The following is a 141,769-nucleotide window of genomic DNA, read 5'->3' as shown; positions in this document are numbered from 1 at the left end:
AAATTGGCTTCTGGGCCAGACAGTCATGCCTTCCAGATGGAAAATCCAGTTGCACTCACCAGCAGATAGCCCCACACATTTGACTCCCACCTCAGCCTTGTCCAAAGCATGCTCTGGCATGCAGTTTGGTTGGTTTTTTTTTTTTTTTTTTACAGCCTAATAGAGGCTGATGGTCACTGCTGTCCCTGGTTAGGCAGCATCGCTTTCCATCACCTGTACTAGTTCAGCTGTCAGCCCTGCCTCACTGTCCTGTTGTTTTTCCTAGAAGCCTATCTGACAGCTGTAGCAGCTTTATAACTGCCAGATTCGGGATTTGTTTCCCTGGGAAAGTCTCTTCAGGTTGCCTTTTCCAAGGGTGACTCTCTGCTATGCTCGCTCAACCTGTTTAACGCTACCCCAAATCAAAAATAATTTTAAGAAAGCAAACACCACGCTTCTTTTCACTCATGCAAAGATTGGGATGGCGCAAGATCCTCTCATCTCCTGCCAAGGGCAGAATCAAAGATACATTCAACCTTGGTTTAGGTTACAGCCAGGGCCTGGCCGGTGGCACATTATGCATGGGACACTAACATTGCTCATGAGTGTTAAAATGCTGCCATTGACAGCGACAAGCCTGAGCTGTCACTTGCTTTGTTGGGGGCTAGCGAGGCAAGGTGGCAACTGCCTGGAAGCAGCCCCCAAATGTGGCTGGGAGCAGGTCTCTGAACTGCCCTGTTCCATGTGTCCAATTTGGGGACCCGGCAGGAACAGCAGCCCCGGTTGAGATGCACGAACTATGTCTCGCAGGCAAGCACAATGCCTGGGGCTGGCCACTTGCTTCTATTCATCCACAGGGAAACAGCATTGGAAGATGCCCATCATCTGCACCAGGGACAGGGGTAAGCCTGCATCAAGGGTAGCCTCAGATAGAGGGTCTGTGGCTTCCTCGCAGTCCCTGTGATTTTTCTTTTGTCCTTTTAGCCTTTCTCTCACAAGTCACACGTAGTTCTGGGGCTGTATGACCTGATGGATAAACCAACAACTTGGTCCTTTTCCCACCTCTGCCACTTTTCTCCTTGGCGACCTTGGGCATGGCCTTTCATCACCATCCTTTTTGTCTTCATCCCTTTTCCTTCTCAGTGAAATGATGCTACTCTGTAAGTTGCTTTAAGATAAACTGTTGACCACAGTTATCCTTTGAAGAAGAGAGATTAATAAACTGCCAGCCACAAAGTGCTTCAAGCTGGAGTTATGAAATCCTTACCTTGCAAGTCCTGAATCTCATGTTGCCCATGAACGCATACATCCTCCTCCTGGTCTGGAAAGACTCCTGTCACCAGGGCATCATTTAAAAGCCGGCTCATGTTCATCTCACACCTCCCAGAGACACATGCCATGTATCATCCCTGCAAAGGCAATGAGCAGTGCTGAGGGAGACCCGAGAAGCCCTTTGGGGCAGCACTGAATGAGCCTCCCTCACTCTTAACTCTGTCTGATACTAACAGAAGAACAAGCATCCCATTACAACCCCTCTGTGTCCTTCCCGAGTTTCTCCATGTTTTCAGTGTCTTTACCTGCCTAGCAACATTTATGGGACTGAAATGAGCTTTTTTTGGGAAAGGTTAAGAACAAGCTGCCTTGGGGCCATCGTCTGTGGACGGCCAGAGCTTGCAAGGAAGGTCAGAAGATTGTTAGTCATGCTATAGATGGGTGAGATCATTCCTGAAATGCTTAATGAGAAGCTTACCTAAAAGCCAGTGCTGCAGCTAAGAGCATTTGAGTAGACTTGACCCTGATGGGCCTTGCAATGAGCACTGCATTACACAAGAACAGGGCCACAGTGGCTGGTCTGGACGGAGAGGCTCAGCCAGGCATGTTTCTTGTGTGGGAGAGCCGAGGTGTTGAGCAACACACAGCAGAGACAGGCACATCTGCTGCCAGGTCTCCACTACATAGCCTAGCACTACCCACACATCTCCCGAGTCTCCATTTCCCAGTACCTCTCGTAGGGACACACATTTAGCAAAGAAGCATAAACCACCATCAAATCTGAGTGGCTGCACTTTACAGCCACTTCAGCTCAGGCCCAAACAATTGCACAGAGTCCACAGTAGTGAAGACCAGGCCCATACATTATTTTAAAGGAGTGGTTTGGTTTGGTTTCACACCCCTGCCCACGTCTCTGAAATTGCCCTCTGTTTGTTTGGGATATTTGCAGGCATGCAACGTTTTCCCGGATGACTTTGTGAGGGTCGTTGCCATCCTAACAGGCTCTGCCTTTGACTACTGTGCTGCTGTGGCCAAGTCTTTGGACTCCTCTGTGGAGTAAATCAAATGATGTGTGCAAAAGCAGATGTGAAAAAAACAACATATGCAGAAGGACTGACATGTTAAACTATGAGCAATAACTGCAGGTGCACAAGAGAGCTCCAGGGTTGATGCTTATTGCTCCACTGGATAAAAAAAAAGTCTCAGGGACCAGGAAGCTACACAGCAGGATCCAAGTCAAACTCATGCAATTCTCCTTTCTCCCTAGAAACTGGCCTTTTGGAAAGTGGGGTAACAGCAGCACAGTGAACCCAAAACTTCTCCCAAAGAGTCTCAGGTTGTAAACAGCCCCCCCCAGCCCCTGTACCTGTCTGATGCTCCCCTCGCACAAGATCGGGAGGCCCAGCAGCAGGGACTAGTGAGAACTGGCTTCTGAAAAGATGGAAAACAAGTTTCCTGCAGGAAAAGAAAAATCAGGCTTCTTTCACTTTGAAGGCTTGTTTGTTTGGCACCTTTGGAAAAAGGAAAGAAAACAGCGATATTTTTTTATAAAAAAAAAGCCCAAATGCAGAAAGAAATAATGAGAAATTAAATAAGACAGTCGCATCTTTTGACAAAAAATGTTGGCCGGCCACACTGCTATGTCTAAGTCGGACGCAGCTCAGCATCGCTCAGCAGCAGCGAGGGTCCTCACAGACCATTGCTGGCAACAGCCACTGAAAAATCCTGCCCTAGCTTGGAGCTCACACCCCCCTGCTATTTGTATTAATTGCCTGCAGTTTGTACAAATGGTATGATCTCGGCAGCATCCATATTTATCTACCTGTTAATGCTGTGCTGTCACCTGCTGCACACCAGGGTCACTGGGTCTCTCTTCTTCTCTGCCTCCATTAAGACAGGGCCAGGTTTGCAGCAGCAGCAGCCTGATACCTTTTTCCACTCCCGCCCTACCATGCCAAGAAGCATCCACTGTGGATCAAAGCCTCCTTCCCCCAGGGAATTTCTTTCATAAATACCTTCATATGATTGATTTCTTGGGGCTGCCCTTCCAAAGAGCCTCAGAAAGGTTCTTGCAGGGAGCTGTTTTCAGAAGAGCGGACGGTAAGCAGTTAAATATTGTTCCTGGTAAAAAGCTAGGGCTGTGCTAACAGCAAAACAGCCCAACAAGCTGCCTCATGCTCCCAGCCTCACTGGGACAAAACCATGAAGAGTGATCCAAAGAAGTAGTCTTCAATACTCCCTTTTAGCCCTAAACCAGCTAACCTCCATAGTTAAAGTATATGAGATCCTACAATAAACTGAAGGGACGGATACCTTTCTTGGCATAGCTTTGTCTGAATTCACATCACAACAGTGATAAAATTACGTTATCTTCAGTTAACTTTGCACATATCTATCAAATGTCCCATAGTCAAAACAGGTTGTCTCATGAAATACGTTATCAGCTGCAAGTGTCAAAGCAACTTTTCTTCCTCCTTGCTTAGACAAAACACGTTCTTGCCCCAGCAAATTAACACATTGTGGGGTTTCTTACACAATTACAGAGACCCAGGAGCTTCGGTGCCAAACCTGTGCAGCCCTGTATTCATCATCAAAGCATCTAGTGCTCTGAAACTGAAAACCCACCCAAACACTTCCCTTAACTTGCTTTCAACGAAGCGACTAAATGAAAATCCTTATGTGGACCCAGCAACCTGAAATAGTGTCCTCAAGGTTTGAGCCCACACCTCAAGGTCTGTCACTTAAACCCACAGCCATGTAGACAAAACCCACGCTTCTGTGCTTGCTTTCCTCCTCTTCCTTGTGTAAATGATGTGACCCAAGAGCAGACGGTGTCGGGTCGACAGTGTCCCGCTGCCTCTCGCCCACCCAGCCGCTCTCTCACGCACAAACACCCTCATCAGCAGGACAGGGGAGAAAAATGGGAGGAAGCAGCTCATGGGTAGAGACAAGGACGGGAGATCCCGCACCGGTCACTGTCACAGGAAAAATAGACTCCACTCAGGGAAAATTAATTGAACTCATTGCCAATTACAATAGATTTGGACAGTGAGAAACAAAGGCAAAATTAAAACCCTTTCCCAAGTGCACACCAGTGTGTACCTGCCCCACCATGGCATCTCCACAGGCGGCACCCCCCCCCCAGTGCTCACAGGGCTCTTCCTCACTTTTTTCCCCTCATTCCTCTCCTTTTTCCAGCATTTTTCCCCTTTCTTACCTCCATTTCCCCCAAGGCGTCACACCAGCAGGGCTGCTGCCCGGGGGCAGCTCCCACCTCTCCTCACAGACCCCTCAGCCCCACTGCCTTCCCCGGGCAGAGGGACCTGCCCAACCTCAGCGGTCTGAAGACCTGGGATAACGCGGTGCCCACGCTCGAGGAGGAGCCCCCATTTCCTCACAGGGACTACCCATGGGCTGCAGCGCTTTGCCTCTGGCCAAAGCCACCATCTCCGAGGGTCTCACGACCCCGTACGCACATGCGCCCGCATGCTCGGTGCACTGCTCTCCCCACCCCGACCCAAGTTTCCAGAGATGACAGTGATTAAGTTGTAAATGCTGTGCTTTCTTTCCCCTTACCTCCATATGTTTTCACTTCAGCCAAACAACAGAAATATTTCCTGGCAGCTGTCTTCAATTGAGGGCAGGGAGGGAGGTAAGCTGGTGGAGAGGAGAGACCCACAGAAGGGACACACTCTTTGAGCCTTTTTGGAAGGGAAAAAACAAAGGGGGAGGAAAGGTGTCATTGCTCAGGTTTTCATTCATTTCAGGACAGCCGTGACAAAGGTAGGCAGTGAGTGCCCACCCCGTTACCTCAAATCTTGCTGGCAAAGCCTGTAGATCCAGCGTGCCCTGCACATGGCTGCTCCTGCTCCGAGCTGCAGCCTACTGCACCGAGGAGGGTGCCCATGGCTGGGGTAAAAGGAGCTTCATAAAAGGTGGAGCGACTTTGCAGCAACCTGTCTAGAATAGCAACCCACCAACAAATTCCCCCAAGATGCCCAATTGCAAGAAATGGAAGCGCGGGGCATGGGAAGAGACCAAAACCCAGACCTTCAGCCCACCCAAGTCCATGGCTGTAGCCATGGCAGTTTCATGCAGAAGCATTTCAGTTATCCCTTGCATTTTGCAAGCCAGTCTCCTCCTGTTCCCCTGTCTTTTATAGCCCCTTGCATCAAAGGCTGTTAAAGCCAGGGCAGCACGACAAGGACGGCTAGGCACCAGCTCTCCACTCTTCCATCCCATGCGGCAATTTGGTGACAGCAAACAAAGGTGGTGGGCAGCTGGCTTGGTATGAAAGAAAGAAGCCAGTCTTTGCCCAAGGCACAGCCAAGCTGGGTGAAAATTGCCTTCACCACCAATGGCCAAAAGGGCACGATGGTAAAGATGGTTTGCTGTCTTGGGAGCAAGGCTGCACTTTCACACAACCCTTTCCAAGCCCTGGAAACCTGAAATGTCCCCTGAAATGCCTTCTCCCGACCGACAGTCCCCTGCATTAGGTCTGGAGAGCCCATGGCATTGCTGGCAGCAAGGGATGGGAGGTGATGCTGTCTTGGCTTTATTCACGCTTTCTTGCAACAAGCTTGCATCTCTCCCAGGGATCTCTATTCACTTCTGGATTCCGAGAAAAAGGTCCTTATCTTTGCTTGTGTGTTTCCTTGCCTGAAATCAAACAAGGAGAATCCCTCCCAGAATTAGCACAGCAGATACCAGCGCAGAAGCCAAACCAGGAACAGTAACAATAGCAAACACTGCGCTGGCCTCGGCACAACGCTCCTGCCTGGGAAAGCACAGAGGCACCACGTCCCTCCCCACCGCTGTGCACTCACGTGCAAGCTGCAGAGCCAGGGATTAACCTCCCCAGCCAAAACCGGGAGCAGGAGACAGGGGTCACAGGCTGAAAATCAGAGCTGGAAAAATCAGACACCACAGCAAGGTGGAAATCAGGATCCAAACCTGCTGCGTACTGGGGAGTGCTTAGAGCTGGGTCCAGAAACCAAGCCCTGGACAAAAACTCAACAGCTCCTATTTGCTGGCAAGGACTCATGCCATCACATTCCTGGGCAGAGCTGGCCTGCACCATGTGAACACTGTAAGACGGTGTGGTGAAACATCACCTGTAAGCGGCTCTTGCTCTTACAAGCTAATTTCACCTCACCCCCGTTCTCCGCATGCACACACAGAGCTTATTTTCCTCTTTCCATCTGCAGGACATGAGGTTTTCTCTTCAGTATTATAACCCTTCTAGCAGATCCACTTGTACTTTTTTTCATATCCTTGCTGGAACACATTAAAAAAAAAAAAACCTGACACAAAGCTGTTTTCCATGGCATATCCTCCAGGCTGGCCTGCTCCTTTCCACACTCCCAGCCTTTCTCCCAAACCCACCTTGTACCAAAAACTAATGTTTATTTACACTTGAAACACACTCCTGCTGTGTTCCAGCCCCTATGTTGAAGTACAACAGCATTATGAAAAGTGCCTACCATTTCCAGAGGGAAAGCCCAGTAATTAATAGTCATATTGATAGTCATCAGAGCCCCAGCTAATCATTCTGCGCGCATTACCTTTGCACAGAAGCCAGCAAAGTAATAAAATTGCCAGGGCCAGTGTGAACTGCTGTGTTGCCCAAAACGTAATCACCTGCTGCTACGGTATTTCCATAAAACTCCATCCCCTCTCCTCCCAGGCCACTCCACTCCCACATTTATTTTGCTGCACCATGGCCTTGAAGGGCAAATGTCCTCACCCAGGTTTTGTCATGTCCTAGAAACATCAGAATATGTCAACTGGGCACCTGCTTTTATTCTTCACCTCAGTAGCCTGCAGAAAACCCCAAAAATGTTAAAACAAGCATCACAGTTAAAAACCAGGCAGATATAGCCACGTTCAGTGCTCAGAGCCCTGCCTTGCATGGGAATATCCAGAAAATCCTAATTTTACAGTATCATCTTTACCTTTCAGGTTACTCTAGGTCCCCAGTCCCATGATGGGAGAAGCTGAGCCCCACCTGTTGAAGCAAGCACTCCTCCTTAGCTCTTACAACCCCACACAATCAGGAAGGTCACTCTTCCTGCCATGCTTCCAGGTGGTCCCAATTAATCCCATGGAGTTTGAGCACAGCACGTAACCAGGAGCTCACCCATGCAGTCAGCAACTGGGAGCCCCAGACACACTGTATTTATCTGTAAATCAAAGTGAAGCTAAGCAGCTCCCCAGTCCTGACAGCATTGGTGTCTCCCAGAACATATTACAAATTATTTTTATGACATGCTATGTGTCTTTCCACGTTGGACAGCATGTTTACTCAAGAGTTTCTTCCAAAAAAAAATGCCAGGGCTGTCCATTGGGACCAGAATAAATTCAAGAGGATGTGTTGTCCTGTTTTATTTTTTATCCATCAATGGCCATTGTGCTGCTTAAAGAACTCAGAAGAGTTTTGTTAGTGGAAAGCTTTTCAATGCTTTGATTTCTAATTTTTTTTTTTTCCGCCTCTTCTTTCTCTGCAATACGCCACTTGCAATTCCCCATCTTTTTTTTCTTTTTTTTTTCCTGGATGGCTACATTAAAACTTCTGTTTAAAGGCTTCTGGCCAAATTTTGCCCTCAGATATGCGCATTCAACTGCCGGTGAAATGAGTGGCTTGTTTGCATGCAAGTTGGAGGAAGGAATTTGGCTTCATCGGCAGCATTTTCTGAGTGGCCACAGGGTGCATGCACACCAATTGTTTGGACCCGTGCTTCAGGCATCATGGCCCAGGGGCAGCCGAATTCCCAGACCCCCACAAGTAACATACCAAAAATCTTCACGCTGGTGAGCTGCGCAGGAAGCATACCTCAGCTCTCGGCACTGGACGGGGGTCTAACATGCCTGTGTGGCATGCCAGCACGGGAGCCGGGTGCTGGCTTTGCTCTCCAGGACCTCACCACATTTTTGGCCACAACCCTGCTCAGCTGCAGGCAGGGTCAGCATAGAGGAAAGTTGATGTTACACATTAAAAAAAAAAAAGTGTATTATCCACACATTGAGGATCTCAGTGGACTGCTGAGTGATTCAGCTCTTGTAGGACCCCGCTTGCTCTCCACTGTAGAGGTAGATGGGTGTCTCCAGACGCTCCAGGAGTTATGTCACCAAAACATCACATCCTATCTGCCACCCCACACAAAGGCAGAGTGTTCCCTGCCAGCAGATACGGCTGAAACTCAGTTGTGGGTTTAACACCTATGGGACATCCAGAAGTACGTTTTGGACAGGCTGGATCCTCCCTAGCACTGGCAGGGAAATCAGCTGCTTCTTGGTGGAGGGACGCTTGCTTTCATCCTTCCTGGTATCTGGAGACATACAGCTACTCTTCCATCATCTGCTCCTGTTCAGGCTGGTACCTCCAACATGTGGTGACAGAACAGAGGAGCCTCACGGGTGGCTCCTCCAGCTCCTCTGACCCTGGCAGGAAGGACAGCAGGTCACAGAAGGGCTCTTTTCAGGACTGTAGCAGACTCTGCTAACAACTCAACCGACACTGTGCCCACAAGTCAGACAAGACCAAGCTCAGACCTTTCCCACAGACATATGTGCATCTAAATGTATGCGTGTGCACACATTTATTTAAATACATACAGGCAAATGTGAAATTAACACCCCTCAGCCCTTCTTGATTCCGCTAAAAAGGAATTATGATGGATGCTAGCCTTGTGTTTCAGGATCCTGGTGAGTCCAAGCTGTCTTAGAAGAAAACCTGCTTTTTGGAAAGTCTGGCTCCTTTCCTCTGCCCGTGTGCGTGCGTGCAGTGGTCTCTGCGGACGAATCTGCCACTATGGGGAAATTAGGACAGAGGAAGCAACGCTGTGCGCGGCTGGTCCCCACGTTATTTCAGTTAGTGGCAGGGCGGTAACAAATTCCAAGACGGGTGGAGGGTGGAAGAATGAACCAGCCCAACATTAATCTCTTTTGTTCATTCAGCTAATAGCATAATCTCCAAATGTCCACAGACTGTTCTTCAAAAAAGAGGATAAAGAACAAACGATGTAACATGCCCACCACATTTCCAGCCCGAAGGCCTTTCTGGTATTTGTCTCTATCTCTGTTCCAGTCTTAACAACCCCTCCTCCATGCTGAGACACATAGGGAGAAAACAGCATCCCTGACCCAGGACCCAGCCAACATCCTTTTCAAACCTGATTATTCCCTCTCTTGGGTTTTGAGAGCCAACCTAAACACACACCAAACCAGCTGTTCGTAGAAATCTCCCAGGTTAGCTGTTGAACTGAAGACAAATAAGGCATTTCCAGTCTACAGAAGTTACCTTTTTGTCAACAGGATTGCTTAACAGCTCCGGACCAGCACCTTTTTCCAGAAATACGCAATTGTCTCCTGACAGTTAAAGGCTGCAAAAGCTTTCAGTCATTCAGTTGACTTTCTTGGCGCTTACCCTGCAGTTCATGTTCTGCAACAGTCCCACTGACATCTGTGAAGCTGATCATTGAACAAACACCCCTTGCCATCAACAAGAGCATCAGGAGGTGACTTTGCAGGCACACACGTGACTTACAGACCTATTGGCATGGTGCAAGAGTTTCAGACCTTCTGCCCAGACAGTGCCTGTAAGTGATGGACTTCCAACAGTTGTTCTTCAATTTTTGACCTGGAAATATTTCTAACCTTCAAAAGTCTCTGTACCTCAGTAAATGTGAGGGTTTTCTTGGACTGAACCTGTTCTCTGGCATCCAAGTAGTCCCAGTGAACCAAAAAAAACCCAATAAACTGCTCGACTAAAAGAACAAAAATAATTGTCCCCAAAGGAAGAACCTCTCCAGTGTCTTGGCTACACAACACAATGATAAAAGTGAGTAAAACTGGTCTCAGTCTCTGTTGACTCCAGAGACCTGGATGGATTTTGTTGCCATCACTTTGAACTGAAGGACACAAAAGACCTCATTTATTCTTCCTTCTTCATTCCCTGTCATAAAAGCCAGGAAATGCGGTAATATGGCATTTCCAGTGCCATTTCATTCACTTCGTGCCTGAATTATTTTTATTTCCCAAGGCAAATGCAGAAGTCCGAGACAAGTGTCTGTCCTTAATTCCAAATTTCCTGCCATTGACCAATTTAAACCATAGATCTAATGTTGTTAGGACAATATTTTCTTCTATATGTGTCCTACCACTGATGTTAACCACTTACTGTTTATTTCCTACGGCAGCTGGAGACATGGAAACACGTACTGAAAGGGCTGAGTCACCTCCCCGTTGTCTAATGTTAGCCTCGCAGGCTGGACATGGCTCGGTAAGGACATTCTTGCCTCCAGAACCAGAAGCCCCCCGTCAGGGCGGAGCACAGACCTTCAAAGAGGAGAAACAAGTAGCAAAGAGGATCACAGCCAAATCGGGGAAGGCCAAACAGTGAGTGGGAACGGACGGTCAGACCTTAATCCCACTAAATGGAAAGCAGATAGCCCTGAAGGGAGGGGAACTCCTGCTACTCTGTCTCATCAGCTGAACAGCCAGGATTTCAGCTCTTTGTGGACAACCAGAGCTGGCAAGGATGGGGGAGAGCCGCTGCCTTTATCTCCTCCCCAGTTTACACCACCAGCTGGAGGCGAGCCCCCAGCAGCAGCCCTGGCACCAGCCTGGGGACCCCCCAGGGACTCAGCTTGAGTTAATAACATCCATCTTCCCTGGGAGCCAGGGATTTGTTGTGCAAACGCTGCCAGAAGGGCCTAACTTTGGCTCCTCTTCCCAAACATTTGTGGAAAGGCTGCAAAGCATCTGCTGGGACCCCAAGCTGAAGGGAAACCAAAGGCAAGCAGGGAGAGATGCCCCATCAGGGCTACGGTTCCTGCCAGAGATGTGCTGCAGCATCAGACCCTGGGTCTCCAGGGCAGGGATGGGTGGAGGGTCCTCCCCTTCCTTCCCTCCTCCTTTCCAAAATCTTCCTTCAGGAAAAAAAAAAAGGGAAAGGCTACATCTAAGTGGCCTATAGGCACCAGGGGTGAGAACTCAAGGGTGCCTTGCTGCCCACTCCACCTTTGCACCTCTCCATTGGTAAGGAAGGTGCCTTTTGGGAGATAAGCAGGGGTGCAAGGAAAAAAAGAAGAAATAATAATTACCGTCTTATTTTTTTAGGGAAATAAAAGAAAACAAAGATGGGGGATATGAGACTGCCAGCAGGAAACTAGGTCTTAGCAAAGCGAGGTGTAATGAACAGAAAACACCAGTCCATAGGGCGCTCTGCAGGGGACAGTCACAACCGTAATGGAGCCATCAGAAAAATATTGTTTTCCTTGCAGTAACACCTCAAGCCCAATTTACTACAAAGAGGAGAGAGCCGTAAAAGAGTGGGAAGTCTCTTCATCCACTGCTGCTTCCCAGGGACTGCATGAGGCCAGTTCAATTTGCACCTTTTATCACCCCTGCCTGCGTTTCACTTGTTTGCAGGAACCCTCTCCCCAAGGCAATAAAACCAAAATTGCTGCAGAAAGCGGGCCGTGGAAACGGCTCGCCTGGAATTTGAAGGGGCTTTGCTGGGGTGAGAGCTGCCAAAAGACACTGTTGGAGCCCTTTTCCCCAGGCACCCAGCAGCCCCTGATCCCATCAGCTCCCTTCACACAGCACGGGGTGCCCATTCCCTGGCTGAGCCCAACAACAGGGGAAGCCTTCCCAGCTCTGCTCAGTTTTTTAGCTTGCAAGCTTTCCCCCAGCTTGGCTGCTTGCTCTTGTCATGGAAATACAGGCTGACCCTCCAAATTACATCCTGGTTTAGGGAGCAGCTGCTAACTGAGAGCAGCAAGCCCCTCTCTAAATTTTTGTCAATCATTTTTCTCCTCCATTTCTGGGAAGTGAGGGTCCACATGGCTCCCTGCCTCTCTCCTGCTGCAGTGGATGAGAATTGCCTTGAGGAGCACAAAAACAAAAGGAGAGGCTGCAGGCACCGGCCAGGACACACAGCACCTGCATGGAAAGGCAGCAATAGGGGAAATAAAGATTTTTCCCAGGGGGGTGGATCAGGGAGGATGTTTAGGTACTTAACTGTGTTCAGATCCAAGGGCAGCCAGGATCCTTGCTACCGCTGCCCCCCAGTTTGCTCCAACCTGCCAAGGGCAGCTTTGCCCATCATCTGCATGGCTCTGTATAGGCAAAAAATTGGAAATACAGGCAGTCCTGCTTTTGTGGGCTGATAATTGCTGTGAGCTGATAAACTGCAGCTCTTCGGGCTGCTGTGACCTGCCGAGCACCCCCTCCTTAACTCCTCTCCCACTCAGCTTTGCTTTCAGGAGAAATTAGGCTGAGTTTCAAGCAAACCTGGGCTGAGCTTCAAGTGAGCCTGAGCCAACTCCTAATTTATGCCGTCAGCATATTGTTTGGGGTCAAAACCATAAGACACATGGAGGCTTCACCTGAGTTTTGCTCCAACCTGAGACATCCTGGCTGCGTCTCACTGCTGGCAGTCGCCTGGATCACGGCGCAGGGCAGGACTCAGCTGGGAGCAAAAGGAGGCAGGTCTCAGAGGGCCGGGCTGGAGCAAAGGGTTAATGCACAGGGTCCCAAGTCCAGCCCAGTCAGTTATTTCAGGGTCGTGCTCCTGAGTGACAAATTCTCAAAAAAAACCCAAATCTCACTGCAGCGGAAGATGCTGTTACTCTTAATGAGGCAGAGCTGCATCTTAGCAAGTCACCCTTTTCCTGCAAGGGGGCTGTGCAGGAGGTGACATGGGCAATAGGTTTCTGGAAGCTGCCAGAGGCAGCACAGCTGGACATCACCCCCAGTTAGCAGGGTGCAGGGCCAGGGCATGAAGGGTAGGGCTCAACTAGGAAAATGCTTTTTCATTTAAGGACACCCCAGAGAATAATCATATTTTATGGATGCTGGGGTACAGAGGGTGTCACCATACATGTCTGTCACTCTGCAGGCATAAGACACTGATGATATTTAGCTTTGCCCCTTCTCCCAGCCCCTTTTGAAACATCTCACCTCTCCCTGGCTCACTTTTTCCAGGGATGGAGAGAGGAGACTTGTGCTGGGCACGAAGGCAGAAAAGCCACTGACCCATTTCCATAGCAAGGCGGGCATCACAGGCCAGGGGGGCACATCCAGAGCCCCCCTGCTCCCCGCACGCTGACTGAGGTTACTCGCACCACATCACCGCTGCCAGAAAGGCAGCTCACAACACAGGAAAAGATCTCTCACCTCATAACAGACCTGCCAGCAAACTGAAGAGCAGGAAGGCAGACTTTCTCCTCTATTCCAGTATTATAAAATTTACAGAGAAAGGTTTTGGCAGGTTAGGGCTTTGTCTGCACTGCAAAACCAAAAAAAAAAAAAAAAACAGCTTGAATTAGCAAGGGGAGTGGTAAATCAAACCAACAGTGGGGCACTGAGATGGGAAATCCCCCCCGTTCCCATGAGTTTTAGCAGCAGCGCGGGTGAAAATGTTGGCCAAGCTTTGCCAAGAGCATCTACCCCATGCAAAAATTCCCATATACACGTAGCACATAGGTGTATGTCTATAGGACATACAAAGTACATACAAGACGCCTCTTCACAGCACCAACACAAGGGGCAAACCATGGTCTGCAGTGGCAAGCGGAGGGTCTGTATCTCCTTCAGTGGCAAACGCTGGCCTCAAAGTGGCCACTACAATGAGGGCATGGAGGCCGTCATCTCAGTGGAGGAGGACAGAGGAGCACAGTTCTCTATGAATTTTGCTCTCCTCTGAGAAAGTTTAGTCTTGCTGGGAGGCTGCATTTATATTGTGGCTGAAGGAATTGCTCCAAACTGGAGACCAGTAAGTTAAACAATCTCCCCAGCTTGTCTTTGTGCTGCAAACATGTTCCACAGCACTTCAATAGTTTGGGCAACGGTGGGGCTGTGGGTCATGTATTATTTCTGGCCATCTGGAACAAGCATTAACCACAAATAAGCAAATTTGCCTGTTCTTTGCTGCAAAGAAAGAACAGCCTTGCCAGAGCGATGCTCATTTCCACTGATGACAGATGTTTCGGGCATGCTTGGGTACCGACTGCTGCATGTAAACCAGAAGCTTCCCTCTTCCATCCTGAGGAGCCGCCAAGTTTCATGGCTGAGATTCTGGAAAACTAGAAAGAGGAGGAAAAAGAAAAAAAAAAAAAAAATCAACCTTTGAAGTTGACTCAAGTTTACTTTTTCCCCTGGGTTTTTGACCCGGTGTCCCTGTGGTGCGAAGCTTACCCAGTGGCTCTCTGCTCCTCCTTGCCCTGCCAATTTTTGCAACCCTGGGCAGCTTGCAGGCGAAGCAGAGCGAGCTGCCCAGGACAGCCGCGTGGTTGAGGACGGATGGGCACGTAGAGGCAGGGCCCCGTGGACCATCTGAACTGGTGCCTGGAAAAAAATCCCCAAACCTGGGGATTGCAAACTTCCTAAAGCACCAGCCCCACGCTCTCCACATCGATACACACACTTTCTCCCCCTCCCTCTCATACACATATGCACGCAGGCGGCTGCTCTCTTACTTTCAACCTCCCACACAAGCCAGAGGGACAAAATGAAATCAATAAATAACTGCTGTTAGCTCCTGCATTTTCAAAGTAGCACACGGGGATTTGAGTACATGTAACTTCCATTAACCTCATTTAGAGTCAAAAACGTAACACCCCGGCCACCGCTCTGTAAACGCCAAGACTTTGCTGCAAGCCACTAGTGCTGGCAAACCCTCGCTGTTTCTTTGCCCAGACCAAGGCTGGGGTTTGGGGGGCGGATTTTGGTATTTTGTTTGGTTTTGGTTTGGTTTCTTTAAAGAGGAGTGGCTGCCAGCCTGAAGTTCTCGTTTCCCCCTCTTATTGTTTTCAATTGCTGGCATTATTCAGGGGGGATCTGCGATCCAGGACCATCGCATCCCCATATGTCAGGACTTCAGCAGCAGGCTGCCGAAGCGTGCTGCGCTTCACTGCTCACCTATGTGCACTTGGAAGAGGTGCCCAAGCAGTCCCATTTCTTGCAGAAATTGCCCTGAAAACACACGTGCCAGGAGCTCCTGGCTCAAAGCAGGAGAGGTTTTAGTCTCGGCTTTCTTTCCAGGTTTGTACATATGTTTATTGCAAGATGGGGGCAAAAACCAGCAAGAAAATAAAACCAACAGGGGGTTGAGGCCACCCCACTTGTGCTCAGGAGCCTCTAGGACACTGCATCACCAGTGCTGCTCTCCCACCAGCCAGGAGCAGGTACACGTACAGGCACGTAAGCCTCACAGCACAGCTTTTGGGGAGCGCATCCCTTCTATCATTCCACAAATCCAGAGGATTTCCATGAAGAGCTGTCACACCGCAGAGCGCTGACAGCAAGTGCTGCCACCCAGAGCAGGAGAGCAGGGAGCTGTATCCCACGCAGCTTTGGCAATCAAGATAACACCGCTGCATCCCAGCATTACTGCAGCCTGAGAGCAAATATTTCTTATTTTTGTATTTTCCCACCCCTGATGGGTAACAGATGCAATCAGCAAGAGAAAGCAATTGCAGTCTTCCTTGCCTTTGCTCCAAGTTGCACCAAGCAGCTCTCCAAACTGCAGCGCAATAGCGTGTTGCTGTACGTTTACACTCTGATCAGCCTGGACCTTTGATTGTGTATTTTTAGAGAAGCTTTAGGAGACAGGGCAATTATCTTCCTTTTTAGGAAATCCTTTTCAAGAATACTAATTTCTCATCAGGGCTGGGCACAAAAGAAAGCATCCTTCCACAGGAAAGGGCCTTCAAAATAGCCTTCAAAACGTTTGGCAACAAGTTTGGGAGGCAGGTGAATTGTTGAAGCATTTTTCCTTTGTATTCGTTTTCTCTTTTTATCTACTGGAAAGAGTACAAAAAATAAAAGATGGATTATTTTTTTAAGTGACAAAACATAAAACCAAACATTTCTGTAAGAAAAATGGAAAAGAAACACGTACATTTAAATTTCATGTAACTGAAAACCCCACTTCAGATAAAGACACTTCCATAAGTGTTCGCTTCCTATGGAAAAAAAAAATCCATTTGCAACACTTTCGTCAAAATGTTTTTAAACAAGTGCCTTTTGTTTAAAGAAATTCAGCTGCATCTCGAGCAGTTTAGCACATGTAAAGAAAGCGTGTGTGCTGCTGGCAGAGACATTTCTCCATCAGAACATTTGCAAGGCTTTCTTATTAAAAAGAGCAGCTATGGGCTCTTTTCCTCTCCCTCAGCATCTCACCAGTGTGGATGATAAATCCATGAGCTCAGTCAGTGGAAAAAACATCATTATGTTATACGTTAGCTAAAAACAAATTATGCAAAGACTAGTAAAATAGTAGTAGTAATGAATGCTCAATGAACGATGTCTTCGGCTACATTTAAGTAAAGCTTTCAGGTCACGCCTGGAGACGAGCAAACAAACCCCAAAAAGCTGTATTTGTACACATGGATGCATTTCCATACACCTGGTCATAAAGAACAAGTCCATCTACGCAGAACAGAGCCACTGGCACGGGAAGATACATGCCGTCGTACACAGCTGCGGAGCAGTGGAGTTTATGAAACCCCATTTACTACGTCCTCAGACATCTGGCTTGGACTCTCCGGTATCGGATACGAGCTGTGCTCACACACAGCCTTCCCTCAAGCAGAACATGAGAAGATCTCTTTTTTTTAAAAAAAAAAAAACCCAACTTTTTGCAAGGGCACCTATTTTTCCAAACCCTAAGAAAATTTCAAACCCCTGGGTTTGATAGCACTGCTATCATATCCCACGTCATTTCTGTACAAAGCTGGCCAAACCCATCAGCAGACACAACTGTGCGTAAATACCGAGTGTCTGCTCAATTAGGTACCTACACCCGGGCACGGAGTGGTATAAATGACAGTAGAAAACGCTACCTGCAGTGCAGGAGCGCAGGTGAGGGCTGCCTAGAGGCACACATGTCCCCACACACCTCTCTCGCCGTCAGCCTTCCCCTCGCATAGCATGGGATTTGCCACCCTAAAAATAGGCAGCCGGCCGACAGCTGATCCCCACACAAAAGACCCTCGTATCCCAGGAATTCCACATGGCCGACAGACAGGGGAGCAGTCCTGCTTTGTGCTCCCAGCCCCGAATACCACCGGCCGTCCCTCTGTCCGTCCCTAGCCGCCGCAGCCTGCAGCATCCTCGCAGCTGAGCTCGCTGCAAGCCCCAGCAGCCCCACGCACACCCCCGCAGATGCCTCTCCCCGCACCCTGCCACGCGGAAAGCCGGCACAGATTTACACTGGCATATACGAACCTGGACTTTTCTTATTCTTGCAGGCTGGGCTGATTTTCCATCGTGCAGATTTTGTGATGGGAAAATGATTTCCACCCATTTTCCTTCCTCAGCCTAAATCTGTTCTTTTCACCCTATTTTCGCCAAGTCCTTGTAGTCTTTACGGTGGTGCTTTACAGCATCCACGCAAGCTACTCGGGGCAGGACACACACATCACGGGAGACGAAACTTGCCACCCCCAGCAGAAGTTATGGAACAAACCCAGACTCTGAAAGGCAGAAAGCTGCCTGAAAGGCATCAAAGTGCTGCCACAGGCAACGCTATGAAAATTACGGTGGTTTTGAAAATAGCCAGCAAGCTTGGAGAGGACTTACTGCCTACTGATGCAGCACCCTCGGTATTTTAAGAAACAGTACCACGGGTGCTGCTATGGCAAAACAACAATGTTGCATCAACCCATCACAACTACACACCATTGTTAGCCCGGTGGTTTTGTTCCCACCCTGAGAGGTGTTGGGAAATGGGGTAGAAACGTAGCATGTCGGTACAACAGCACTTCACAGGGGAGCGCAGCCCAGCCGGAGGAGGAGACTGGGCAGAAAAAGCCCAGGCAAAGCTGGAGGCTGCCCAGCATGGCCGGCAGACAGGACAAGCCAGCTCCCCCCCCCACCCCCGTAGAGCCCAGGCACCCTGGAGCAGCAGCTGGGGCCAGATGAGCCCAGACCTGGGGCAGAACATGGCAGGTGTCACCGTAAATTACTGGGAACAGAGCTGGAACAAGCCAGGCACCTTTTTAGGATGGTGACAGCCTCGCATAGGAGAAGTCTGGGCAGTCAAGGCAGGAGCCAGCGGCTCCAGGCTCTGGCTAGGAGGTTAGCTGGGGGGTTAGTCCATCCAAGTGCCACCTGCTATGGCCAATCAGCACCACCGAGCAAGCCCACTGCAGATGGGCAGAGGACTATAACAGGCTGATAAATACCTTATCTTCTCATTACGTTATCCATACGCGCTTAAATCCCGGAGCAGATTTCACTGGCTCGGCTCAGCTGCATTTCCCCGCTCGCGCCTGCCGGGCTGGGCAGCAGGAAGGCGCGAGCGCTGCTCCGACAGCAAATCCCTTTGTTGTCTATTTATACCCTGTCCTCTGGAAGCAGCTCACTAGCGGCTGTCACTTGGCATCTTATCTCTACTTGCTTTGCAAACTGTCTCCTGGCAGCCCCCCTGCACCCCTGCCACTACTTGGGAGGCTGCTCCCTTCCCACTCACCTTTTTTTTTAAAAAAAAAAATCATCATAAGACACCTGATTGCACTGTTTGGTTAAAAGGCAGGGTTTCACACTTCTTATCAAAGGCATGAGGATTTGCAGCTGATCCCAGGCTCCAAACCATTACCTTCATTTTGTTCCTGGCACGCAGAAGTTGATGCCTCCTGCTGCACAAGTGGGTACGTAAGGCAGGGCACTGAATAAGATGCATCGCAATGAACTGTAACAGTCCCTGCTTGTATAGCCTTAGACCTCAAAGCCCTTTAAAAGAATTTCCATGTCATTATCCTCATTTTACAAAAGGGAAAACAGAGGCAGAGAAGAATTAAATGACTGCACATGTAGACCCAAAAGCCATGATCCCAAAGCCTTTGAGCTTGCAAGACATCAAGAGGACAGCAGTGACTGACCCATGGGTGCAGGTAGCACCTACGTTCCTTCATGTCCCTCTCAGTCAGTGTTTGAGGCTTATTCCGTTCAAATCCTGCAGGGACTTCCAAAAAACAAACCAAGTTCACCAACCACAAGACCAGTATTTGGATCAGTCCAGAGAAAACTTCCCATTAAACCATCTCCTCATGAGGCCTTCTCCCCACCACAGATGTAGGGCAGAGAGAATGGAAGAACTTTTCTCCCCCTGGGTCTTTCCAAAAGCCACCATAGGTAGCACCGCAAGCCCTCCTTGCTCTGGTGCAAACCCAGATCTCTAGTGCAAAAGCAAATCTAAGGAGCTCTTGACCCTCCACCTGAGCACATGTCCAAGGGCAGGGGGGGCTCAAGGCTACACCCCACCTCCTGGACCACCTCTGGGGTGTGACAAAAGCCATAAACCATGGCCAGAAAGGGTGGTCTAGTAGCTGCGAGAGGATACAGGTCCCTGAGCAGTGTCTGGTGGAACCATCTCCCCACTCAGGAGGCCCACGGTAGTACAGGAGCCCAGCCCCACGCGGGGACATGTCCCAGGGAAGGACCATGGTGCACCCAGCAGGGATGCTCTGCGCACCCTCCTGGGAACCAACCCTCTGTTAATCACCATTTTTCCCCACTCTGAGCGGGGACGGGGTGGCAGACAGACACCCAGGCAGCAGGACTGACAGACAGGGTTTATTTATGAGCAGTGCATGTCTCTGCAGCCCAGGGAGCCTCCAGCTGTCTCTGGAGCCATCACAAAGCCATCAGGCCAGAAAGTGTCAGCTGGGGCTGAGGGAGCCCTCCCTCCCTGGGTCCTGTTGCACAGTCAACTGGTGGGAACAGAGGAGGAAGAGGAGGGCAGCCATGGGAAACAACAGGCCTGTTGGCACCTGTTGTCACAGAAAATCAAAAAGCAAACCAGCCAAAGCAGGGAGCAGGCAGGAGCAAAGCAAAGGTGGGCTCTGCAGCCCAGGTGAAGGGAAGGCAATGGGGTGCCAGAGATGCACAACCCCACCACAGTGGCAGGGATGGGCACAGGAAGAAGGGCCACCTTGCAGGATGTTTGGGGGAGCAAGAACCTGTAGACATGATAGCATTCAGCAAAGGAGAGTCCCACAAATGCTTTTTGTAGGCCTTGTCCCAGCAGTGGCTTGCAGGGACCAGCCTTTTTGCAGAAAGGCCACTTCTGTGTCCAGAGGCAGACTGCAATTTTTGGGGAAGGGGGCGATGTGCCTGGAGGATACACAGGACAAATGAGCTTGAAATCAGGCCATAGAGGCTCCAAGATGGGCAAGCCTCACCTCTGCAGTGGCCTGGGAAGACCAGTGCTGTTATAAACCATCTCAGACCACCCTCCACCCTGAAACACAGCTGAGTTGTTGGCCATGTGCAAGAGCTCCTTATTTAGCCAAGGCCACATCCATCCCAGGGACAAGCAAATTCTTCCTGCCAGGAGGAGACCGGTGACAGCAAACTCCAGCCACTATGACCAATTTCCAAAGCATTTTCCATTTCCTTTCCTGAAATCCCTTTGCCTTGTCCTGGAAGGCTCTGGGGCAGCCTTCAGAGGCTTTCTGTGTGCCTGGGGGCTGGATGGGGTGTTCACTTGACTACTTCAAATTAATTCAAAGGACTGGTGAAGCTTTGAGTGCCACGTTGTTTCCTAAAACATTGCTCCTCTGGCCCAGAAGTGCTCATGGGAATGAAGGAAGCAAGCATTGCCTTCTGCTTGCAGCAAACAGATTGCTTGGCAGCACCAAGAGCTGAAAGAAATCACTGTAAAACACAATCCTTGTGCTATTTATGTTATTCTCTTCTTAACATTTTTGCTGGAATTTGGGGGAAGTTGGTTTGTGCAGAAGCTTTACGTTTCAGGTCTTCTCACAAGCCCAATTTGCCCCAAATCCTGGGTTTGCTGAGCTCTCCAAAGGAGGATGCCCCATAAACTGGGCTCCCTCTCCCACCTCTGGGCTAGTTTTTGGGCAAAGGAAAGCACCACCCTCCTAGCAGACCTGGGTTCTGACAGCTGTCCTGCCAACATGCTTTTTCGCAGCTAGGAGAGAAACTATAAATCTTCTCCTCCCTTAACAGCCTCATGACAGCTTGGTAAGATCATCAGCGCATTCGGCCCTCTACTCCTACCTATACATTTATGAAAGTGCTTATGTGCCTTGGGGGCCCATAAGGAGCTCTCAGGCAGCGCTTTCCATTGCCCAAAAGATTGCTGCCCTGTAAAGTTTCCAAATATTTTATGCGCACAAAAATACAGAAGCAAAATTGTCTCATAAGAAGGTTCAGCTCAGGCAGAAAGCGCTCCAGGCTGTAAAAAACAATAACCACAAGCTTTAGTGATGTCTCCTGTGAGACGGGGAAGCCTTGAAAGGCCATGTGACACCCCCAGGAGCATCGCTGGGGACAGGCTTGCCGTCAGCCCATGGACCCACTGTCACCACGGCAGCTCCCCAAGCACCCTCTCCCTTTCACCCAGCCGGGTCTTCTGTCCCCATTATTCCTCCTGCATCCCGGCTGCCGGTCCTCAGAAACAGCCTGGAAACGCAGTCCCAGCTCTGAAAAGCTGCTGCCATCTCCTGGAAAGAGGCTCCTTCCCTGGAGAGTGGGGAGAGCATGCAGAAGCCGCCGGGACATGTGCCAGAGGGGACCTGCGGCCACCAGCACCTGCTGCTCTGGGGACAGCCTAATCTTCCCCCATGATGTCATACCCATCACCCTGATGGCCGAGGGTGATGTCAGAAAACAGGCTTTCGCTGCAGAGAGCAGGTGGGGTCCATGGGGACAAGGTCTGGGGCCACCCTTGATTTCAGCACAGGCTTCCCATGGGCAGGAGCACGCTCCTTCCCCACACCTTTTAACCAGCACAGGCAACACTTGGGCACCAGGACTGATGTCTCCCCCTCTTGATTGCAAAACCAGAGCCTTCTCTGGAAGGAAACTGTGCAGGATGGCTCTCCCACACCAGGCACCAGGACCCCATCACCATCAGGAGGCTGGCGGGGGGGAAGAAATCATTGCAACCCCCCCAGCTCTCCTTTCATCTACAGCTACCACACAGCTGCCCAAAATACAACCTGCCACTGCCGTAGGTCCACACAGAGATAGCTTTCAGTCCCAGGAGCCCCTCTCTGGCACCAATACGCATTTCCATAAACACATCTGTCAAACAGGCTTGGGGTGGATTTCTCCCCCCCCCCCCCCCCCCCAAAAAAAAGTCTTAACCATCTCTCCCTGATGCTGCAAGACTGAGGGTTTCAAATTGCCTTCCCCGAACAGCGGCGCCCGCCGAGGCACAGCTGATGGCCCCGCAGCAGGCTGCACTCTGCCCGGGAGCTGGCCCATGTGAACGTCACTGCAGTATTTATATCCCTTTATTACGCCTTAAACCTTTGGGGAGAAACAGGTGCAGAGTTGTCTGCAAAACAGTGGCCAGCAACATCCTCCCCGAGCCTTGAGCTGTTATATACACCAGCATGGACATACACATGAAGTAGGACAGAGATGGACCTTTTAAATCCCCACTGAGTGCCGAAGTCGTGGATAACGTCAGTCCTGGAGAAGGACGCACACCAATGCACAGTGAAGATCTGATGGGTAGAGAATCACAGAATCACTGTTTTGGGTTGGAAGGGACCTTTAGAGCTCACCCAGCCCAACCCCTGCAGCGAGCAGGGACAGCTTTAACCAGACCAGGGTGCTCAGAGCCCCGTCCAACCTGGCCTTGAACATTTCTATGGATGGGGCCTCCACTGCCTCTCTGGGCAACCTGTGCCAGTGCTTCAATTAAGCACTGAGATTAATTAAGCATGAGATTAAACCCTCACAGGCAATCCCTCTGATAAAGGCACCCCACTTCAGCCCGTGCAGCTGTTCAGAGGGGGCACAGGTGGGTAGGGACACCCCCACACACCCCAGGGAGCCCTTTCTGGCTACTTCAGCAAATAAATCACCACTGCCCTTCATCTGCCACCCCAGGAGTGCAGCCTTAGCAGGAGCTGCTCTCCCAAAGGTGCCTGGAGGAGGATGCGCAGCTATGGGGCCGCAGAAAGGCCATTTGTGGTGTACGTTGGGTTTGGACTGTGCTTCTTACCTTGTTTCTCAGCTTGCATTCACAGGGGGGATTTGCCAGGGTCCTCCACAGCAAGGTGGGCATGTCTCCTTCAGAGAAAAGCAGCTCTTCTGGACGCTGACCAGACTCTGCCCACTTGAGATCCTCTGAAAACTCCCCATCTTCTTCCTTAGGAGCAGGTTGGTTGGCACCTTTCTTTGGGGGATCCCCAAAGAAATGCCCTTTTACAACCTGGAGCGGAGCCACAGTAACCTCCAGCAAACTGGAAGAGAAGCATGGCCTGGGCTGGGTGGTTTATTGCCCTCACCCCAGGCAGGGTGTCACCATCTAACCAGAGATGAACCTGACGAGACCTTCCCAAGGCAAAATTAAGGGACAGCAGGAAGACACCAATAGCTTTATAGCCTCAAGTGAGCTGGAACAAGAGTGAAGTGTCCTCACCGAGCAGGTCAGAGGTGCCGCTACTCGGACTGTGTTTGGGGACACCTCCCAGCCCTGCCCAGCCACATAACACACCTGGGAGAGCACCAGGTGATGGCTTCAGGTTCACAGCTGGCTGGCCACCCTTCACTTTTCCTTAAAACAGGTGGAGGGTGATATTTGGATTAGCAATTACTACCCCAGTGCCTTGAGCCCACCTGGGGCAGCAGCAAGCTGAGCAGCAGATTTCAGTCAAAGCTCACAGATGCAGCTTCCCTTAGGACACGGCTGGTTTTCATGGGAAGGAGACAGGAAGCCTTGGGTTAATTGATCCAGTATTAACACTTCATTGCTAGAAATCAAAGCTGAGTTTAGCTTTGAAACCCATCTTTTATGCATAGAAGCATTACCCAGTGTTGCACCATACTGTATTACCCCAGACCAGGATAAAGCCAGGTGCCGCTGTGACAACTGCTATTCAGCCTTTACTGGAAATGAACCCTTTTCCTTCCCTTTCTTCCCGAGCAGGGGAGGAGCAGAGGCGATCAGTGTCAGTGTCCCCTGCAGCCAAGCACCTCATAAATCTCCCCTTTGGAAAGGCAGGGCAGCCCCGCTCCGCTCCTGGGGAAGAAAGCAGGTATTGTTCGGCCTCAGGCTCAGGTACACCACAGGGAGCATCTGTGCCAAAATCCAAACGCATGTGCTGCGGGACGGGCTGCTGCGACAGCCGGGACAGCCCAGGCTGATAAAAGACCGCAGGTTTCCTCCCCGCCAGGCTCCAGAGAATAGCGCTTCCGATTTTTACATCGCTTTGAAGAATAACGATGCACTATATAACATATCAAATAGAAATGCTGAGATGGGGTTCACCTCCACCGCTCCTCCTGCGCATGTGCCAGAGGTGCGTATTGCTGGGAAAAGCTGGGGGTTTCTGTTTCCCCCAGTACCATCCCCAGCGGGACAGAGCAAAGCTTTCATAGCCCGCTTACCAGCATCCTTCTCCTTGACTTCAAGACAAGGGTCTGGGCGCCCTTCCCCACCAACAGCCCAGGTTTGCAGATCTATATAACATCTGGCTCACCAAGGGGAGACCCCTGTCCTCCGTGTCACTGCCATGGGGAAAACGCTTCCTCTCCCTCCACACGCCTCCCCCAGGGAACCAAAGGTCGGGGAGCCGGAGGGAAATTTATGGGCTTCCCCTCCTAAAAGACTTCTCCAGATGGGTCTCCAACACTGGATTTTTTTTCCAGGTGAAGGGAAGGAGAGGAGATGGGTAAGGGCAAGACTGCAGGTCACATTTTTCTGCTCACAGCAAATGTATCGGGCACAGAGGCTGGCCAGGCTGCTGCTCCCGCTCAAGCTGCAACAGCGTCAGAAGATGTCGGGCTCAACAGGGCGGGGGGGGCACAAAGCCAGCTCAAGCTCCAAGTTCCTGGCTCCTACCAGAACAACAGCAAAAATCCCCACCACAGCAGCCAGCAGCTAGAGTCGCCCCCTGGAAAAGCTCCTTGTGCAAAACAGTGATATTCTGGTGATTTGATGCAATAGCCCGCATTGGGAATAAGCAGCGTTTTAAGGGGAGGAGGCATAGCAGGTACTGCGCAACATGCTGCCACCCCATCTTGGCCAGACCCCCAAGCGCTAACCTCACTAAACCCCCGTTCCTCTTTGGGCAGCAGGGCCAGGGGGTGACATTATTTCAGTGCCCCCTGCTTTTCATACCAGTCACCTGCGGGCAGCCAGCACAGCAGGACCGCAGGCATCACCCAGCCCCCCCGGATCGCCTGTCAGGAAGAGGAAATGCCACACATTTTCCGGCTGCTTGTACCTGCGCCAAGTCTAAATGCCACCCCTAAAAATACCAGCGGGAAGGAGAGGCATGCCACCGGCTGCTCACCCCCCAGCCAGGCCACCACGGCCACCCGGTTATTTTTTGGATGAGGCAGCAACTTGAAGCAGCTGAGCGAGACCCAGCCTGGGCTTTTGCACCTCCCCACGCAGGTCAGAGGGTGACAGCCCGGTGTCACCCACCGCAAGGCAGCAGCAGGGCCACGATAACACGCTCAAACCGGCTGCGGGCAGGGGTCGACGTCCCAGGAGCTGCTCACAGCATCCACGGGACACCCAGGGGCTTGGACCAGTGCTCCTAATGAAATTAAGCTCCTGCAATTGCTTCTGTCTGATCAGTGGCCAGCCCCACATTGCTGTAGCCCAAGCAGCTTTGATCCCTCTGGCAAATGACCCCAGGCACCTCGCTGGCTCCCCCGAAAGCCGCAGCCTCCGCTCCCCAACAGAGAGAGGGGGCAGCGGCATCTCCCATGGGAGCACGGCTCCCACGCAGAGCAAAGCTGCCTGTGGCCCCGTGCCACTTTGCATCAACATCCAGCCACGAAAAGCATCCCTCGGCCCCGGACAAGCGCACCCAGCAAACCATGGGGCCTCAGGCACAGCCTGCCTGGAGCAGCTCATTTTTTTTTAATTGAACGGTGCTTTATTTCAAGGTCTGACTTATTCTGGATAGATCAGGATGAAACCATCTAACCACTGAAAATTGCCTTCAAGTTTCCAGCCCCTAACAAGCAGGAGGGGGTGGCTGGGACAGTTCAGGGAGGCATTAGACACCCCAATGCCCCACAGCCCTGGGGGGCACATGGGAGGGTGGAGCTGGGTGTCAACTCCCCGCAGCCCCAGCCATTCTTCTGGGGGATTTGCACCTCCCAAAAACTGGCACGGTCCAAAGGCTATCGCATTGCTGGCGCCAGGCAGGGAGAGCTCAGCAACGTCTCTCACCTCCCATCCAAAACGCTGCCTTGCAGCTGGCGGTACCCATGCAATCCTCCCTGACATCACTCTGAAACTGGGGAGAGTTTTGCTCTCTGCTGTTAAAGAGCTGCTGCCTCCCAGCCCAGCCCCGCATGCGTGTCAGGGCACGCTGCTTCAACAGCACCCACACGCAGCGCGATGGGAAAAGCACCCTGGGAGTCCTTCTGAGAAATGCAGCAGCTTCAGCTCTGCAGCCCCTTTGAAGGCATCAGTCTGCAAATCCCATCCCTGCCTGCACCCAAGATATAGAATAGGAACAACTTTCCTGCCAAATTTATATAGAGAATTTGCTTAAATGTCAGGCTGGCTAAGCAGGACTCCACGGTGCTCATTTAGAGCGAAATAATGTGCTTTTTTCTGTGCAATGCACTCCGATCGCCTCTTTGATGCCACCCCAAACCCTGCTTGGAGATCTGGACCAAGCAGACCTACCTGATGCCTGTGAGCATCCCAGGACAAAAGGCTTCTGTGAGGATGAGGCGAGTGTCCAGGGTGGGAGTGCGGAGGCCACCAGTGGCACATGTGCAGCTGCCCCAGATCCAAAGGGATGCACCGGCATGGCAGGGAAAATTGATGATGATGAAGGAAGTCCATCAGGCTGCATGCTGGCCCCCGCAGATTGATGGCCTCCGCAACGAGCCGCGCATAATGGCCAAGTTCAGGCTGCAGCGGCCGGGAGCTGAAAGGCAACAGCCATAAATAAGCTGAGGAAAAGAGGGAAGACAGAAGGCTGGCAGGGGTAAATAAATACTCACGCTGCAGTGGGGCTGGGGGGAGGCAAGGGGAGAGGGGATGCAGCCCACGTTGGGATGGAGACGCCACCACAGAGGTGGCTGCTTTGGGGTGAGAGCTCCCGGTTCAATAACACCAAGCGAGCTGTTTTCCCCACCCAAACCATCTCCCCACCCAAAACCACAGCCAGCTGCTAAAGGGGCCACATCACACATCCTTCCCCAAAATACAACAGCGGGACAAGAGTAACCAAAGGGGCTTGCTACAAGGGATTTTAGGGTTGTGATCCTACTGTTGCCAAACCTTTAGCTCAGTCTGACACTCCCCCCAAGACCTTTACATCTCAGCAGGTTTCTCCATGACTGACCTGGCCAGCTGGGCTTCCCTCATCACCTTCCTCAACCAAAAGTACCAACCTCGGGCTTTTTCCCCTTTCAGTTGTTGCTCACCAATGAATAGGGGAGACAGGGGGAGCAGAGGGCACGGAGCTGGAAGTTTCCCTCATTGTCCCCCATCTGCTTCACTGGGGCCGGTTACTCTTCTCTGACTTAAATAAGCCCTTTGCATTTTGTCGTGGTCTCTTCTCTCTTTTTCTCGCCTCCGCCGTTTTGTCACGAAAAACCTTGCCCAAAGAGCCGCTGTGATTTACTGCGGCGTTAACAAATGTCAGAGCTTGGGAGCCTTGTAGGAACCGCTCGCTGGCAGCCTGCCTGGACAAACACACTAAAAGTCAACCCTGGCGTGGATACTTGAGGAATTAGTGTCCATACAAAGATGCATTAAATACAGGGAGAAAGACGGGGGATTTTTTACAACGGAGGCTTGAAAGCTTCCTCGGGGCTGTTTAACATATGGTGCTTCTCCTCTGCACCTGCCCCACAGCCCCTCACAAGAGCAGCTCCCAGATTCCTGTCCTTGTCACCAGACCCAAATGCCACTCGAGTTATAGTTCCCGATGGGCACTGCCTGTCTGGCAGGTACTGAGCCTACCTGCAAGGTGGGGTTTGGTACATGTGTGTTTTAACAGTTATTTTTTCCCCCAACCCTAACCATGATGGGTTTTGCTGGTGGTGGGCACATCGCAAGAGCAACCCCTGCTCAGCCAGGCAGGGTTACCCACTGGCTACCAAAAATATATTTTTAAATGCAATAAGTACTGGGGGGGAATCCATAAATCCAACTTTTTTGCTCATGAAATCCTTACCTCCAGCTCAGCCATGGGGGAACACAGACTCAGGGTACCCAGGCAGGGAGAACCATCGGGAAACCAGAGACACATTGGCCAATATAATGATTTTTTTAAAAAAAAACCTCTCAGCATTTCCTCGGTGGCTGCCAGCAGCTCCCCAGCCTTGCCTGCGTTGGCCAGACCATCGCTGCAGGCAGGCCGCGCCAGCTGTGCATCCCACACAGCCCCACTGCTCTGCTATTGTCGTTTGCCCAGATCCCAAGCGCTGCATTAGGGAGGAACATTTTGCGTGCGCGTTGTGTGTGTTTTAAAGGTTAATTCCTCCTCCAGCACCTTCTGCTCAACAGATTTGTCCAGCATCGTCCACACCATAGAAAACAGCCCCGTGCCAGGAGAGGCACGCTCAGCCTTGCAAAGCACAGCCAGGCGATGTTCCTTGGCTGATGCCAAATTTCCAAAAAACCAAAAACAGAATATAGAAAAATATCATGTCCTAAAATAAAAAAAAAATGAAATAAATACCCCCTGGGGCTCTTGATAGAACAAAATATTTTTCCCAGGCAAATCCATTCCCATATATGCACTGCCTGGCTCTGAGGAGGGGTGGATGGAGAAGGCTCTGGAAAGGCGGTTACATGAACCGATGCACTGTAAATCTCCTGCATTAAGTGGGATATCATAACCCACAGTAATTTAGCAACTTAAGGATCATCATGTCAACCCAGCTGACATGATGTTACCTTAGTTTACCTTTACGTCCTGCCTCCGAAGCGCAGCTCCTCACCCATCAGGCAAGACCCATGGGAGCACACTGGGAACGGAGGGATAAGCTGCTGGAAACCTCTCCTGGGTATTTATGCAGATGGAAAGAAACAAAAGGAAACCTGGAGGTCACTGGCCAAGCAGCACCTTGGCAATACTACTTCTCAGGGGAACACCTAGGGTCCCCAGCCACTCTCCAGGAGAGCTTTCCCATCTCCACTGACTGTGGTGGAAGCACAGGAGATGCGGTTGGAGATGGGCCGCCCAGCTCTTTGCCCCGCAGAAGGCTCCCCAGGGACCTCCGTGCATTTCGGGCTGCAAACTGCCACAGCCAAACACACACCCTACACATGTTCCTCTGGGTGCACGGGGCAGGCAGGCGCTTTGCCAAGCAGAGAGGAGGGACTCAAACCAGGGTTGGGGAGTGTCCTGGTTTCAGCTGGGATAGAGTTAATTTTCTTCCTAGTAGCAGGCACAGTGCTGTGTTTTGGATTTAGTAAGAGAAGAATGTTGATAACACGCTGATGGTTTAGTTGTTGCTAAGTGCTGCTTATGCCAGTCAAGGACTTTTTCAGCTTCCCATGCTCTGCCAGGGGCACAAGAAACTGGGAGGGGGCACAGCCAGAATAGTTGATCCAAACTGACCAAAGGGCTATTCCATACCACATGACATCATGCTCAGTATATAATCTGGGGGGGGGGGGGGGGAGTGGGGGTGGCCAAGGAGCAGCAATCGCTGCTCGGGAACTGTCTGGGTATCAGTCGGCAGGTGGTGAGCAATTGCATTGTGCATCACTTGCTTCATATATCATTATTATTATTATTATACTGTTACTATTAGCATTACTATTTTACTATATTTCAATTATTAAACTGTTCTTATCTCAACCCAGGAGTGTTTCTCACTCTTACTCCTCCAATTCTCTCCCCCATCCCATCGGGGTAGGGGGAGTGAGCGAGCGGCTGTGTGGTGCTTAGTTGCTGGCTGGGGCTAAACCACGACAGGGAGGGAATGGAAAAAAGAGCAATTCCCCACACACACACAGAGCACATCCTCACTGAGCAGGGCCAGCAGAGGCAAAACCACCCTGCTTCAAACCTGGACCTCACATCCTCACCCCAGAGGTTTGCCCGCACAGCCGCAGGCAGGAGCGGGAAGAGGAAGATCCAGCCAGAGGGTCCCACCTACCCACTCCCCTACACCACTGGCTCCACATCAGGCACAGCTCACCATTCCCAAAAATACATTTGCTGGATGAAACCTTCTCCTCACCTGCCCCATGATGGCTTTTCCCCACCCAACCTCTTCCTACCAAAAAGCTGCTTCTCCATCAGGTGGCTGCCAAGGACCCAGTAAGGGGCTTTAATCTCCAAAACAGGTGGGACAGAAGAGGCAGAAGGACCTTGTGGAACAGCCCTTCGACATGGCAGCTGACCCACCTCCACGGAGCAGGAGTGAGGGACTGCTCAGCTCTCTCCCCAAACTCACACCCTTCCTTACCAAGCTGGAGGCTCGACACAGGGAGGTGCAACTAATAACTGATCCAAGGGTCCTGTCCCCGCTGGGGCTTGTCCTCAGGGGCTCACAGTGCTGCCTGCCCCTGCGCTGTGCATACCCATTGCATTGTATGTCACCGTGCCCTGGTTAATCCTGCACCCAGCCCCGCCGGACAGTTAAATCCAGCGCAGGATTAGCACATACAGCTTTTCTTTGCCCGTCCCTAAAGCGTAGACCAAAACTCATCCTCGCACGGCAGAGCGCTCGCTGGCAGGCTGAGCCTGTTGCCGGAACCGTAGGGCAGGGACTCAGGGCAAAAAGCCCCGTCAGGCAAATAAAGCTCAGCTCAGGTACAAGCCGAGTCCAAAAGCACAGGGAAAGCGGCTGCTCCGGCCGCCCTTCCTGCCGCAGGAAGCCCCGGCACCGCTGCGGGGCCGCTGGCTCTTCCCTCGGCTGCCACCAACTCAGCGGATCCAAAACCCGGTCCCAGCCAGGTCCAGCACATCCCAGCATCACCAAAGCTGCCTCTCCGCCCAGCCTGGGCTGCAGCACCTCCGACAAAGACCAGCCTGTTCCTCGCCTTTCCACCGGTGCTGCATATATCACCGGGCTCCCCTCTCAGCTTTTCCATAGGAGATGGCCCCGGGATGAATGGGTCCCTGTTTCGCCCTTGTTGTGGGACGAGCGGGAGGGTTTCAGCCTCCGCGACACTTCGTAACTCGGGATTTTATTAGTCCCCGGCCACTCCAATTCCGAGAAGCTCTAAAAAGAGACTTTGATTTCCAAGGTCTGTTTTTTCTTTGGGAATTAAAATGCTTTTCATCGTCACAAACGGCACAGCAGAGTTACAGAGAAAGGGTGGGGAGGGAAATTAAAGTAATTGGGGGGAATTACTGGAATGCGCAGGGCCTCTCCAAGCGCATCCTCCCCGCAGGAAAGGAGCTTCCATCCCATTTCAGCCGACCAGGAAAAGTCTCCGGCTGGCTGATAGACATTTCTCAGCCTTTTGGGGACACGGCGAAGCCCCTCTGCATGAACCTGAGGTGGAGGTGCTGTGGGGAGCCCTTGCCAGAGGTTTGGTGCAGCCTGCCGTGGGCTGCTCACCAAAACCCAGCTCATCAACTTGTCGGAGCCTTTACAAGCCCCCAGACTCCCTCAGAGCAGGAGCAGAGCCATTTAGTCCAGGTGAAAACATTTTTCTGTTGAAAAATAAGGGAAAAAAAGCTATTTCGGAATGCTGACTGGAGTTAATAAAGTCAATAAGTCATATAAAGAGTAATAAGAGTTGAGAAAGGGCTCTTTAACTTCTATTTTAATACAAATACTAGATCAAATGTGTGTCGCTGTGCATTATTGGCTGAAGTACAGCCATCTTACTGACTTCTTTCCAAACCCTGAAGGCTTTAAAACCCACCTGGCAGGCTGCACTGCCGGCTGGCCTGGGGAGCTCTGCCGTGGTGGGAACCCATCCCACGTTGCTCTGGTGGAGGCCATATGGTTTGGCCCCAGAGAGCCGGGTCCCATGGCCAAGACCTTTTTTTTTTCTTTAATCTTAATTTTTTAAATCTTTTTTTATATATATATAAAGGTTTGGGAAAACAATCTGGCTTCTATAAATATGAAAATGCTGGGCCAGCCCCTACCTGGCCAATGTCCCTCCATGGTATCCTACGGAGCAGGGCTGTGCCAGGGTATCCCAGAGAAGCGCAGGGGTCCAAGGATGGAAACAGTGCTTTGCTCTGAAATGCCCTATAGCAAAAACCCCTATAGACACTGCTCCCTGACCCCGCTTTGGGCCTTGCCAAACCGTGTTTCCATCAGTGAGATTTTCCTGCAAGGGGTTACACCAACAGTAATCAAGAAGCCGCAGGGATCCCCCATCTGTGTTTTACGGGGCTGACCTTGGTGGGGTGAAAAGTGCAGGGGGAGCAGCGGGGAAGGCAGCGCAGCCCCCTCCCCGCCCGCCTGCTTGTAATTTTAATTTGCTTTCTGCAAATCTCTGCTTCTGCAGCAAAGCCAGGTCATTGCCGCGGCCTTACCGGGGCCAGCAGTTTGGGTGCGATAATGAGATGTGAGAGTTGGTGAAGAGTTGGCAGCAGAGTTGCCCTGTGGCAGGTATAGAAGCATAGAATCATTTAGGTTGGAAAAGACCTTTAAGATCATCCAGTCCAACCATTAACCTACACTACCAAGTCCACACTAAGCCAATCAAGGGTAGACTAGACTAAACCATGTCCCCAAATGCCACCTCTGCCCATTTTTTGAACACTTCCAGGGATGGGGACTCCACCACCTCTCTGGGCAGCCTGTTCCAATGCTTGTATGGGGGGCCAGGAGGGGCTCGGACCACTGCAGCCCCATTGCTGGTCGCCCGCACGGCATTTGCAAAAGGGGCTCAGGAAAAGGCCCGACCATAAAGTCATCTTCTCCCAGTTTTCTGCAGTCTTTAAGGAGAAGAGCAAGTGAGGGGGCCAGACACGCTGCCCTCTTGCAGGAGTCTCCGTGCCAGCACCAGGAGGGGTGGAAGGACAAGTGGCAGCATTGATGGGGACAAGCTCGGGTGAGCAGCCACAGGAGGCAAATTTGGCCAGTGCTATAAAAAAAATGGGGTTTTTCCCACCCCCCGGCACCTCCTCCAGCGTTTACCCCCTCCCTAGTAGCAGAGCTCATTTCTGCGTGAGCCAGGCTGCTTGGGAATAGCACAAATGCAAAAAAAAAGGTGCGACTTGCCGAAATAACAAATAACTGGCAAATAAGTAGCTTAAGAAGCATGCAGGGAGCTGCAAACCATCTCACTCATCCCCTCCAGTGACGGGTACAACCGGGACAGGCACGGCCGTACCGTGGCATGGACCTTCAGGCCAGGAAATGGTCTAAATCGGGCTTCTCCCCTGTAGTATCCCGGGCTGCTTCCTGAGATATTATTGTTTTCCCTCGCCCTCTTGATGTATTGTCCCGTAGCATATTTGGGGTTTCCTAGCGTGTGCCAAGAAACCGCTGGCCGTGACGCACCAGCCTGTTTTTAGGCTGCTGGCAGCAGCTCCTTCCTGCGGGGAGCTGGGAAGCGTGGCCCCCCCAGGGCTCCCCCACCTTCTGCTCCAGGGGAACCAGATGCATTCATTTTTCACACCGTCAGGGGATGTGAAAAATAACAATTTGGGAGAAAGAGGATGACAAGCAGCGTCTCCGTGCCCCTGTGAATTGCACGGAGCCGTCTGCAGAGCAGAGCCCATCGCGCTGCTCCAAAACGTAAGCCATCCCCTGCATTCTCCTGGATTCAGCCAAATAAAGGGGGGGAAGGAAAAAAAAAAAAAAGACCAGGCCACACCTTTCCTCAGCTTGGTTCCCAGGCAATAAAAATATCTTGGAGCAGGAGCCCCGGCTTCGCAGCTCGACCATGGATGGAATCGGGTTGTGGGCCAAGGCAGCGGGGTGCCTACCTGTGTCGCTTGGCTTTGCTTTCCCATAGGGTGCATTTTGAGGACCCCAGTTCCCAGGCAGCATTGGCAGAAGCCATTTGAGCAAGGAAATTAACGGCCTTCCCTTCTCGATGCTCCCATGGACCCCTTCCTCCTCCTCCCTGCCCATCGCCTGCTTGCGGCACTGGTGAACCCCTGCAAACTCCGACGGCTCCCCTGGGGACCCTACGCTCAGGGCCACGTTTTTCCAAGCGTCTCTCCAAATGTATATGTCAGCAGCAGAGAGGGGAGGAGAGCAACAAAAAAAACCCATTTTGCGCGTATTCATCTGTTTGCAGATCATTAATTCTCCCTGGGGAGCCCCAGAGCTCTCTCATCTGCTTTTTGCTAAGTTTAGGTTAGGGAGGTTTTCGGGTGCAAGTGCGGTCAAGGAAAGGCAAAGCAGCCATGGGCTTTAGCAGATCACTGAGAAGGAATTTGGGCAGGCAACAGGAAAACTCTTTCCCCGGCTGGGAGGCATCCAGTCAGGACAGAAACAATCCTGACCGCTTCACACTCCCATGCTGAATGCTTTTATAAAAGTAAGAAGAATAGATGTTTACTCGCAGGAAAGCAAAGAACGGAAAAAATTATCAACACCATTGTTTGCCACAAATAATTTCACCTTCTCTAGTCATATGGTGTATTAAAAAAAAAAAAAAAAAAAAAAAAACCTGTTCTTTCTTATTTAACATCACATACTGGGGACTACGTAGCGCCTACGGCCTACGTAGCTGGGCTCACCCCCGGCTGGCCCCGAGGGCTCGGCTCGGACCCACGCCACGGCAGAGCCCGTTTCCCATCCCCTCTACATCGCTTTCTCACTCCCGGTGCCTTGTGGCCAAGAAGACATGACCCCAGCCCTCTTTTTCCAGCTGAGCTGCCCCTCTGTGGCTGCATTTACCGGGCTGACAGCTCCTTAATTGCCATTTATGAAACACCCTGCCACAGCCCAGAGGGCAAAAGCTCAGCTAAAAAAAAAGTCTCTAACCTGTGCTGGCAGTAGCATGGTTTGCCCAGGACCCACCCCCCGGCACCGCAGCAGGGTTTGGGGGTTTGCGGGCAGGCTTAGGCAATGTTGGAGCAGCAAGGGACTGAAAACCTCCCCAAAATATTACTCTTTAAGCATAAGTTGTGGTTTGTCCTTCCAGTGACTTCTCTGCGGTTTTGTTCGAGTCCTCTTACTTTTGGAAAAAACCAAAAGCATCCCCAGACTCCCTGCATGGGGGTGGCTCATTTCCACAGGCGGTTTGCAGGGAGCGGAGTCAAAATCCACCATGTTTCGTTTCAGAGGTAATAAAACACCGCCAGCTGACTTCTCAAAAGGTGTGCGAGGAGGATGCCAGAGTAACGCCCGTGGGCACCGGGAACAGGGAGCGCTGCTCCCGGCGAAGGGTCCTTCCCGGTCTGATCCCTGGCTCCCTGGTTTTCCATCGGGACGTTGCAGAGCCATGACCCAGCATCGCCTCCCCGCTCCCCTCGCAGCCCCCCACAACCCATGGCTCCCTGGAAAAAGCAGCGTGCCCAAAGCTCAGCATCCTGGCCCGCGTCTGGCCAAGGCCAAGGGCACGGGATCCCAGCACCACCTCCTGGCAACGCACCGCCATGCACAGCCCGCACGCCGGCTGCGGCCAAAAAATCCCCCAGCAAGCCATGGGGACCACCCGGAGAGAGAAAGCGGGGGCTGCATGGTCCCCAGCCTTTCTCATGTCTGTCCATGCCTGGGTATTTTCCCCTTTCCCCGGCATCACGGCCGGCCCCGGGGTGGCTGCGGGTGCAGGACCCCCAGTTGCGTCCCCCGGCAAGCAGCAGCTGCCTGCTGCGGGGTGAATAGTGGCGCAGCTCGCCCGAGAGGCGACCGAATTTAATTCGAGATGAATGGGCACCTCCCTGCCGCCCATGACATTTTCATTGCGGGCTAACAAGGGGAGAAAAATCCAATTAGGTGACAAAGGGGGTCCCTAATCGGCCGTGCAGTCCGGCGCGGGGCAGCCAGGACGGCGCGGCATCCCCCCGGAGAGCGGGGACAGACCATGGGAAAACAAGAAAGCCCTCCCAAAAAGTCCTCTTGTGATATTGCAAAAGCCAAACTGTAGGATAGCAAGGCTGCTGAAGTGCACATTAAAAAAATGTAGCTAAAAAAACAGTTGCTATTTACACCCCCAGGGTCTCACCCATAAGTCTCCCAGGTCACTGAGATAAATGTAAAATGGCCCAAAGTGAGCCAGGCAGGGCAGGAGCATCTCCCAGGGACAGAGCTGGAGGGCAGCAGGATAAATAACCTGCAGCCAGCAGCACGCTGCTCCTGCAAGCAAATATTATAATAAAATTCAGCAGATTCCTTCCAAGGCATCCACCCACCACCGAGTACTCGATGAAACCTCGTTCCAGGAGCAGGTGAGGATGAACCACATCAAGGTTTATTACCAAAGGAGCAGTTGCAAACCACAAAAGATTTCAGCTAACCCTGAGCTGCAGTTTTTTTCCAGCAACAGGTGCCCTTTCGCAGTTTTAATGCGTGCAGCCAGAGGTACTGTTTATCTCCAACCTTTGGCACCTAAAGTGGGGAGGGGTTTGATGGTGGGACCCCCTTGCACACAAAACCCCCTTCTGCCCAAATGTGGGGGTGTTGGGGCATGGCGGGATGCAGCGGGGGCATAGCAGTGCACTGGGAAAGGCAACGGCGGGGGGCACGCACATGAATAACAGCTGGGTTTTAGAGGAAGGGTGATAAATGGGAACGCCGCGCTCCCTCGGGAATTATTAATGGTGGGGGAGGCTGAAACCTTGGCTTTGCCCCGGGAGCCGGGCTGCGTGGTGAAAGGCGATGGGTGGGAGCGGGCAGAGGGAGCAGATGGCCGGGGGTCCGGCTGGGAGCGGGGGGTCCCCGCCGGCACAGCGCAGGGGGGATGTGGCCGGGCACGGCGGCTGCATCTCCTGCGGGACATGGCTGGACTGCGTGGGGGGAAGGACCCCCAGGGTCCTCTCCTCCCTGGAGCCCCTCAGGTGGCTCCAGCCGCAGCTCCAGGTGGCCACCGCTGAGTATTGACCCAGCGCTATCTCAGCTCCCACCTTATCAGGGCAAGGGCCAGCTCCGGGCACCAGCACCTGCCCCATTAATCTTCCCCCTGTCCCGTGGGCGCAAGGTATCGGCAGCTGAAACGACCTGCCCGGGGAGGGAGCGGGAGGGCCTGGGCCACTGGTGCCCAGGCTCTGGTGATGATGGATGGGTACCTGGAGGTGACAGGGAGAGGGTTTTTCTTTTTCCCATTAGCTCCTGCCGGTGCCCTGGGGAGGGGAGAGCAGGCAGGTGCCTTTATACCTGGCAGCGTTTTCCACTGAAATTTGGGTGCTGAAGACTTGGGGATGCGGTGCCCTGAGGAAGAGAGGAAGCGAGCTCCACTTGCGTACAGAGGGTGGGAAGGGAGGGGGAGATAATTTCCCTGCAATTGCTATCTGAAATAACGAGCTGAGCCTGAGCAAGGAGCCCACGCTTCATCCACATCCTTCAGGGTGAAGCTGGAGATGCGATTCCCCATGCCAGGGCTTGCTCCAGGCAGAGCTGCACAAAGTCCAGGCAAAAATCACATCTGAGGCCCCGGAAAAATGAGGTAAAACCTCACAGGTGTGGCTGAAACAAAAGCAAAAGGCTTCACGGCTTCTTCATGGCTGCAGCTGCGCAACTCCTGGCTGCAGGGGTTAAACGCAATCAGAAATGTCCACGGGGACCATTAAACACAACCCCTGTGTGTGTCCCTCGGGGAGAGAAGCCCCGTGCTTTGACCAGGGTGGGATACCTGGCGACGATGGGGAGGGGGCTGAGGGGGTCCCAGGTGCCTCATCCCCCCCACATCCCCATGCTCGGGCGCCGCTACAAGGGTGCATGGAGCTGTGGAGAGGCCAGCAAGCACATGGCAGAAAACTCACGGCTCCTGCTTGCCCTGGCATGGGTTTCTTTCCTAGGAGCATCCCCCGTCAGAGAATTAACCAGAGAGGCAGGATGACCCGAGCAAAGCCAACAGCGAGCTTTTGCCATAAAACCCACCCGAGGACACCGCGTGTCTGGGAATGAAGAAAGATGCCATGGATGTTACCGTGCTGCTCCTCCTCCAGGCAGGCAGAGCATCACTAAACAGTCTCAGCTGGGAAGAGCCTAAGTTTGCCAGCCAGGGACCTGGATTCCCGAGCAGATGGGACCTGCTCAGAGGTTAGTTAGCACAGCCTAGCCCAGTTCTAAATCCAAACACGCATCGATTTAGAGCTGTGCCCTGGCTCAGCCTCGTTGGAAAGCAGGGCTGCCGCATCGGTCGCGTGCTGAAAAGCTTCTGAGTGGAGGAGAGGACACTGCAGGGAGAGAGGCCACGCCGGTGGCTGCTCCTCGGGGCGCTCACTGCTTGGTTGATGCTTTTGCCCTCTCCTTAAAAGCCCCTTAAACCCTCAGGTTAGGTTTCCTTTGACGCAGAAAGGCCCAACTCTTTTGGCGAGGGTGCCACATGAACCCCAGGCAGGGCTCGAAGGCGGCTTTGGGGCGCTGACACCCAGCGCCGTCCCCCCTCCCACCCTCCCCGTCTGGGCTGCGCAGACGGGATGGAGTTTCCCCCTTCCTTACACAAACTTGGGATCTCCTTTCAGCTATTGCTTTTTTTTTTTTTGTATTGATTTTTAAAAGGGGGCACTGCAGCTTTAAAGAGCTTCCCAGACTTGCCTTTGTGACCGGAGGAGAGGGTGGGGTGGTGGCGGAGGTGGGGACCCAAAAGAATGAAATAAAGAGAAGTACAACAAAAAGAAGTTAAAAGTGTGAGTGACAAGTTTTCGGCAACAGGCTTCAGCCCCTGTGGGGTCGTTTGGGCGAAGAATGGCAACAAATGAACAAATGAGCTGGATTTTCATGCTTGGTGGACAGTGAATGAATAAGCATCTTTTAAAACCCTATCAGGAACTCTTTGGATTGTCATTATAGCTGGGAGGAGGAGGAGGAGGGGGGGAAGGCAGACTTTTGAGGGCTGACCATGTGAAAGAATCCCGATTCTTCGCCTTTTCTCTGCCGGCGAGCGCGGCTACGCCGAAACGTGCGGGCTGTAAGGGCATGCAGCCGCAGCCGAGCATCCTGCTGTGGCCTGGCACAGGAGCACCTCTGGGAGCCAGGGGAGCACCCCGATGCACGTCGGGAGAGGCGAGAGGGTCTGCTCTGCTTGCCGGAGCCCCCGCTGATCCCCAGCGGCGTGGAGGGGCCAGGCAGTGGTTCACAGCCCCGGCTGCCTCCTCCGCCAGAAAACCTGACTGCGGTGTCAGGGGCGGACAATGTGAGAGGGCAGGAGGCGACTCACTTAAAGCCGTATTTAGAGCGCGGAGTGGAGGCCTGAGGTCAAAGGAATTGCCCTGGGATTATGGGAATCACCTTCATTTTCTCGCCAGCCTTCAGACACGAGGGAGCTGGCCAGGAGCAAGGAGGGGGGCGAGGCTGTTGCTGAAGAAAGGACCCTGGGGGTTCCCCTTCCCTGGCCCTGGCAATGAGCCTGGCCTCTCTGAGCCACGCAAATAATTTACAGGCTCTGTTTTCAGCTGTTCATTACCCTCAATCCCCTGTTTTAACCTTGAGCAGAACAGAGCACTGGTGAGGCAGTTGCAGGAGACTCTGCTTTGGAGGCACGGCCAGAGTTTGCTGAATATCCCTACGGCCAGAGTTCAGCAGTAAAATGCAGCTACAGAGGAGAGGGAAGGCTCGGGAGGAGACAGGTTTAAAGCCTCCTTATTTCTGTAATAGGGGATAAGATCACTTCTTCAAAAATCAGTCAGTCAGTCAATCATAGAATGCTTTGGGTTGGAAGGGACCTTGAGAGATCATCGAGCCCAACCCCCCTGCAGTGAGCAGGGATTGAACCTGTGAACTTGGCGTTATTAGCACCATGCTCTAACCAAAAATCTTCCTGTCTAAACAGAAAGAAACCTAAAACTGAGTGTTGGGGGCATGAAAACGTCAGCTTGTAGGGAGGGGGTCTCCCCTGGCTGCAAAAGTAAAAGTTGAGTCCGCCTTGCGTGGGATTTCAGCAACCAAACCTGGCAGCGCCCGGGCTAAGTTTGTTTTCAACCCCGTCGCCTGCGAGTATGCGAGGGCATAAGCGTGCATCCCTGAAACAGTCGCGGTCCCAGCAGCCACCTGTTTCTTCCACATCAAAAAGTCCAGAGGCCATTACAGCAGCCGTGGTTATAAAGGCCGGGCACTGGCGCTGGGACAGCCCCGTCAGGAGAAATGAGACCATCATGCACTAAACATAGTGAAAAGATAAATGGAAAAGGAGTCTTTCAGTCTTCATTATCAAGTTTCCATGGGTTTGCCAAAACCATAGCAACCAGTTCAAGCAATGATTAACCTAATAATGTGGAGGCAAAGAAAAAAAAAAAAAAATGCATTCAAGGCCCTAAAGAAGTCACTAGTTCTCCAGAGGTAGTAAATCCGCCTGCTCCCCCCCTGCCCCCCTGCAACATATAGCCCCATGGCTGGAAGACCAGAAGCATCCTAAGCCTCCAGAGAAAAGAATCTGCAATGCAGTAAAACCCACTAAAGTGACCACTTTCCGAAAATACAGCTGTATAGACATCTTTGGGGACTTTTGTAATACCTGCTCTTCACAGGGCTCTCGGGCTCTTCTTGCCCCTTTTCTTGCCCATATCGACCCTGAGTTCCCTCTTGCAATGTTCTTTCAAAAATGCTACTTTTGCAGACTGAGTGTGGTGCTCTCCTCCTCGGTCCCACGGCACGCGCGGGTAGCTAGGGCAAGGTGATACCTCCTGTAGGGAGATATCAGAGTGGAGCTGGACTAGCAGGGAAAACATGAAATGATTTTATCACCCAAATAATCACGGTGTTTTGCCTGTGGCCACACACGGAGGCCTCGGAGCACTTTGCAGACTGTTAGGGTATGAAAACAATATGCAATTCAGCCAGAAAGGGGGGAAGGGGGAGGAATACTATTAGGTCTTTCATTCTGCCTATCTGATCTACGACACAGATAGATCACGTTCAGGACTACAAGGGTACACACAGAGATAGGCACACACTGCCTTCTCCTAGTCCTCCACCTTGCCCTGTTGCCCGTGTTTCTCCAGCAGCGTGGGTATTGCTTCTCAAAGCAACAAATAGGCAAAGTAGCGGGGCTCTGCATGGACAAACGGGTCCCGGGAGGCAGCAGAAAGAGCAGATCTCCCAAAAAGCTCGAGTAGAAAGTGAGATTTGCTCGCCTTGCTTGTCAGGACGCGGTGCCTTCGCCCGGGGGCATGGGGCACCCGCAGCTCCTCTCTGTGGGACGGTTCCTCGACCGAGCCTGGCTCAAGTGCAGAAGAGCAGATCTGCTGCTTCTCCAAACTCCACCAAGCCCCATGCGTTTTTGGAGCTGCAAAGGGTGCGCTTAGCACCGGGGCCAAGCTGGCCTCTCCCTTCACCGCAGGCCTGGCCGACGTTGCCCACAGCCCACCGGCACGCACAGCGCTCCGCGGCTAGCCAAATGCGGCAAGGGGCCTGCACCAGGAGGGTGCCCAGTCCCCGGCCGGGGCAGACCCCGAAGGCTGAGCCCCGGCGGGGGCGGGGCAGGGGGGAGGCAGAGGCTCACGAAGCGCTGGGGCGGGGGGACCCCCGCACCGCCCCGCACCCCCGGCCCGGGCCCGGCCGCCTCCTTCAGCACCATGGCCAGAGCCCGCGGCGCCGGTGCGGGACGGGGCGCAGGGGACGCTGCGCGCATCGCTCCGCGCCCCCCACCGCGCCCCCCACCGCGCACCCCCCGACCCCTCCCCACGCCGGTGGGTCTCCCCCACCCCAGCCCGCCCCAGGGCTCCCGGGGAGCGGGAGCTGCGCGGAGGGGGGGATGCGGGGATGGAGGGAGATCCCCCCCACACCCCCCGCCGTCGGCGGGGCAAGGGGGGGGGCGCGGCGGGACAAGGCCCCCCGGGATCCCGGTCAGGTTTCACTCTCGCCTCTTTTGTTGCGGTGCGGGAGGGGGGGGGGGGGTATTGGGGAAAGGGGGGGAGCGGGGGGGGGGGGGTGTTTGTGCGTGCGTCTTTGTTTCCAGTAACCAAATTTCTTTTGTTCTACAAATTGCCTCAATAGCGTCTCTTTGCCGCGGGCAAACGGGCTGAGCGGAGAACAATTAGCATCACAATGGGCTTTTGGCCTCGCGGGCCGCTTTGTCTAGCGACTGCCGCCCCGCTGGGGCAGCGCGGAGAGGGGAGGCGGCCCGGCCGTAAATCTACCAGCTACAAATTGAGTTTCTGGGAGGAGAGGGCCGGGGAGGGCTCCCGGAATTCATGCGGCTTCTCTTCTCTTCTTGCCGTGCCGTGGGAGGTGTTGCGTTTCCCATCTCTTGCGTTTTTAACCGGCTTGACGCGTCCCCCCCCCCCCTCCCCGCCTTCGCTCCAGCCCCCTCCGAGCCCCGCGCCTGCCCCGGGCTAAACCCTCCCCCGGGGTCGGGCTGGGGGCAACGCTGCCCCGGGGACCCGCACCGCCCCGGCGAGCTGGAGCGCTGTGCCGCGGGGACGGCCCCAAGATAGCCCCGGGGCCGCCCCCAAGATAGCCCCGGGGCCGAGCCGGGCGCTGCAAATCCACCTGCGTGGGGAGGGGCTGCAGCCCGGCGCACCTTGCCGGGACGCGGCGGGGCGGCTGCAAAGAGAAGCCGGTTTTAAATGCACGCGTGGGCCCCGACGGGACGCACGACCCCGCTGCACCGGCTCTCCATCGCCGCGCCTCCCCGCACCGGGCACACCGGCTCCGCACCGGGCACACCGGCACCGGGCACACCGGCTCCGCACCGGGCACACCGCTCCGGCACCGGGCACACTGCCCCGGCACCGGGCACACCGGCTCCGGGCACACCGGCCCCGCACCGGGCACACCGGCTCCGCACCGGGCACACCGGCCCCGGGCACACCATCCCCGGGCACACCGGCTCTGCACCGGGCACACCATCCCCGGGCACACCGGCTCTGCACCGGGCACACCGGCCCCGGGCACACCGGCCCCGCACCGACCACACCGCCCGGGGTCCCGAGCAAGCCCCCGCAAGGCCAGCTCTGCGGGGTCCCCGGCTTGGGCTGCGCGCTATTTTGGAACCCCCCAGGGAGCCCTCGGTGGGAAAAAAAAAAAAAAAGCACGGCGTTGCACAGGTCTGACCGCGACGCACTTTATTCTCTTCTTCTTCGGGAAAAAAAAAAAAAAACCAAAACCCACCAAAATACAGCCGCGGCGGATCCCGTCCCCGGTACAAACAGCCGGACCACCGCTGCCAAAACCACTCTTATATACAAAATATATATTTGTTACGAAGTATAATCAATAAATACCGATAGCGACGAATTAATATAATTTACCGTTTCCGAGTACAAAACCGTGATTTGTTTTTGTCCGCCCGCTCCCGCTGCGCTTCGGCCGAGCGGGACGGGGCGGGGGGGGGGGGGGGGGGGAGCGGGGCGCCCGGCGCGCAGCGCGGGGACCCCCCTACCCCCCCGCCCCGCCGGGTCGCTGAAGGCCAAAAGCGGGGGCAGAGCAGCCGGGCGGCGGGCTCAGAGGAAGGCGGGGAAGGCGGCGGGGCCGCGGCGGAGGGCGGCGGGCGGCGGGGCGGCGGGGCAGGGCGAGTCCCAGGGCCCCGGGGAGGCGGCGGCGGCGGCGGCGGCGGCGGCGGCGGGGGGCGGCGGGGGCGGGGGGGGGGGCTCGGGCAGGCCCTGCTCGGCCAGGCGGAGGCTCTGGGTGAGCGCCCAGATGTAGTTGTGGGCGAAGCGGAGCGTCTCGATCTTGGTGAGCTTGGCGTCGTCGGGGAAGGTGGGCAGGACGCTGCGGAGCGCGTCCAGGGCGGAGTTGAGGTGGTGCATGCGGTTCCTCTCCCGGTCGTTGGCCTTCATGCGCCGGCTCCGCTTCTGCTTGCTGAGCAGCCCCTCGCTCCGCGCCTTGCCGCGGCCCCGCCGCGCCTTCCCCTTCCTGCGGGCCGCCGCCTCCCGCGGGGCCAGCGCGGTGCGGGCCGGCGAGGGGCCCCGGCTGCCCGCCGAGCCGCCGCCGGCCGCGGAAGGGGGGTCCTCGGCGCCCCCGAAATAGGGCTGCCCTTCGCCCGGCGAGCGGGCGCTCTGCGGGGCCATCCCGCAAAGGCCGGCCCGCCTCGGCCGGCGGGGAGCGGCCGGCCCCGGGGGAGCCCCGTCCCCCGCGGCGGGACCTGCGAGTGCGGGCGAGGCTGCGGGGCAGGAGAGCGGCTCCCGCTCCGCGCCCCCCCTCCCCCGCTCCCCCCGCCCCGCTTCCCCTCGAGTGCGGGCAGAGGAGGCTGCGCGGCCGGCACACGACTGCCGTTAAGCCCCTATATATATAGGGCCGGCGGACAATGGGGATTTCCCGGCCGGGCGGCGTGTGCGCCCCCCCGCCCGCACCCACCCCTTGGCACGCTTTTATCTTATCAGCCCGGCGGGAGCGTGCCGGGCCCGGCACCGCCCCCCCCCCCCCCCCCCCGCCGGGACACCCCCCCGCCCCGCCGGGACACCCCCCCGCCCCGCCGGGACACCACCCCCCCCCGCCGGGACACCCCCCCCGCCCCGCCGGGACACCCCCCCGCCCCGCTGGGACACCCCCCCCCCCGCCCGCCGGGACACCCCCCCCGCCCCGCCGGGACACCCCCCCCCCCCGCCCGCCCCCTCGGCCCGGCCCCCGCTGCCAGCCCCGGGGGGATCGGGGTGGGGGGGGGGGGATCCGAGAGAGCCGCGACCTCCTCCCGGTGCTGCGGGGCGCTCCCGGGACACCCCCCCCCCCGCACCCCACGGGGGGCAGCCAGGGGACCCCGCCGCCTCCCGCCACCCCGCGCCTCGCCCCCGCAGCGCCGGGGACAGCCCCGCGCCCCCCGCGCCCCCAATGCCGGAGCTGCGGGCGCTGCCCTGCGGGCGGCGAGCACCGGCACCGGGGGGGACGGGGACACGGCGTTCTCCCGCACCCCCCCCCCCCCGCCCCGCCCAGCGCCCTGTCTTTGCTCCCCCCCCCCCCCCGGGGCAAACGGGGGCAGGGTCCCGCGGGGAAGGGGGAGCAGCCCCCGGCCCCCCCAGCCCCGCCAGCCCGGCGCCGGGCCCGGGGAAGGAGCGCTCGGCCGCCGGGGCTCGGTGCGCAAAAACGTGCCGGGGACTTTTGCGCACCGGCTGCGACGGGCGGCGGGGACCGGCCCGGGCCCGGGGCACCTTTCCCCGGCGGAGGGCGGGGGGGCCCGGGGGCGGCGGCGCCGGCCCCCCCCCCTGCATGGCCCGGCGGCCCCGGGGGCGCGGGCAGGGCCGGCGGGAGGGCGCAGCCCCGGCGGGGCGGGACCCCCCCGCTCCTTCACCAAAGCGGCGCGGCGGGTGCCGGCCGGGGACACCGGGCCCCGGGAGCGGCGGGAGCGGCCCGCCGGGGCGGCGGCGGAGCGGGGGCAGCTGCGGGGGCCCGGGCCCTTCCCCGGCCCCGCGGGGGGGGGCCGCGGCCGGGGCGGTGCGGGGCCGTGCGGGGCCGTGCGGGGCCGTGCGCGCTGCCGCTCCAGGGGCGCGGCGGGCGGGGGGGAGCGGGGCCGGCCAGCGCCGCGGCTCCGGTGCCCCTTCCCGAGGGGCGGCTCGGAGGGCAGGGGAGGATGAATAGGAAGGGCCCGGCGGGGTTGGGTTGGTGGTGGTGGGGTTTTTTTTTTGTTGTTGTTGTGCATTTTTTTTGTGTGTGTGTGCGTGTGGTGCCTGTGCAATTGGATGACAAAAAAAATCTGGCGAGCGAGTTTCCAAGCCTCAGACTGCCCACTTCAAACGTCCTTCAGACAAAAGCTGAAGAGGAAAAGAAAGCCCCACCTGGTACCGCTGTTTGCTAAAATAATAATAAATAGATTTCGTTTAATAAATAATTACAAGAGACTGTAAAGTGGAGTGCTTTGGGAAGCATTAATCATGGGGCTGGGGGCAGACATCACCTGCCGGCAAACAAGACAACGTTATTGTTAAATCACCTTCCCACTGCCACTTTCAGATAACTCCCTCCCGTCGCCACAAAGCCCGGCCGGGTATGTTTACTCATGGTTAGCATAACAAGCACCATATTACCCCCAACGTGATAAAAATCTGCGGGGGCACCGCGCCGGGCTCCCGCTCACACCTGGCCGGGCCGGCGGGCGCGGAGCCGGCTCCCAAACCGCCCTTCCCGGAGGGGCCCGGCTGCCGTTTACATTGGCCTGGGTTACGCCGCTTTACAACAGGTTGAACTGCAAGCCCTATCTCCCGGCCCTATTTGTCTTATTTTATTGAAAACATATGGTAACCAGCCCGGCCCCGCCGCGCATCTCTCGCCTGCCAGGCGTCGGGGAGGTTTTGCGAGCCGGGGCCCGGCCGCAGCCCGCCTGCCCGCCGCGGGGGCTGTTTGCTCGGCGGAGGGGAGGGCAGATAAAGCCGGGCCCCCTCCCGACCCCTCTCCCCCAGGCCCGGGGGACGGCGACGGGGGGGGGTCCCCGCCACCCAGCTCCGCGCCCCGGCACCGCGACGGGGGGCGCAGGGCGGAGGCAGCGGCGGCGGGGCCGCCCCGTCCGTGCCCCGCTCCCCCCCGGGCCGGGGCCGCTCAGGAGGTACCGTGATTTGCCGTGCCATATGTCGGGCGGCTCGGCGGAGCGCAGCCCTTCAGAGCCGCGGCGGCAGCTGCTGCCCCGGCCCTACCTACCCGGCGCATAATACCTGCGAGCCCCGCGTCCCCCCCCCCCGCCTCCCCGGCCCCCCCTTGGAGAGGGCAGCGCGGCTCTGCGCCTCTGTTTTGTGACTTTATTGTGGCGCCCAACAGATGCACGCCTGCCCCTCCTGCCCCTCGCCCCGGTGCGAGCGCGCTGCTCGGGACACAAGGAGCACAGATGCCAGGCGCAAGGTGCACCAGATGCCCCCCTTTGTGAATCCGAACAATATTTCTCCCTTCCTTCCCCCCGCCACCTCCCTCCTCTTCCTACAAGAGGGAGAGGAGAAGGAGCGCAAAAAAAGGAAAATAATTTTTAAAAACCAACCCCCAAAGCAGGAGGAGATAGGAAAAGGCCCGGCGTCGGGGAGCGCGTCTCTGGGAGTCGCCCGACGGGGCGCACGGCCAGGCGCAGCACCGCAGCCCCGGGCAGGGGGAGCGCAGCCCTGCCGGGACACCCCCTCCACCCTCGGAGGGGCAGGGGCCGGGGGTGCCCGCCGGGGTGAAAGCACCCCCCCGGGGAATCATTAATTAGCCGCAGAGCGCTGAGCAAGCGCCCCCCACCACTCCCCGGGGCCGTGCGGAGCGGCAAAGGCTGCTTGGGGAAAGGATGGCAAAGCCCGTTTTGCCACCGTAAATCTTCCTGCCTTTTGTGGCCGGGGTCCGGTGCTGAGAGAAAAAGTCCAGAGAGACTGAGGGCTCAGCTAGCAAAAGCTCTCCCCCGGCGTGGGCCAGGGTAAGGCTGCCCCCTCCTCGGGGGTCCCTCCCCGCGGAGGCAAAGCGAGCTCTGCTCAAGGCAGAAGGGGCTGTGCAAGGAGGAACATCTCCCTGCGGATACAGCCCCTTCCTGCCACGGACGGCACTGGCACAAATCCCACCAGCTGCAAATACCGATCCCCTCCGTAACCATCCGGCAGCCCTCGCCCTCTCTCTGCTGCAGAAATCTGCCTCGAAGGCCCAATCCGTGCCAGAGCTGAAGGGTTTTCCCCCAGCCCCACCGGGAGCCCGGCTCCGCGCCTCACGCGCTCCGACTCACAAGGGCTGGGGGCTGAGGCTGCTCAGGGGTTACTCAGGAGTAACCCAACGGAGCCCTGGGGTGAGGGACGCTGTCGTAGAATCATAGAATCGTCTAGGTTGGAGAAGACCTTTAAGATCACCCAGTCCAACCACTGTCACTGCGCCAGAAGAGGAGAAGCCCTGACAGTGCACGGGGAAAGAAAACCCGAGCGTTTCCAGTGTGCGATCCCGCTCTCTCCATGCCCATGTGCCCTTAAACCAGCCTGACAGGACATTGCTTCACAAGGCTGCAAGAGCAGACAGCTGTTCTGACACCGAAACATGTTTTTGGGCAGAACACAACAGTCTCAAGCGTAGCAAAAACCTGGATTATCTCTGGATAGGAGAGAGGACAGGAAAAGAAGTACCATGGAAAGGAAAGGCAGGGAACAAATACCAGTACAAAAGGGTCAGTCGGGTACTGGGCTGTGATGCCTACAGGCGGGTGCTGTGAAACCTGTTGCCTTAAAGCATTTACCCAACCATGAGAACATCTGCCCAGGTAGGGAAAGCTGGTCCTCACCTCGCTGGGAGCTGGCCACCTCCCACCATTCCCAGTTCTGCCAGGCTTGCTCCTCTCTCCGCCTGTGGCAAGTGGTTCCTTGCCCCAGCCCATTTTGCCTGCCAGAAAGAGGGTTTCTCCTCTACCCTGATGACAGCCTGGGTAGACAGGCTGGGTTCCACATCCAGCACACTCTCTCATTCGGGTTTTCCAAGTGCTTTAAGCTTTACAACAAGTTTCTGGAGAGATCTGGCAGAAGCCACCACCACCACAACATTCCTCTGATGGTTGAGTGAAACACAAAGGGGGATTAACAGGCGTTCAAGCACACCACGTCCATCTCTAATTCATCAGCAGCCCCAGTAGCCCAGGGTAAGCCCATACTGGTGTATCTGCCTGCATGGAAAGCTCAAAGAATAACTGTAATTAGAAATTTACTGTCTCCACAGTGACAATTCAACAGGAGGAAGCTTTCACGGCAGGATATCTCCAGCACTCAGACTTCACCAGCTGGCAGCGGTTGTCTTCAGCGACCAGTTGGACAACACACACTTGAGGCTTCAGTATTCATTTGCATCAACCCTCCTTTGGCCAGCAATAAATAGTCACAGACCGTGGATATGCTGATCTCAGGCTGCCATCTTCCTGATCGGCACTTCTCTCCTGTAAGGGGAAAAAAAAAAAATCTAACTTCTGGCATTTTGATGCACCATGAGGTTGTAAGTGGTGCAGGCTGGTCATATTGGCTCACTCTGAAACTCCTCACCCCCCCCCAGTCACCCATCAAGCAGATAGACGGTGCTTCTCGACCTCCAAAAAAAATTAAAGATGTGCTTTCCTCTCTGATTTAGAGGCTCCACCGGTCAAATTTTGAACATACCAGAAGGCATCAGAGCTGGCTTTTGAGAAGTGAAAAAGTTGCTACAAGCCAGGAGTCTGGAAGGAAATTCCCAACCTGGACTGGAAACAAGAGCAGAGGTGCCCTGAGGGACTCACGCACCACTAGCCCCTCTCCAGATCTTCATTGGAACCCTCAACACGAGACAGCGAGACGCGAGGGCTTTGACCCTTCCTTTTGCAAAGTGACGTTGCTGCCACACCAGTGCCACCGCTGAGCGATGTGCCCAGCATGGTGCTGGGTCACTGCTCAAGCCGAACCGCTGCTAGCAGGAGGGATGTGACCCGTAAAGCTGTGGTGTGGATATTTTTGCCCACTGGCCCCACAACCTGCCCAGGACCAGCTCACGCTCTTCCCAGCGCTGTTCCCAGCTGTGCCGTACACATCTGGCAGCCCTCAGTGCTCTGGTGACAGTGCTGGTACCGACCATCCGGGGGGGTTGGATGCGGCTGCAGCCCCCACACCAACCCAAGCAACGCCGGCTGCCGTAGCTCACCTGCCCACACCCCCGACACACGACCCCATCCCCTCCCTGACCACCCCTGTACCAGCCCTGTCTCTTCCCACCTCATCCCGCCTTCCAGTCCCAGGAAAAAGCATCCCTCCTCACCCACCTTCCTCTGTCCCAGCCTCGCCATCCCCTCGCTCCCATCCCCGCAGCTTGGTGCCCCTCTCCTGGCACGCCTTGTGCTGGTGTCCCCACCAGGCAGCCTCGGCTCCTTTTCCCGGCTTCCCCCAAATATTCCTGCCTGTCTGCACACACCCCACGCCGGCTCCTGATGCTGGTACACCTCTCCCAACCCTTCATCCAGCATTGGAGTCCATCTGCTGAGACCCTGACCTTTGAATCGGAGCCTTCTCCTGCCCTGCTCTACTGCAGTGCTGAGGAGAAGACGTTTACACCCAGAAGGGATCATTTTCTTCCCCGAGCTGAGGTGTATAACAAACCTGGGGAGCCCATGAGTGGCAACAGCCCCTCATGCCAGGACCTCTGGGAAGGTGAGCAGCCAGCCTGACTTCGGTATCTCAATGAGAAATGATGTATTTGCAACAAAAAGGAAAAAAAAACCCCAAACCTCTGGATCTTTTCCCACAAAACACTGCAGTTGTGACACATCATTTTAGCTGCAGCCCAGCTCTGCAAGACAAATTACCACCAGCCTGTATCAGCCCTTGGCGATACGATTGTAGGGAGCCACGACCGAACCTCACGCCAACAGGTTGTAACAGTGGGAGAAAGGCAGTGATTGCGTGGCAGGTAACAGCAGGGAAGCCTCAAAGCGCTCACCCACCTGGGTGCATCCAGAGCATTTTAGCCATTTGCGTGCCTACGCCAGCCCCCAGCTGCAGGGAGGGGAGCACCCACTTATTGCCAGCCATGCTCGCGCAGCCAGGCTTGAGCCCGAGCCGGGGAGGGTGCTCCAGCCCACAGCCCAAAGGGCAGCCCGTAGGGATGTGGCTCTCACCCACAAAACCCTTTGGGGATGGAGACCATCCCCGGCTGCCCCGGGAAGCACTGCCGAGTCCTTTGAAGCATGCGAGGGTCTGAGCTGGGTCCCGACCTTGCCGCAGGTCTGCGGCACAGCGCTGGCACCGGGGACATGGGGGGCGCAGGGCTGCCATCCCCCACCTGAATGCACGTGTCCCGGGGTCCCAGCGGCTTCCTGGGGTTTATCAGCACCCTTATCAGTTTCCTTCATTACCACATTTCTTCAAACCTACTATGGCTCCTTCAGGTGCCTTGCCCCAGCTGCCACCAGCAGCTCCCAGGTACCGGCAGCTTTCGGGGGTGCCTGGCTCTTGCTAAGCCCCTGTGCTCAGGGACATAGCATCCCACATCCCCTCATCATCCCATATCCCCTCGCCCCAGGGGCTACGCCTCCCTCCCCCAGCTCTTCACCGCAATCCCCACCATTTTCCACCATCATTTAAGTTTCTGAAGTAATTTCTTTTTTCTTTTTTGTCCCTTTTTTTTTTTTTTTAAAGCAAACCATCTACCATATGTTCTCCCCTGAAAGGGGTAATTGTTAACAGATCATTAAAACACCGTGGCGAGTGCTCTGAGATTCCTTCCCTCCGTCTTACGCATTATCCCGTCTCTGTCACCCTTTCAATGCGGCTTTGAGGGCTCTGCTTTTCTAACTTCCTTCTCGGGGGAAAAAAAAAAAAAGAGAGAAAGAGCCACTAAAGTGACCCTCTTCACAGCTCTCCTCCTTGCTTTTCAATGTCTTTTTCGACACCCAACAATAATCGGGGCGGGGGGCTGGCGTGCCGCCGCCGCTGCCGCTGGGCTGGGGGCTGCAGGGCCGCATCCTGCTCCATTGATGGGGTGCCGGGGTTGGGAAGGCAGGGCGAGGTGGGCAGGGGTGCTCCAGCCGCCCCACGGGTGCCGACGGCCTCTCCTTCCACTGCTGGGCAATGGGGCCGCTCACCACGGGATGCTCAGAAGATGCATCCCGTCTGTCCCGGTCCCTTTGTCCCCACTCCCGGGATGGGGGTTGCGGGATGACCCCGTGACACACAGACACATCCCGGGCTGAGATAGAGAGAATTTCTTACCAAGCTCATTTCCTCAGGTGGATCAGATGCTTTCGGTGGCACAAACGCATTTTATACAGAAATAAGCTAAGAGCTGGCTGGAAACTGAATTCCCAGAGATGGAGCTCTTTAGGGGGGCTTGGACACTTCACCTCCCTTTCCTGGAGAATGAAGACTATTTTAGGAAACACCAAATGCCTGGAAGCTGGGGACCATCAGGGCACGGACCGCTCTCACCTGAGCCGCGGTCTCAGCGGAGGTGGGCACGGGCACAGCACCAGCATCTGTCCCCTTTGCTGGGACAGAAACCTTCCCGGAGCTGTGCCCGTGCATCTCCCAGCCCCATGCACCGGGAGAGGGACCCCGGGAGGGCTGTGAGCCCCGTTAGCAGCAGCCGTCCTGTTTGGCGCCGTGTTTAGCGATGCCGTTTTCCAAGGAAAGCGAGCCAGCAAAGCTACATCAAGCATGGGGTATGTCTGATGCTGTGGCAAGCCAGGGGACTGAAAATCATCACCATCACCTCGGATGCCCTGAGATGAGCCAGGAGGGCTTGCAGCTGCACAGCCCCTCACCACCGAGAAGGGCGAGGAGAAGACCCAAGAGAGGCAAAGGCATGTCCCAACAGCAGCATTACGCACGCCCGATTCCAGCGTGACAGCTGCCAGACTCACCGTGAGCACCCGCAGCAAAGGGCTTGGCTTGAGGGACGCCTAGTCGCAGGCTCCCTGCTCTTGTGATCGGAAAGGTCAAGGCTTTCAGAGCTCATGCTTACATTTCTTACCTGCACCTTCTCCCCTTCCACCGTGGACTTGGCTGTTCCCCCAAAGGACCGTGTTCCCCGACTCACCGCAGCCTGCAGCTAAGCTTTGGGCACCGTTTGCACCACTCCTCCAGTGTAGGCACCTTTCCCAGCACGAAGCCCTTTGGATTTGCAGTTACCCATCCCAGCAAAGGAGCGTGCAGCATGGGACCGGAGAGTGCCCAACACCCCCGCTGGGAAAGATGGGGAGGAGGCAGCTGTCCTGGTCAGCAGAACCTAGTTATGTTTGAAAAAAAAAAAAAAGAAACTTCAAAGCCCTGCATGCAAACTTCTCCAAGAGGCAATATTCTCCAGTAGCTCAACGGCTTTGTCAGTGCCTGCATGTAGCTTCAGGGACCTCACAGAGAGCTCCTTCCTCGGCCGGGCGCCTGCCAGCCTGACACCCAGCCCATTCCGCCCCGGCTCTTGCCCTTCAGCCCGCAGGTTTGTCCCAGCACCCTCCAAACCCCCCAGGGCACTGTTATGCTTAGTTTAACCCGGAGAGCTGCAGCCTCCAGTGGGAGGAGAGGGTGCTGCTCTGCTTTGCTCCAGCTGAGGGATCCAGCCCCGCACGGTTCCCACTGTGGGGTCACCGAGCATCCCGGGAGCGCTGCAGCGAGCGATGCTCAGCCGGTGCCAGCAGCTCCTTGTGCTTCCTCAGGCAAAGCCTCCCCATCTCCAAAACCAGGCAGTAACACCCCCACCCATGGCCCTGACCCACAAGGAATCTCCAGGGAGGGCTGAGCACCGTGACGGGGGTGTGATCTGCAAACCGGTACCCAACGCCCAGAAGCACGAGGCGGCTTTGCCCTTGTCGTGCACGTCCAAGGCAGATCGGCTCTTCTCCTTCTCTGCTTTCCAGGACGGCAGCTTTCACCTACCTCTACCTCTTCATCAAGGAATAAGCTTTCCATGGAAGAAAAAGAACCTTCTTCAGGGGAGCACGCTGGAAATGGGCAAGACACCCACTTTCCCAAGGGGATTTAACAGCTGCCTTTGCCAAGGGCTCTTGTCGCTGCTGCGAGGCAAAATTTCAGCCCACATAGCTGCAGAGAGAGACTTCAGGCCAGGAGCTGAATCCAAACGGAAGCAGTACTCCCATCCTGGGTGCGGAAACAGACTGGGGCTGGGTCAGTTTGAAGCAGCACGATGGACTGAACGTCATTTTGGCAAGTTAAACAGCAGCGTTGCTCTCACCACCACAGACAAAGATGCCCTCCTCTCTCCCCGCTCCCCAGAAAGGCGTAGACATCGGGCAAGGATGGAAACTCCAAGCAACTTCACGTGCCACCAACGAGCTCAGGGTCGAGCCGAGCTCCCTGGCCCAGCGGAGCCCAGAGGATCCCGGGCAGCAGGAGAACCCTGCGGCTGAACACCCACCAGGTTATTTCTTACCGAAAAGCAATTCCTGAACCCACGCAAGCACCTTTTAATAATCAGCTTGTACACAAGAGTCACGAGCACTGGGAAGTCCTAGTGAAAAAAAGGGCCTTAGGAATACAAATCTGCAAAACAACTTTTAGCTAAATGGTTTTTAGATCTTCAACAGCAATTTGTTTTTTCCCCCCATCAGTAGGAAATTAGCTCATCCTACCTCCGAGGCTGGTTTTCTAGGTCAGGTTGTAACGACCAGCTGTACCCCGAGTGCCCCGCTCTGCCTCACGAACTGATGCTAATTGCTGCAGAGGTTTGAGGCTAATGAGGGATTTCCAGCTTTGGGGGGGACGAAGCCTGTGAAAGCCCTGCGGGCTTCTTGAAGCAGGGCAGGGACAGGGCCACCGGAGAAACCCCGGTGCCATACGGGCACGCCGAGCAGAGATTTAATTCACAGCAAGCAGAGACTTCGTTAGCGCCTTGCGATACAGCATGCCCATGCCACCAGAGGGAGAGCTGCTCCGCATTTCTCCTCCGGAACCGTGCTAATTAAAGATTTTTATCGCATAACATCATCGTACAGCATATACCGTGCAGGACGCTCCAGCCAGGCCCTCCACTCACCAGCGCGCATCGCCCAAGTGCCGCGCCAAGACTGTGCCTGGATGGCCTGCAATTACTTGAAATATAAAGGTAAACCTCTGTTTCTAGCTGAATGGCACATGATTCTCAGTGCCAAACCCCTCCGTGCTGCTGAAGCGGCGCAGTGACCCTGCTCCCTGAACCCACCGGGGAGGGAGAGCGATGAAATTAGGTGTCACTGCCCAGCAGCTTGGCCGGCAGCCGGCATTGAGTTGTTGCAACCCTTTGGTTTCCTGGTCATTGAACAGGCAGCTGCTCCACACAGCCAGCCCACGACATGCAGGAAAGCTCCGGGATGCAGGCAGGAGGGAGGCAACACAGGGATCAGGCAGCAAGGACCGGCGGGGGTGATTTTTGCAGGCAGGGAGCCGTTTGCTGCCCAACATCCGCGGAGGGCAGGGCGTTCGGGGGCATGGGAAAAGCAGGAGCGCGTGGAGGATGAACCATGGGAAGCTCACAGTTGTCGGAGCACTTCAAAATTACACACACACAAAAAAAATCCCGTAACAGTTCTGGCAGAGTTGCCTCAGCCTTTTAAACAGCAGGCAAGGAGCGTTTTTTTAAGAGCAGGTTTAAGGATGTGAGGTTGTAGTGAGGTGGGTGTTGGTCTCTTCTCCCACGTAGTTAGCAATAGGACGAGACGAAATGGGCTCAAGCTGCGCCAGGGGAGGTTTAGGTTGGAAATTAGGAAAAATTTCTTCACGGAAAGGGTAGTCAAGCATTGGAACAGGCTGCCCAGAGAGGTGGTGGAGTCCCCATCCCTGGAAGTGTTCAAAAAAACGGGTAGATGTGGCACTTCGGGACATGGTTTAGTCTAGTCTACCCTTGATTGGTTTAGTGTGGACTTGGTAGTGTAGGTTAATGGTTGGACTGGATGATCTTAAAGGTCTTTTCCAACCTAAACGATTCTATGATTCTATGATTCTATCTGCGAGGAGTGGTCCAGCTGCAGCTGCTCCTGCGAGGAAGGCAGGGATTGAGTTAGATCAGTGTTCTTCACACGTTTTAGAATCAACTTTCATGTCAGCTGCCTGGAAAAGCCCAGATGATCTCCACTAGTGTGGCCACAGTGGTTTTCACTTACAGCGAAACGCCAAAATTGGACCAGGACAACATTTTGAGTCTGGCCCTTCACATGCTTCCAGCTGATCTGCTCGGGGACACGGGGATGTGGATATTTTAAAAGAAAATGCTGGCAGTTGGGTCAGCGATGTGCATGGAGCACCAGCCGGAGATGAGCCGCAGATTCGCTAAGGCCACACCACATCCCCTCCAGACCTCGCTCGTGCGGATGAAGTGGGCAGGACAGAGCACACCCCTGCAGCTCAGCGGCTCAGGATAAAACCAGCTACTCGTAGGCACACAAAACACCTTGTGCACACTGCAAACCCACGCAAAAATCTGTCTACTAATGGGACATGAGGACGGCACACTGCGAAGAGCCGAGCCGCACGCTTAAGAGCAAATTCACCCCCACATTGCGGTCTCCCCGTCGTCTCCCACAGCTCAGGCACCTGGAAGCAGCTGAGCAGAGACCTGCTACCTCCTTCTCCTCCAGCCGCCTTCCGATCGGCATCATCCTTCCCTCCGGTCACCGTAGGCCCGTGAAGCGAAGAGCTAATTTCCTCGGATCTGAGGGAATGGGAAGGGTCAACAGGATTTGAATCAATCATTTTTTAAACAAAGTCACATATGTTTAGTTTGTGATTGTCAGGTAACACACCCCCCCCTCCAAACACCATGTAGAGAGCTCTGAGGATGGTTGAAAATTCAGTACAGCCCACAAATTTCCTTGCTAAAGGAGAAGTGCTCCCTGGTATCCCCAAATACTCTCCCTGTTCCCTTTAAACCACCTGAATTTTAACCACACTTCCATCATCTCCTGCTTTCCCAGATACCTTGTACTTCACACCACCACAACATTTACAAGACACTATTAGTAAAGAAAGAAAAATTACCTTTGTCACTCCCTCCTCCACTATCTTTGCAGCCTTCCTGCCATCTCAAACTCGAGCGTTATTCCCCTCTTGCTAAAGGCCAGGGCACGGCTCTGCCTCTGGCAACACTCAGCTCTTGATGCTTTCAGCTCCCGCTTTCCCAGCCCACTCTCCGCAATAAACCAGTTTCGGCTTCAATCTTCCTCTCTTTCACCAGCAGTCAGCTTGGTCCTCCGAAGCTGCCCCCTCCTTTTCCCCTTCCTCTCTTTGTACACAAACCCACCCTTCAAACACACCTTGCTTCTTAGAATAGAATCATAGAATCATGGAATCGTTTAGGTTGGAAAAGACCTTTACGATCATCCAGTCCAACCATTAACCTACACTACCAAGTCTACTCTAAGCCAGTCAAGGGTAGACTAGACCAAACCATGTCCCGAAGTGCCACATCTACCCTTTTTTTGAACACTTCCAGGGATGGGGACTCCACCACCTCTCTGGGCAGCCTGGTCCAATGCTTGACTACCCTTTCCATGAAGAAATTTTTCCTAATATCCAATCTAAACCTCCCCTGGCGCAGCTTGAGCCCATTTCCTCTTGTCCTATCGCTTGTTACTTGGGAGAAGAGCCCAACACCCACCTCACTACAACCTCCTTTCAGGCAGTTGTAGAGAGCGATCAGGTCTCCCCTCAGCCTCCTCTTCTCCAGACTGAAGACCCCTAGCTCCCTCAGCCGCTCCCCACCAGCCCTGTGCTCCAGACCCTTCACCAGCTTCGTTGCCCTTCTCTGGACACGCTCCAGCACCTCAATGTCCTCCTTGTAGTGAGGAGCCCAAAACTGGACACAGCATTCCAGGTACGGCCTCACCAGCGCCGAGTACAGGGGGACAATCACCTCCCTGCTCCTGCTGGCCACACTATCCCTGATACACTTACCAGAAGACATTATTCAGGCCAGAGACCAGGAAAATTTAGGTGACGACGATATGGAGCAATTAAATACGTAACCATGTGCAGGACCCAACGCTAGAGTGTGCTGTGTAGAAAATAACCTCACGCCGCGGACAATGGGCTGGTACCGCAGCGGGATCTCTATCTCTAGACACCGTCAGAAACACTGAAGAGCTGGATGAGTCCTTTTTTGGCTCCTGGAAAAGCATGAAGCTTCCTGAGAAATCCTTGGCAAAGGCGGAGAGCTAAGCAGCAAACACCGAGTTCTGAAGAAAGCAGAAAAAACACGTCCAGGACAAGGAAATTAAAAGAACAGCAGCAAAGCAGGAAGGAGAGAATGACATCGGGTATTCCGCTGTGCGGCTTAGTGGAGTGTCAGAAAAGAAGAGGTTCACAAAGACAGGATATAAACCAAACCCGCTCATCCGGAATTTGTTTATTTGAAGCATCAGAGTAATTAGGTTGTGTGTTTCACCTGCAAGCCTGGCTGGGGCTGGAAAGACTGCAGAGAAATGCTCAGGACAAAGCAACTGCTGTTTTGCTAAACCCCCCGAGCAAGAGAGGCACAGACCTTCAGTGACTCTGTCCAAAACCCCAGGCAAGTCAGCGCCCAAGCCAAAATCACAGCTCAAGGTATTTCCGCCTTTTGACTCAGCATCTGATGGACAGGCTTAACTTGGGTAAGAAAATAAGAAGCATTTTAAACAAAATCATTGTGCTTTTTTTTTTAAAAAAAAAAAGTTATTTTTTTATTTTCACAAGGAGAATAAAATTTAGAAACATCTCAACATACAGAACTCAAAAAAATCACCTAGTTAATTTACTAAAGGGGAAAAATACAGTACATACAAGATTCAAACATCCAGTAAGTTTATACAAAAGCCAGACAGTAATAAATTGCATTAAAAATATATCAAGCTTTACCTGATTGATTTGACATTGGCATCTGCCCCATTATTAAAAGGCACCAAAGACTGAGCAATGAAAGTGTTCAGCATCACATCCATTAGTGTCAGTAAATTGATTGAGATTAGCATAAAAAATTTATTAAACACTTATTTAATAGTCACCATGTAGATCGGTTAGAAATCCTTTTTGGAAGGAGTAAGAAAATAAAGTTGGAAAGGACAAACATTTAAGCACGACATCCCAAGATGCAAAGGCTCTTCCTAGAAATCTACCTTCAAATCTTCCCAGAAGAGTCTTCCCTGCTGCGTATCACTCAGTAATCACTCAAAAAAGATTTAATTATCCGCAAGCCCACCTTTCCAGCAGCAGCGCGATACCGCAGCAGCATCGCCGGCAGGACGGAGCCTTTCTGGCACGTCTTTGGTTGCAGACGCACCGAGAGCGACGAGGCTAGGGCGGTATCGGCGTGCTGCCGACCCACCGCCAGTCTGCTGGCTGATTTATTGTAGCCGCAGAAGGCAGCACAAACCAGAACAGGTGGATTTGCTTTTCTTTGGAAACCTCGTAATCTAACGACATTTGAGGTTTCCGAAGTCACCCCGGGTAACACATGCAGCAGTTGGCTCCAGCAAACTCGGGGGCAGATCTCTGCCGCGCTTCTTCACACAGCATTTCGCTCAGCTTGTGCTCAGTGATGATGTCTTCCACCCGAGTTATGTAAAGCAAGGATAACAGCACTCCCAGGAACTGCGAAAGGAAGGGGCATCTCTAGTCAGAGATCGACTACTGCTTATCTAACACTCCTCGCAGCAAATTTTTACAAATTATGTATACATGTGTGAGATATATATGCAGGCACGCGGTACGTACACAGAGAGAATCTCACATCGTTATTCTTCTTTGCATATAGGGGCACAAATGGATCATTTTTGTGAAGAGCCAATACAGCTAATTACCGCCCCTGTACCCTGGACTATTAGAAAGTCTTAGTGGACGCAGCTAAGAGGAGGAGAGGACTCAAAAAAACCCAAGCAAACCAAATTAACCAACCAAGCCCTGCAATATATCACAGTAACGCTACTGATTACCAGAATGCCACCTCAGCTTATCAGTTATGTTAAATTTAAGTAAAAAATGATAATTATAGTTGTCCTGGTTTGGGCTGGGATAGAGTTAATTTTCTTCCTAGCAGCAGGCACAGTGCTGTGGTTTGGATTTAGGATGAGAAGAATGTTGATAACACACTGATGGTTTAGTTGTTGCTAAGTACTGCTTATGCTAGTCAAGGACTTCTCAGCTTCCCATGCTCTGCCAGGCGCACAAGAAGCTGGGAGGGGGCACAGCCAGAAGAGTTGACCCAACCTGCCCCAAGGGCTATTCCATACCATACGGCGTCATGGGCAGTATAGAAACTGGGGGGGGTTGGCCGGGGAGCAGCGATCGCTGCCTGGGAACTGGCTGGGCATCGGTCGGCGGGTGGTGAGCAATTGCATTGGGCATCACTTGCTTTGGATATTGTTATTATCATTATTGTATTGTTACTATTAGCATTACTATTTTACTTTATTTCAATTATTAAACTGTTCTTATCTCACCCCAGGAGTGTTTCTCACTCTCACTCCTCCGATTCTCTCCCCCATCCCATCGGGGCAGGGGGAGTGAGCGAGCGGCTGCGTGGTGCTGAGCTGCTGGCTGGGGCTAAACCACGACAATAGTCGAATGGGATATCGCATACCGTAGCAACAAATCAGATAGTCCCTTTAATGGATAACGCGCTGGGCCCTTCTTACCTGGGGTAGCAATATGCCAAGCAGCACGCCGGCCATGACGCTGTAGTTGTCCAAAAACCAAATAAGCACTGCATTCGTGCACCCACGGACATATATAATATGTTGAACACTCAAGCGCTGCAAAATAACAGAGAAGACGGTCAACAGGCAGTTCACTGGCGCATGACACAGTAACACATGATAATTTAAATTTCAAGGAGGCAAATTTGGTCCTCTTTCCCATCTCTTTAAACCCACCAAATCTGACACAGCTCTCATCACTAATTCTTCCACCTGTTTTGTGGTTCTTCCACACCTGAACAAGTTATTTTCTTTCTTTTTTTTTTTTTTTTTTTTTTTTTCAATCTTTGCTTGCAACTACTTTTCTAAATGAAATGCATCCGATTCTCATTTCGGACCACTTGGAAAGTAGAGAAGTCTCTCTTTAGCTTTTATCTCTGCTTCCAGGTTGAAAGTACAGCAATAGAAAAATATAAATTGCGGACCAAGTGCTTCGCAATAGACTCTAAAAAGGGCAGGAACAAGAGGATTTCAGATTCAGTCCTGCAAGCTGCGCTGCACCGTGACCCCAACCCATAATATAGAAAGCACTTGAGGCTGCAAAGGGTCCTAAGCAGATGAATGGGGTAAAGTTAAGCATATGCTTAAGTGTTTGGGGCACTAGAGCCAGGCTGGAGCGTTTAGGTGATTAAGCCATAAATCAATGAACGTAAATGAGGACAGGTCATACGTAAGGATAACCGGTAATCCCAAAAACCAACAACCGAAGCTGCCATTGTGCGCCAAGTGCCGCAAATGAGCTGGGGAAAGGGGCTTTTTCAGACCAAACCCTGCACCAGCACTCCAGCGCCAGGAGTGGAGAACTCGCGGCAGATCCAATTACTGATTTCCCTTCTTAATCACTCCGCGATTAGTGCCTTGAGCGGGCAGTCTCTGCTCTGGAGTCACTGGAGCTATTCCCAAAAGGGAAGACTGAAGAAGGAGGAGGCCCCATCCCACTCCTGGAAGGAGGAGAGGGCTGCCAACACAGCCTGGGAAGTCCCACTCCTCTTCCAGGAATAACTATTAGAGGCTTAAAAATAAAACACCCCCCTACTGGGATGTAAAATACTTAGAAGCCGCTAATTTGCCTTTACCAAAACTGATTTTACGCAGTGAGAAACTTTGGCTTTTAAGTATTAAAAGCTTTCCCAACTCAGTCACTCCTTAAAAGTATGAAAGCAAGTTTTCTTTGCATTAATTCTGCAATTAGCATAAGGAGGATGAGCTTTGGGAAGACATGCTTCATGCACGTCAAACAAGGAATTGCGGAAGATACAAAGAAGGGAAGATGCCACAATCAAACAAGATTAGTTTTTTTAATATATGAAAGTTATTCCAGATAAAATAATTTTAATTGCTGACTTAGCTGTCTGGTAGATTTAAATATGCAGAAGACAATTTTATAACTGACCAAAAAAATGCAGAGAAGCACCACCCTTTGCCATGACAGGGTGGACACTGGTTACTTTACCTCTTTGTCAATGGTTTTGTACCCGCACATAGTGTTGATAATGTCTGTCTGAAAAGAAAAGAAGAGATATAAACTGTAGCAGAAAACAAAAATCACAGAAAAATTATTTTCACGCTTCTTGTGTTCACCCAGCTCATACAAAAGCAGGAACAGGTTTACTTCCCAGTCCAACACCAGTTTCTTCCAGCAGCCCCAGGGTCAGGTTCAAATAGAGCTCTACATGATTTTAGAGAAATCAGTATTGCCAGTGTGTCACAACACACGACATTTGAACTGTATCCATCCAGCGAAACCAGCGCGGGGTCAGAGACCAAAGCTAGCTACGACAGAGCTGTAAGCCACAGTCATTCCCACAGAACAAACAGCTGGTTTTAATTTTAAGGCCTTAATAACTGAACACATCAAGAAAACCAGGGGTTAACATGGCCATCATGCCATCACGATGACAAATTTAAGCTCAGAAATAACATCTAATACTATGAATGCTTATATGAACATTTTACAAGGCCAAATTTATTATAATATATTTTTATATATATATGAATTAAATTAATAAAATTAATATATTTTAAAAAAGACTGAGAGCTTGCATTCATCATAGATTTCTAATGCATTTTCTGTAGCCATATCGTATTTTGCTTGCGTCCTGAAGGTCCACCTGGCCTGGCAAAGCTAACACGAAAATACTGTCCTTCACTTACAAACCAACCAACGCAAAGGCCACCGGCGTCAAAGGAAGCAATGTACAAAGCCAAAGACACGGAGGAAAATGAGAATATATAAATGAGGGAAATAAGGCAGAGCAAACTCTACTGTATTGACGCGCCCTCCCTCAAAATTAAGACAAGATGAGGTTTCTAAACGCTGGTGGCCTCTGAGCTGGGGTTCCGAGGTCGCCTCCCCAAGAAGGAAGAGGGACATTGGCAAAAGATGGAAGGAAGCTGGATGTTACAGAATGGCAGAAACACCAGCCAGGGTCAAGTTGGTTGGTTTTTTTTTTTTTTTTAAGATCCCAAAAAGCCAGGCTCTCACCTTGAGCACGCAACTGTCTGACAAACAAGGTTCAGCACGTTCTTAAAAATAAGGCTCTGACTATTTCACAGGTCTGTTGCAAAAACGCGAGGAGTAGCCACCTTTGAACCACAGGTAATAAATACTCTTGGAAGTCAGGGTTTGCAATACTAGGCATCAGCGTGTTGCTGCGTCTGCTGTGAGTGACTGCACATTTACAAAACGCGTAAGCCTAACAGACAAACACACGGACATCCGCGAAATACGTGACAACAAGAACAGAGTCACATCGTTTAATTTTAAACGCGGCATTTGCTGACAGGACATCACAACGGAGATAAATGCATCAGAAACGGAGGTTTGTAGGCATTCGATAAATGCATCAGAAACGGAGGTTTGTAGGCATTCGGCAACTAAGTTTTATCTGCTACAGATAAAAGTAAGTCTTTAATGAATACTTTGACTTGAAAATAGTCCCTTCAGACCCCCTCCAGTATGAGCCTGGCTCATCTTAGCACCGGGCTTTTCAAGAGATCAGAATCCAACCTCCAACATTAACGGGAGTTTTCCATGACTACAAAGTGAATGAGTAATCACAAACCATATCTGTGGTTTTCCAGGACAGAAACCAGCCTGTATTTGGAAGCATTTGTCAAACATAGAAGATTTATGCATCTTCTGGTTGGGTTTTTTTTCTTTCCCTCGGGGCAGCCGGCCATACAGCCACGATGTTAGTCTCATGCTGGCCAACACGCGTCCGTGCCGCTTGGACTTCCACAGGGCACATCGATGGCATCCTGGGGTGGCAAAGCCACAAGCCCTAATGTACCGCAGCATCTTGCTGAACAGCCTACCCTTAAACAACAAGTTTGCTTGTTATTTTGGGGCATCTCGTCACCTTTCAATTAACTTCACCGAGTTTAACACTTCACAGGCTACCTTTAGGCTGCAAGTAGTCTCATCCCCTCCTCCCCACTTGCCAATGAAGCATATGGAGAATATACACCCCGTTTTCCTCGGAGCAGTTCTTATTTTAGTGCTTTCCTGCCTGACAGCTTGCATTTGAAATCCGCAACGTGTTTGATTTTTTGTGCCATGGCTGAAAAGCCACCTAGCATTATTAGTCACTGGTTATCGCAGCACTTCGCCTTCACAGTACTGCTGTATTTCCGCACACAGGGACTAACCTTTTAAAGCAAGGCTTCAACAGAGAAATGAGAGATGCAGAAAAAAAAGCAGTATTTTGAATGACCCGTAAAAAGCCAGATTGCTCTTTACAGGGCAGCTCTATCTTCCTTTGCCATCAACTGAGGGCAAAATCCTGAGCTCTTCTGCTCCGTGCTGCTCTGGATCAGCACAGATTATTTTCATATACATGACTTTCTTATTCTGAAACACCCGAGACTCAAAACAGAACTGTTCAGCTTTAGTTTCTGAGAATAAATCACAGCTCAGCGCAGCTTTAAACAGACTCCTCACACACAAAAATTGCGTAAGCATACGTAATAAACACCTTCATGTTATACACATTTCTCAGTAACACCCAGCAGGATTACTAACACAATTGTTGCATTTTTTTCCTTTTTTTTTTTTTTTTTTTTTTTTAATTAAACACCCACCCTTAAGGCAGACCTTGAAAGGGCAGCACGTAACAGGCACCGGTAGGCTAGCCGTCATGAGCTCTACTGCGTCTGCTCTTACACACACGCAACTTCTCTGTCTTGTGCTCAGACCAAAGACCAAAACCCAGTGAGGCAGGGATTGCCCACACTGGTTTTGAGCTGAGGAATAGTTCTTCATCAAATTCAGCGTTACAGCCATCCCTCAAATGAAGAGCGATGAACGACAACTTCTAAAATTTACATAAGACACAAGGTCCGTTTCTATGGAACTTAACGCCTGCTCCTAGTGCTGCCAGCACCAGTTAACACCAGTTCATTGTAGCCTGAGAAACCGGTCCAGACTCCAGCTGACCCCGTGTTCTTCCGGGGAGGATTTGACAAGGCGGCAAGGTGGGCAGTTTTCAAGGATGGGTTAGGGTAGACCAGCAGCTCCAGTCTAGACCTGCACCCACAAGGATGCACTGACCCCGAGGTCATTTGCTCACATTTCTGGCTTTTTCTGGATGACGGGGTCGTTCTGTTTGGTTTTTAATTCATGCAGCAGCTGGTGCACATCGTTCCAACCCCCACCCACGGATGTAAACGGGGCCCAGGCTTCCTGGCAAAGCTGGAGCAGCAAACCCTGGGGAAAACACCAGCAAGATTTAATTTTAAGCAGGCCTGGTCCAGGCAAGTCATGAGGTTGGAGGAACTCCCAAGATCCCTTCTGCGTTTCTAGGACCGTGTAGCAGGACGGTAACACGGACCGGAGCCAACACGTCTAACTCATTATTTTCTCCTTTTCAAGCTATCAAGACCCATGGATCCATAGCTCCCGTTCTTAGGAGGGACCCATTTTCCTTCGCTTCTTCCCCCAGACCTTCTGAAGTAAGGTACCTTTTTAAGCCAATGCCAGCGACCCGGCGGAGAGCAGCGGTGCCGAGAAGCCGGGACTTGGACTGACCTTATTTGTGACGCAGCAAGTGTAGGGCACCCCGCAGGCCAGCGGTCCCGGCGCCCCGCAGTTGTGGTACACGTTTTGTGACCAATCCCTGTAATCTTCCCCACCACAGCACTTAAACTGGAAAAAATGACACATAAGGCAAAGGAAAAAAAAAAAATTCGTATCTTAACAGAAACGTTTCTAATAACTATGTTATTAATGTTCTTAATTATTAGTAATTAATAAAAGAGCAATAATAAAGCATTTTTAAGAGCACTGAGCTACCCAGCAATTCTGTCATTTTATCAGCAAGGCATATAGGAATGTACACAACAGATACAACTGAAAAGAGTTAAAAATAAAGGCAGCGTTCCTCTGTCACTCATCGCGCTATTACCCCAGGTGCCAGAGCAAAGTGCTTACTGCTAAGTTCCACTTCCCAACTTTTCTGAGTTGAAAAACTGTCTTTTCAGGTCTGGACATCGTTAAGCAATGTTTTTACATTCACTCCATCTTGAGCTGTAATGTACTGCTTCAATTATTTAAGGATTTTGACTACATTTCTAAATGACTCAAAGACAGAAATGTTGCTATAAGGCACAAAAAAAAAAAATCTCACCAAAACATTTTGGGTGTAATCTAGTAAAACTGAGATCTGACAAATACTGTAAGTTTACACTGACTTAATACAAACATTCACTTTATATTTTAAACAAAGGGAAAAGGAACAGTTTCTTTAATCACTAAAATGTATATTCACTGTACATACACATAATTTTGGGCAGTGCATGGAAACTTTAAAGCATTATGAAGTCTAATGACAAAATTTCCTCAGGATGGTTGGCTTTTCACAGACTTTCCATGCTAACTCTGTTTTTCAAAGCAGGCTGCCATCTCCATAACGATGTCATAAAATATACATATCGCTTCCTAAGTTAACTTTTTTTTTTTTTTAAATCATCATTTGGCATGGTCACTGACATCACACGGGCCCTGACATCACATTTTTGAACACTTTTTGCTTCTTCTATAGTCTCTGAACTGCATGGCAGAACTCAATAATCCAATAAACATTTCAACACACCAGCCTTAAAAAAAAAAAGGGGCTGTGAGTCAACTACGCGTGCCATTAAGTAATGCTCAGCTGGGCTCAACACAATTTTAATTACAGGTATATATGTTTCCATGGGCATTTCCTTTGAATAACCACCTTGTTAAAGAGCTTGGTACGTGCCCTCGAGTGAAAATACAACGGCCCAGGTTCCAACAGCCTAATTGCCACCTAATTTCTCTTTATCCGGTGCCTCCTGTTAATGAGATGCTTTTTAATGTCTTGGGCCAGCCAGCAGAAACGCTTAGCGTAAGAACTTGGGTGGAATTTAGGCTGAATTTGTCTGAATCCGGCTGCGGGGCTCGTATAAACCTAAATGTTTGCAGGATCTGGCCTCGAGCAGCCAAATCATGCCTACCAAGGCAAAAGCTGCATTTTGCCCCTGCTTCTTGCAGTGATTTAGGGGGCTTCAAAGGCCAGCTGGGATGCTGGAGGAGCCCTGCCTGCAGCAACATCATAACAGATGACGCATGAGATCTCATCTCCCTCGTCAATAAGAATTCGATTATCACATCACTGGAAAAACTCTAAGCTGTCACCCAGGACCTACCACGTCTCGGCACTGACTTAGTCCCAGGGAAAAAAAAAAAACCAACAAAACCAAAACAAACCTGCTTTTGAACAGAATCCATGATGTTCTTGAAGTCTAAATCGTCGTAGTAATTCTCAATTCCTCGTCTTATATTATCGTTCAAAAAGTTGATTGTCTAGAAGGCAGAAGTAAAAGAAGATTCATAGGTTACACACGCTGAAACAAAATTAAAAGAATGGGTTAAAACGACAAGTGTAATTGATGAACACAAGAGGAAAGGCTTTTTTTTTTTTTTTTTTTTAAGAAAAAACAAATACCAGTTAAAAATCAATCACAGCACAGTCCTGCAGGGACTGACCATCCATCCTCTTTTAAGGAAGCAGCCTCGCTGCTGGTTTTGTCCCGAGAAGCGCTAACAGTGCGACACCTCTCCAGCGAGGTGCTGCTCCTCTTGAGACTCTCCAAGCGCCTCCCAGAGATGGTCCCGTTGTCCCCCAGGCTGAGAAGGGGAAGGCAGGATCCCTCCCACTGGGCACCGGGGATCCCTGGCATCTTCTGGGTGACAGAACGGCAGGTTTGGGTGGCAGGTCTTGACACCGTGGTCTGCACCACTCCTTGGGCGACAAGACCTGACTGTCTCCCTGCTCACCATCTTCTGTGATTTTTATTTTCCATTAACTTTATTTTCACCATTTCATTTTCCAAGGAATCCGTAATTGCCAGATAATGAGCTTTATTCCACCGTAAGCAGAAAAAAGTCAAAAAGATCTCGTATCTGTGTTTCACAATCACGGTTTTGAGAAATATGGCAGCAGAGTGTTGACAGATATAAAACTGTATCTCCTCAGCTTGGCGTATTAGAAATGAAAACAACAAAATGCTTTTAAAGTTCAGAAGATGAGGGGAAAAAAAAAAAAGAAAAAAAAAAAAGAGTATTCAGTTTTCAACATCCAGCACCATCACAGCATAGCAAAAATGGAGACTAAACACAACCAGAACATAACAACTTTCCTTTCAACCCAGCTGCTAAAAAGATCAAAGCTAAATCCTTGCAGGTCAGAAAGAAACCTGAAATATGCCTACTCATTTTCTCAGTATTACAAACTGCAACACTTAAAAACAAGACAGAACAAAAACAATTATCACATCGATGATTAGAAATATGGGATTTTGCAGGACTATCCTAACTGGCCAAGAACAAACAGCAGCAAATACCAATTACACTTGCGCTACCTGCATCTCCTGACTTAGACTCGACAGATTTGAGAAGGAAACAGAGAAAGAAAATGGGAAAAAACAGTAAGACATGCAAAGCAATTAGCATTTAAATAGAACCTATTACCCTAAGCTTTATTAAATAACTCCTTCTCCTCACCATACTAGAATCATCAAATCGTTTAGGTTGGAAAAGACCTTTAAGATCATCCAGTCCAACCATTAACCTAACACTACCAAGTCCACCACTAAACCAATTAAGGGTAAAGTAAGAATTAATTTCATGTTTCCTGGCTTGGTGGCTGGATTATTTTTTAATGAAAGTAAAAACTAGGAATCATTAAGGTTGGAAAGGATCTCTAAGATCATCAGCCCAACCATCAACCCAACACTACCATGCCCACTAAACCATGTCCCAAAGTGCCACGTCTGCCCATTTTTTGAACACTTCCAGGAATGGGGACTCCACCACCTCTCTGGGCAGCCTGATCCAATGCTTGACCACTCCTTCCATGAAGAAATTTTTCCTAATATCCAATCTAAACCTCCCCTGGCGCAGCTTGAGCCCATTTCCTCTTGTCCTATCGCTAACTACTTGAGAGAAGAGCCCAACACCCCCCTCACTACAACCTCCTTTCAGGTAGTTGTAGAGAGCGATCAGGTCTCCCCTCAGCCTCCTCTTCTCCAGACTGAAGACCTCCAGTTCCGTCAGCCGCTCCCCACCAGCCCTGTGCTCCAGACCCTCCACCAGCTTCGTTGCCCTTCTCTGGACACGCTCCAGCACCTCAATGTCCTAATACTCAATGTCAGCAACTCAACATCCTACTAACCCCAACTTCTCCATTAACCTCATAAAACAAGCAAAGAAACCTGCCCCTGAGCACAGCCGTCCTGCTCAGACACCCAATACACGTGTCAGGAAAACGCTTACTGCACAAAAATCCCAACAATACGTTTTCTTTGTCTGAAAGTCAACAGCAATTCTTCCTCACCCTCTCAGCAAATACCATCTTTGGCATTTACTTAATTTTCTGTCAACCAAATTCTCTGCATCCCATGATGCCCACACTCTTACACCAGGCAGGCTGATCTGCTCCCTTCGGACAAGCCTGGTGCTCCCACCACAATTCCAAACACCTCCTTGCGTGGGGCCAAGGCACCACCTACGGCAACAGCTAGCGATGGCTTCTAGAAATGAAGATAACTCATCCTCTGCTCTCACAAGTCAAGTTCACGACTCGGTCCACCATGGAGTAAGAAAATACTAGCTAGGGAGAACATAATACTACTTCAAAATAACAATGAGTTGTTATTTTTCAAAAAACCTTTTTTAAAGCTTTTTTTTTTTTTAAATAACATACGTAACACAGCATGTATGACTTCTCTTTGTGGAAATGAGATCGGTAGGATTGGGGTGGGGAGGGAAGAGGTCTTGTTATTCGGCATCTCCTTTTAATGCTCATATTTTGTCAGATTAGAAAAAAAATCAAAGCACAGAAATCTAGTACTTGCCATAGCGAACACACTGATGTTTTAAAACATTTCTAACACACACACACAAAAAATAGTCTGCTGCTTTCCATTTAGAAAAATTAAGGTTTCTATATAATTATAACATGCTTGTAAATCATAGGGTCTGCTGTAGAAATTAGTTATGTTGCTTACGTATGTGGGCAGGGAATAGCTGTCCCTTATATACGGTAAAACATTTTGGCCACTAAAAAATAACAAAGTCTCCAAATCCAGCTGGAACCTTCCCAAATCAGCAGTCTGAGACTCAGATGGCAAACGAGAAGAAAGCGCTTTGTAATACATGAAGAGCTGGAAACTTGTTTTGCCTGTATCACGCATTCTTAGTCACCACATTTTCTCCAAATTCTTTAATCTGGAATTCATCCCAGGAACGGGTGGCCAATCCCACACATCCCCAAACCTGAAAGGCCCTGAAAAGTCTGGACCTGCCTTCAGACCTCCACCAGGTAGTGCTCAGGTGACAATTTCAACACCTTTTATTTGCTCAGTAGCATAGCTGTAACGTCACTGATTGTGAGTAACGCTCCTGGTGATCAAAACTGAAACGCAAGCGGCTCACCTGGTTTCTGAAGATCAGGGCCACCACTCCACCAGTCAGCTCAATCAGCAAGCAGATACCAAGAATGTACATGAACTGCAGAAAAACAATTGCAAGTGAGTCCTTAAACAGAACAAACCCCAATTACTCTTTCGGTTAGGGTCCTTAAGTCCATACTATTCAATTGCCAACATACTCGGCTTTCTGCTTATGAGATGTCATTTTAAAGAAAGATAGAAATCATAGACTCATAGAATCGTTTAGGTTGGAAAAGACCTTTACGATCATCCAGTCCAACCATTAACCTACACTACCAAGTCCACCACTAAGCCAATCAAGGGTAGACTAGACTAAACCATGTCCCGAAGTGCCACATCTACCCGTTTTTTTGAACACTTCCAGGGATGGGGACTCCACCACCTCTCTGGGCAGCCTGTTCCAATGCTTGACTACCCTTTCCGTCAAGAAATTTTTCCTAATATCCAATCTAAAAGAATATTATGGTTTTGTTCTTATAAAACTGTTTGTATCACGAGAAAGCCTTTTTTCCTCACTTGAGTCATTCTGGGGTTTGCCCAAGTGGCAAACACATTATTTTTCTGCTTTGCATGGGCTCAAAACCAATAGATGCATTTAGCACGCCAAGATACTTCTCTCCATAACAGCATCCCAGAGAAGCATATTAACAGACTGCTACAAACCGCACCGAACTTTATGTTTTCATGCTTCCTGCAAAAACAGTACTTACCTGTTAGCTTTCATTTCTTGGGTAAAGCAGTGCTTTAAGATAATCCGAACCACCTTCTACTAAATCACCAGTGTTAAATCAAAGCAAAATTCTGGGCTTGGTACCTTTTAGTGTGTTGCTTCAGAAGAGGGAACTGAGCAGTACTGCATGACCGAGCCAGCTGAGCACAGAGCCTGCACGATGGGCACTAACAGGACTTAGTAGGCTCGGTGGTAAGAAAAAATTGTACCTGCTAGCTCTCAATTTATTTATACATCTGCGTATCTACATACATGCTCACTCGCACACGACCGCAACACATGCATCTGTGACTACTTACCAAAGCACATGCAAAATAGGAACAATATGAAGAAATCCATAGCAACACCGTGACGTAGCTGCAACGTGCCAGTACGGGAAATGTTTTTGCAACCCAAAGGATTGTTTAGGTATAAAAGATAGATGTTACATAAATTTAGCTCTGCTTCTTAATGGTGAACTTTGTCAGGAAAGAAGTTTTAGGATCTCTCATCTGAAAATAATCTCTAATGCTCCATCCCAAAAGCTAGTTTAATTTCTGTGCTCTCAATACCCGGTGTCAGTGTCACGAATTCACCGGACAGATACCTATTCTCCTGCTAAATCTGGAATCAGCCTGAGAAGCAGACATCAGGGACTTTCTCAGTTTAAATACCCTACTGGGTTTGCTACCACAACAGGAACAGAAAACGTCCTCAGGAACAGACGAGGACACACCACCACACTCAGAGTGAAAGAAGCCACCACCGCCTGAGGACAGACTGCGTAAAATTCCAGCCTAATTTCAAAATCCACAGTTAGCTCTGGCTTTGGTTTAAGTAACGTACCACTTATTTACCATTTCTTTACACTGAACTGACACGAAGGTGAAAATTATGTTTTCGTGCCTTACTTTTAATTAGCCACATGTGCAACTTCCATCTGCAACTGCAGCGTTACACAGGAATTTCCCTAAAATTTCACCTTTCCGAGGCGCTGGAGAGAAAACCTGCGTCCCTTTCACTTCCCCCTTAGGGTCCTTTAGGAAGTGCCCCCGCGCCGACGTGGGAAGCTGCAGCCAGGCTTTGCCCCGTCCTTCGGTGTTTCCTCCTCCCCAACACCGTGCCCCTACGCAGGGCACGTGCCTACGCTACGGCCGGACCACAGAAAGAGCAGGCACCGGGGTGCCGGGCTAGCGTCAACCCGTATGTCAACAGCCGAGTTTGCACAAGATCCACGCCAGCTCGTAATAATGCACATTCCTGGTAGTTTTCCATAAAGCCCTTAACTATTGGGAAGCTGGTTTTCTCAGCGCCAGGCTCTGACCCTCGCCCGTCCTGTCGCCAGCGAGACGAAACGCCGCTGCTCCCTGACGGAGCGGCATCCACGGTCAGGGGACCACTGCCACAGAGCAGTTTTAGATTTAATTCAAATCAAAAAAGCAACTTTATTAAAATATTTTTCAGCGCAGACATAGAAAGAGGTACGGGTTTGAATGCAGGCGACACTGAAAAGCAAAAGCAATCAGCTCTAAAAATTAAGAATAAAAACCCCCAACACTTACTGCTTGAAGAAGGCATAAATTGTCTCTTAGAGAAGCCAGCACACCCACAAAAGATACGAGGAACATTACAATGCCCAGAAGTATTAAAATAATTGCTGGGGCTAAAAAGGCACTTTCTAGAGTTTTGTACTTCTGTCTTTCAACTTCTGCATAAATCCCGACCGCGAGGACGAGGGCTCCAATCACCTGAAACAGAAAAAAAGAAGAGCACAGATGTTACTTCCTCTCCCGGAAAACACAGAGATGACATTTTGTGAGTACACATGAACCTCTGACTTCTCGCTTCAGAATTAATTATAAGCAATGAAACACTCAAATCAGAAGTATGGATTGAAAAAAAAAAACAAACCAAGGCACCTCAAAGACTATAAAGCAGAAGAAAGCTGAGTTCGGAAAAACCTGAGATTTGTTCATTTCAAAAGTATATTTAATAATGCTTTAATGTTCTGCAAGTTAAACAAATTTAAACATACGTCACTGGTTGAAATGTAATTTATTACTCATCTGAGATCACATATATTACATACGCTAGCAAATGCCATGGCATTAATATTCCTCCTTTGCGTGTCTGTCCGTCCTTCCCTCTCTGGGTCGGGGGGGGGGTGTATGCCCCAACACAACATAATTTCTAAACCAGTCTGCAATCAACAGCTTATATGTCCCTTCCTATCAGCTCCTATATAGGCTCCTGTCAGCTCCTATATAAGCTCAGTAAATATGGCCAGGTCTATCCCATACGTCCAGTCCCCCTGCCATCAGGGGAAATGCACCGGATTAAAAAAACAAAAACAAAATAAAACAAAAAATTAAAAAAAAATAAAAAACCTGCAAGTTTGTAATTACGGCACTTTCTTGAGCACTACCAAATGAAGCTGACAAGCGAAGCAAGAAGCGATGCGTTTCATTTAACAAGGTAAAGATATCTCAATCGAAATAATTAATAAGTCAAAATCATTTGGGATTAAACCTACGGCGTGCTGCAAGTTGCGTTGATTTACGCTGAATTTGAAAAAGAAATAGCCCACCACACCTCATCGTGAAAATTACAGTGGAAAAACTTCACTGCCAACTCCAACAGCCGGGCGCGTCCTTAGGGAAGAGCCCAGACTCAAATCAATCATTTTGGCAATCCGATGAACCGCATTCCCCTTTTCTGACCCGACATTTCGGCAGTAACCCCGTGTCCGCTCCCTGCGCACCAATGGCGAGGACAGCGCGTCTCTTAAATATAAGCAGCTTCCTGATCTCACGTGGTGTATCCCAGGCAAAGGTCTAGATGGACACACGACAGACTCAGTCGCAAGATCATGAGCCCAACAGCTGAAATATTTTTTTTTTAATTATGGCATACCTTAAAATAAATAACAACTTCCTGGAAATTCTTGATTTTCTACAGGTAGGAATAAAAAACCCAAAGGCCGCTATGTGAGGAATGCCACCAAATTGTCATTTAAAAAAAGAAAAAATCCCAGAAGGGTTCACCTATAAAAATAACTATACCGAAGCTATTTAAAAAGCAACTTAAAATTTTACTCGACCAAATTCAGAGTAACTCTCCCTCTGACAAATTCAGGAACTGTACTGATTATGGAAGACAGAAGAGAAAACGGGGTGGACAAATAGCAGGTACCCAAATTTACCATTTATATGCTTCTACTGTAAAACTGTAATTAGGGGGTTTTTATTACTAAATGGTCAATTTGTAGTGTTAGCTTTCTTCTTCAAAAAATTCAATGATTTGAGTAATAAAGTATAAATTACTTTTCAAGCAGAAGACAACATAAATGAATCAGTTTGAAATTTTTAAACGCAGATATAACAGTCGAGGAAAGAGTCTCAGAACCATACAAAACAATTACAGAATATAAAATTGGTGACTGCACATGTCTATGTGACTCAGGAGTTCTAGTATTATTATTATTTAAAAAAAAAAGAAAAAAAAAAAGGGGGAAAAACACCCAACTAAAAACGTGATACCTTTGTGTCCAGACCGTATTTACCCTGCTTGGAAAGCAGCAGCTAATACAACTTAAAGACAGACTATCCTGCAAACACTAAAGCACCATTAACAAGCCCAACATTTGCCTAGTAGATTGTTTAGGAAATTAAAAAAAACCCCAAACATTGGACATAAAACACAGGGATTGAAGCCCAATGGGGATTATCTGAATTTCAGAAGTGTGTTGTTTCAAAACTAGAAGGTTTACTGAAATGTCTTAGCCATAGTTTTCTCATCAAAACATTCGATTTAAGGTGGTCTTCAGTTTTAAAGATTCAAAGGTGCCTGTGAGTAGAAATACAAGACGCATTCCCACTTTAAGAGCTTAAGATATATAGACGCATATAAAGGTATTTATATACGTAGGTATCTTCATCCCCCTCCATCTGCATTTTGCTCACGCACCCTCCAAGACTACTTCTAGCACTTTAAGTGCACAAGAAACTTCAAGCCTTCTGTTCGGAAAATGAAAACTTTTGTTTTCCAAAACCACCTCGCCCCCCCAAAAAAACCCAAATTGCCTTCCCCACCCCCCAAATTCCCACGTATTACAGCTTTTATTGCCCCAGGGCCCGGGGTGGCCGACATCGCATCCCAGACAAATTACAGGATTAAAGCTACGCCGTGACCCACGGGGGATCAACGGGGAGCTCCTCACCACCCTCGCCTAGAACACGCCACTCCCCAAGCAGAGGACCACAAAACACCCCTGTAATAAAACTCCCTCGAGCAAGCCGAAATGAATAGTTCTGCAAACCGCGGCACGTGCCGCAGGGAAGCGGGACGGCTTCGCGCTGCGTTCGGCGGCGGCGGCGCCGCCGCTACGCCGAAGGCAAAGAAGCACCAGCGAACGCATAAAAAAAAACTCAGAGCGACCCATCGCACAGCAGACGCACACGTGCATGCCAAGTTTCATGCAGATTCTGAAGCATAAAAAATTATTGCGGGGGGTAAAAAGCCCACCTCGGCAGACAATTAAAATCCTCATTCCTCACAAGCAGGATTTATGCTTTTATTATCTTCTATTTTTTTTTAAGCGTTTAATAAAAATCTTCTAAGCCTTTAATAGAGCCAAACCGACAGCAGCCACTATTTACGCCGAGCAGATGTGCTAACGTCGCCATCATCCCACCCGCGCCTCTTCTCCGGGACCGTGCTCTCCCTTCCTGTGACAAGGGGTGGAAACGCAACGTTTACGTAGGTAGCCCACCAGCAGCCGTACTGTTTACATCCCGCGTCCTTCGCGACAGCTCCCGGTTTGGCAAGTCCCGCCGCAGGAAAAAGCCACTGGCCTGGACTCGCGTGACACCAGCATCCCCCGGCAAATACCGGGGACTTTCTCTAGGGCTTTCACAGGCACAGAAGTTGCTTTCCCAAGGGAAAGGATAAAACGTTTATTTCTCAGTAGTGCTTTTAACCCTGTATTTACAATACTTACGCTTAAATAAAGTCCCTACTCAAGAGCAGCGCCTTCTCTTTCAAATGCTGGACGCTGTTTCAGCCATTAAGAAAAATTACATTACAGCCTCATTCACCAGCAAAACAGCTGCCCGAAAGAGTTACAGTTACATGCACCCTCCAAGACTACTTCTAGCATTTTAAGTGTCCAAGAAACTTCAATCCTTTTGTTCGGAAAATGAAAACTTTTGTTTTCCAAAACCACCTCGGCCCCCAAAAAAACCAGTTTTTAAAAAGCCCCGGGTGGCACGGGAAGACACAGCAGCGACAGGGCCTGTAGCAAACGTCCCCTCCGACACTCCCAGCAATGCTTTCATTTCCTTTCTGCTTTTGGATAAGGCTGATATTCAGTTCCTGGTGCTTTTAAGCAATCCTGGGGACTCAAATCCGGGTGTGCATCATTCCCAAATGTACCGGAGGAACAGCAACAGCAGGGAGGAAACCGAATGCCCTCAGCATCCCGTACATCAAAGCCCCCCAAAACAGCAAAAGAACACAAATTACCCAAAATTTAAGCAAGCCAATACTCCACAGCCAAACTTTACTTTCATTTACACCGATATTAAAAAAAAAAAAAAAAAAAAAAAAAGTCAGTAAGACTAACACAGCTGAAAAAAGAACCAGACCGCTGATGTTTACGGCTGACGAGATCTGCTTTGCTAAGCTGGAATAAAAGAAAATTTCGAGAGAGAAACCCACGCGGCCAACCTCACACAATACGGCGCGTGTTTGGCCCCAACGCCGGGAGCACCCTGCCCAGCGCCAGCCTTCCCGAAAGCAAACGCCGTCAGCCCCCATCCTTCCCCTTCCCGCAGCCCCCACCACGCCTGCTGCTCCCCCCGCTTCCCAGAGCGAACCATCTCCCCGTGGAAATGGAAAGCTTTTGCTTATAAACAAGGGCAGAGCGTTGTAAATCCAGGGCAAGCAACTGCAGAGAGTAAATAAAATCCTCGGGCTGCTTGAAAGAGGCTTTGTCCTCCAGGGACACTCAGAGAAACAGTTCGAGAAGGGCCCTGTTTCTGCTACCAGATTAATTTTTACAGCCCACCAGCAAAGGGCCCTTGCTGCCAAGGGAAAACGCCGAGCAGACAACGTGCACGGTCCTTCATGAAGGGCACGCTGCAAGAGGGAAAAAAAAAAAAAAAAAAAAAAGGGGGGGGTTGAAAATGCAACATATTTCCCTTTTCTGAAAATCACACCTGCGGAATAGCTGCGCTGGAGTAACACAGGAAACTTCAGGAGTCTAAACCCAAGGGTTTTCCTTGATTGGTTTGTCTGCTAAGAAAGAGAAAAGACATCCAGGATCCTAAAAAGCCTGAATTACACCCAGACACTCCGCATTTCAATTTTTGTTCATCCTTCAATCATAGCTTTAATCAGACACCTACTATCAAACCTGGCGCATCTAAACCTCTTCTCCCACGCAACGCGCCACAAGCTTTACGCTCCCGCCGTGTAAACACCGCATCTGCTAAGAAACCCAGACCAGAAACAAGAGATTAAAGTGGCGTTTCAATTGAAAAAAACAGAAAAAAACCCTGCTGTAGCACGTCAAGCATCAGCAGAGCCCGGAGCCAGCACAGCCAGGCAGCATCGCCCCAGGAGCCTGCAAAAGCACTTTTTAAAATCACGGTCCTTCCAGCGAGCCCCGATGGCCCCTTCCAGGTTGGGGGGTGCCTGGTCAGGGCGAATTTGCCCCCGTTTGGAGAAGTCGGCGGTACCAGGCCGGACCCATCGCGGGGACTTTATCACCTTCCGATGCCAGCACGTGGGTTTCACGCGACGCCCGGCTGAGGACAGCAGGCGGGACGCGCCTCTCGGTTCGAAAGCTTCGCAGCATCGCCTGGCCAGGGCTCGGAGAAGGAATTACCCTATGCAGCGATGGCTGGAGGGCAAAGCCTTCGTTTGGCCAGCTCCCCCGGGGGGAAAAAGCAGATGGTTTTACCTGCCCAGCCTGCGGGTCCCGGGGGCGGGCCAGGGCGCGACGCCCCCAGCCACAGGTGTGCCAGCCCTGCGCCCATCACTGCCAAATCCCGCTCTCCCGGGGAAACGCCGCGCTCCCCGCGGGACGGGACCACTCGGGACCACTCGCCCGTCCGCTCCGACCCCACGCACGCCCCCCGGCCCCACCGACCCACGCACAGCCCCCCCCCCCCCAGCCCCACCGCACACGCACAGCCTCAGGTTGGGGGGGGGGGGGGGGGCACACAGGGACGCGACCCTCCCGCTCCCCGCCCACGCCGCCCCTCCCCGCAGCCCACGCGGGGGCAGCCGCCGCCCTCACCCAAAAGGTGGTGGAGTAGATGACGAGGGTGAGCTTGAGGCAGAGGTAGGAGAGCCGCCCGCAGTACCGCACTTGCTCCGCGTCCCCCGCCGCCATCCTCCCGCCCCGCAGCACCTGCCGCCGCCTGCCCGCCCTGCCCGGCCCTCCCCTTCCCGGCGCCGGGCGGGTCCGGGGGCTCCGCCGCTTCCGGGAGCGGCACCGGCCCGGGGGGGTTGGCCCGGGGTGGGGTTACCCGGGGTGGGGTTACCCGGGGGGGTTTACCCGGGGTGGGGGTACCCGGGGTGGGGTTTACCCGCCCGAGTGGGTGCCGGCGGGCGGCACAGCGGAGAAACACAAAAAACACGGGGCGCGGGGGGAAACCACGGCGGGCGCGAGATGAAAAGCTCCGAAACGCGCCCGGCCGCGGCTTATTCTCTCCCCCCCCCCCCCCCCCCCCCCCCCGTTTTTTTTCCTTTGCAAATGCCTAGCTGCCGAGGACTCTTTCAGGACTAGCCCCGCAGCTGGAGAGGTCAGGAAAAAAAAAAAAAAAATGTATATATCGCTGCTCAAACAGTCATCTAAATATACGTATCGCTGCTCAAACAGTCATCTAAATATATATATCGCTGCTCAAACGGTCATCTAACGCTGCTGGCGGAGCCCAGAGCAACGCGCGCACCCGCAAACCTCCGCAATTGCCATTTAAGACATCGCGGACGAAAATACAGAACTGCGAAGCCGCTGCTTGGGCTTTTTGGTTAAGCGTACGTTGACAGCGCAAAGCAGAGTCCCCACGCGCTACAGCGGCACAATTAAGCAATACCGGAGCGTTTACCTCTCATTCTAACACCCAGGCAATTGCACCTGCAAAGAGGGTCCCGTCCTGCAAATAGGGAGCGGGCGTATTGCACCGGCCGCGCTTTCTGCCTGCTTTCCACCGTTTATCCGCGTCCTGCTGCCGTGACGGCAGGTCAGCGGTGGCTCTTACACAGCAATCATGAACTGCAAACACCATTCATGCCTATGAGATGAAATAAGCCCTTTCGAGCTCGCAGCGCTGCACTCCACAAAGGACTATTTTCCTGCCGGGGTGGGGGGAGGAGAAAAAAAAAAAAAAAAGTCTCATTCAAAGTGGCAGACAACTGTCGCAGAGTTGGTTGTTGCATCCTGGCCCGGAGCAGAGACAGACGGCATTGAAAATCAGCGTCTGGTATCAGAGAAGATGAAGTGCAGCAGCATTTATTCTTAAATTATCTAGCAAAGAGACTGTGGAAAACCTCTGTAAAACTCTTTAAGCGGTCGCTCGCACATCATTTTGTTAGGTACGTACAATAAACCAGTAGTTGCTACCAAACCCTCTTTTATAAAGCCTAAAAAAATATTCCTGGGTAGTTCTGTTATAAAATGTGCCGCTTTTGCACGCAGTGCTAAACTCTGCTTCTGGCAAACCGGTAACCCAGCCTGGCTCCCTGCCAGCGACATCACCTCTTAACGTTTCTGACAATAAACAAGCAATGTCCTAGAGCATTCATCTTCTCAAATCTCAACAACTTCAATTTTCAGACAAATTTGCAAATATCCCTGGCACCGACGGCGTGCAGGCTGGCAATCGCATCGCGTGTCGTGTAAGCGCTGGCCATTAGAGCCGACCGCACGTTCGTCGTGTCTCACGGGCATCGGTCACATCCAAACACGTTCCCGTCACTTACGCGCTTTCCTTGTTTGCGTATTTAATGAAATTAGTAGTTTTGGTTTGACTTCTCTAACGCCTTACCTTGTCCTTCGGGCTCTGATTTCTGCAAATAAAATTTCAGGGCACGACTGGCTGGATGAGGAAGCCGATTAAAGGGACTGTCCATTTTCCTGTTGCTTTCACTCTGAACTGAGCCAATGCGTCAAAACAAGTTTCAGTTACAAACCGTATGAAAATAATTGAATCATGCTTTTCTTTGTCCAAATGCCAGGCTTTGTCTAGACAATGAAACGGCAAGATGTCTGGACCAAATTTGTACAGTTCAGCAGCAAATGGTGGTTTCAAGTAAGAGCTTACGAATGGCCCTGCGGTGCTGGGGGTCCTTCTGGGTTGCGCTCTCTCTACCTGAGGCCAATGCAGCACAGAGCTGCAGTTTTCCACTCCAGAGCTTGGCATCTCTGCCAGCATCGAGGCGCATCGTGCATCACAGCACCTGCTCTCGAGGCCATCCGATGGCTCAACCAGTGGTGCTTTTGCTCACGTTAAGGATCAGTGACTTCCACATTTCCTCCCTCACCTTCAGGGCTACCGGGGTTGTTGCAGGTGTGTACAGGGCATGGTAGATCCCGTGAACGGTCTTCAAAAGATCTGCAGAGCATTTGACCCAGGGCTTTAGGAGATCTGCAGAAAAAGGAAGCGAACCCTCAGCTAGCCCTGCACCGGGGAGTGTCGGAAAGACCCTCAGCTTTTCAGAGCTGCCAGCAGCATTTCTGCTGCTTTCTTCCAGCCCAAGCCCGGCTGATAAAGCTGCAGTCTGGCTGCATGTTTCCCCACCAAAGGTGGATGCTCATGGTCCTCACGTCCTGCTCTCAGAGGTCAAAGGTCCTTCTCCCCAGAGCTGAGTCCAACATGCAATACGATGAAAGCCTCTACTGCCCATATTACCTTATATTGGTTTTCCAAAAGATGAAATGCACCTTATTCACCCTTCCAGATCCACATCTTTTGTTTACATCTCTCAGCCTTTGCTCAGGCCTGGGATCAGTGACTCAGCACGGCAATATTTGGCCTTGAACAATCCCGCCCGTAATAAAGACAACAGTGAAACCAGCCAAACCCCAAAACCCGGCTCTCAGACAGTCCCTCTCCCTGGTATAACGCCAAAATTGTTGGAGAGGTGGGTTTCGCCTGTGGTCCCAGGCAAGCGCGACTTTCCCGAGGAATTTGGAGCCTGCCTTTGTAAAAAAAAACCGCTCCAGTTGGGAAGTCAAAAGGCCGATAGCACACGCTACGTCACTGGCCAGGCTCCAGGGCAATAACCTTGTCAATGCACAACCAGCGAAGGAATAAAAGGTGTGGGTGTGTATAAGCAAAGGCAAGTCCCTGCTGACTTGTATGAGGAAATGTTGGCCAAAGGGTGGCTGCTCTCTGATTATCACCCGAGTAACAGATCAGGGACCGGGGCAGATGGTTCAGAAGATGGCAGTGGTGCTTCCTAGGAAATGTGGGCGCCCTGACCATCTTCAAAGTCAAAGTCAGCCAAAGGAGGTTTTTGGGTTCGCCATTGAAACATCAAAAAGTACAGTCCTTTTTCTAAGCGTTTGCTTATGTTCTGCTTTCTGTAACAAAGACTAATAAAGCACTTTAGCTCCGCTCTCAGCTGAACATATAGAGGCTTTTGCTCATATTCTCCTTGGAATTTGAAGAGATTTGAGCAAGCCCAAGGAAACAAAAAAATCTGAAGAACACTATTAGCTGTTGAATTTGTACTGCAAATCATGAAAAGCCCTCCTGGACGGCATACAGAAAGTGGAAGGTTCATAAGCTGTTTAATGAGGTGTCAGTGGAAGACTTTCAAGAAGAGCCGGGAACAGCTTTGCAATGCACATGAGAAGATAACGTACAAGTGTATTTTTGCAGTTTCTGGGTAAGGCAGTGAGCGGGATTACCTGCAGGGTAAGTCCATCATGAGGAGGAGGAGGAGATAATTACATGTAGGAGTACAAGTATTCATTTCTAAAAAACAATACTTGGGTAATACCGCCTCAGAGAAGACCTGCTTTAAAGAGTTGCGGTGGCTAGGTGATGGGTTAACTGAAGGCTGCCTCCAGAAATTAGTGAGGCAAGGAAAGAGTCCAGGCTGAGCTGGTGGAAAGGATCCTGCGCCGATAAATACTGCCCTGTTACAGGGGGGCCTGGCACAGCTGCAGCTCCAGCAGCTCCGGGAGCTGGAAAACCACTGCCATCCCAGTGCCGCGCGCACAGGGGGAGTTTTTCCTTTATGTTACTTGTCAGGAGCTTTCTGAATCCTGAAAACAGGGTTTAATATCTGAAAATAGGCTTTAATATCTGAAAACAGGATTCAATACCTGAAACGCTTTTAGCTTCCAGCAGAGCAGGCACGAGCCGGTGCCCGCTACTCTGAAATCTCAGCCTCACCGTGTTGCTTATGTTTATGTCACTTACCCCAAAGCCGAGTGCGAGCAAGAGCGCTGTGCTCCGAGCAGAGACAGGAGTCAGGGGTTCCCCTTTCCTACGAGGACCAGATACTCCCGGCATGCGGGAGGCCGGTAATTTTCTGCAGCACATGCTGGGAAAGGGGATGCAGCGGTCCAGAGGGGGAACACCCCTCGTTCGGCCCCTCGGCATCACAGAGCGTGGAGGCTGGGAACTGAAGCTCCTCTGGGTGTTTCTATGCTAGAGAGCAGCCGGAGAAGGATTTCTGGAGCTCTGGATGAGACCCGGGGTGCCAGCTTCCCGCTGAACCCTGATTAGAAATCCCAGTTCAGGTCTGGCCTTTGCAAATGCCTCTCTCCTGGCATTATTCGCCGGCGACCCTTCAAGCACCAACAGGACACGCTGCTGTAATTTAAATTAAATCATACCAAATCTACTAAATATGGCTGATCGAGTCATATTATATAGGGCAGTCACTATTAAGTAAAACGTATTAAAAATGCAGATAAGCCTCCAAATAGTTGCGGAGAGTAAGACCACCTTGCTAAAATTGTGTTGAATGTATTTTGTTTCTTTTTTGCTATGAGAGATCGCCTGAAGCCAGGGAGGGTCCTGGAAACGCAAGGATCGCAGGACTGGTAAGCCCGGCAAAGTAGCTACCCTTGCATTTAAGCCCATAAACCCTGGTATAGCAGCATGTCCGTTTCGGAGATTATTTCAAAAGAAACGGAGAAGGAGGGGGGAAAGTTTCAAGTAGCACTTTGCCACGTTTCATTTGATGTCAAATTGATTGTTTAGTTTTTGCCTGCAAAAGACTCCACCTCCCTTCAAAGTCCCCTTAAACCCTGTAGAGAATTTATCCCAGTACGGCTCCTGCCTCACACTTAACAGTTACACAGGCAAAGGAAACCAAATGTCCTCAGTCCCGCTGCAGAGGATTCAGATACCTGGTGCTTTGGAAAACCGCTGTCCTGAAAAAGAATGATTTCCTCTTGGATTGAAGTGTTTTCTGGCTTGATACTTCCATTTATATTTTCTTGGCCCTAAAACTAATCTAAAGGAAGACATTGCCTGTCGCTGAACTGGAAAACACCCCCCCCCTTTTTTTTTTCCTTTTTTCTTTCTTTTTTAGAGGAAAAAGAGACTCAAGGGGGAGAGTTGTTCTTTAAGTTTTTGCTCTTCAAACACAGGTTAAAATGCCAGGCAAGGAGGAGGCCCTCGGTATCGCTCGTCTCCTCCTGGAACTGCATTGCATCACTTGGAAAACAGGATGAGAGGACATGAGACATCTCATCCCGATGTCTTTTTAACAGCACTTAGTCATACGCATGGGGATTCATAACACCAGCATCTACTGCAAGAAAATGAGCAGATGCCAGAAGACTTTATTTTACACTTAGCCGAAGAAAAAACCATGAGCACATTTTCCGTATTAAACGCTAGCAACATTTCGCGGGCTGACGCCCTTCAGGACAGCGGCAATTGGACGGCGGTAACCCAGTTTACCCAGCCGGGATGGCAAATTGCTTTGTGGGCTATCACCTATTCCTTCATCGTTATCACATCCATCGTTGGCAACATTACCATCATCTGGATTATTCTTGCGCACAGGAGAATGAGGACTGCTACCAATTACTTTATCGTTAATTTGGCTCTTTCGGATTTGCTGATGTCCGCTTTCAATACCATCTTCAATTTTATTTATGCCAGTCACAACGTCTGGTATTTCGGCGAGGAATTCTGCAGGTTTCAGAACTGGTTCCCCATCACCGCAATGTTTGTGAGCATTTACTCCATGACAGCCGTGGCTGCAGAGAGGTAAGAGGCGAATGGAGAAGACAAGGTCTGAAAAATTTCACTGTAAGTTATAAAAAATTATTGCAATATTTTGGGCGATTGGCCCCCGCCTACCGTGTCAGGTGCCTTATCAGCAAAGTGGGAGGAGTGCCAGGCAAATAGACCTCGGGGTTAGATGCTAGTTATGCCACGAAAGGAAGGCTCTTCAGCCTTATCCCCAGACTGGATTACACCCAAATGTGTAATGAGTGGAAGTGGCTGGTATTTTCTTGTTCCCGTGTTACCAATCATAATTATTTCCCGGTCATCCTGCAAACTCATTTCTTTAAAACCACCAGAAAGACCTCTCATCTGGACAGAGCTGGAGCGATACAAATATGCTGCAGGATGCTGAAAGTATCAGCATCCGCAATCCCGCTTGTGAGTCCAGAAAACCACCAGAAATAATGGGAATTGGATCAGAAATGGCAGAGTCTGCTCCAATAGTTCACAAGAACGACTTCTTCCAAGAGGGAGGAAAGTAGGAGGAAAGTAATTACAGTGATTTTGTTTGACTTGTGAGGTAATTCGGTATTTTCATAATACTCTCTTACAAGAGCTTACAAGAGCTGCCAAGTCTCTTTTACTCGAGCTTAAATTTGTGGAGTATGAATGTGTTTACAGCTCATTGTTAAGTAGCGTGACGCTGTTCTTCTTTTTGCTAGAAAGTGGCCAAAAGTCCATGGGAATTTCCTCTCTTAAGGGCAATGGCATGTAAAAGAAGTAGAGGAGGTTCAGCTCCCTTCCAGGCTCTCTGCCGTCCTTCCCTCCATGCTTCCCGTCTTCCCTCTCTTTCTTCCACTCCCTGCCTGGCGCCGGGAACATCTGGATCTTTTGCATCCTATGTCCCTGCCGCAACCCCACGGCGAAGGTCTTCCCCCGGGCAGCTGGACCCGGCGCCCAGAAATACCTGGCGGTCCTTTATCAAGCCCTCCTGTTGACTTTGCGGTTTGCTTCAGGTTTCCTCGGCTCCTTATCAAGCACAGGTATCCACCAAGGGCCCTTCCAGCTCCCTCGGGAGCGGAGCCAGCGTCCCTCGGGAGCCATCCGTGAGTCATCGGGGTGGCTTTCGTAACTCCCGCCCCTGCTCGCGGCGCGGCTCACCCCGGCGCACCCACCTTCCGGAAGCAATCGAGGTAGCCACCAAACCAAACCAGGCAAACAAACTAGCGGGAGAAGGAAGGCTTTGCCCCGGGGTGCGTGTAGCGCCCGCTGAAGCCCACGCCGGAGCCGGAGATATGGCCCGGATTGACGGGCAGCTGCCGTGGGACGGGGCAGCAGCCCCCGGGGCCGCCGGAAGGATCGCTAATCGGCACAGGGATGAGCGATGCGTTCATCAGCCCGCAGTTGTCCAGAGGAAAGCAAATCCCTATTTAGAAGGAACGGCAGCTCAGTTTTAGACTCGAGCGCTCTTTTGCTGTTCCTGGCTTTAAATCAAGGGTCGTTGGTAACTGCTCTTTTATACATGTGGTCTGCCAAAGAATATTATTTAAAAAAAAAAAAAAAAATTAAAAAATAAAAATCTCCATTTCAGCCTGTCCTCATGTCTCCCTACTCTCATTCCTTGGGGACTTTTGGTGAAAGTACCTATACAGCCAAAATCTCTTTAATCACGTGGCACGGCTCAGAAAGAAAACTTGGCATCTCGCTGCAAACCATATTTAGCTATTCTTTGCTTAGCCTTAAAATAGATCCTGACACTGTCTCCTGGAAACTCACGGCTTCCATTTATTGTTATGAGAACTTGCGTCCACTCGGGTTCCGCTGTTTAACTTGGATAAAACAATGTCTTTGGAAGTTTATTGTAAGGAAGGAGGCTAAGAAGTGACAGCTCTATAAGTCATGTTTGTCCGCTGTGGAAAAGGCCCGGGCTGTATTGCTCACCGTGGGGTTTAGGACCACTCTGTTTCCCCGTTTCAAGCTGCTCCGTGTACCGGAGCAGCTGTTTCCACTGCACGCTTTCCGCAGCGCTCCGGGCAGAAATGTAGTATATCAGATTAAGTTTCACACTCCAGTTAGCAAAGCCTCCTGGGCCCTCTTCAAAAAGCGTGCAAGAGTGTCCGAAATTCAGCTCGTTTTGTCTGCGCGGGACGAGGACCGGAGGAAGGGTGCCGGGAATGTGGTCCCAGCGTCCTGGGATGTCACAGGGAGCGGGGCACGGAGAGGGGGCACAGGGAGCACGAGCAGCAGCGGGGCAAAGGCAGCCCTGCCACGCAGCAAGAGAGGCCAGGAGATCTCAGCAGATCCGGTAAATCTCCCAACTTGCAGGAGCTTGCCTAAAAGCGCGGCTCGCCTCGGGGGTGCACCCCTGGCCGAGTGTGAAAGCCTCCACCCAGCAGCCCTGTAATACCTTCAGTGTCTGCAACACGGGCTTCTGCGGCATCATTTACACCCAGGACTCGCCGCTCACCGAGAGCCACAGACTGTGGATTTGGGCACTTCTGCGGGCAAATATCCCGGAGAATATTTGCCACTTGATTCCTCCCTGACCAGATTCGAGCATGGTATAATACTGCCTACAGCGAGCTATAGAAAAGCAAGGTGACGTGAAAATTTTATAGCTAAATAAGGCTCTGGTGCTGCGCAGCTCTGGCTTAATTACTGTGCTGTCTGTCCGTGCAGCTGCCCTCTGTCCTGCAGCGGCAGCCGGGCAGAGCTCCCTCCCAACAGCCTGCCCAAGAGACAGCCCAGAGTTTTGTCAGATTTTCGCTATGAAAACCAGGAGGCAATTGGCATGTTCCACTCTATTTTGCCTTTGTAACAACCATGACGAAGAGTACAGAAAGCATGACAAGAAATGCATAATTGATTATGTACTCATTACGATACCATGCATTTCTACACGGGGAACTTAAAACCAGAGAGCGCCCCGGGCTTGCAAGTAATCTAATAGTCAGATGTGCCGTGAGGGCTCCGAGCAGGTGTGGGACGAAAGGGTCAGCCTTCCCCTTCCGCTGCAAGCAAGTGCTCGAGCATTTACAGGCAGGGGTGGATGGCACAGGAGTTTTCCACGGCTAAAAATCAGTGGAGAAAAAATTCCGGGTAAAGGATACTCAAGACCCCAGTCTGCTGTTGCAATGATACAGGGCGTCAGAGGAGATTGACATAATCAGGGGGAAACGGAGCGTGTGGGGTTTTTTTTTTGGTAGAGGAAGGAGAAAAGGGCACGGTATTAAACAGTGCGTAACTCCAAACTAACATGTCACAGCATGAAATTTCAGACCAAAGACATAAAGCATGTGAAAAATTAATTAAAAAAAGAGGAAAAAAAGCAAAATTCAAAGTAAGGGGAATATTTGCAAAGACCATATGCAGAAGGCAGAGATGACTGCTTCCTCCTCACACCAGAAGCATCCATCCACATGGGTTTAATGTATTCTGCCCTGAGACTTGCAGTCATTCTCTTCAGAAAGGGTTTAGCTCCTTCTAATTATTTATAGCCTGGAACCTATCAAAATGTCTATAAATAAAGCCCACTATACCGTCCTAATGAGTTTTTACGCTTGCTCTATTTGTTGTACAGTTTACCAATGCAACTGTAAAAGCATTACGTGTTTTCCTTGCAGGTACGTAGCAATAATTCATCCCTTCAAGCCCAGGCTCTCTGCTGGAAGCACCAGGGTCATCATAGGGATAATCTGGCTGGTGGCATTTGGGCTCGCCTTCCCGCAGTGCTTCTACGCCGAGATAATGACGGACAACGGAACGACGAAATGCATCGTCGTCTGGCCCGATGACGTCGGATCCAAGCACCAGCTCACGTAAGCAAAATGAGAAAACTCCCAATTCGTGCAAAAGTTGGCTAGGAAATCCATCGCATCTCCAAACTGTTGGCTACAGGCAGTACTGGGAGAGAGGGTGGGGGGAACCACGCGGCAGGGGAATACAGGTCTGGGGCAGCCCATCTAAGCTCAGTTTAAGCCAGCTGTGGAAAAAGCTCCCAGGTGATCATGGCTCAGGGTAAAGAAGGGTGAAAAGTGCTCTGAAAAGTGGTCATAAGATCTAGAAACCCTAGACACGGGGCTCCGTGGACTTAAGAGGAACCAGTGCGAAAAGTCTCTAAACAAGCAATAAATCCCGATTCCAAAGATTTTGGATTTTCTCCCTCCATCAGGCAGGAAGAAACCACATATCTTTAATGCCGAGAAGCCACTAATTAGCTAAAAATTATGCTGCTCCCTGTGGGAGGGGGAAAAAAAAAAAAAAAAGGAGCATGTTTCAAACATCCTAAGGTTTTATAAATTGACTTATCTGGGCACACATCTGCGCTGCCAAAAGCTCCTAACCCTCACAGCACTTCTTCCTGCTTTAAAACAAGATTGTGCAGACAGATGAAACAAGCCATACCCCGCATTTAGGGGATCTGCTGTGATTAATCATTATTCAAAGCAGATGATACACAGAGCAGTTTGAGCAATTTATCAAGCACAACATATTTATACAAAGTAGTAATGGAAGAACTGCAGAAAAGGAACAAATTGATTAACAAAATGGAAACAATTTTTCAAACCAAAAGCAAGCGCTGAACTCCCCGTGCCCATTCTTCACTGTGAACGCTTTTGCCCAGCTACGTGCACCCCGGGACATTTTTCCCTTCTCAGTCTTCATCTCCGGCGGACAGCTGGATGCCTCCTGCAGTTAGATATTACCAAACTAACCGGTTTTCACGCTAAGATGTGCCAAGATCCAGGAGCTTCACATAAGTTTGGCTGAGCTGCAGCGTATTCCGCCATTGGGGGTCAGTTGTCCCCAGGCTCCAGAGTCACAGAAGAGCAAGAGTAAAATCAGGCTCACATCACGTCGGGGGATGTTCCTCCTGGGGCCCTGTGGCTGCTATTGAGAGGGAGGGATAGCGGATAATCATTTGTATGTAAGTCACCGATGACTATTCCATTCAGCTGAAAAGCATGAGGTTTATTTCTCCCGCATCAGCTGTTTGGGAAGGATTGAAACAAGAGTTTCCCAGCACGCCCAGCGAAATCTCTGCGGGCTGGAAAGGTTGGTCCTGGATGCAGCAAATAATCCAAGAGCAGCAGCTCCCGCACACAATGAACCGCTTCGTTCACCGGCTCGCTCTCCCTGAAACAGCCTCGGATTTGCAGGTTTCAGTAGCTCTCCTAGCAAGGAAGCTGGAAGCAGCGCTCCCCAGAAGTCATCTTGAGCGGTGGATCTGTCAGGACAAACGCCTGCAATACAGAGCAGGGAGAAAAAGCCACGTGCAGCCATTCATGTGCTAGTCTGAACACCGGGGAAAAGAAAGACTAGGAAACCCAAAGAAAAAACAAAATGGAAAACTGGGTTCCTCTGTTGACTGTGGGCCCCCCAAATCCTTCTTAGTCGATTAAAACCGGTTTTTGAGATTTCTAGACTTCAGAACTAAGGAAAATCCTTTTCTGCAGGAAAAATGTTTATAATTATGATAGAAACAAGTCAAAAAAACCCACCCAAAACCCAAACAATGCACTACTGTGACTGCCAGTGCCTAAGAAATCCTGGATATGAAGGGACTAAATTTGTAAAAGTTCAACTTTTCTGGTGACAGGTTAACTTGGCAGCAAAGTAGCAAAACTACAGACTAGAAGTTTCTTTTTGCCACGTGCTCCACCTTAGGCTCCCACCCTCTCCTCCTCCTCCCAGGATGGGAACTCTAAAAGGGCTTTGCATTTCCGCTGCGCTCCACACACGGTATTAGTCCTTCAAACGAGGTACCGCTCTGAGGAGGCTTGGGAAGGGTGGAAAACGGGCAGCGATAAACTTGCCACGTTTCGCAAATACAGTATTTTTCTATACACAGCCACCATTCTGGTATCTGCAACCACCGCGAGGAGCAAACACCACCGAGCGCCCCAACACCGTTTTCAGCAGCGCCTGGCAAAGGAGCTGATGCAGCAAGTAACTCCAGAGCACTGTCATACCGAGAAAAAACTTTTGCGCCCAGCCTTTTGTGGTCATTGCCAGCAGCGTGTGCCAGAGCCCTCCTGCCTAATCCGAGTTTTTACACTGTTTATGTTCATTTGACAGCTGCTCTAACAGAGTGAGCGGGTTGCTCCCTCCCCATAAATGGTGGTGGCTTAAAATAATCAAACCCCAGCATGAGGGAACCGGCAGAAGCTTGTGGGGTAACACGGAAAGCTAGGAAGGGCTGAGCTAAAATGCAGCCGAAGGAGATGCCAGCGCTTTCAGCTAGAGCAGTAACCGAGTAGCCCGCTGGGGATACGTAATTGTGCATGCACTCACAAATAAAAACAGCCAGCGACGCAAATACAGCAATGCTGCCACTCACTTTCTGCACGCTGTAAGCCGGCAATATTCCTTCCGTGCTCCCTGCGGCAGCAGATCTGCCAAGTTTGTGCACCCTGTTAGCAGCCAGCTACATTCTGAAGTCCCCGACCCAGGTTTTCTCGTTGCTGCTGAATTAAGCTGTTGCCACTATTGCATTCATCAAGTTACTCTGCAGTTTTTGGAATAGTCCTTTTCCATATCTGTGGTTTAAAGGCTCATATTTTTACAGCCACGAGTCTTAGACGTCTCCCTTTCCTGACTGCAGTGGGATAGCAAAGTTCAGGGCAGGTGGCCATGGACTGTAACCCTCTGATAAAAGATAAATTATATTACTCCGTCTTGAAAGAGCAGTGAATCCAGTCTGAGGACTAATCATCGCAACATAAGAGAGACGATGTTTTACTGTTTACAGAACATTTACATCCCTGTAATGGTGTTTGTAGGCAAAATGTCTGCTTCTTTATGCTTTGGGGTTGAAGTTAATGGGAGCCAGACGTACGTGTCCAAAAGACAATTTCTGAAAGAGCCCTTCAAGAGACATACTGACTATGAAAACGTGCCTGTTCTTCTTTTTCAGGTATCACATTGCAGTGATCGTGTTGATTTATTTACTGCCTTTAATGGTGATGTTTGTTGCATACAGCATTATAGGAATTACTCTGTGGAGCAGTGCGGTTCCAGGCAACCACCTTAACAGAGTCCGCTACAAACAGCAAGTTAATGCCAAAAAAAAGGTCAGAAGTGAAACTTAAAAATAATTACCCTCAGCGCACCAGCCCTGCTGGCTCCAATTCCAAAATGGAGCTTGCATTTGATACCAAATCTTGTGGGATTGGGCATGAAAGGTTGACAAAATATTTTTGGGCCGGGGTTAAAGGGCATCACCCAGCAAGTATGAAAAAAATGGTGATCCACATGCACCAGCCAGGCTCCAAGGGAAGAAAGGCTCACGTCGGTAGGCAGGGGGCCAGTTCCCAGCAGTCCTTAGAAAGTGAAGCCCAGTGTCCGGTGAATCTGCACGTCACAGGATAAACCAAGCCCAGGAATAACACACTGGTTTTGTTTTTCCAGTTCGTGAAGACCATGGTGGTAGTTGTGATCATTTTTGCTGTCTGTTGGCTGCCCTATCACATATACTTCATCCTGGGGAGCTTCAAGGAAGACATCTACCAGCAGAAGTACATTCAGCAGGTTTACCTCGCAATCTTTCTCCTTGCCATGAGTTCGACGATGTACAACCCCATCATATACTGCTGTCTTAACCAAAGGTGAGTAGGGGGCACGTGTGCCATGAGTTCGATGATGTACAACCCCACCATATCCTGCTGTCTTAACCAAAGGTGAGTAGCGGGCACGTGTGCCATGAGTTCGACGATGTACAACCCCATCATATACTGCTGGCTTAACCAAAGGTGAGTAGCGGGCACATATGTGCGCAGAGAAAATTAAAATCTCAGTCTGAAAAAGCATGTATCTCTGGAGGTGAGAACAATCACAGAATCATAGAATCATAGAATCGTTTAGGTTGGAAAAGACCTTTAAGATCATCCAGTCCAACCATTAACCTACACTACCAAGCCCACACTAAACCAATCAAGGGTAGACTAGACTAAACCATGTCCCGAAGTGCCACATCTACCCATTTTTTGAACCCCTCCAGGGATGGGGACTCCACCACCTCTCTGGGCAGCCTGTTCCAATGCCTGACTGCCCTTTCCATGAAGAAATTTTTCCTAATTTCCAACCTAAACCTCCCCTGGCGCAGCTTAAGCCCATTTCCTCTCGTCCTATCGCTAACTGCTTGGGAGAAGAGACCAACACCCACCTCACTACACCCTCCTTTCAGGGAGTTGTAGAGAGCGATCAGGTCTCCCCTCAGCCTCCTCTTCTCCAGGCTAAACAACCCCAGTTCCCTCAGCCCCTCCTCATAAGGCCTGTGCTCCAGACCCTTCACCAGCTTCGTTGCCCTTCTCTGGACACGCTCCAGCACCTCACTGTCTTTCTTGTAGTGAGGGGCCCAAAACTGGACACAGTATTCCAGGTGCGGCCTCACCAGCGCCGAGTACAGGGGGACAATCACCTCCCTGCTCCTGCTGGCCATGCTATTCCTGATACAAGCCAGGATGCTGCTGGCCTTCTTGGCCACCTGGGCACACTGCTGGCTCATGTTCAGCCGGCTGTCTACCAACACCCCCAGGTCCTTTTCGGCCAGGCAGCTTTCCAGCCACTCTTCCCCAGGCCTGTAGCGCTGCATAGGGTTGTTGTGACCCAAGTGCAGGACCCAGCACTTGGCCTTGTTAAACCTCATACAGTTGGCCTCGGCCCATCGGTCCAGCCTGTCCAGGTCCCTCTGCAGGGCCATCCTACCCTCCAGCAGATCGACACTCCCACCCAATTTGGTGTCACCTGCAAACTTACTGAGGGTGCACTCAATCCCCTCGTCCAGATCATCGATAAAGATATTAAACAAGGCTGGCCCCAAAACAGAGCCCTGGGGAACACCGCTCGTGACCGGCTGCCAATTGGACTTAACTCCATTTACCACCACTCTCTGGGCTCAGCCACCCAGCCAGTTTTTTACCCAGCAAAGAGTACGCCTATCCAAGCCATGAGCTGCCAGCTTCCCAAGGAGAATATTGTGGGAGACGGTGTCAAAAGCTTTGCTAAAGTCCAGGTAAATGACATCCACAGCCTTTCCATCATCTACCAGGCGGGTCACCAGGTCATAAAAGGAGATCAGGTTGGTCAAGCAGGACCTGCCTTTCATGAACCCATGCTGGCTGGGCCTGATCCCCTGGTTAACCTGTACTTGCCTGTTGAGTTCACTCAAGATGAACCTCTCCATAATCTTCCCCGGCACTGAGGTCAGGCTGACAGGTCTGTAGTTCCCCGGGTCCTCCTTCCGGCCCTTCTTGTAGATGGGCGTCACGTTGGCAAGCCTCCAGTCATCAGGGACCTCCCCTGTTAACCAGGACTACTGATAGATGATGGAAAGTGGCTTGGCAAGCTCCTCTGCCAGCTCCCTCAGTACCCTCGGGTGGATCCCATCCGGCCCCATAGACTTGTGAGCGTCCAGGTGGCATAGCAGGTCATTAACTGCTTCCTCCTGGACTGTGAGGGCTCCATTCTGCTCCCCATCCCTATCCTCTAGCTCAGGGGCCTGAGTACCCTGGGGATGACCTGTCTGGCTGTTAAACACAGAGGCAAAGAAGGCGTTAAGTACCTCAGCCTTTTCCTTGTCCTCGGTGACAATGTTCCCCCCGCATCCAGCAAAGGATGGAGATTCTCCTTGGCTCTCCTTTTATTGCTAATGTACTTGTAAAAGCATTTTTTATTATCTTTTACAGCATTGGCCAGATTGAGTTCTAGCTGGGCTTTTGCCTTTCTAATTTTCTCCCTGCAGGACCTAACAAGATCCCTGTACTCCTCCTGAGCTGCCCGCCCCTTCTTCCAAAGGCGGTAGACTCTCCTTTTTTCCCTGAGTCCCCGCAAAAGCTCCCTATTTAGCCAGGCCGGTCGTTTTCCCTGCCGGTTGGTCTTACGGCACACGGGGACAGCCCGCTCCTGCGCCCTTAAGACTTCCTTCTTGAAGAAGGCCCAGCCTTCAACAACTGTGATTATCAGCTGCAGTCCATAGGCCGTGTAGACAAGTTAATTTATACTCTGCTAATAATGTGAGATTAGCCACAACTGTGCGAGTGAGTTTTTAACTCAACCCTTAAGATTTTCTGCCTCCAAATAAAGCGCAGGCAGCTGGCGTACGGTCAGTGCAGCCACATCTGCGCCGGTTTCCCTGCACGGACTACCTTCTTTCCAAGGAAGGAGGAAGGACTGTGTAATCCCTGCAATGCATCTGCCGACCTAATGCCGAGCTGGCTTAACCACCCCACTCCTCTTGTGCCACCACTGTGCCACGCAGGCACAGAGCTCATCCCCGTGGGGAGTCGGAGCAGCCCACGGGCGACGTGCCGAGACTCCCGCCCGGGCACACCGCCACGAGCGAGTGGCTGGGAGAGCACAACCCCATCGTGCCAAGAGATGTCCCTCTTGCTCCGCGCTGAGAATGGGCTGCTCTCGGGACGCTGGTGTGGCAGGACGCCGGCCTTGGGGAGCTGCTCAGGCTGCCATGCGGGTCTCCGTGCCAATTCCCACCGCCAGAACTCTCCCTAACCCGCATCCCTCGGCACCCCGGCTGCATGCGCAGTGAGCTTTAAGGGTAAGAAATAGTCATCGGCACACCACCTGCAGTGCAGTTTCACTGGGACTCCGCCAGCAAAATGCCTAACTCCAGAGTGATGCTAGGAGGCTCACCCCCTCAGAGTGTTTCCAACAGCATCCTGCCCGTAAGCTCGCAAAAGAAAGCAGTTTTGCAGCCCATTCAGCCGATCTGCATTTAACATAAAACACCCAAACGCATCCTCCAGCCCTCTCAGAAAGCAGACAGCTTCCTCATTTAATTATTCACGGTTTTTAAAAGTTTCCAGTGGGTAAACACATGTATTTTCCTCAGATGCTCTGCTTCTCACAACTGCTGACATGAGCACGCTCAGCACCATCTACTGAGCACATCAAACATCCTGCCGTTTGACTGATCTTACATATTTACTTAAAATATAAGGAAATCTGACCATCAACTCCTATTGCTCTTCCCTCCATGGTTTTATACATTTAGCTCTTCACCTCACTCCTTTGATTTCAATAGAAACTTTTTATTTCCATGGTCATTCAGAGTTAGAACCAAGTCAGGCATTTGTTCTTTCTCTGTGCAGTCAAAAAGATCATTTCACCATTTAATTTCTTTTCTTACATTTACAGGTTTCGTTCTGGCTTCAAATTAGCCTTCCGGTGGTGTCCGTGCATAAAAGCAACTGAGAAAGACAAACTTAAACTTATGTCCCCATCTCTTCACCAGACAACCCACAGGAAGTCAAGAACAAGTTTCAACACAGAAACCCAATTGAATGAGAAGACATCATTTACCCTCACCCAGCTAACACTTTGATTTTCTCCTCCCGGTTCTGGCTCTATCCTAATACATCATTGCAAGGCAGCAGATTTGTAGAAGCCTGAGGCAGGTCTTTTTTTCTGGAGCAACTGTTTCCTATGGGACTTTTTCAGACACCGTCGGCACTGAAAGCAGTCTGCTGATAATACTTGCATCCCTGTAGGTCCAAATATCAGCCAGCTATGGATGCAAGTTCAGCCCCCCCTTACACCAACAACTGCAATACAGAGAAGAGAGATTTTGCCCATGAGGTCAAAAAAGCAGCGAAGCAGACCTGAGGCAGCGCCAATCAGTAGAATATCAATTGTTCTCTTCCAGATAGCAATCTCCTGCTCTCTGTTCCACCAAAACACTTAAATCTGGAAAAAGAGGAGATGGAGCAGAAAGGCTGGGGCACATCTGGCCCATTTTGGATGGTCCCTCAGGGCTGTGCGGGCAGCTAAGTCCCATGGCTCAGCAGCCCCAGGGTGGACAAGACTGGGGAGCAAAGCTTGTTTACGACAAAGGCAAACGCTAACACATCCAGACTGAAAAGCCTGCCCTGAAAATTTTCTGAACTCTGGGATTTTCATGCCTGCAATTTCACCAGCACCATCTCTCATCAGTTAAAAGAGAGAAACAGCTCCTTAAGATGTTGTCATTGCACGGATTTCTATAACCTTGTACCAAAACACGATGTCATTTTCTTATTAAACTGTGCCCAAGCGATTCCTCTCCAATTTCACACAGTTAACTGTGGTGCCTAATTCGGAGAGCGAGGCTCTCCGAAGAGTCAGTAGCCAGGTGTGGGATGCTCACTGGCTTGGTCAGGGCTCACAGAGCCAATCTGAATTCACCTCCTTTACCTCCTCTTAGTCCTAACTGCAGTCTGACCCATTGCTGTCTTTTCCCAGATAGTCCCTTCAACTTCCCTTTCCAGACTTACCCCATTTTTATAATCACCGTTGCTCTCAGATATGAAAATAAAGGCTGAAATATGTCATCTTCAAAGCCTGAGGCATTATGTGCAGGCATGCAAAGCAGGAGAAGCTGAAATATAAACATCATATATAAAGTAATACAGCATTTAATACCGGTGTGATAAGTAGCACCTCACAATCACCTTCACCCTTCATCACGGGTTTGTATATTATAATATCGCAGAGCCATACCTTGGCATGTAAAAAGCTCCTACAATGTCGCCAAGATCCAGTTATTTGAAATACTCCTCTCTGCTCTGTGAAAGCAAAACTACAAAGTGTTGCCAGGCTTGACTTCAGCAGTAAATTCAAAGAAAAGATTTGTGGCTCAAACTGAAAGGGATACGATTTTCCCAAGCCTGTTTCTATACAGGAACCAGCAGATATATTTTCCTTCTCCACATAATCTTCTTCACCTCCCTGGCTGCTGTGGGGAACAATTATGTTACAGAGAGGCCCAACAAACTTGTCTCGCTAATGGGACAGAGCACAGGGCTGTATGCCCTTCTTAAAAAGTTCATTATTTTAAATCATTCCAGCGGGTAGTTTCTAGTATACATGTTATCTGTCCAGCCCGCTCTTCCCGAGACTGCACCGCTGGAGAGGCATTTACAGACAGTCGCCACCAAGTGCTGTGTCTGAAGGGATTCATAGAATCATAGAATCGTTTAGGTTGGAAAAGACCTTTAAGATCATCCAGTCCAACCATTAACCTACACTACCAAGTCCACACTAAGCCAATCAAGGGTAGACATGTCCCGAAGTGCCACATCTACCGTTTTTTGAACACTTCCAGGGATGGGGACTCCACCACCTCTCTGGGCAGCCTGTTCCAATTCTTGACCACCCTTTCCGTGAAGAAATTTTTCCTAATTTCCAACCTAAACCTCCCCTGGCACAGCTTGAGCCCATTTCCTCTCGTCCTATCGCTAACTGCTTGGGAGAAGAGACCAACACCCACCTCACTACACCCTCCTTTCAGGTAGTTGTAGAGAGCGATAAGGTCTCCCGTCAGCCTCCTCTTCTCTAGGCTGAACAACCCCAGATTGATCCAAACGATTTGGGAGGGACGCTCTGCAAGGCACCCTCTGGGATCAGACTGGAGGCTGCAAAGACTCTCGCTCCGAGGAACTGAAGGACACCTGCACGCAGAGTTCACCATTTCATATACGTAAGCTGTACCTCTCCCATCCCCAGCCGAGGTGACTGTGAGGCCTTTAAACCCTGCAGCTCGCTCATGCGGATCTTTTTAGACCAAGCAGGCCTATCTCGAGCATCCCATCTTCCCCTCCACCTTCCATCACACGGTGACAGCCAGCCAGAGCTTATTGCAGATGCCCAAGCGTCACAGGCGTGCTGGCACTGTCTGCCCTGTGCAGTCCCCGAGAGGCACTGACGTTTTCCCACAGCTCATGGCATCTCTCTCTCTCACTCGGGTGCAGAAAGCAAAGGATGATTTCTTCAGGTTGCAAGCGAAACTCCCCGTGCCCTGAAGGACTGCAGATCCTGAGATGTTTCTCCGCTAGCAACAGCAACAGGTAAAGGAGAGACGCTCCGAGCCCTCGTTAGATACTGGAAGAAAAGGTATGCCAAGGCAGCCTACATTATCTCCTGTGATATATGAAGTAGCAGGAACACCATGCTTCATAGTAAATACATGCAATTTTTCATATAAATATAGACATGATTAAATACCGCGCAGCAGTAAAACACCTCCGGGTCAGCAATAAATCCCTCCTCTGCACAGTTACTCGTACTCTAAGCAGCAATGGAGTCCCCGCAGTTGGTAAAGAAAAACAGCTGAAGAATCTCATTTTTATGGCAAAGGAACAAACAAAAAGCACAGAACGGGGTTCAGAAGTTCAGAAACACTTTATTTTGCCTTCTGCTATTTTCTTAAGAAAACAAAACAAAACAAAGTCTGCTTGTTTTAAAACCCATTCAAAAGGCTTCTGAGAGAACCCCCAGAGGAGTAAGGAGCAGATGACATTACAACAGTGGTATGCAAATGGTCTTTTCCCCAGGAAATATAAGATTTTTGTGTTCAATATTGCAGTAATTACAGCTTAACAATTAAGAGGACTATGATTTTATTCACCAAGCCTAAAAGCTTTAAGTAAGACATCTCAGTCATTGCTTGGATAACATTGGAGACATTTCTTCGGACAGTTATAGCTTGTGATTCACTTGGAACAGTTTCCTAGGGGTAAGAAGTAGTCTGGAAACGGAAATCCCACCAGGTCTCCCTTTGGAAAAGAACCGCTGTGTCTTACTGAGTACATCACCTATGGTCCACAGTAGGAAAAGTTGCGCTGTTAGAAACACAAACTCACTCCCTATTTGTTATGAGCTGGATCCAATAAACAAAACGACCTACGCCAGCATCTCCAAAATTCACAGTCACCCTGAGACCAAGTTTAACTTCCACTTCTCATTCATCCTCTATTCTGCACTGAGCCTAGCCCTCAGATGCTGAAGAGCTCCGAACCCAGGTCCCCAGGCACGGCTCACACCACCCCTACAGCACTGCCGACGGCAGGCATAAGATTTACAAATCTTCAAGCAATTAAAACACAACGTGTCCCCTGCGCCCAAAAACCTTCTCGCTGTCTTCTGCCTCCTATTTGGGGTCATAGCTGCACATCAAGGATTGTCAGAGACTATTCAAGCTGTAACAGAAGATGGGTTGTTGGAGAAGCACAACCTTAGTGTATGCAAAAGGGGCTTTCATATGCAACTCCAACACAGGATGTGCAAACCAGCGGTGTGTGAGCACCCGACACTGCGATTCTGCAAACGCTAACCCTATGCACACAGGGAGGTTACGGAATCTGACGTGCATCAGACTTCTGCAGGGACACAGCGACTGTAACGTACCATCACTGTGTATCTGGCAAAGCCTAATATAATCACATTGGCTTTGACGCAGTGGGCCAAGGTTTTCCGGCACTGCAGATCCCGGAATAAGAAACCCCTGCACGAGACAGGGCACGAGATGCACCCAGACCAACTACATGCGCCCTAAGATTCGGGTGTTGTCAGTTCTGTGCCTCTGCTGAACTACATTAGGAAACAGGAGGCACGGGGACCTGGGTGAAATCCACCCTGTTTGAATCCGACCCCGAATGCCCGGGAATAAAAACACACACACAAAACGCAGGCACCACTGGGATTAGGTTGCAGCTCTCCCTACACAATAGCTCTTCCCAAAGCACTAAGCCACCAGCCAACAGCACCTCTTCCAGAAAGAACCACTAAACACCAGTTAACGCACATCAAAAAAGTTTAATATTTTCACAAGTATCACGTAACACTAGTATCGGAGCTACTAGTGTGCAAAGTAAAAAGACTCTCTACCTTTGCAAAACCAGTTAGGCATGCAATTTTTCAGGTAGACACACACTTAAAGCTGCAATGACTGTTTGTGACTCACATGTTACTTTACAACATTCACTCACAGTGCACCATAACGCATATTGAAATGTTATCGATAGGTAGGGCAATCCAAATCTTAGGGGAGCGGAACAAGGACAAAGAGCAGTAGCCTGCAAATTTCCACCTACTTTCTGCAGGAAAAGGCAGCAGGGAAAACCATGCAGACATCTCAAATTCATTTTTGGTAGAAGAGCGGGAATTAAGGACTACTGTGTGGTCTCCCTCTTTGCAGAAAGTGGCGTGACTTGCAAATGTTATTCAACGTTTGCCTTCCAAACGGCTTCTCAATTTAAGTAATGCAACTGGTATGCAAATATAATAATGGCATCGACTCGACAGAGGACAGGATACACCAAGTGTATATGATCTTTGTTGTTGCTTTAGTCCTTGGAATAAGCTGGGTCTGATTTTGGCTTTGTGGTTTGTTTAGTTTATGCACCCGGGTCCTCAAAGGCAAGATCAAAACCAAACCCTCATATTCCTTTCTGATCACTAACTCTAGCTGAGTGTTTGTGTTTTGAGTGGCTGCTTAACAGTATTAAAGATTAAAGCTTTGCGTGGAAGCAAATACCCATTTAAGGCGAGAGACGGAAGTACACACGTCCGAGTGACACTGTCTAGCTGCAGATTCGGTAGGAGGGCGGCTGCAGTGCCCTGATCTAGACTAACAAGAAGAGATAGAAAATATTTTTAATAAGAACTCTTAAACAGAAGAATACAGTACAGCCTGCCTAGGGACCGTAAATCTACTGATTTCCCAGGTCTGGAGATTTGGATTACCCCAATCACCAACCACTTTGTTTTATTCTTTAGGGATTTCTTGCTGAAACGTGACAGATTTCGCCCAGTAACACAACACTATTCACAGAAGCAATGGGAAATACCAGTGGAACCAGATCTGTGGGACAAGGGCGTTTACTTTTACCATGACAAAACAGGCATCAAGGAAGCAAGTAAGTCGCATTGTCAAGTCCCACTATAGAGTTACGTGCGTGCACAGTGCTGACACACCATAATGTTTTCACAATCGCTTTGTACGAAACAACAGCAGGTAGATATGCAGGAGGGAACTGTTGCTTCCCCTTCGCTAAAAGCATCGACACCCAGGTCTGGTGGTCAGCGTGCTGGCGGTGCGCTTAACAGGGATGCTGCAAAGAACACATTTGGTACGATGCAATGGTAGCTCTCAACACACATCACTTGGGGGCAATTTCGTCTCAGACAACAACTGATTTTTGACAGCTGCAGAAATTATAGACTGATTTTTCCATGACCTACAGATGGGGAAGTTACCAACGAGGTGAATAAGAAACATGCAGATTGGGGTCCAGAAACAGGAGATATTATTAACAGCACACATTCTATCTTGTATCCTATTTTTTTATGTCATTAGTTGTATTTTTTTTTTTTCCCCGATAAAGCAGTGAGTTCTGGGTTTTTACCAGTTCTGACTATGCAGTCGCTGCTTTATGAGAAAGTGCTCACAAGACAGAATCGGGGCCGGGATTGTGGAGTTCAGTTCTGCTCAGCATCGCGAAGCCTGCATCCCACCGCTGTGATGAGCGCTGCCCCTTTCCCGCTGCCGTCCTCCGACAGCAGGAAGGTCACGTCACAGTTGGGTGCCAGGTCTTTGACTGTTTGGTGCATGATCCTCGAAAAGCTGCAAAAGGAAACAACGGCAGCAGGTGAGGGAGGTCCCGCAGCATCCGCAGAGCGTAGCACTGCCGCAGGCTTTTGCAGTGCTCCCTCTTTCACCGGGGAAAGAACTAAAATGCTGGAAACTAGGGTGATTTGAAGACCGGGAGCAGTGGGAGTTAAAGGAAAAAAGCACTTGCATCCCACCCCTGCCTCTCTGTCTGCATGGGGTTAACCCGGATTGCTAGTACCACAGCAAAGGGGAGAGAAGAGACCATACAGTCATCTCCTTTCCACCCATCTCCTTCCATGCACACCAGAGGTGGGCACTAGTCCTCTCCTCCTCCTGCCACCAGCTCTTTTAGACTCCTGCCCTTGCTTCGCAGCAGCCCATCTCCTCTGCACACTGAACAGAAACATCCTCCAAAGAGGCACCAGGCTTTTCAGCGCTGCTCTGTCATTGCCTTTGCATAGCCAAGAGATCCTTCCCTTGTTGTGCAGCTTTTTTCGGCAAGCTGCATCCCCTCCAGATTGTCACCGCCCCCAGGTGATCCTCTCATTGCCCTTTAGAAAGCCCTGACCACCCCTGATTAAGACTTCTTTTCCCTGGCTCCTACCCTAGCAAGTGAGAGACACCAGTTTGGTGCATCAAGAGAAAGGATGTACAAGCGATGCGCTACAGATCGCAAGCAAACAAATGCTAGGAAGGTGAATACTCACTGTGGATGTAGTTTGTACAGAGTCCCATCCACACCAACTGTTATCTCCAGATGCTCTAATCCTCTGTTCTCCCTAATTTTATCTACAACCGCAGCCATTCCAGCGCCGCACAACTGAGCTGCTCGCCTTGACACCGCTCCGCACACGGTCTTGACAATGATACTGTCGTCGCAGGTGCTGTTGAGCCCCAGCTGCTGCAGGATGGCTCGCACCTGCAGCAAGGCTAACCTGTCACTGCAGAAGCAGAAGAGCACAGCGTTAAATTAAAGGTTTCCCTCAGTCAAGCCGCTGCCACAAACCCCACTGCATTGATGGCTGCATCCATGCGGCCACACCAGGCAGCAGCCTTTCCTGCCAGCACAAGAGACCTGGGGGAATGCAAATTCATTCGCCCCAGCGCCATGCTGCAGTGCGAGACAGGGGTGCAGGCAGCAAGGGAGGCTCCAAGTCCAGCTCTGCATTGCCTCCCCTTCTCTTTTCTTACCAAAGGGCATTTCAGGAAAATATTTTTAATGACCGGTTTGGGGTTTTTCCCCCCATAAAGACCCAACAGGCTTTGAAATTACTTTAAAATACAGACTCTGAGCAATAAAGACACAAAAATATCCAATAAAGAAGTGCTCATTCAGCTAGTGTTCGATCAGTTCAACAATTATAGCTAGACACACACAAGGGGCACAGGAAAATGTCTTGATTTCCAAGCAAATAAAATGATACAGTAAGGGAATCCTTGACAGCCCTTCCCATGCTTCAGCAGTGAGCATTGCTAGAAATTCAGATGATGTTGTAAAGAGTCCTTCTGCACATGCGCAGGCTCTTACTGAAACCAAAATTATCTCCGGAGAACCAAGCAATGCTCTCCAGCTGTCCCTCCCCTTCAGCAGTGTCACCAGCTGAGCGTTACCACACTCTTTCACCTTAAACAGCCTCCCGTGCAGTGCTTTTACCTCTCAATCTGAGAAAGGAACTTGGTTTCAAAGATATGTCTGGTCTTCAGCGTCTCTGAAATCTGGCCTCTGAACAGGAACCCCCGTTTGGTGAAGTCGATCAAAATATTGCGGACTATTTCCCCCAGGTACATCCCACTGATCATCTTCTCATACCTGCAAGGAGAGACAGCAGCACAGGTCGGAGGGACGCTGCTCACATTTGCAAAGGCAGCATCGCAGCTGCGTTATCAGCCAGGTGTCCTGCCCGCACACACTGGGGACACGAAATACACACAGAATGGCCATTTACTAGAAAAACTGGGCAAGAAATAGCATGAAGGCTCAGTGGGAAGCCTTATGAGCCCATCTACAAACACTTCATCTATTCCTCACTACCATGTTCCCCCAGCCAGGCTGTTGTTAACAACGGCTGTATTTCTCCCAGATGGAAGAAATGAAAACGTGTCGCCAGAGAGCAGAATGGTGCCCAGGTGAAAGCCAACTTTGCCGTGCATCCCCCAGTGACAGCCCTGAGTGGACCTCAGGGAAAACTCATCTCCACCACGCAACATCTGGGAGCCCTCTCGAAGCATGGCTGAGACCTTCAACAGAAAAAGCTCAGTGGCTCCATGCAGCAAAATTACAGGAAAACCACAAGGTACATTCACTGCAAGTGCAGTGTTTTTAAGGGAGCCCTGCGCTGCAAAAGCCTGTGAAAGATAAAAGATGTGAAAAGGCATGTCCGGCACGTTCACAGGAGCACTGCCCTGTAACCTAGCAAGCTGGGGGTCCAGGGTCGGTTTATGCGTTGCAGTTAATTCCAGCACCTGGTTTCCAGTAGGGAACCAGTCCAAAAACCACAGGAAGAAACCAAGCTGCCTTGAACCCCTCTTGCCCCTCTCTTTGCGCACAGGACCCGAGTTTCCCCCTTGCAGGCCTGCCCCCAGGCTAGAGAGAGGGAATATCTTCCACCTGCAGACCTCTTCCCAGCACACGACAAGGAGCGGTCCCCGAGCGATGCTCGGCACCGGTACAGGGCAGCCCTGAGCTGAGGAGGGCAGGAGTCTGCTTTGCCACTCCTTCCACATTTACTGAAAAGTGCATGCAGTGATGCAGCCTTTGTTTCACCTCCTGAAGCTCTAAGGCAGGATTTATGCCCTGGATTGAGCGGAGCCCAGCACGCCATCCTGCTGGAAGCAGGCCATGCAGTCCATTTAATACTATGAGCTCTCTCAGGCTTGTACCCAGCAAGCATCCTCCCTCCTGAGTGCCTAACTCTCTCTGGAATAAATTATTCCCCCTGGCAGTCTCTGCTCCTGCTTTTGGCTGCTTACTCCACGCCAACTCTGCCGCTGCATCAGGCTCGCTCAGTGTCTGCCTCTCCGAGTCTGAGCCCTAACTTCTAAAGAGCTTTCCAAGGGACCTGCCAACTTGTCTGGGTTTTCAGGCAGATTTACTCCAGTCACAGAATCTTTTTAAAAGCTCCTGGCACCAAAGCATTGCTGCAGAGAAATTATGAAAAATTGTAGTCTGGGCATGCAGCAGTCTCAGTTTTATTGGTGCTGGGTACACCTCCCTGTCAGCCCTTTCTTGAAGGGGGCAGGGAAGCACTTGCCCGAACAAGAACTGGACCCCCAAAATGGGATCCAACCTCCAGGGCCAAGAAAGGCAGGTCCTCTAACATGACATATTTCATCCCGAAAACTGCCTGAAATAAGAGCTGGCTGCAACTGCTAGAAAGCTCCCAACTGCTTTACAGTGAGCAGCTCCAAGCTCCAACCACGCTGGCTGGTCTAGGCTGAGGATTTCTAGAGGCAGAGCCCTCTACAAAGAGACTTCAGCTAAAAGAGATTAAACTGAGACCAAGAGCAAAAGAATGACAAGCCATCTTAACCCCTTCAGTACCACCCGGGATGAGAAAAAGGGTCTCTTAGTACTTTCAAGACTCTTGAAGTTCTCACCAAAAACCCTCCTGCAGTCCCATGGCAGCAAATAAGCTGCAAAAAAGCAGCGACCAGGAAAAGCACAGAAGAGGGAGATCCCACAGGATAGCAGGGCTGCAGTCATTTTTGACTCCTAACCTCTCCCTTCTCCAACTGGGAGAAATCCAATTCTCTCTTAAAAGCATTTAAGGCAGCCTGGCTTATACTTAGCGCACCATTTATCCCACAGTACCTTTGCTTTCCAGCATTTAGTGAGTAGTCATCAACCGCTTTGTCATATATTGTCCTGATATCGTCCAGGCACCCATTATCCCCGAACGCTCCCCACTCCGTGTTCACGCACATCCGTCCTTGCTCACCATCCACCATCTCTATGTTTCTCATCTCTTCCATGTAACAGGCATTGCTGCCAGTTCCTGAAAGAAGAAAATGCTGCAATTGCTCTTTGTTTGAACAAAACAACGCTAGAACAAGCGCGACAGCCCTGACAAAACCTTCGGGGGGGATCTTGAATGTACTTTTCCTGAATGGTGAAGTCAAATCATCATTTGAAACATCACAAAAAAAAAAAAAAAAACCAACCCCAAACAAAAAAAAAACCACACTCTTCATTAATCCTGAATTGAGGGAGAATATTACTGCCGTGGTGCACTGGTCAGGGTGGCTCAGAGAAGAAGAGGCTCACCCAGGCCAGCCGGGCTGAAGGTCCCACGCTACAGGAAGGAGCAGCAGCGCGGCACTTTTGGCACACCAACCCTCATGTGCTTCTGAACCCAAAACTGCAGCAAGCCACCAGCTGGATTTTGAAGTTAGGAACCACCTTCCTTCCACAAAGCCCACAGACCTACAAAATTCAGGGGAAAATTTGCTGAACTGAAAACCTCAGCAAGTTCTGAGGCATCAGGCAAAGAAAACCCCAGGGGTTTTACCAGCTAATTGCAGGGTGGTTTTTAGTTCTTGCTTGGTTTTTTTTCTGATTCAATTTGCTTAAATAGTTTCTCCGGCAGGAAGGTTACTTCCACGTTGAAATGATGCCATATCTGATTCTGCTTAAAGGGGATTCTAAGGCACGTGCCAATTACAAAGTGCTCCATGTACACAGAGGCCTTAGGGAGCAAAGCTTTATTAGCAAAGAAAGGCAGCTTTCGCTGCTACCTGGGGCAAAAGTTTTCTTTTAGTTGCCTACCAAACTCTCATTTAACCCTGCATCACAGTTTTGGCACCAATTATATCAGCAAGTCTGTTTTCCTTCGTGATTTTTTTAGGGTACTACATCAATAAGGTCTGAGCAAAACCAGATCCTCCCACAGCACTCCCCTGCTGCGGGAGAGCTGAGCCACGGCACAAGGTTTCGGGGGAAAAGTCTGGGCTCGCAGACTGAGACCCAGGTTTGCAGGACCAAACCAGACCAAACCCAGCTGTGGACCATCAGCGCTGGCCAACCTCCCAATGCCAAGTCTCGTCATCCAGAATGAGACAAGTAAGGGCTGCCTGAATACGTGGATACCTATTAAATACAGGCTGTTAGACTGACAGGCTTTTAGATGAGCTCCTGTTGCCAGCAGATGAAAAGCAGAGACCTGGCCTCATCAGTGGCAGCTTCCAAAGTATTCAGCAGTGGAGACTCAAAGCGTCGGCCCTTCTGGGCAGGAGAGGCGGTACTGGGCAGAGACAGGGCACCAGGCGTGACGTGAACTCGCCCTTGCAAGAATATTTTTCCCTGCAGGCTCCTCAGCAAGCACCGTCAGTCTGGCCAAGGCAACTCAGGCAGGGCAGAAGGAGCTGTCAGAGCCCTGGGGCTTTCGCTCTCATTATCCCAGATGTACCCGGGCCACCTCCGACCCCCTGCTCTGCACACCAGGACGCTGGCTGGAGAGCGTATCTGGCAGGGCTGCAGCAGACGGTCCTCAGAGGACGCTCTCGGCACCCCAAGGACACGCCGTCCTTCCGGCAGGGAGCTCTGTCCCCGAAAACACACGCCGGCGGAGCCGCGCAGGCACGGCTTCCTCCCCACGCTGCGCTGTGCTGACTCATCCTGGACATTTTCCAACCGTCTGGAGGAGAAATCGGCGGCGTTTTATTTCCCCACGAGCCCCCTCGCAACCGAAAGCGTTCTTAAAGCTTGCAGGTGCCTCGTCCCCTCCTCTCCCACTGAAAACTCGTTTCCCTGGAGAGCTTTGGGAATGCGCAGCGCCTTGTGCCACAGGCACCCCCAAGCGTGGCATTTGCGGAGGCATCGGCAGTCGGCTGTGGAATTACTTCAGCTGTCTCACTGCTGGGAAGGGAGCTGTCAGTGGCTGCACTTTGTCTATCGGAGCTTTCCGTCACATGCCATTCGGGAATTGTGGCTGTGCTTTACAAGTTTATTCCGAAAGACCACATGCTCAAGGGAAGCTGTGGGCTACCTGAACACCCCAGCAGGGAAAATCTTCGGGCTAAACTAACAGATACTCCAGGAGTATCTGGTGAGGCTACCTGAGCCCACGTTTGCTTGCTTCCCAAGCAGCACTGCCCTTCCCAGTTAAAACAGGCAGGATTTGTTCAGCATCACAGTCTGTGCTTACCTCAACTGATCATGCACAGAACTAAGCTGGCCGTTGAATTTTGCTCTTAATTCCTTCGCGCAGCTTGCTTCTGAAGGGATAGCTGTCAATCTCAAAATCTTCACTCCTGGACACCCTAGCTATATTTTCAGTTAACCACAGGGATATGTCCACGAGAATACAGACAAATGCATCGGCGTGCTGTTTAATAAAGAAGTGCCAAATAAAAAGTAGCTCTAACACATACCCACAATGAGTCCGATTTCACAGTTTGGGTCTTCATAGGCACAAGTCATCATTGTGCCCACCGTATCGTTCACCACGGCCACCACATCCAAGTCAAACTCCTTTGGAAGAGAGAAATAAAACAGTGAGAACTCTGGGTTTGGGGCAACCCTTCACACCAAAGGGGACACAAAAGGGGTACACTATTGGGAACTCTGTCAAAGCACACTGCAACCAAACAACTGAAAGTACCAGCCTGATCTTAGACATGCAGAAATAGGAACTTAATCTACTAGCAGGTAGCTAAGGCTCCTCGCATGCTCTACCTACAATAGACTATGTCTTCAGAAGAAAGTATATTCCTGGTTGTTCTCTTTGGCTTAGATATTTTTAAGTACAGATCTTGTATATAGGTACATGGCAGAGGGCTATCGCCATTCTATATTACAGCAGTGCTGATAAAACTCTGCTAAAATTAATGCTCTCCTCAGGCTATTTTTCTTCCTTTCCTAGAAAGGTTCAGCTAAGCTGCTTGAAGCTTTTTCAAGAACAAGGGTTGGGAGGGGGGAAAACTGTCATTCAGGGTGCACTGAGGTGGATTCCTGCAATCACTACATTGCAAACTTCTGCCTTCTCCATGCTCTGATGCAGTGAAAATTGGCAGAGGGTTTGAAAGAAGCCTTGAAAGTTCTGCCAAATTTAGCAAGTTAGAAGTCTCTGGGGAAAAAAAAAAAACCAAGCAATGAAACAAAATGCCCAGTGTGGCTCATTTTGAGTAGCAATGTCAGTTTGGTGGCTGAACTCTCCCATTTCCACTGCGCACTCTCTAGACCATCCTACGTGGTGGTCAGGCAACGCGCCAGCATCAGAACCAGCAGAGCCGCACGGCTCGGGGGCTGCTGTGTCTGGACCTGCTGCGTCTGGACCTGCTGCAAGGCAAACACCTTCTGTGCAGGGCAGGAGGCACAGCCCGTTTCCTCAAGGCACGCAAACCCTGCGAGAGGGAACCAGCCTGACCCACGAGGTCTGTCAAGTCTGGAGGGCAGGGAGAAGTAGGAGGAGAAAAAGAAAATAAAACCAAAGAAAAAAAAATTACCTCTCTTCTTTTAATTCCTTCTCTAAGCAAATACACCACATCTTCTCCCTCACAGTCCGTAGCTTTGAAGCCTTTTGTCCAATTGAGAAGGATACCCTAAAAAGACAGAAAATACGTTATCAAGTTTCCTGGTGCACTACAGATTGAATCATAGAATCATAGAATGCTTTGGGTTGGAAGGGACCTTGCCCCAACAATCCTACAGTCCTCTAAGGGACAATCACCGCGCATTTCTAACTGATAACTTCCCTGCATTTGCTCACCTCCCCAGCCCGTAAAAGCACAAAACCACAACGCTTCACACCGTGACCACAGGTTATCGCACACCGCAGCTCTGGCCCCATGGTCCCAGCAAATGGCCATGAATATTTATGGCCAGTCATGTACACAGACTCATAGAAGCCCTCAGCTCAAGGAGGAGGGTCTCCAGTATTCACCAGCATGGGTGCTACATTTTGCTGAACAACCTGTCTTCTGTCTCAGTCACACTCCAAAGTCTCCCTGGCTTGACCAAGCCTCCTATCATCAGCAAGATGACAGCATTTTAGAGGTGGGCATTTGAATGCTGCTCCTAACATCACTGCCTATTTCTCCTTCCTTACATATGAATATTCATCTTATTTTCACTAAGACTCAAGTGTTACTCTGTACACTTGACATTTCAAATGCTTTAGTGTGAGGTTATACAGAAGAGTCTCTGTGAAATGGAGTATCTCTTTATATATGTGGAATGTGCATCTAAAACTACTACTCATGCTTGGTCTCCAAATTTCCAGAGCAATGCAACAAACTCAAAAAAAAAAAGAAAAAAAAAAGAAAAAAAAAAGAAAAAAAAAAGAAAAAAAAAAAAAAGAAAAAAAAAAGAAAAAAAAAGAAAAAAAAAGAAAAAAAAAAGAAAGTGTGACAGAAACAACTAAACAACAAACTAAAAAAAAAAAAGTGGGACAGAAAATAAGTCTGTCTTCAAAAAAAGTGCTAAGTACGTGGCAGTGAAGCTGTTAAACATGGAAGTGAAGAGAAAAAGGGTACACTTGACAGGGACACGCTGCAGGCTACACTGTCATCCGCAGGGTGACATTGCCGAGCAGACCCTGGTCCGTCCGCTCCACCCGCGGAGACCAGATCAGCTGAGGAACAGCAGCTGGCAGCAGGGATGGACTTTTGCTTACTGCTCGCAAAACCTGGGAAGTATCACAGTCCAGCAGGTTTATAGGATTGGAAAAAACACGATACCTTAAAAAAGGGAGATCACCACCATGGAAAATCTAAATGCTCTTATCTGTCACAGCCACAGGCTGAGCAGCGTTTGCATTACTACCTTTAAAGGAACTATTTATAGGAGCAGCCGTACTGGTCAGGGTGAGAGCACGAACCCTCCCCTTGTACAACCTCCCTGTAAGTGTCACGTAGATCAAACGAAGGCAGAGAAACCAGGCCTAGCGTAAGCACAAAAGCAGATTCAAAAGACACTAAGGAACTTACAGCATCCAGACTGGTCTGCTTGCAAGGGAAGGAAAATGTGAAGCCAAGAGGAAGACGTGCGCCTTTTATCCCCATATAATCCAGGAAGTCAGAAATGCAGGTAACGATGTGATCAAACAGCTTTAAAGAGAAAAGTCACGCATTTGAAGCTGTGCATGTTACACGCTCTTAAGAAGGTATTTAAAAAGTAGCAGTGCTGCGAAAGAGAAACAGAAATGCTCACCTCTTCTCCTGTTCCCTGCATCACCTCTATAGGAATGGCATAGATCTTGTTGTGCATCTCGACTGTTCTCCTTTTACCACTGCGGATTTTCACCAGCAAAACTCTAAAGTTTGTCCCTCCAAGGTCAAGTGCCAGAAAGTCTCCATTCTCTGTAAAAGAATGTGTGTGTGTGTATTTAAAGAACCATAACCAAAAGCTTAAAAAGTGCTTCCCCCAGAAAGCACTTTGATATAAATCCCTTAAAAACTCTCGGTTGGGAAGATCTTCATCAAAGGAGGATTTTAGATGCTGCTCTGATTATTCCAGCCCCTTTTTTTTTTTTTTTTTTTTGTCTTTTTTGTCTTTGTTTTGTTTTAAACCAGCAATGGAAAGAGGACCCACACAACTGTTCCCTGAGAGAAAGCAGAAATTTGGTCAGCCACCCTGAAATGCAAAGAACTGCCCAGGCTGTGCAGACAGGGTTGAGATGGGTTTTGGTTATGAGCCCCACTGTGGTTTTCTCCCCCCAGGCCCTGGGGCAACGACACGGGGCCAGTCTGCCAGCAACAAGCGCAAGGGCAGCGCAGGATTTCCCCCTTTGCACAGCTCCTCTTTCATTGCACCAGATCTGCTCACCCCCCAGCAAACCCAAGCCCCATCGCCGGGAGCCCATTTTGGGCACCCCGCAGCCGAGCCGGTGCCCTCACTCCAGCGAGGGCACGCCTCTACCTGTCCCATCCGGCGTGCTGCGGACGAAGGTGGGCAGCATTTTCACTTTGGCAGTCTCGTGAGTCTTCTTCTTGAGCCCCGCTTCCATCTCCGCCCTCATCCTCTTCTTCACCTGCAGCAGCTGCTCGTGGGTGAGCTTGAACTCGGCCAGCGTCTCGTCGATGAGCCGGTGCTGTTCCGACAGCCGGTACGCCACCGCCGTCACCATCGCTGCTCCCTTCCCACTGCCGCTCTCCGACAGCAGGAACCGCACTTCCGAGTCAGGCACCAAGCGCCGGGTGGTTTTGTGCAAGCGCCGGGCGTACCTGCGGGGAGGAGAGGCTGCAAGCCCGCTCTCTGTGCTGCCTCCCCCGCGGCCCCCAAAAATCTGCGCTGCCGACACGGGCTGACTGCAAGGGAGTGAGGAGCCTCACCGTGCCCAAGCAGGAAAACTGCCAGGGGAAATGGAATTCTCCCTACGGCCTCTTTTCTCTTGAATACCTAAGAGGAGCCAGCAAAAAGCAGAACGGAGCATCAGCGTCTCATGCCCTGAACCTGATCCTAGATGGGAGAAACCTCCAGGCTCCAGTGCTGCTCCGATCCCCTCTCCTGGGTTCGGCAGTTGTCCTGAACTCACTGGTTTAGTTGGTGTGGGGAAACAGAAACAAAAATTGCCCGCGTATGTTATCTTAACACATCCTAGGCTTGCCCATCTGGAAAACCTATTCCAAGAATGCTATTTTGAAAATTTTTTTGTTTGCCAAAATTTTATGTTTTTCTTTAACTAAGGAAAATCTTTTTGTCAACAAGATAATGGGAAACTGAAAAGGAAACGTGAAACATTTTTATCCTTTCCAAAGTTTCCCCGTAAACACCGCTCAGCCCTCCCAGCCAGCTCCAATGCCGAGGTACATCCTGTATGCTGTGCGTCTGCTCCCCTTCAGTACCCACAGCTAAATCCCACAGCCGAGACTGGAAACCAGCTCGTTAGCACCAGTTATTATTTACTAAATAAAAGCCTTTCACCATGCGTGCATAAACCATACCTGCACGCTGCCTATTCCATTTCTTTTTTCTGAACCTGGAAACCTCTGACAGAGGTGCAGCTCTCCCGGTGCACACAGGTCAGCGGCCGCTCCCAAACATCCGCAGCGCTGGGTCTCGGGCACTTAGATTATTTTTGACACCAAGACTCGCACCAAACCCTGCTAACAGGACCAGGTACACCCACAGCGAAAGAGCTCAACTTCCTCTCTGATTTTTACACAAATCTAAACAGCTGCTTGATTAAAAATGTAACTTTCAAGATGGGGAAAAACAAGACTAAGCCACTTTTTAAAAGGCCACAGAAATGTAAGCACCATTTTTTCCCCCCTGTTTTCCAGGTATACGTTCAGCAGAAAAGACTGAAAAAAATAGAGTTCAGCAGTCATTTTCAAAATAACTGAGTTTAAATCGAAAATGGAGATCAAGGTGCATTAATGCAGGTCTCCTCAAAGCCCAATCCATGGGCACAAAGTAATATTTTGTACAAAGAAACTCTCCTTCCAAGAGGTCTATTGAGATCCCTTATGGTGGTACTCAGACCACCATAGTTTTCACTGATATTGAAGTATCCAATTTTGGTTCTTTTCTTTGTGGTTTTGTTGATTTTTTAAAAATCTCACCCTACCTCTTCAGTTAAAGACACCTCTCCTTTCCACTAAGCTCCCCATCTCAGACCAAACCCCCACGCCCGTGTTTCGGGTGCCTCATCTCACACCCAAACTGCACGCCCCGGTGACATTCTTGGGGTTACATGCCCAACCCTTTGCAAAGCAGAGGCCATGGCAGGTGAAGAGCGTTATCGGCAGGAGCAGAGGGACTCACTGTGGATGCATCTTGTAGAGCGAGCCATCGACCCCCACAGTGGTCCGGAGGCGGCCGACCCCTTTGTTATCCCGCAGCTGGTTGAGGATGGCACCCAGCGTGGCGGCTACCAGGTTGGCCGAGCGGAAGGACACGATGGTGCAGACGTGCTGGACGGCGATGCAGTCCTCGTGGGACGGCTCCACCCCCAGGCGGGTTAAAATTTCTTTGGCTTTGTTCAAACCTTCTTTGCTCCTACAAAGAGAGAGCAGTAAAGGGTACTCCTTAGCGGGGGAGCTATAAAATGCAGGACAGAGGCGTAACCAACCATGGGTGTCCCTGCCCGGGGTTTGAGAAGAGGAATCACTAAGGCTGGAAAGGGCCTCTAAGATCATCAGCCCAACCATCAACCCAACACCACCATGCCCACTAAACCATGTCCCAAAGTGCCACGTCTGCCCGTTTTTTGAACACTTCCAGGGATGGGGACTCCACCACCTCTCTGGGCAGCCTGTTCCAATGCTTGACTACTCTTCCCGTGAAGAAATTTTTCCTAATATCCAATCTAAACCTCCCCTGGCGCAGCTTGAGCCCATTTCCTCTTGTCCTATCGCTAGCTACTTGGGAGAAGTAATGTCTCAATAAATTAAGCCCAGTGCGAAAAACAAAACCCTGAGTGAAGTTTGCCTGAGTGATTTCATCCTAATGGGTCTCTTTTCAGACTTTTACAACCTCACTGAATTTCTGCCTCTTGCCCTGCATTTTCCCACATTAACACCCAGCCTGAGCGCAAAGTTTCTGGCAAAACCTATCCACGTCCATTGGTCATTTCCCAGACAAAAACACAAGGAGCGTATCTTGTCATTACTAACTGCACTCCATACATCTTTTTAAGGGCTCTTGCATCTTGCTAGCATCAGCTAGAAATTTGAAGCTGCACAGGGATGTGCCCCCTACTTATAACCAAAGTGCTCTTCAGGGAGTGAGGTGGGATTCCAGGGCAAATTTTGCTCTTAATAACTGAATTTCTCAATAACTGCATTTTTCTCCTTGTTGTTCAACATTACATTGGTCCACTACACGGAGCTCTGTGGTTACGATGAATGAACACACATGTTTAATAGAAAGCTGTTCAGATAAGACGGTCTGCAGGGACAGCAGCAAAATGGGGCAGGGGCAGCAGGCACTGCAGAAGTTACCGGCTGTTCCCTTGGCGCTGCACTCACAGTCAACAGTACCTCTATGCATGTGCACCGAAATCAGCAGCACTTTGAAAAGAAAAGCCGGCCCAATGACTACAGTACAAACCATCCCAGTGATGTGAATTCTAAAAACGCAGGGGGAAGAGCCAGCAAGTACTGACCAAAGGGGTGATGACACCATAAGAAACCAACTGGCGCATAGCTCAGAGGTCGCCACGGAGCACCCGGCACTGCCTACGAGACTGAATGCTCTGCCTTGTCACGCTTGTTTTCTTTCTGCCCAGCGATCCCGTGGATACAGCAAGGAGCAACACAAGTATTTGCTAGGCGGCACTAAGCCAGTTCACTCCCGTGTTTAGCTGCAGGGTAGCAGCTCCTCAGTTTTTGCAAGCAAGAGGTAGCACAGCGCATACCCTGTAGCTGCACAGACTGGTAGGCTTTCATAGTTCCTCCCAACACAGAAAAAGGGAGAAATCTTGGGGAGGAGGGCACAGACTGTCTTGCAAGGGGTCCCCACGTGCCAGCTCTGCACTTGCGCTGGAGGATGGCAGCCACCCCGAATGCAGCACATCTCCCCACAAAGCAAAAAGAGATGCTGGAAAATTAACATTCAGAGCCGCTGTGAAACTCAGGCGGTAAAAAGGGATAGGTACTCACTTTTCTATGGCAGAAACGTGCTTCGTTTCAAACTTCCCTTTGGTGAGAAGCTCAGGGGTGATTCTCCCCTCAAAAAGCAGCCCCTCCTTGGCCATTTTCACCAGGATGAGCCTTACCAGCTCCCCCATGTACAGCCCGCTGACCATCTTCTCAAACCTGCAGGAGAGGACAGCAGCAGTCACCCACCCGTCCACGGGCAACGCTGGAAGGCAGAAACCAGCCGTGCCACCGCACGAGCTTTCCTGAACTGCTGAATTCATAACACAAGTGGAAAAGGGAGGACGGAGGAGAAAACAAAAGCAGCAAAGCTCACAAATAACTGCCTCACTCACAGCTGCTTCCCAGGATTAAGGGATCCACGGTCAATCTCTCGATCAAACTCAGTCCTGATGTCTTCTAGCGAGCCATCATCTCCAAAGGCCCCCCACTCCGTGTTAATGCACATCCTGCCCTCATCCCCTTCCACCAGGTCGATGTGCCGCATCTCCTCCATGTAACAGGCGTTGGTGCCAGTGCCTTTAGGGAAGAGACATCAGAAGGCGCTAACCAAACAGGCCAGGCAAAGGGAGAAAAGCCACGCGCGTGCTGCAGCAGCAATGTGCGTTACCAATGATCAAGCCAACTTCGCAACGCTGGTCATCAAAACCGCAGGTCATCATAGTCCCGACGGTGTCATTCACAACAGCCATGATATCTGCATCGTAGTCCTGATGGAGGAACAACACATTACTTGGACCATATGGCTTCTCTGGAAAACATTGCTTGTGTTTTATCACCGGTTTGCTTATATCAACTAATCTCACAAGGAACAGGAGACAAATAATTTGTCTGAATACCACAGCTCACCTTTTTAAGCATCACCTGTTCCGACTGCCAGTTCCCTATCCCACGTACCCAAGAAGACAATGAGAGCAGACTAATGCACCGGGCAAACAATAAAACAGCAGTAGCCTAATTCTAGAGAGCAAAGACCTGCTCTCACAGAAGCACCCTTAGGCAGGAAAGAAAAGGGCTATACATGAGGGAGGGAGGACTCTGCAGTTAAACATCACAGAGTAATTTGACGCAGTTGCTTGAGGGGTCAATCTAGAAAACATTCCCACGTTACGTATTTCTCATAGAATTCACTTAAAAGATCTAGGAGTTTTATTTCAAGTGAAGATTTTAATACAAAAATATAAGCAAATAATGCAATTAAATAAGCTATCCAAATGACACGCACTCAGTCTTCTCCAGCTTCTTCAGGGTGTTATTCTACCCGATACCAAGTAAAACTCAGGTTTGCTTAAGAGTCCACAACTGCCCAAATAGAGCAAATTCTGCCCAGTTTCCGATGAATTTGGATGCTGAGTAATCAACGTATCACCTGGCTGGAAGTGTTACGCAAACGCAAATTCTTTCCGTCTCATGCTCTGTGCCTTTTCATTTGTTTAAATCAGCAACGTGGTCACCCTCACCCTCTATAAAATCACCAGGGAGAAACTGCAGGGAGCAACACAGCTCACTGAGCCTGAAATCGCCCTTCGCTTCTAACTCTGCTCCTCTCCTGCTCCCAAGCAAGGCAGTTGCACAACTCAGCTGAGCCCAGACCATGAGACGCAGTTTCTCAAGAACGGGATGCATCGGTATTGCTGAAAAGCTGCGGCACTGACACACAGCACTTTCTCAGTTTTCGGAGAGTGATAAAATTGCTGAAGGTTGCCAGCGACAAACCGCAACGCAGCAGCTCGGTGTTGTGCTATGAGGAAAATCACAGCTTTCACGCGGCAGCTCTGATGTCGCTCCATTTTCCCAGCAAACGGCAAAACCGCGCATCTTCACGCAAGAAAGCAGAGCCACACCATCACTCAGACCACGCACTCAAGTCAGTGACACGAAGGGTGGTACCTGACAAAAAAAATGCCTGTTTGCTGTGATACAGAGTTAAAAAAAAAGAATGAAGTACAATTTACCCCACGTTTCTTGATGGCCCTGTTAAGCAGCCTCACGACATCTGCTCCCTCCACTCCGCTTGCTTTGAAGCGCTTTGTCCAGGTTATCAGAATACCCTGATAAAACAAGAGAGCAATATTCAACAGGACGCCACCATAAGACACAAATTAATTTGTTTTCCTTAAAAACAAGATTTTATACTTCAAACGCATCTTCAGGTCTCTTTTCTCATATGACCTAACAACCCAACCTGAGACAATTGGCGGGTTTTGATTCTTGTTACAGGAAGCTGAAAAAGATGGGAAATTGTTTTCCCCTTCCCTGGCTAGAAAAGGGTTTGTTGGCATTTTGTATTTTCAGCCCACTCTTCTCCCTGTTACTCCTCGACAGTTTTTCTTGGAAAACCATTTAATCCTTTTGGGCCATGGAAATTGACTGCTTTCAGAAAAAGCTGACTGCACGGGACTGACTAAAGAGACGGGATGTGATGTTTGTATGTCCAGGACTCGGCTGCACATTTGCTGCCTGGAGTCCCAGCTGTCCAGGCTTGTTTCACTGTGGGATCACGTTTATGGGCTGAGGCAAATGAAAACGCTGGAAATGTAGCAAAGTACGTCCCCAACTTACAGCATGAATCAAAAGGAAATCCTGGTATTGAATTCCTCGTCTGCAAACTGTCATAAAGAGCCTGCAAATCCCCCAAGGTAATGACTACATCTGATTTTTTTTTCTCTTCAGATAATGCCGAGCTGATTCAGAGCATTCAGTGTGTAAGTAAATAATAATAGTAAAAGAAAGAAAAGAGCATTGACAGTAGTCAACAGGAAAGACGACTCAAATCAGCTCAGCTTTTCATACCCACCACAATATTCACATCTATCGCAACAGGAGCCCAAGAAGCTAAAAAACAAAAAAGCTGAAGCCTACAGGCACAAGCAGCCATTGCCCAGGTGTATGTTTGCCCATATCTCAGCTTAAAAATCAACCACGTGTCTTGTGCACATTCGCCCTCCCAACTGGGACAGCCACAGGGGACAGAGGGGTCAGGGCAGCTCTCTCCAGACCAGGAGGTATTCTCCTACCACTAAACCACAAACTCAGTTTGCACAAGTTTTGCTACTCTACTGCCCTCCTTAGCATCATTAAGAAACCCAGCAAAGCTCAGTGCTGCTGCGCAGGGAAACCATGGGCAAAGCCCACTCTGCAGGCACAGGCGAAAAATGGGCAAAAGGGCTCCTTGTTCCACCTAAATTTTATCATTCAGGAAACTGGTCAAACCATGCTGGCAAAGAGCAGCTCCCCTCAGCGTGACCAGCCGCTGTGCTGGAAGGATTTTTTACTTTGCCAGCAAGGCCTTGGCAGCAGGGAGGAGGCCTTGGAGGGCAGTAGGGTTGAGCGGGACCCAACCATGCGGTGCCACCTTGTCACCCTTGGAGAAACCAGGGACTGCCCTGCCTCCTCCTGCTCACCAAGCCCAAGAAAACAGCACCCTGGCAAGCACAGCCTCACAGAAGCAGCGATCCAGGAACAAACCTAGCCTGCAGAATCCAGAAAAACATATTTTTCAACCACCCAAAATATCACAAAAACTCTCAGAGAGGGTTGGGTTTTTTTTTTTTCATTAAGAGACACCCTCCCTTGTCTCTTACTACCCTCCTCCACTCTGCCACTGCTCAGCTCCAAGTCCCTACAAGTGTCCCCAACCCATCCCACATGCTATTTGCCTGCCCCTGCCCCACACAAACATGATTTCATCCTAGCTGGCTTGAGCAAACCAACCCACAAACAAGCACCTTTCATCATGCAGCGAAACAAATTTTCTCAAGGGCGACTCAACTTCACAGCCGCATCCCCCAGCATGACTCTGCTGCGGTCAGTAGCCTGAGCCTTACCACGCACCCATGGCCAGACTGGAGAGCTGCACCAAAATCAACTCATCTCTTCTGAACGGATGCAGGAACAGGCAGCGCTCTCTCCTTAACTATGTTCAGACCCTGAGTTAGTAAGCACCCTTGGTTTCAGCTCTCAGCATCGCTGAAGAAGTACGAAACGTAATAAAAATTGTGCCTCACCTGGCCCTCCTCAGCACCAACATCTGGGGAGCTGTTGCACCAGGCTAACCTAGAGACCTGCAAGCTAGAAAAGCAGGTTGTGCTTTAACAGTGCAACCTCTTAGCGTTTTGTGCGGATTTAACGTCCCTGCGTTAATTTGCTACGCCGCTGCCATAGCAACACTGTACCAGGAGGCTGCTGAGTCATTTGTGATATGATGAGCAAAAGCAGGAAAATATCGTAGCATCCTTGTCATGGGAGTCTCATCAGTCACTTCATACAACGCTGGGTATTTCCATCCTTTTTTAAAGCACGTTGCTTCCAGGTGCCCTGCCCGATTGCCCTCAGTGCTGAGCACCCAGCCGCTGGCATGGCTCAGCACTGCTGCTCAGGAGGGAGACCCTGGTCCGGATCGGTGTCTGCACTTGTGAAGTTCACCAAAATCTGAGCAAACGCTGCTGGGCTGGGTCCCTCCCAGTTACACCCCACGGATAGGTGAAAAAGGCTGCACAGAAGGCAGGAAAAACTGCTGCCATGTTTACACGGTAAACCATAATACTAAGGAGCTCAAGCAGAGGCAGTACAAAACATCAGATGCTTCTTAGTCATCTGTTAACCAGCTCGTCCAGACAGAAACATAAACACAAACATGAAGTCTGACAGTGAAATATAACACTCATTTATCCCTAAAATGAGCCCTGTCTGGGATACCGCTTTCATAGCATTGTTTTAATAGCATGGTAGCTCTTCTGCATATTAAGAAAATTGTGCAATCTTCTTACCTCATCTAGCTTGGATTGTCGACACGGGAAAGAAAACGTAAACCCAACTGGTAATTTCTTGTCTTTGATTTGTTGTTTCTCCATAAAGTCGCCCAGGCATTCAGCAACATGATCAAAAAGCTGTAAGAAAAATGAAAAGTATGAAACCACCATGATTAAAGATACTGTTTCAGGGAGAAAATATTTCAAACTGCTTATGAAAACTGTACTGGGTGAGGGGAAAGGGCAAAATATCTGCTCCAAATGACATAGCTACGAAAATACTCTCAGGCAGTGTATATTAACACCTTAATAATTAATAAATTGTGAAATACATTGTCCTTTTACGCAACTACTTCTGCATGGCATCTTTTACACCCATATAAAAACGCTTTTCCTGAAACAAGCGGCATGTGGCTCGAGCCCGCCATAACCCTTCTACTTAACATTTGATGAGAACAAAAACGTTCTTTTAACCTTGCAATAACAGGATGGAGAACCTCAAAAGAACATTTGGGATCCAGCCCCACAAGAGGTTGGGCACTTTTACAGTGATGCAGAGAAGATAACACCTGCTCCACTCAAGCATTGCTGAGACCCAGAGAACCCAGCACTTTGCCGGAGCCACCCAAAAGGACATGTCCTGGTTTCGGCTGGGATAGAGTTCATTTTCTTCCTAGTACCTCACATAGTGCTGTGTTTTGGATTTAGGATGAGAAGAATGTTGATAACACACTGATGGTTTAGTTGTTGCTCAGTACTGCTTATGCCAGTCAAGGACTTCTCAGCTTCCCATGCTCTGCCAGGGGCACAAGAAACTGGGAGGGGGCACAGCCAGAAGAGTTGACCCAACCTGCCCCAAGGGCTATTCCATACCATATGGCGTCATGGGCAGTATAGAAACTGGGGGGGGGTGGCGGGGGAGTAGCGATCGCTGCTCGGGAACTGGCTGGGCATCGGTCGGCGGGTGGTGAGCAATTGCATTGTGCATCACTTGCTTCGTGTATCATTATTATTATTATCATTATTATACTGTTACTATTAGCATTACTATTTTACTTTATTTCAATTATTAAACTGTTCTTATCTCACCCCAGGAGTGTTTCTCACTCTTACCCCTCCGATTCTCTCCCCCATCCCATCGGGGCAGGGCAGTGAGCGAGCGGCTGCGTGGTGCTGAGCTGGGGCTAAACCACGACAGACATCATCTCTCAAATCTGTTCCTAAAGCGCACAACAAACAAACAAAAAGGGAAGCCCAGGGAATTCATCTAAGTATTTTACATGCCCTGAGAAACAACCTGAAATGGGAACCTTTTCTACATTTTTTAAAACGCTGACCTAAGCAGGCAGCCTGCACCAGGCTCATGGGTGCCAATCCCCACCCAGACGCCTCCACGGCCCCTCGATGGCACCCTGTGACAATAGCACTGGGTGTCCCCGCCAGCCAGGGAATGTGTGGGCACAAAGGCAAGGGACGCCTCTCACACCGAGCTATTTGGAAAGCTGCTCAGGTAGATCGCAACACTCAACGCTGAAGTCAAGCCCCAGCAATGGAAGTAATAAAAACACACGCTTGTATCTACCAGCACCAAAAAGCCAGACATGCCTTGAACTGACCCAGACCACAAATGGATGTCAAACTACTAACAAGTCGGCGCCTGCCCCAGAAGATAACTCTGCTTCACATTTTAACTCCCTGAAAAAAAAAAAAAACCAAACAAACCCCAACCCAACTCTATCTGCAGCATTGGTGGGACGAGGCCAGGAAAACTGCCCAGAAGACTGGGGATAATTGGGAGGGAATACAAGAAGATATCTGTTGGTTGCAATTAGCCTGCACAGCTTTATTAAGAACAATTTACAGAGCCTCGGAGAGACGGAAAAGCACTACAGACAGGCTGCAGCAATTACAAAAAATGAAGAACGTTTTGCCGTTCGAAGCAGGTCAAGAAGTGGTGAGTGTGATGTTACAATTTAAAAGAGCACCATAAACCCATTCCTAAAACGAGGTCAGATTTGATTAAGCGGAAGTACAGTGGTTTCCCAGGGAAAATGTTGCCATTCATTGTCCTGGGCAAATCAAGGACATTTCACTGAGCGCACACAGTGGAACAGCATGGGAAAGCAATGTACGCGGCTGCGCTTCTGTAAGACTGTTTTCAGCTGTCCGGACAAGGGAGAGAGGAAAAGGACTTATGAAAAGAACTATAGTTAAGTAACAAAATATGACAACTTCTCCAGGAGGAACACAGAAATAACAGGAGCGTGTGTTTTTATTATGCTTTCCATCTGAAAGTATCTTGCTAAATACTCAATCCTACTAAACTTTCAGCCGCTCCCAGGATTACACACGATAACCAGTGGCCAACCTCAAACCCCTCAGGAATTCAGAGCACAGGAAGCAGAAATATTGGCTGTGGCTGTTGCTGCAAAAATCTCTCTCGTGCAATGATCCACGAGCGCATAGAGAAGAGACGTGACCTGCTTTCTAAGTACGACTGCAGAAGATCCTCGGGCATTCCCAACACGCTCCAGAAAGTCCGTGCACCTGCTGGCATTTGCCCATGCAGTCCCGGCACGACCTGCCGAAGCTCGCCTCCATGAGTTAGCGCGCGTGCTTGCTGCAAGCGACGCACCGCGAGTCATTCGGGCTCTGGGCTGGCAGCAGGGCGCGCGAGCGGAACCCGTGCCGCAGCCTGCACGGGCAAATGCGGTTAAGTATTAGCCACATTCTTGACACTACAGCAGCAGCGCCCAGTCAGTAACGCACGGTCTGGCCGCGCTACTGTTTTCAGTAAAGCACAGAGGGAAGGCACTGCTCAAAAGGAGAAAAGAGAGGTGCATTTATTAATTCTGCTACCATTGATGGTCGTAAGATTTTTCCTAAGGAGACTCGAGGAAGCATCTGTATGTGCCCCGTGCCCATACTAACATCCAAGCCTTACAAATGCCAAATAATTCTGACAGGACAGTAGAGGCAACATTACAAAGTTCCTGTGGATTTCATTAAAGTATAGCAGGCGGATTGAGGAAAAATCCAAATTCCCGTCCGCCCACAGGTGTGCGGTGGGGAACAGCGTGAGCCTGATATTTCATCAAAGGTCAAAGAGACAGACAGAGAGAACGCCACAGCCAAGATGAAAGGACCAGTCAGATTTTACACCTTTGTAGACCTGAAGCGATATAACCATGAGATACTGAGCAAAATGATATCAGGCTTCATTACTTCCTCTGGCCATAACGTTGCCTGCTCAGGTTGGGCTCCAAGAAGTCTCCACAAGGATGCATTTGGCTGGCAACCAGCAGACTTTGGCAAGCAACTGAAGATCTGAGCTCAAGCTCAAGCCCCTGAATGGGAAAGACTTGAGCAGCAAGGAAGCCACAGCTTCAGATCGGGAGAGCAGCCATAAATCCATAACCTACCCCCAGTGGTGGCAGAACACAAAAAGCAACACCAAAATCAAGCCTCAGGCAACGCTCCCGTTCACTGAGTTTACAAGGAAGACGGGCTTCTTGCAAATTTTAGACCTGCTATTACACTGCTGAATTCAATGAGAGTTTCGCCCTTGACTTTGACAGGGAACTGTCTCCGGCTGGCAAAGCTGTCAGCCCATGTCTGACAGATGGGCAAAAATAGAAGTTTGAACGCAATGAAGTAGAAAATATCAAAATGAACCGTGCTAGTGAGGCATGAAGCCACAAATCGCAATCCCTTCAATAAGCTGATTACGTATTAGGCTTTAAGACTATAACTCACTGAAGTTAATGGCACAGCTTGTTGAGAAATGTATTAGTAGCGTACCCCGCATGGGCAGTGCAGTCCAAGTATTCCACTAATTTGGCTCAGAGATTTCAGAGAACCTCAACCATACGCATCAGTCATAAGCACCAAATCATCACCTGCCTGCGTGCCTCCCGGGCATCGCCATGCTTCCCCGTGAAGCCTCACAGCAAGCATTTCAGTCGTGGCTGGATATTGTCACGGGACAACTTCGAACCCGGATGCAATTCTGATGATGCTTCCAGTTCTCCTCCTCTTCTCCTGGTGCTTAAATGCTGGGAGCGACCGTCCCCCCAGGGTCAGTGGAAGCCTTGCTCGCCTCTCAGTTTAAAAGCCATGACAAAGCCTATCAGAGCTCCACGCTGCTGGTTCCTGACACCCAAATGGCCTTTGGATATTTAAAAATTAAAACATAAACATGCCAAAGCCCTGGAAAGAATGCAGACCTGATGTCTCCTTTCCTGGCTTCTCCTTACCACCTTTATCGTGTCTCCGTCACATCTCACCTTAAGTCAGCCTGCCTTGCCTCCCCGGGACAGACGCTCCCCTGAGTGCGCGGGCAGCCCTCCCGCTTGTCGCTCTCCAGCTCCCGACACCCCTCGAGGGACAAGCAACCCCACGCTCCAAACCTGCCTCCCGGCAGCCCACCCTGCCTCCCCCAGCAACAGGCAGCTCAGCTCAGCTCAGCTCCCCTCCAAAACCATTCTGTGGAAAAGCCGCTGCATGACTTTTCGGCCAGATAACAAAGTAATAATGTTAGGAAAAGTCTTTACAAGAAAGGTATTTTATTGCTGCACTTCAGATATCACAGCAATGCTTATAGCAGTGCTACTTACAAGCCATGATTGCCCTCTTACGCTCAGTATTGCATAAGAACGCAGCAGCAGCTGTTAGATACATACGTTAAGGGTATTAAGGTGACTACAGAAAATATATTAAGGGTAGAAATGCTGTTTGCACAATTTTTCTTTTTTTCCTCCTTCTGTTTATTCTTCCGAAACAAGCTATAAGTTTCCTGCAGGTCTCATGCTCCTAAATAGCACCTCGTTCTAGTAAAAAGTGCAAAAACACTTGCTGTTTCCAACAACGAAAATTCCCTGTTTTGTCTTACACTGACACGGAGACAAATCTGTCAGTAAAATATTCATGGTAATCCACTTCCTGATCATAAAAAGAAAATAAATTCTTCAAAGGAACCCAATTTGAAATCCAAGTAAATCCAAACATTTTCTACTCTTGGAACACGGGAGACTAAAAAAAAAACCCTATAATTTATTCAGCAAAAATTAAGTTGAAGTTGTGCCAAAACATTCTATCAGCTTCCTGTAATCCTTCTAATGTACCTGTACTTCTCACGAATGCTGAGTTGCTCAGACTGCCGGGTCAGATACGTGGCTGTCATGGGTATTTCTATCCCTCATCTAACATTACAATTGCAGGGCTGGTCATGCTCGCTGCTTACAAAGACTAAGTTGCTCTCCTGCTGTCCATTCCTACCTATGGAAAGTAACTTTACTATAAAAGTCAGGATTTTTATTTCTAGGCCATTTTTTCCCTAACTCAGCCAAAAGTCTCCCACACAATCACAGCAGATTTGCAGCACCCATGCAGGCTCTATTACACTAACTACTGCTTATTTATTTTCTGTATCGACAAAGAGCCGTGGTCAAGTCTGTGCACACTGCAGGTGCGACTGTTAAGATGCTAAGATCGTTCTTGTGGTGTTTTTCTAAAATGGCAGCGTGAAAGCAGCTAATCTTTAGAGGGACGTCCCAAAGAAGAGGTGCTTACCCGTGTTCCGCTGCCATGCATGATATCTTCAGGCGTGTTATAAATTTCGCTTTCCATTTGTACTGTCTGCTTTTTTTCATGCGATACCTTCACCCGCAGAATTCGGAAATAAGAACCGCCAAGATCCAGCGCAATGAAATCTCCTTTCTCTATGTGGAAAACAAAGACACAAGTGATTAAAAATTGTATGTAACACAAATCTGGGAAAAATCAAGCTCTGTTAAGTATAACACATAGGCAAATGGCCAGTGCCTATGGCAAGGAAGTTCTAGCTGCAGGGCATCCATATGAAGCACCAACCCAATTCCCTACAATTAAACATGAAGTTGGTGCGATGGCGACGCCAGCCACCATTGATACACAGGCAACTGCAATGAGGATTTATCAAAAAAGAATGGACTAACAGTGAACAGTGTGTATCCAGATCTCATGATGAAGCTGGCAGAGCAAAGATCTCGGGAGAAAGCCAAAAAGATGTTGAAAACGGAGACAGCAAAGTGAAAGGACGCCAGACCACTGATGAGCACTGCTGTAAATGAACCTGGGTCATTTTGGAAAATAACAGCGAATGGTGGCTGGATTGTGCATTACTCTAAAGTCAACAAATGACACATAGATGTAGTCAAAGCAGGAACCACTTATTTTACCCCCGGAAGCTGAGATTCACTGCAAACTGCAGTCAGATAACATAAGTCAGAGAAAACGAGTCTGAAAAATCTCAGGGCAGCTCCGCACTGCTGCAGGAGTTGCGATTCAGAAGTTGCGATCCCTTGCACAGAGTTCCTAACTGACTCCCCAGGAGCCAAGGCAAGAGTTAGGATACCTCCATCTCCCTCTGTGGTGGAGAGGGATTTGGATTTCAAAGGTCTGAAGCCAAATCCGCTACCTTCCCAACCCCACAGACTTCAGGGTGTAATTTAGGCAACGGAGGCGCGTGGTCTGGCTATCTGAGGAATGGCACCTTCAGCACCCCCTGGAGAGCAAGGCAAATATATTTGACTGAACCACTTGCGCTATCTCGCCTTATCAACGGGGGAGCAAACAAAGACGGTGATCGTTAAAGTCTGCGAAAAGACAATATTTAGGGAAACAGCATGCACAACTTATCACACGGGAGCACGTCTCCGGGCTGCAGCTAATCACCGAGGCGCTTTGCAAGCGTTCGTGTCTGTGCACGGCATCCCTGGCTCGCCAAGGCTGCTCGGAAGATGGCGAAGCAGAGGTGCACGGCGCTTTTTCATCCTGGTTTCCTCATCGATTTGTACCTTTCTGCAGCGTCAGAAGCGCCCCATGCCACAGGCAGGACGAGCTGCTTCCCCCACATCCTGCACCGCCGATGCGCATTGCCAGTCCCGTCCTGCAGCGCTCTTTGGCCTCCTGTCATTCTTCCTTCCAACTTTGAACTGTGACTTTGGGGAGGCCATTCCCAACATCACTGTTTTTCCATTTCTACCTAAATTCCACATGGAAAGACCTCTAGCAGTTGGGAAGACGGGTACCTTTTGATGTATCACCTCAAACTTCGACTCAGCTCTCATAGCCTTCCGACCCCACGCTCTCACCAAAATATCAGGTATGCAATTTATCCACGAGGATTTCCAGACCCAGACTTGCCTCTGAGATTACCCTGCCCAATCTCAGATCAAAACTCCTAAAGTCTGGCTTGGTGAGCTGCTCCTCCTCATCTCCCCACCCACTTCCAGGAGCCCCCTCCCGCTCAGCAAAGCTGATGAGCTGCAGGAGGCATCCCTCCGGGCAGGACCTCTAGCAGAAACAGCCTAAGAGAGGCAAAGACTGCAAAAGCCCTTACGGTTTTCCAAGGCTGCAGTGTAATACAGCAACCAAAACGCTGTCATGCGAGAAAACCACAACGAACAATAAGCTCTGTACACAAAAACGTAGCAAAACAACAGTGGGAGCCCACAACTCCTAAAAATCCCCCTGATTTTACTGCATTGCAATGCAACTTTTCCTTCTTGCTGCTTAAGACATGGGCAAACTCAGAGTCTGCCGAAATACGGATCTTGCAGCGTTTCCCTACCTGTTTCTGAACAGCATGGCTTTAAACATCACTTTGCTCCAGTACGAATGTCATTTAAAACATTAACATACCCAAACTGTAGATGCAGTTCCCTTTATTGGGTTCAGCATAACAAATTCAGTAACTCATAACCCCCTTCACGGCAACAAGGCCGGAAGCAAACATTTATCGCAAGTGTCTCATTAAGCCAAATACCCGAATAAGCTTTATCATATGAGTGTCATTTGTCAAATGCAAGCCATTACCTCCAATAAATAACAGAAAAATCAACACTGGACCAGATGGCCCTTTTCCAAGCCTAAACGCACCTTGGTACATACCTCAAACAAATACTGCACTTCAGAAATATCTTCCCTGGTAGTAAATTAACACATTAGCATTGTTTGATTTCCAGCACCATCAAGCTCATCACAAGGTAAAATTTACTAAGAGTTACCCTTTTCAGTTAAAAAGAGAAAAGAACTCTGAACTAGAATGCTTTCTGTATGCAAAGTAGCAGTTTTCTTTCAGTGGACTTCAGGAATTGAACCCAAGTAGCAGCATTTAACCTATGCTTTATAACGCCAAGATGCGATCAAACCTGCTGTAAATTAATTTAGGAAGATCCTTTGACAGCATTTTGAATTAGCTTGAGATACCGTTCTGGGCACTCTGGACAAAAAAAACATGTGGCTTTCGTAAATTAAGCAACTCTGAATGAAGGAAAATACTCTGCCAACACAATGTCTTCAGAGTCTGCAAAATTATTATTCAAAAGCTCCTTGTTAATAAAGTTCACAAGCACAGATCTGAAACTAAACAACCGTATTTTTCTGAACAGTCAGCTCTCATAATAATAATAATCAGACTCAGAGGAAAGAGCTTACAAGGCAGTAAAATTAGGGGCGGCCAGAGAAAAGGGCAGGCTTTCAGCCTCTGGCTTTTACAGAGGGACAGCTGAAGGCAGAAATTGCCGAAGCCACGCCTGGGGCACAGCAACACGGACACATCCGCCAGGGACCCCCAGAGCCTTTCGGAGGAAGAGGGAAGCGGGCTGCGCATCCGCCCTGGTTGCATCTGTGCAACAGCTGAGCCGGACACGGCAGGCACACGCAGGTGAGTCAGGGAAAGAAATGCCATGACACCCACCCACCCCAAATACTGCTCATACCTGGGGGTCAGAGCATGCCTTTCCCAGGGAAATAACGGAATGGGTTTGCCGGCATTTCTAACAGCTGTCCAAAGAGACGCTCGCAACGCGCATATACAGATTATTATCACGTCATACAGAAATTGTCCGGGGCAAAGCAGTGCCTTGCTCTAATCCGTGCTGCAAATACACTGCCCGCAGCACGCCTGTCCCGGAGAGGCCGGCAGGAGCCAAATGGGCACAGGACCAAGAACGGAACACCCCACGCGCAACACACAAGGTTGCTTTTTTAAGTAGGTGTGGAATACGTGATCTGAAATTGATGCCCGGACATGCGGACACGCATGCGCTCGGACCAGGGCTACCCGCTGCTCTGGCTCATGCTCGGTCCCAGCAGCATGCAGCGTTCATGTTCAGAGAAGGGCAACAAGGCTGGGGAAGGGTCTGGAGCACAGGGCTGGTGGGGAGCGGCTGAGGGAACTGGGGGTGCTTAGCCTGGAGAAGAGGAGGCTGAGGGGAGACCTGATCACTCTCTACAACTCCCTGAAGGGAGGTTGTAGTGAGGTGGGTGTTGGGCTCTTCTCCCACGTAGCTAGCGATAGGATGAGACGAAATGGGCTTAAGCTGCGCCAGGGGAGGTTTAGGTTTGAAATTAGGAAAAATTTCTTTACGGAAAGGGTCGTCAAGAATTGGAACAGGCTGCCCAGATAGGTGGGGGAGTCCCCATCCCTGGAAGTGTTCAAAAAATGGGCAGACGTGGCACTTCGGGACATGGTTTAGTCTAGTCTACCCTTGATTGGCTTAGAGTAGACTTGGTAGTGTAGGTTAATGGTTGGACTGGATGATCTTAAAGGTCTTTTCCAACCTAAACGATTCCATGATTCTATGATTCATCTCTCCCACCTCTCGGCACCGGGCACAGATCCCCTTTTCCCTGTGCCATATTGCATCTCAAAGTCTCCCCACTTTGTGCCATGGCACAATTCGCAAAATTACTTGACCCACTGCAAGCAGCTCAGATTTGCTAACCTGCTGTGCCTGACGGAGCAAGGTACTGGGGACAGGTCCATACTCAACTGAACTCAAATACACGTGAAGGAAAAAAATGGGGATTTCAAAGTCGGTAGAAATGCTGGGATTCCACACAAAAGCCCTCAAGTCACCTTACCTGCAAACCTCTGCCCATGACCCAGCTGTGCGTGGCAGCTTCTGGCTTTCTCAACAGGCTGTGAATTTCAACACAACATTTCAACATAACAGCCAGTAGTGCTAAATTAAGGCAAACACCGGATTCAAGTTTGTTCTCCCTTTGGTTTTTTTTTAGACAGAGAATCATGTTTCAGCTAAAAAGCTTAAGGTGGCAGAAAGCAACAGCAAAGCAGAACTATCAAGGATTTCCACCTGCCAGACGGAGCCAAGTAACACAAAGCACCAGGCTTCATGTTCTTTCAGCCAATAAACTCTTGATTTTAACTCAGAAAAAGCTTCGAAACAGGTAACCGTGTTACACAATTCTTGCAACCGTGCAATTTCTGCACACAGGGTCATAATCTGTGGTAGGCACAAAAATACAGTTAACCAACTCATGCTACATGAGAAGGAAACCCAGTGTTAGCACTAAATAATAAACACTATTATATACTGTTTATAAATATATTTATACGTTCTATATAATCGTATTTACTTTTTTATAAACACTAAAATAAGTGATAGGGGCAATCTTGGTCTCAAATACCAACATGACATCTTTTTGGTTTCTGATAGCTCTTTGTGCCACTTCCATCAGGTACAGCGAGCATGGAAGAACCGAGTCCCACATCTGGATGGAAAAAGCTCCGTACACCAGAGCAGCAGCTTTCGAGCTGCAGCCTCCTTGAGTTCTGAGCGCTTGCCCTAAGACAGTCTGCAAGAGGTAGCCGCAAAAAGCAAAACTAATGCCAGGAAACTCAAATTCAGCATATAAGGGTTTACACTTCCATTAGGGAAAAAAATAAGGAGGAGAAGAGCTGTCGAGTCAAACAGCAAGTGACTAAAAGCCACTGTATTTGTTAAGACTCCAGATCACATGAGTGTGAACTGCATAAATCAAAAATCTTCCTATGTGAAGTACTGATTGTTGGAAGACAAATCTCAGCATAAACGGACTGACTGCTAGCGGACTGACTGCGAGGAAGGGCTCTTCCATTGGCATCAGAGTGGGTTTGACACAGGAATCGCAAAATCCTCCAGCATCTGTGAGAACAGACCTGCACACAGAGGGGAGGCTGTCTTTGAAATGTTGTCCAGGCTTGCCAGAAAGCAAATTGCTCTTGTCCTTGGTAGCGCATTGGTGTATTTCTAACAGGTTTCCCACGAAGCACGCCATGTTTAATACGGAAAACAAATACTCAGCTCCTTACCTGAACCGTCAGGAATGGACCTCACAAATGTAGGAAGCATCTTCACTGCAGCCGTTGGGTTAAAATCTCTGGAGAGGCCGTTCTTCATCTCTCTCCTGAAGCGAGCCATTATGTCTATCAGCGTTTCGTCTGAGAGCCGCATGGCGTAAAGGTATTTGTCAATCTGGGGAAAAACACAACCACCACCATGGAGTGAAAGACTGCCCTGAGGTGCCTGAGCAGGGCTACAGCTCTCTTGAATTGCAAGACTAGCGTGTAGCTCCAGCTTGGCCCCGGGGCACTGGCCAGGCTGACAACGCCTTGTCTTTTGACTCAAAATCAAGGAAAATGTGCACGTGCTAGGACCCGACGGGAGCTGAAGCCCACCCCACCCTACTGCCTTCCCAAGGCCAGACCCAGTCCCACGTCACCCTGCCTCCTCTTTTCCACACAAACCAGTTTGCCCACAGCCTCGCCCCACTATCGCCAGCCCTCGCCCCACTCCTCAGCTCTCCTGACTGCCCGTGAGCTGAACAGCTGGAGCTAAAAATCCCTCCTTTGGCACCTTGTGCCAGCTGGGGTGATGCGGGTGTCGCTGCAGTCCACAGAGGTGCCTTGTATTTAAAGCTTTTCATTGCAAAGGACTTGCCACAGCGGTTTTGGGGCTACGTCTCAGGCTGAGAAACTATTTCTGTGTAGCCGACCATTTTCCCTATCCCACTCCGAAGCCGTCACAGCCAGAGGGTCAGGAGAGGCAGAACTTGGCCGTGGGAGGTAGTGTCTTCCTCCTCGAGATAAAACATCAAATTAAAAGTTGTTGACTTCTCCCTTGTGGCTTCCCAAGACGGGAACTTGCTTTACCTCCCTGGAAAAAGGAGGCGGTTCCAATAATACTGCTTTCCATAACGTTACACCCATCTTCAGCATCAGGAAGAGCGAGAGATGCTTTGATGCCTCAAAAATACAACTTGGCCTTGGGGAGTTCTTGCTAAACGCACATGTCCCACCCCTTTTACCTCAGCTGCCAGTCTATTCTTGCCTTGTTTCATTATCTGCCTTGGAAATTTGGTTCTGCAAACAGCTCAGACCAAAGCCACACCTTTGGGATCACTTTTGCTTCCAACTTAGGAGGACCAAGGAAATAAAACCCTGCCCATGTTTTCTGTCCTCAGCAAAACTGGAAAAGCCGCCTCATTTTAAACCCCAGGCCACCTCTGTGCCAAGGCCACCTGTGTCTCCTTTGCTGCTCTGGAAGCCTTGAGAGCAACTCGTCACTCAGCTGGCATTATATCCTAACAGGACCAACGCCACAATAAAACACCCCGTGTGAAAGGTATCTATGCAAGCGCTCCACATACCGAGGACTATGAGACAGGAAGCGATGAATAATGCCATTCGCGAAGGAAACGCACGCAATCAAAACGTAATTAAGCCCTAACCTGACCGTAAAATCAGTGCCAATTTAATTGCTCCTGCAGAAAGCGCTCTGTCCGCACGTAGTCGAGGCCTCCACCAAAGACAGAGCGTATCTCCCCGAGCCAGACACCCTCCCACCGTGACCAAGCATTTACAGAGCCGAGGGAGGACGGCACGGATGGACGGCGCCGCTGGGCACAGCGTCGGGGTTCGGCCCCAGGCAGCAGCTCAGCACCACGCAGCCGCTCCCTCACCCCCCTGCCCCGGTGGGATGGGGGAGAGAATCAGAGCAGTGAGAGTGAGAAACACTCCTGGGGTGAGATAAGAACAGTTTAATAATTGAAATAAAGTCAAAGTAATGATAATAATAACAATATAATAATGATAATAATAATATACAAAGCAAGTGATGCCCAATGCAATTGCTCACCACCCGCCGACCGATGCCCAGCCAGTTCCCGAGCAGCGATCGCTACTCCCCGGCCAACCCCCCCCAGTTTCTATACTGCCCATGACGCCATATGGTATGGAATGGCCCTTGGGGCAGTTGGGATCAACTCTTCTGGCTGTGCCCCCTCCCAGCTTCTTGTGCCCCTGGCAGAGCATGGGAAGCTGAAAAGTCCTTGACTGGCATAAGCAGTACTAAGCAACAACTAAACCAGCAGTGTGTTATCAACATTCTTCTCATCCTAAATCCAAAACACAGCACTGTGCCTGCTACTAGGAAGAAAATGAACTCTATCCCAGCCGAAACCAGGACACGCAGCTACCTGGTCTGGTCCTGAGCCGCAGGGCTGGGGTGGGGGCCAGGCAAGCCTGAACCCCGGGGCCACAGCCAGAGGCTGCGCAAGCTGCAAAGTGGTCGGTGCCATCGCTCGCAGAGGAAGAGCAAAACAGTCATCGAATAGATGCTAAGGGGACGTTACAGCGCAACAGAACGATACCACACGTTTGCTCCGCAAACGGGCGAAGCGACAGTGCGGGCGTACAGCTGAACAGCGGAAGAGCTGAGCCCAGGTTCTCCGCTGCAGAGGACGAACGGGAGACCCCAGGGCAGCAAGCCCACATCCCAGCTGCGTCCTGGGCCGCCCCGATGGGCTGACAGCCCCGTCGCAGCGACAGCCACAGCCAGCCACTGGTGTGATTTCACTCCATGAACAAAAACCTGGGTGGGATGCACCCTCTCTGCAGCGCCAAACGGCGTGCGGACGGACGCAGAGGCTGGTGTCAGGCTGGGCAGGAAGGTCTCTCCTCCGCAGCAAACCCTGCCATAGTTTGGTTGTTTTTTTTTTTTTTTTTTTAGCAGAGACTGTCAAGCCATGATATCAGAGCATGAGGTTATTCCCTTCTAAGGGGTGGGGGGGAACCCTCTTTTAAGGCTGAGCTTTCAGCAGCACATGCTGCCGCCTCCTGATCAGAGGCACGATTCCCCAAATCTCCCAGCGAAAGCTACGCTAACACATCATTCACACAGTCAGACTTCACCGTGCAATCAAAATACACCTCTCCAAAGTCCGCTGCCGCATCCTCCTCCCAAAAACAGGGCCGAAGGATTCCCCCCGCCCCAAAAGCCCCACTGTAAATGCAGGTTTTGGCGTTTGCACCACCAGACAAGCCCATTCCCCCCATCTCTGCCACTACGCTACCCTCAGCAGGGAGGGAAAACGGGAGGGAGGGCTCTTTTTCCTCCTGTGAAAAACCAATGAGCGCCGCCAGCGCCCTTACATAATTGGGCTGGACCCCCCTGCACGCAGGGAGCATCGCCTCGCATCGCATCGCCTCGCCTCGCCCCGCGCTGCATCGCGGCGCCTCGCGTTGCGTCGCATCGAGGCCATCTTCACCGCTGGGACTCACGGGGCGGGGAGGCGGGGGAGATGGGGACTAAAGCTCAGTTTGAAACAAAATCGTGTCTGTGTGTTACAGTTTCCAAAACTAAAAAAAATAAAAAAATTTTAAAAAAAAAGCTTTTTTTTTTTTTTTTCTCCCCCAGGCAGGGAAAGGGTTAGTCATTCTGGTCAGCTCAGCTGCAAGGGGAAAAAGCGCTTCTCTGCTGCGCTGGCAGCACGGGCAGCCCTCCGAGGGAGAACCCTCAGCAAATAGCCATAAATAACTGCGGGGGGGAGAGCTGGAGGCTGGATTATGGGATGGAGGTTTAATGACTCCCTGCTCCGCCTGCAATAAAAGCCGATCAGAGAGCAAATCTCAGCCTTATCTGACGGGAAGCAGCGGAGGAGCTGGTAGGGACAGAGGTGGGAGCTGCCAGCAGCACCCGGCAGGACACACAGCCCTGCTGAGGCTCCCGTGGGAGACGGGTGCCAGCCCTTCCCGGGAGATGGTGGAGAGCAGGAGCAATTTCAGGCAGGCGGTTGTGTGGACAAGGAGCCGAAAACGCTCCTTTATTTAGCTGCCATCTCACCGCCCCCCCAGGAAGGGCATCTTCCCAGAGTGCCACTATGGGAGCCCTCCAAGAGCTCAATCACTTTTTTTCTTTGTTCCTTGAAAAAAAGCAAAAAAAAAAAAAACCCAGCCAGACAGAATCTGTAAGCAATTTTTTTAAAAATAGGATTTCATAATCTGAACCATATGCACGTAATTTTTCTTGGTCACATAGGAAAGATGCTTTTTGTACTCGGGGGTGGGGGGAAAGAAGTTTCTGAAAATCCAGCCATCGCAGCAGCCTCCGCAGGAAGTTGCGAATAATTGTAAGTGCATAATGGAGCAGCACTAAGGGCCATTCCTTAAATGCGCGCCTCATTCCCTGGACACTGACAACAGTCAATGGTATCCAAGAACAGAGCACTCCCGCAAGAATTTCAGAAATCATGAGCACCTATTTTACTGACACAGCCTTTGCAGGAAAAGCCTTCAGCATGTAAACATTTTTCTGCAGAGCTAATCACACTCCATGCTGCTTTCAGCATCAGGAAGATTCATCAGGAGCCAAGGCATGTTAAAACAAGTAGTTTAGACACAGCCTGAAACTGTTTGTGCTTACTTACAATTTATCAGATTGGTTCCTAAAAAGCCTTTATATGGGCAGGTCACCCCTACAGGGGTTTTTTTTTATGCCAGCTGCTACATTTTACACCTCATTCCATCACGTTCTTTTCAAGGTTAAATGACATTTAAATGTCACTCGTGGATTGCAAGATTTTTTTTTTTTTTCTTCTCTCCTCACACTCTTGGATTGCAAGATTTTTTTTTTTTTCTTCTCACATAATACGACCAAAAGGTACTGTTCCCAGAGAGAAACCAGGCAACACCTAGAGGCTCCTTTTGCTGGGGCCAGCTCCTGCAGGTACAAACCTGTTGGAAGCAAAGGTGCTCGAAGGCGGTTGTACAAAAGCTCCCCTGCACGCACGGATGCCAGGGACGCTCAGCGATGCCCACGCCCCTGAGGATGGCAGTCAGCCTTTTAAAAGAAATCGAGACCTCGGTTCGGGCTGTGCAAAGCCCTGTCACAGCGAGGATGCTGAGCTCAAGCTGCTGCCCCTGGAGGATCACAAACGCTCAGGGAGCAGACGTTTTCAAAAACATCTGGATAATTCATCCAGCTTGGAGTAAAACCCCACGCCTATTTATATGGTACAGGGCGTCGTACATCACCAGCTTGCTCCTGCACAGCAGGGTCACGTGCAAGTGCACGGACGCGGGGTTTCATGGGAAAATGCCCCCTTGCAGGGGCTGCCAACGCGTGATGAGCCACCCGCATCTTCGACACGACACATCCACCCTGCCTATTCCTCCCGCTCGCCACGACTCAGCTTGAAAAACGTTCCGGAAACTGCAAAGTAGGGAAAAAAAAAAAAAAAAAAAAAAAAGACTCTGAAACTTCATGGAGCATCTAAAATCCAGCAAAAGCAGTATGGAAGCAGCGCACACCAGCCCCATCTGCGCCCCCGGGCAGGGATCCCACCGTAGAAAGGCAGCGCTAAGCATCGGTGCCAAGCAGGGATGGGAACCCCGAAAAAGGACGAAACGGGGTGGCAAGGGAAAAAGGACGTTCAGCCTCAGAGCACTGGAGACCCCCTGTAACAAATCCACACCCAGGTTCACCTCGCCCTTACTTTTAACCCCCTCACGCCCCTCCCGTGGCCCGCAGCGGCATCCTCAAGGTGACCTGGCACCTGTGCCACCCAACGCTGAGCCCACGGTGGCCATGGACCAGCGAGGCGGGCCAGCAGCCGCCGTGGCCCGGAGCCCCGCGGGGCAGAGCGGCGAGCAGGGGCAAGGCTTTGGCCGGCAGCCCCCGGCCGCAAGCACGTAGCAGCAGCGGCAAGCGCTGCTCTTCCGGAAGCAGAGCGGAGAGGGAGGGACCTGAAATGAAGCCATGCAGGCACGTATGCCCGAGCACAAACCCCTTCGGCCCCCCGGCTACCAGGGAGCGGAGCCCACCGGCTGCCAGCGGCTGTGGGGCAGCAGAGCAGTGCAGTGGGGCAAAAACCCCCTCCCTACAGGACAACCAAAAGCGAGGGGGCTCAATATCCACTCCAAAAGGCTATAAACAGGAAAAGATGTCTTACATCCTCCAAAACCAGTAGCCTTTTTTTTTTTTTTTTTTTTTTTTTTGCTTTTTTTTTTTAAATTTGCTTTTTCAGACAAAACCAAACTGATCCGTAAGAACGCTTTACAGCTCCCTGGCCAAACGATTTCCCGTGCTGTCAGCCAACAGCAGCCTCACGGTGCCAAACCAGCCTGCAATAAATAAGCCTCAGGAACACCACAGAGTTTCCCCCCCCCGCCTGCACGCTCCCACCGAGCCTTCCCCACGCAGCCCGCCTGCGGCTCCCCGGCCGGCGTGCACCCTCGTGCTTATCTTGGGTTTCTAAATATAACAGGCACAGCGAGGCAGAGAAGGCCTTAGCCAGGCATGCATGCCTGGTGCCAGCAGCAGCGCTTCCAAGTCTCCCAGGAAAAGGAAAATAAGGGGCCCGGGGGAAAAGGGAGAACCACGTCCGCGGGGTCAGAAGATGCAGACAGCCGCAGGCTGCGTGCAGCCTTCAGCTCCTCGCGAGAACCGCTGGGCGGAAAAGCAAAAGACCTAACCCACGGAAGGAGATGTGGAAAACATGGGGTGCTGTCTGGGGTTTTATCCAAGAGAGCGGGCACGGGCCAGCGTGTCTTGAGCGGGGCAGGATGGGTCACCCACACGCAAGAGCCGAGGTCCCCCCGCGTGCAGCCAGCAGCCCAAAGGGCACTCTCCTCTCGCCCCAAGACCACTACAAACCAGCCCCGCTAACGCTGTCACTGAGGTTTCCCCAAAAATATTTTAGGGATGCCTTCAGCCGGCGCTCAGCCTCGCGCCTAGGCGGGTCACACAGCGCGGCTGGAGGAGGTGGCAGAGGGGAAGCCTCCGCTTCCTGACGTCAGCCCGGCGCTGTGCCAGGGGTGGGTGGCATTTGCCATTATTTTCCCAATTTGCGTCCCGGGCCCCCGGCTCTCCGCTCCCTGCAGCTCTGCAGCGTGCTCAGCCGGCACCCGCCTGCCATGTTTGTATTTACCCGGTGCTCCGCACCCGCTTCCCTGGGGCGCTGCTAAATCCCAGGGCTGCACCGACCCTACGGCAGCCATCGCCCAGCGCTGAAGGAAAAGAGGCCCATGGAAATACTTCTTTTTAAGCACAAATGACAACCGCTTCCTGTAAATTCAGACGCTGCGGTGACACCTGATTCAACAGCTGCTGCTCTTCTCCGTCCTCTGGAGTGACAGATGCCACAGGCACCCTGGGGAAGAAGGGGAAGTCCCCTCTCCAGGAATGCTGGCGCCAACGAAAAGCCCGAAAGGATAACCACCCCCGCCATGGCCCAAGCCCCAGGGTGAAGCCCCAATTCCTGCCCTACCTGGCCGGGCTGGCGTTCCGCGGCGTGCTCAGCAGCAAGCCGCTCTGCAGCACCCACGGCGGCCTCCGCCCCGAATCCCCGCTCTCCACCGGGGATGCTTTGGGGGGGGGGGGCGTTTGGCTGGGCTTAAAAAGGGGTTTATTCCCCTTTCCCCCACAGCAGGGTCGCTATGGGGACAAAGCAATAAAACCAATAGGGGAAAAAAAAAAAAAATTTTTTTTTAAAAAAGCGATCTGGCCTGGGGAGGGGGGGGTGCAGCCCCCCCCCGGGGGATGTCAATCTTACCTTTTTGACCTGATCCTCCTTCAGCTCCGTGAAGTAGTAGGCCAGGAGCTGGGCGGCGATCATCCTGCCGGCTGCAGCGGGCGGCTCCGCGCACGCAGGGATGCGGCGCCCGGGGATGGCCGCGCCGCCGCCGCAGCACCTCCCCTTCCTCCTCCTCCTCCTCCTCCTCCTCCTCCTCCCCCCCGTCCGGGCCCGCCCCGGCCCCGCCCGGACGTGCCGGCGGGGCGGCACGAAGCCCTCTCGGTGTTATTTCGGGTAGGCAGGGCGAGGAGGAGGAGGAGGAGGGCAGTGCCCCAAGGCTGCTGTAAAAAATCCTTTGGAGACAGAGTGCTGAAGGCTTTCCGCCGCTCCTTGAACTCTGCTGGGGTAAAGGAAGGGCAAACTGCAAAAAAACACCACCACCAAAAAAAAAAAAAACAAAACCAAAAAGCCCTAAACCAAAGGTTTTCTTCTTTGCTCCAAAATCTTTGAGAAAAGAGCAAAACCGTGGGAACCTCCACTGACACCGAGCATCCCCTGCCCAGGTGCGATACCCCCTCCAGAGCGAGCGGGACCCAGCCCGGACCCCCTGGGCTGCAGGCTGAGCTGCTGGGAGGCTTGCAGGGGCACCCCAAAAGGCGGGTAAATGCTTCTGCTGTTGTACTTTTGGGGCTCCCACGTTCACGTTCCATCAGCAAAATGCCCGCATCAAACACACCGAGGGACAGGACCTCCCCTCTCCGTCTGCGCTGCCCGTGTTTTTGCCACGTTGGGGTGCGTTCCCCAGCACCCCAAGGAGCCATCCGCCACTGCGAAGATTCCGAGGGCCCCACGTAAGCGAAGAGGCGCGATGCCCCTCCGAAAGCCGAAGGCCAAATGCAGATGCCAAGGCGACACGTGTCAGCTGCCCGCAAGGTTTTTGCCTGCACCCTGTCCGTCCGCGGCGACAGGAACACACACCCATGCAAACAGCGGTGATGCTGGAGCCATGATTTGCATAGAGATTGCCTACCAAAGTTCAAGTGATTAAAAGCCTGTTTCTGGAGTTTCCGGCTTCCTTTTCAGCGCTCCTTTAATTAACTGGTTGCACTGGCCAAAATCACAAGCTGCTTTGGCAGACACATCCTCCTTTAGACGGCCCTCGTCGCTGCAGGCAGAGCGGGCAGGATTTCCTTCTCCACCTCACCGCATTAGCTTTAAGCTCGCTCTCGGTGAGATTTTCATCGAGCGTTTCCCTGACCTACGCGCGTTACTCCCACTGGTTTGTTTGGCCAGCTAATGAGCAAACACGCCCGTGCGCCCCGGAGCAGGCGGGCTGCCTCGCTGCAGGCGCAGCAGCATCGCCCTGCGACCCGGCGCCGCTGGAGCTCGCGGGCGGCACCGAAACGTGGGGCTGAGCAGCATCGTCCCGACAGCGTCCGGCAACGTCACCCAATCCCTTACATACGCCGACGGAGCGCTCACTCAGATGTAATTCACTGTTCAGCCACGCTCCTCCTCTTCTGCCAGTTAGAAACCGTCTTTAATTCCCAGCCCAGGCTCGCTCCTGTTTTCGATCCATCTGTCATCTGCTACACCTTGGTTTTTGGCTGAAATTGCTCTCCTCACTCTCGGGTGTTCGCTTTCTATAAAATACAGAGGAAAGCAACCGTACACGTCCTCAGCTCTTGCTTCACTAGGCAAGACAGACCTAGCTCTTTTTTGGTCTCCTTTCCCTGAAAAGCCCAGGCTGGTTTAGCAGCCTTTTTCCACGCTTGCTCCAGCCTGAACTCATCTCTATCGAACACGGCAGCTAAAGTCCAGTAAGTTATTCCAGAGAAGGCCAAAACCCCTGCGCTGACATTCACGCTTCTCCTGTGGGAAATATGCCACCAAACCCCTTCCCATTAACAAGCACAAACCCTGAGGCTCCCAAGCTTAACCGGGACACCAAGACACCCCCATGGCATCAGCCACTGCTCCCAGGAGACGGCAGACCTTTCACCCCACGCCAAAAAATATCCCTGCTCCTGCTTCCCCAGCGTGGCCAATGGAGTCCCGGCTGCCGGAGAGGTCCTCACAGAAAAGCTGCCCTGCAGCAGCCCAGAGCAAAATTCAGAAGCAAGAAGTCACTTCCTGCACGTGTGCATTTACGCTTGCCTTTTGTTGCTGTACGAACACAGCCTGGCACTGCTCAGTTCCCGCAGGCTCTTTGTTCACAGGGCTGCCTCTACACAAGGTTTACAAGCCCTACTCTCTATCCCCTCCAGCTCAGATACCTAAACACTGCCTAAATACACGAGACTCACCTCAGTTACCTTGCTGCAGGGATGCTTACTCACTCAGTTAAAATGCTTGGACACAAGCTCAGGTTGTTCTCAACTAATCTTTGACCAAGTGAAAGCAATTCAAACCATCCCCTCTGGCTCTCAAGGAATTTGAATCAGCCAGCCATGAGTTTCAGAAGTCCAAAATATTCAGAGTGGTTACGAATAAGAATGGTCTTCTCTTTAGCATGAAACCTGTCTTAAGAACATGCAAGAGGAGGACAAGCTTGTTTTCTTCATCTGCCAAAATTGTGGCTTAGAAGTGAGTTGAAAATGTCACAGGTAGCTTTTGGCTCCACTGTCCATTTGTATTACAGCACATTTCAAAACTCACCAGAAACAACCGCCTCAGGTTTCCTTTAAGCTACAAAAAGCAAGAAGCGAGTTCAAAACATCACTACTCTGAAGCCCTCTTGGTTCTGTGCAATGAAAATAAACCCCACATTACAAACTCCCAAATAAACTGGAGAATAAAGTATACATGTAAGCAGGAGGTGGTTCATGTGATGATTAAGGCAATTAAGGGACAGTTAAAGCAGCATTGCAAATAATTTGGTTTGTCTTCAGTTGCTGAGCGTGGCATTTGGGAAAAAGTGAACTCTACAGCCTAAAAGCCATTAGAGAAAAAGTAACAGTCCATCCAAGGCAAAACAGCTGCAGTGTTTAAACATTTAGTATTTTTAAACTGCTCCTTGCAAGGGTAAGTAAGAGCGCATGACCAGCTTTGACGCTGTAACCAGCACTGGGATGAATGAGCTTTCCTCCTCCCACAGAGCTGGAAGGGCAGCTAAATATCCCTATGGACACCCAAACCATTCGCAAGCCCTGTTTGCGTTGCCAGGCCCGCAGTGAGCATGCAGGTATTATTTTGGGGCGGCCCGGCGGGAGCCGTGCACAGGCTGCCTGGCACCATCAACCAGCTCTTCATCTCCGCCTCTGCGAGTCTCTCGTACCTCCTCACCACCCAGCCCTGGCTTTTCCCTTCTGCTTTACTGGAAGAGATCAGTTTAGCAGCCAATTA

The 141,769-nt window shown here is 50.8% G+C and overlaps 4 protein-coding genes across 13 annotated transcripts; 1 reads left to right on the top strand and 3 right to left on the bottom strand.

The window, feature by feature from the left end:
- Positions 1-43,652: 43,652 nt before the first annotated feature.
- On the bottom strand, positions 43,653-44,219 carry NEUROG3 (neurogenin 3). The gene has a single exon (XM_075717976.1). The coding sequence runs from the start codon at positions 44,217-44,219 to the stop codon at positions 43,653-43,655; it is 567 nt and encodes a 188-aa protein (XP_075574091.1).
- Positions 44,220-58,976: 14,757 nt separating this feature from the next.
- TSPAN15 (tetraspanin 15) lies at positions 58,977-78,315 on the bottom strand. Its single transcript, XM_075717846.1, has 8 exons — positions 78,220-78,315; positions 72,479-72,664; positions 70,191-70,265; positions 66,963-67,058; positions 65,262-65,378; positions 61,686-61,733; positions 60,173-60,289; positions 58,977-59,129 (listed from the first exon to the last, which is right to left on the bottom strand). Exons 1-8 carry the CDS (start codon positions 78,313-78,315, stop codon positions 58,977-58,979), a joined length of 888 nt encoding a protein of 295 aa, XP_075573961.1.
- A 5,327-nt stretch (positions 78,316-83,642) lies between these two features.
- Positions 83,643-95,468, top strand: TACR2 (tachykinin receptor 2). The gene is made up of 5 exons (XM_075717701.1): positions 83,643-84,166; positions 87,751-87,945; positions 91,044-91,200; positions 91,538-91,734; positions 95,282-95,468. Exons 1-5 carry the CDS (start codon positions 83,721-83,723, stop codon positions 95,466-95,468), a joined length of 1,182 nt encoding a protein of 393 aa, XP_075573816.1. The 5' UTR covers positions 83,643-83,720.
- Positions 95,469-99,777: 4,309 nt separating this feature from the next.
- On the bottom strand, positions 99,778-138,526 carry HK1 (hexokinase 1). 10 transcript variants are annotated; one of them, XM_075717248.1, is made up of 18 exons: positions 138,464-138,526; positions 130,944-131,106; positions 125,375-125,523; positions 119,822-119,941; positions 117,008-117,103; positions 115,663-115,762; positions 115,388-115,571; positions 115,056-115,211; positions 113,218-113,451; positions 111,370-111,674; positions 110,662-110,810; positions 110,439-110,558; positions 108,957-109,052; positions 107,883-107,982; positions 105,325-105,508; positions 103,168-103,323; positions 102,221-102,454; positions 99,778-101,525 (listed from the first exon to the last, which is right to left on the bottom strand). In XM_075717248.1, exons 1-18 carry the CDS (start codon positions 138,524-138,526, stop codon positions 101,381-101,383), a joined length of 2,754 nt encoding a protein of 917 aa, XP_075573363.1. In that variant the 3' UTR covers positions 99,778-101,380. The 10 variants fall into 10 exon arrangements, with proteins under 10 accessions (XP_075573363.1, XP_075573366.1, XP_075573365.1 ...); XM_075717251.1 differs by having other exon boundaries at positions 99,778-101,516; XM_075717250.1 differs by having other exon boundaries at positions 110,442-110,558.
- Between the last annotated feature and the right edge of the window lie 3,243 nt (positions 138,527-141,769).

This window comes from Pelecanus crispus, chromosome 10, assembly GCF_030463565.1.
Source record: "Pelecanus crispus isolate bPelCri1 chromosome 10, bPelCri1.pri, whole genome shotgun sequence".
NCBI classification, from domain to species: Eukaryota; Metazoa; Chordata; class Aves; order Pelecaniformes; family Pelecanidae; genus Pelecanus; species Pelecanus crispus.
This window is presented reverse-complemented; position numbering and strand designations above follow the sequence as displayed.

Excerpts from the sequence above, each read along its gene's own strand:
- NEUROG3 (XM_075717976.1), bottom strand. The coding sequence starts at position 44,219 with ATGGCCCCGCAGAGCGCCCGCTCGCCGGGCGAAGGGCAGCCCTATTTC.
- TACR2 (XM_075717701.1), top strand. The coding sequence starts at position 83,721 with ATGCCAGAAGACTTTATTTTACACTTAGCCGAAGAAAAAACCATGAGC. Across the intron at positions 91,201-91,537 it reads AAGTTAATGCCAAAAAAAAG|TTCGTGAAGACCATGGTGGT; the intron begins GTCAGAAGTGAA and ends TTGTTTTTCCAG. Across the intron at positions 91,735-95,281 it reads TACTGCTGTCTTAACCAAAG|GTTTCGTTCTGGCTTCAAAT; the intron begins GTGAGTAGGGGG and ends TTACATTTACAG.
- HK1 (XM_075717248.1), bottom strand. The coding sequence starts at position 138,526 with ATGATCGCCGCCCAGCTCCTGGCCTACTACTTCACGGAGCTGAAGGAG. Across the intron at positions 111,675-113,217 it reads CTCTACAAGATGCATCCACA|GTACGCCCGGCGCTTGCACA; the intron begins GTGAGTCCCTCT and ends TCCTCCCCGCAG. Across the intron at positions 103,324-105,324 it reads CTAAATGCTGGAAAGCAAAG|GTATGAGAAGATGATCAGTG; the intron begins GTACTGTGGGAT and ends CTCTCCTTGCAG.
- TSPAN15 (XM_075717846.1), bottom strand. The coding sequence starts at position 78,315 with ATGGCGGCGGGGGACGCGGAGCAAGTGCGGTACTGCGGGCGGCTCTCC. Across the intron at positions 72,665-78,219 it reads TCTACTCCACCACCTTTTGG|GTGATTGGAGCCCTCGTCCT; the intron begins GTGAGGGCGGCG and ends TTTCTGTTTCAG. Across the intron at positions 70,266-72,478 it reads ATTTATGCCTTCTTCAAGCA|TTCATGTACATTCTTGGTAT; the intron begins GTAAGTGTTGGG and ends GTTTTTCTGCAG.